Below are 144179 nucleotides of genomic sequence, written 5' to 3'. Positions count from 1 at the left end.
ATTGGCACCGCTTGGCAGAGCAGAGCTCTCAGTAGAGGAGAGCAGGTGTTGGCAGATGAAGTCTTTGATAGCCCTGATACTTCCAACAGGAGGCAAACTCAACTTAAGCCCAGAGGCAGCAGGTGACCTTTAAAAGTGGTGTGGCGTAATTCTTGGCTCAAATTCCAAAGAGGTTTTTCTTGAAGGGTTCTCTCACACTTTCTTGCACTAAGTTCACTTTCTCACTCTAACACACTCAGTCTCACTTGGTCTCACTAATTTACACAGTCTCAATCCTTCTACTGTGGCCCACTGTGTCTCACTCAGTTGTAATCATTCTCACTCAATCTGAATTTCTCAGATTTACTGTGACTCAGTCTCACACACTGTAACACTCAGTTACACTCACTGTCATTCCCCCACACTCGCTCACATTCATTCTCACACATACTGGTCCTTACTGTCACTCATTCTCACTCACTCTGGCTCATTCCTTCACTGATTCTCTCTCTTTAACTCACAAACATAGTCACACAGACATGCTCACAGTGCTGGCATGGCACAGGCACTTTCATGCACCTGTGTCAGCAAACAAACAATGTCATTAGCTACCTCAGTTTGTTGCTGGACCCAAAGCGGATTTGCATTTTAGTTTTACTCTTGATACAATAAGAATGGTCCTCAAAACAAGGAGGATGTAGTGTAGCTGTGGAGCCCATAATGGAGAGCCACCACTGGTCTAGGGACACCTATCCATCAAACTAATCCCTCCACTCAATCATCCATCCATTCACTTGTCCATCTTACTTTTATCCATCCGTCTATTCAATCATCCATCCATCCATCCTTTCATTTTTCCATTCACCCTTTCACTCTATCTATCCATCCTTTTACTCCACCCATCCATCATCCTCCCCTTGGCTCATCCATCTATCCACCCTTTCATTCAGTCATCCATCCTTACACCGTTACACCCTTTGTCCACTCCATCCATTCATTCCCCCATTTACTCTTTCACTGAGGCATTAACCCTTTTCTCACTCACCCATCTATCCCTCTATTCATCCTTCCACCAATTCGCCCTTTCACTCATCCATCCTTTCATCCAGACATCCATCTACCCTGCCTTTCACTCATCCATCCATTGTTTTACTCATCCATCTTTACATACTTCCTTTCACTCATCCATCCTTTTGCTCATCCAAACATGCTTTCACTCCATTCATCTTTCCACTCATCCATTCATTTACCCTTCCACTCATCCATCCATCATTTCACTCATTCTACCATTCATCCAGTCATCCTTTCTCCCATCATCCATCAATCCATTCATCATCCAACCATCCATCACCCACCCACCCTCTCTTTCTCTCATACACACTCCCTGCCTTTTACTCTTCCATTCTTATGTCCATCCTTTCACTCATTCATACATACATCTATCATCCACCATTCCATCCATCCATCCATCCATCCATCCACCCATCCTTCCTTTCACTCACTCACCCTCCCATGTTAATTATGAGCCCTTTTCTGCAGAGCTGCAGACAGAAGAGATCCATCAAGAACTCTACCCCATGGTAGTTGCTAAAGCAGGGGTTAGGTTGACAATTCTCTTGATGCAAGCAGTAGCTTAACTGCACACGTATCTCTTAGTCCACTAGTGCAATTGTCCGCAGCTTGTTGCTTCCCTCTCTTGGGCCTCTATGGTCGAGATAAAGAGAACTATATTGTGCCCATCTTCATAACCATTTTTTCAAAGTGAAACCAAATGCTGCACTGAACATGTGTTACTGCCAGGAGAGCAGCCCTCTGTACTTCTCCTACATCCTCCCCCTCTGTGATGACCAACAAATAGTTGCCACCCACTCCCTCCTAGTCTCATCGGCCTGCCCTACCTCCAGTTATTGAATTGGGTGGAGTTTTGCAACACCTCACAGGGCCACTGATTATGTGCTTCCAAAACATCATGATCACTGGCTTTCTAATTCAGCATTCCCTGTACAGTGATATCACTGCTGTAGCTGGTGCCTGCAGGTGGAAGAAAACTTTGTCTGGCGCAGTAGGACATCTGCACAATTCACTAGAGTTCACTCAAGAGATTCAGCACATGATATCAGACCAGTGATTTATTGTCAGGTGCTCTGTATTTATTTCCCTGTTCTTGCCTCTCCCTGGAGGGTTGCAGGGCAACGCCCCTTATGCCCATGAACACCAGTCGCCCCTGCTCAAGCCCTTGGAGAAACTTGGAAAGCAGGATGTAGAAAGCAAACTCCAGTCCTGTCACACCCAGGACAAAAGCCGCAAGCAGCAGACCAGCACAGCAAAGCAAACAGCAAAGGGGCCGTCCCTCCTGACAGCAACACAGCTCTTCTTCATGGCAGAATGTCCTCAATTCAGAAGTGTTCTGAGTATATTCTTTCAGAGGTCCAGTACATATACCTATTTTGACCTTTGAAGTCAGCAAACTTCAAAGAAAAGTCTTTGTTGTGCATAAGACCCTGCCCTTCCCAACCCTGGCTCCGGACATACTACAGGAAGTGGAACCTCTTTGTGTGGGGACAGGCACAGTTCTATTCAGGTGCCAGTGTCTACTCCTCTCATCACTCCAACTTAGGAAGCCCGATCAGTCTGGTGATAGGCCATCAGGATATGCAGGGCACACCTCAGCTCCCTTTGTGTCTGACTGTCTAAAGTGAATTCACAACGCCTAACTATCATCCAACCCAGACATGTATTCTAGGGACAGACAGAGGCACAGAATTATTAAGTAAGAAAATGCAAACTTTCTAAAAGTGACATTTTCAGACCTACAATTTAAAAACCAACTTCACTAAAAGATGTTTTTAAATTGTGACTTCAGATACTCCAAATTCCAATTTTCTATCTGTTCCCAATTGGAAGATATACTTGCAAAGTGTTACAAGGTAGCTCTTATACTAACCTTTGGGATAGATAGGCCTTGCTGTAGTGAAAAACTACTTTGGCAGTTTTTCACTACCAGGATATGTAAACCTTAAAACCACATGTCCTACCTTTTAAATACACTGCACCCTGACCATGGGGCTACCTAGAGCCCACTGTAGGGGTGCCTTACATGTAATGAAAGGGAAGGTTTGGGCCTGGCAAGTAGGTGAACTTGCCACGTCGACATGGCAGTGTAAATCTGCACACACAAGCTCTGCAGTGGAAGGCCAGAGACATGTTTGAAGGGATACTCATGTGGGTGGCACAATCAGTGCTGCAGTCCCATAAGAAGTATTTTATTTACAGGCCCTCACACAAAATGCACTGTGCTAGGGACTTATTAGTAAATCAAATATTCCAATCATGGATAAACCAAACATACAATGTTTTGGTGAAGAGAGCATATGCACTTTATCACCGATTAGCAGTGGTAAAGTGCCCAGAGTCTCAAAGCCAACAGTAAGAAAATAACAAAAATAAGAGGCAAAAGGCAAAAGGTTTGGGGATAACCCTGCAAAAAGGGCCTGGTCCACCAGGCCAGCTCATTGACCCGCTGTCTAAGGCTTCCGGTTATGACCCTTCTTGAGCTTCGCAGTATTACGCCTTTGTGAGTGACTGCTAACTCATCCTGTACATTTTTGAACTTTTGGAATTCATCATCACCAGCAAGGGGTCGAGAACTTTTCCATGATTGTGTGGTAATACGTTATTTGATTATAGTTATGTCTTTATCTGCATTTCTGGTAGCAATAATTTGTTCCACAGACAGAGCTGCTGGTGTTCTGGATGTCACAATAAAGTTGAGATAGCCTTCACCTGTCTTGGATGTCGGACTGTGACGGAGTAGCAGCATTCGTGAAAAGTAATCTGCTGGGTTTTGTTCCTTCCCTGGTTTGTGCACGATCTCATAGTTGTATTCTTTCAGTCATAACTCCCACCGCCCAATGCAAGGGGGCATCTTAGCCTTTGGGTTTCTAAAAATTGTAAGCAATGCCTGGTGCTCTGGGATGGCAGTGAACCATTTTCCATAGAGACATACATAAAAATGTTTGTAAGTCCAATCCACAGCAAGACTCTCCTTCTCCAGCTGAGTGTAGGACCGCTCTGTTTCAGACAGGTTTTGACTGATATAGGCCACAATGTGTCTCTGAGCACCAGAGAATATGTGCTCAAAAACTTGAGTTTTGATTTTGTGAAACTCACACTTCACAGCATTCAGAGTAAGGCCTGCATCAGCAAGAAACTGGCACACTTGGTTAAGGACTTTGTTGTGTTCTTCTAGTGTTCTCCCAAAAACAGGTATGTCGTCACATTAATTGCAAGTATGAGTAACAGGTTGGATTACTCAGTGAATATAATTTTAAAATATCTCCACAGAAGAAAATACTCCAAAACTCAGTGTAACCTTTCGGCACAAGGAGGGACGGAGCCAAGACTAAACGTTTGGGTCAGTATTGTTTTATTGTTCACAGGGCAGGTTTAACACAACGAAACTTAGTGGCTTCCGGGGAGCTTTTTCTTTACAGGGCGTCTCCTTCCTGGTCTTCCGGGATATTGCTTTCAGTTGCCCACCGTAAAACAAAAGAAACAAACGTGGCTGTTAGGGCACAGCACTTAATAACAGGGGATATGGGAAAGGGGTTGTGAGGAGTACGTTCGTGCAGCACAGTTACCACCACCAAATATAGCCGTCAGCCCGAAAGTGCAGTGCGATATGTCGGTAACTTGGTCCTCGCCTCCCTTCTACCCGGTCCCTCCCCTCTTAAACCCCATCAAGGTACGCAAACGTGCACGTACCTGGCTTAGCCACGCGTTCTCCTGCGCGTGGCTGGGCGAAGAGCGGTACCGGTGGCCTCCTGTCTTCTCCTGGTCGTCCGTACACTCCCGTTCTCCTAATGTAATGTACCTGCAGTTCTCCTCCAGCTCGAGTTGACTGTATACTTTGTTCAGGTCAAGATGTGAAAAAACACTGGCTCTGTTCAATTGCATGATCATGTCCTCGATGTGTCCCTCCCTCTCAATGGCTTTGTTTGCCTGGCACATATCAATGCAAATGCACACTGCTCCGCTATTGTCTGTTTTAGACTCTACTACTATGGGCAAAACTCATGGCGTGGGGTCTGTGGAGCATTCTATGATGTCATGTTTTAAGAGTGCTTCTAACTCTTTCTATACAGATTCTTGTAGATGTAAAGCAACAGGACGAATTTCTTCATTAATATGAAGCTGTACTTTCATTTTTTTGAGATTTACCAGGTCATGCAAAAAAGACGGGAATCGGCTTGTGATCTCAGAATGAGCACAGAGGTCTTAGTTGAGGGATATCAACACCATATCATCAGTGATGGAAAAACTGAGCAAACAGGCACTTGACGAACTCCCTTGAGGAGCGTGAATGGTGACTTGCACCAATGTTTTTTTGTGTCTCGTTGTCGCTGTGAAGGACGCTTCACTTTGTAGTGGCTCAAAAGTGACCCAAGTACATACCTTTGTGCCTGGTGGAGTGACAGGGAATAGACTGTTAAATGTTTCCACTGTCATAATATTAATCGACGTATCACTGCATCTGATGAAAGATATTGGGTGATCGTTTACTTTCAAAGAGGAGTACGAACAGCAGTGTATTTAAATGTACTGAGGTAAGATGCAGCATGGGGATGAGTGCAGAATCCAGGGGATTTGATTTTTTTTAGCTCACACAGTTATGAAACTGTTCTCTTTCCTACAAACTCTGCAGACTTGTCCTATGGCTGGGCATTTATCTTCATGGGGAAACGAAAATCCATATCGGAAGCATAGCTTTGTTTTCCTTGAACACATAGAGTTACGCATATCTTGCATATGGTTGTGCTTGCTTTTCAAAATCAATCAATTCATTGTGTACTGTTCCTGCTTCCATGTCAGCAGCTTGTCGGATTTGCTCATTCTTCCGCTCTCGCAGACATCAGCATTTTGTCTAGACTGTGTGTTTCTTTCAGCATGAGCCTTCTAAGCGAGTCTGAAAGACAGCCATCAATGTAGATGAGGCCCATGGCTTCTTCGTCTGTGAATTCGCAGAAATGGCAGTGTTTAATGTGTGCATCAAGACTTTCAACAAACTCGTCCATTGTTTCTTCAACCTGTTGTCATGCTTGGTTGAAGATATACCTTTCATAGTCATAATTTGGCATTGGATTGAACTTGGTCTCTAGCGTTTCTTTAACCTTTTGGTACAATTTTACATTGGTCTGGAAGATTTTCTTTAGCATTTCTTTTACTCCATATCCTGCACGGTTTTTCAAATATTTGATGATCTTCTTGTCATCTTCTTCCTCTAGTGCTTCTATGAAGTCATTGAAAGTTGTGATCCATGCAGCTCACCTGGCACCAATGTTCTGTTTCTTAGAAGTGTCAAAAGGCGGAGGTGGCTCCAGAAAAATGGCTGCAGTGTATTTGGTGCTCCCTTCTGCCGCTATTGAGACCATTTGCCTTTCAGACAACTTTCGCCATTCAGACTGAATGTGCTTTCATACGCAATAATAAAAGAAAAAAGAGTTTTGGTGAAATAAAACAATTGCCTAACATCACACACTTTGAGCGGAGAAGCCACAATTTATCCAGGTTTTCTGTTTTCACTTTGTGCAAATCAGCCAGTAAATGAGTGTCTGTCTTTCCTTACATTAGGGCTTTGTTTTTACTTTGTTGTGGACTTTTATGCAGTTTTTATGTAGTGTGAACCCAACGAGAAGGCACACTAGGTACATTACACAAGGTCACCATTCATTGTTTATAGGGATGGGGATAGAAGGGATTTGCCAAGAATCACAGAATGCTCACCCAGCACTGAGTCTCTAACCTAGTTCCCAAGGTTCAAAGTCTACAGCTCTGATCATATTGCCACATTCAGTATTCAGGAAGTGAGGCAGGCAGAAGTTACATGATAGCTTGGCTCGTTATGGGCTCGATGTTCTAACAGGACCTTGAGCCACAGACAGGTTTCAGACTCAAGCCTGGCTGGAGCTTTTATTGGCTCGCCCACCAGTAGGTCTGAGTTGTGACAGAGGGCTGCATTGATGCCAGCAGGGTGGTAGTTGGGGAGGTGTAAAGTGGTTTTTGGAGAAGCAAAGAATGCACTTGGTGTATACAGTGAGTCATGAAGTTAATTTGAGGGTTTGGTACCATACTTCCCATCATATTTAATCCCTAGTTTGTAGAAGTGTCACAGATTCGACAGTTCTGTGTTATGCTGTAGCTGATTCGATATCCCTCTATTGCACCTTGGGGAAAGCCTTGTATGCTTGCTGTTGCTACCTTGGGAAAATCAAGTGCTCAAAGGAAGTTACTTGATTATTGAATTGGAATGAAATAGAAACAGAGGCCTCCCAATTTCCTTATGTCTTCAGTTTCTTATCTGTAAACTTTAGGAGTCCTTTGAAACAGACTAAAGTTAGGTGGTGAGTGCTGTAAGGAATCCTCGATAAAGAACCCCCAAGCAAGGTGTCGCATTCACTGAAGTTGGCAGGCACAAACACCCAGGGGCAGATTTATCAAAAAGTCATGCAACGCCACACACCGAGACAACTTGTTTGTACTGTGTTGAGTGACAGGGAGAGAAAAGAAATATGCCATATCTACTAAGATATGATGAATTCCTGCTCTCTCCATGTGCTGGCACACTAAGAGGCATATTTACAATGCCCCTTGGCACTTTTACGCCGTCAAAGTGTCACTTTTGTTATGCTACTGACTTGCCTATTAATCACTATAGGCAAGGTGGGGTTAGATGCATGGATGTTCATAAGTTCATGTTTGAAAACAATGACTTTTTAAAATACTTCTCCATGCATTGATATAATCTGATGTACTAAGGTGAAATGCTTATGCATGTTAATGATATACACTTTTTTGCATTTTGAAGAGACGTTATATTGTTGCCAGAAGTCTTAAAAAATGAAGGTGTTCCTAAAGTGAAGTGGTGCAGGACATCTTTTTTGCTTCTTTTCCTTTACTTCAGTTAATGTGTAAATACAGGATTTGTGTGTGCCCATTAGTTTAACATCTTTCTGAATGTTCCTGCTCAGCCATGTAAACAGCAGCACAGAGCTTAGGGGATGCATGTAAAGGTCAGGAGGGCCACAAGAGGCCTCTGGGCTGTATGTTTTGTATCACTGAGCTAGAACAAGATGGGCTTATCTGAAGCAGTGGATTTGAAAGATTGTAGTAAAATTCCCAATAGGAATCAGAAAAATTGCTAGAATCTATCTCAAAATTAACAACCTAAGCTATAAAACTTATTTAAAGAAACTGAAGGTTGCATTAAATCATTTGATAAAGGAGGAGCCGTAGCTGACATGAAAACATACACTGCAGGAACCTCATTTCAACGCCAACACCTATTTACCAACAGGTGATCCCACAATGGGATTTCCCTAACTCAATGCTAATTTGTTACAGAACGCTTTTCCAATCAAGTGGATTTGTGAAATCATGAAACAGTTCCTTCAAAGCAAAATGTAATAACAGCAGTTTTTGTTTTATGTCCTGATATGCTTCAGTGGTGAGCATAATGCAAGTGGAATGTGTATGTTGTGTGTCTGTGTGTGTATACGTTCATACAGTTGTGGGAGCCTCTACCTTTAGATACACCAAAATTTATTCAGGGGCATATTATCAAGAACGGCGTTAAAATTATCGCCGCTTTAGCGGCAGGAAACTGCTGCTAAAGCGGCGATAATGGGCTTGATAATATGCCCTTAAGAATTCCGATAGAAGCCCATGTTCACACCAGAACATGGGCTTCTATGGGAATTCACAAGGGCATATTATCAAGCCCATTATCGCCGCTTTAGCTGCAATTTCCTGCCGCAAAAGCGGCAGTAATTTTAATGCCATTTCTTGATAATATGCCCCTTTTTTTCTCCCACAGGTTACTGGTTCAGAGAAAGTGTTCAACCCCAATTTCATGAAGCAGTTTGTCCCTTCAATAAGGCACTGCGTCTAGCATTAAATCAGAGTAAAACAATTCAAAAAGTAATGCGGATCACTCAATAATTGAGTTCTCGATCAGTAGAAAAGTTAAATGTTTTATTACAAAATTGAAAACTAGGCAATACAGAGTAGATGCCATGCAGGCTTCCAAATGCAGAGTTATGCAAAGTATGTAAAAATCTGAAAATATTGTACGTTTCAATGGGCAGCAAAATCAGAAAGAAATTAGGCAGCATTCCTAGTATAATAGGAAAGACTTCTAAAATCTGTCTCACCCCCAGAATTGAGGGGTTTTTATACACAATTCTTGCATAGAATATTAACAGTTTTTCATTTTCATTGTAGTGTGAGAAAAAATATAACTTCTTCAGCAAATCAGAACACAAGAAAATGAAACATTTTTACCTTGACCCACTAGCACCATCCCAATTCTTTGAATAATTATCCAACACCCTCTATGCTAATGTAATCTGGAGATGTTTGAACACATATGAAACATTTAACAATAAGGCTTTCTTTGAATGAATAGGACTAGTGAAATAAAACATAACAATATGTATGAATACATCCAAACCATGGAAGATTCAGAGTGAGCAGGACAACTACAGCAATGTAAATAAACTATCATGACATCAATTTGACTGTGGAGAAGAAGGGGGGGACAACAAGTGTGAAGTGAGATGAGTTCTGCTGGAACTCCTCTTTACAGTTGGGTCTTTTTCCTTCTTTATGGAAACAGGCACTGTTGATACCTATTCTAAAAAAAACAGGTGCCGACCCACTATGTTTTAATAACTATCGCCCCATCTCACTGCTCCCAAGCCCGCAAAAGTGCTGGAGAAAGCGGTACAGGAGCAGCTGTCTGAATATCTAGAAGTTAACCATCTCCTCCATGATACACAGTCAGGATTTAGGCCTGATTTTAGCACGGAATCAGCATTGCTGGAAGTGTCTGAATCTATTCGCGAGTGTGCGGATAGGGGCGAGGAGTCCATGTTGGTCCTCCTCGACCTATCCGCAGCATTCAACACCATCTCACATGACACTCTACTGATTCGCCTACAGGAGGTGGGTGTAGGAGGAACTCCCCTGGCTTGGGTGAAATCTTTTTTGTCTGACAGATTTCAGCAGGTCTCCCTTGGACCCTTTGTTTCTTCCAAGAAACCATTGAGATGGGGGGTACCACAGGGATCTGCCCTCAGCCCCCTTTTATTTAATGTTTACCTAAGGCCTCTGGCGGAGTAAGTTGAGGCATGGGGCGTCAGAGTGATCTCTTATGCTGATGATACTCAGCTTGTGTTCTCTTTTAGGGATCACTCTGACAGCACCATGGCTCACTTCCGCCACTGTCTGGTTGACATCGCCTCATGGATGTCCACCAACAATTTAAAATTGAACACCGACAAGACTGAGGTGCTATTTTTTAATCAAAAATCTCCTATCCCCTCCAACACCTGGTGGCCCTCTCAACTCAATCCCCCCCCCTGTACCTGTGCAAGCTGCTCGCAACTTGGGTTTCCAATTTGACACAGCACTGTCCTGTAAAACCCAAATCACTAAGGTTTCATCAGCCTGTTTTGGTAAACTCCGAATGATTAAAAAAATCATGCCTTTCATACCTCTCGAGTCCCGCAGAGCAGTTGTACATGCTCTAATTACATCCCACCTGGATTATTCCAACAGCCTATATGTTGGCGCCCCTGCATATCTCATTAATCGGCTGCAACTTGTGCAGAATTCAGCAGCCCGGCTGATATGCAACATCCCTTATCGCCACTCGATTTAACCCTACCTGGCCAAACTCCATTGGCTACCTGTGAGATATCGCATTCAGTTCAAGGCCTTAGTCCTTGCCTTTAGAGCTCTTAATGACCGTGGCCCGGCATTTTTAAGGCATAGAATCAGGCGATCTCTTGCTACGAGGGATTTAAGATCCAACCATCTTGGACTCATGTTCTGCCCTCGCTTTCGTCTGACCCGAACAGGCGGTAGATCATTCGCCGTGGCCACTTCTAGATTGTGGAATGCCCTTCCAGTAGAACTCAGACTCCTTTCATCCGAGGTTGCTTTTCGCAGGAAACTCAAAACCTGTTTTTTCTCTCAGATCTAGCCTGCTGGAACTCTCTGCTGTACCCTTTGGGACTTCACATGCTGTCAGCGCCGGGACACCCCCGTTGAGGGTAGCTGTTTGCGCTTTACAAATTACTAAATAAATAAATAAATTCTATCTTGCTCAAAATAGGGTTTTACACAGATATGTGGCCTAGCTAAAGCACATTAATTGCGTCATTTCTATACATCATAAAACACTTTGTTTAAGGGCAACTATACTATGCTTAACTTGGAAAATATTAGGAACCAGTGCCCCTAGCTCTGTTCAGAGGCCCACGACTGCAGCAACTGAATGTCGACTTTCCAAATTACAAAGGCTGCGTAGTACTAAATCCACTTATGGCTCTTTAATCCTCTACCAGACACCCCCATCCTCTTTAGCTCACTCTTGTAGGTTCCTACTTTCTCCCTTTGTGATTCTTTTTCCACCTTCCTCTTCCTTCGTCTTTACGTTTTTGTCTTTTTCCATCTCTTCCTCTCGTAAATGGAAAATAAGTGCTGGTCGCAAAAATGAGTGCTGATGCCCTTCCACCAGAAACCACTGGCTCAAATTTAGCACTGCAACTATTTAATTCAGTCTACATATGTAGAATCATATGTCTCAATGCATAGTACAGGTTATTATAATTAATGCACAAAATATAAATCTGAACAAAATGTACAATAGAGTGTGTATGAGGGAGAGAGCGAGAGCTAGAAAGACGGCAATATGATGGCACCAGTTACTGTTACAGAGCGCAGATGAAGACTAACTGAGCTGAGAACAACATAGACTATAAATATACTTAAAAAATCTCCATGTCACATGGATATACATATCTTATCACAATTTGCTACCTAAAAATTATAAGAAATTGCTGAATAACCTTATTCAATCCCATAATTGTGGGTATGGATTACTGATTGCTGATACGTCACGTCCAGTTGGAAATGCAAGCAGACAAAGTGAGCCAAAAGTGGCGTTGCATTCCAGCGGCCATGTGGATATCACATGGGGTTATCTTGGCCATTTCTAACCAGCGCTCCCTTTCTTGCCTCATAGCCCGTTCTCAACAGGAGGTCCTCCTGCTGTCGGTGGACGTAGAGAAGGCCTTTGATAGGGTCCATTGTCCATTTTTATTGAAGACACTGCAACGGTTTGGTTTTGGGGACAGGTTTCTTAGCTGGCTTCGATGCATATATAAAACGCCCAGAACATCGGTCAGGGTCAACGGGTAATCCTCCGGGCTCTTCCCAATCTGCAGGGTGACCCACCAAGTGTGTCCTCTTTCCCCCCTACTATTTGCTCTATATATGGAGCCAATGGCTCAGAGGGTGAGGGCCAACCCGGGGATCTCCGGAATCCATCTCAGGGCGGACACGCATACTATCAGCTTGTACGTCGACGATGTAATCCTATCTTTGACGGAACCGACGACCTCCTTGGCAGCATTAGTGGGCTAGCTCTCCTGCTTTAGTGAATTTTCGGGTTTAAGGTTAATTTTCAGAAATCGCAAATCTTAAACCTGTCCACCTCCCCGGACTCGGAGGAAGCCCTGCAAAAACAATTCCCCTTCTCATGGGCCAAGCACCACATCCCGTATTTAGGTATTCTCCTGGCGCGCACACCGACCAAGACCTTAGCAGCCAACTACATACCACTTCTGGAACAAACCAACAAGACACAGCACGTGGTCACGTTCAGGTCTCCTGTGGGCAGGCCGGATAGCAGCAGACCAAATGTCAGTAATGCCACGCATACTCTACATCTTTCAAACTATTCCCCTAACTTCTTCCTCGACCATATTACGAAGCCTCCAGCGCACTATAAACCGCTTTGTATGGGGTGGGAAGCAACCGCATCTTAGCTTTTCGCTAATCATGAAGGCGAAGACTGAAGGGGGGAGGGGAGTCCCAGTGGTGATGTGGTACTTCCAAGCTTCTCAATTACGGTTCAACCTGGAGTAGAACCGTCCACTCTCAGAGAAGCATTGGACATTTATGGACTAGGCGATAGCGGGCAAAAACATCTGGCGGGAGGTCCGGCTTCAGCACAAGCACAGGGTGTGGGGTCTCTATTTTTCACCTGTCACGGTGACCACTCTTAAGGTATGGGACGCAACTGCGCTCCTACACGGGCTCACTACCTTCCCCTCCAGGATGTCTCCGCTAGTTGGCAATCTGGATTTCCCGCCAGGATGTAAATCAGAACCCTTCCAGCGGTCGAGGGCGAAGGGGTGTAAAAGGGTGGGCTCTCTCTTTGACCTGGAGGGTATTATCATTTTTGACCAATTACAGGTGGACTACGCAATACCTATTCGGACTGCTATATGTATCAACAGGCGCACCATTGGGCAACCTCCCCAGAGGTAAGCCAAGGAGCCTTGCGACAGCTCACTCGTTTTGAGAAGTGACTCATCACTAAGGACAATGACAAATGCCTTATTTTGGAGCTCTATGAGTTTCTCTCCACGGACATCTCACCTACAAAATCCAAGGGACAGTAAAGATGGGAGGAGGAACTGGGTGGATGACTTACCAACAAGGAGTGGCAAGATATTTTCTATCAAGCACACTACACGGGTCATGATATCTCGGGTACAGAAGCAGCTTATAAGGTGGCGGTGTACTGGTACCTAACCCCAGCCTGGCTAAATCACTGTAACAAGGGACGTTCGGCTTCCTGCTGGTGGGGTTGCGGTCAAACTGGCTCCTTAGTACATCTCCTCTGGCACTGCCCCAAGTTAGTAAGATATTGGGATCTAATACTACGCAACATAAATGATGTCTTTGACACAGATATCCAGCGCTTCCCTGCATACACTCTGCTGGGTCTCCCCAACCTCCTCACCTTACCCTTGTGCTCCATTAGAGGGAGGCAGATATCGATAGCGCTCAACGCCGCCCGCCTAAAGTTATTGAGCCACTGGGGCTCTGAGAGGGTACCTAACCACTCTGCTTGGCTCAGATGGCTTTGGGCGATGTTGGGAATGGAGCGACTGTGACTGGTGGCAGAGGGAAAAGTGGATGCATTAAAAGAACTCTGGGCCCCTTTCATAACCATCCTAGTAAGGAGTTCAGGGAATTTACCTGCCCGAAGCTTTTACAGGTTTTGCGACTCACTGCCGCAGACCAACCTAGTATGACTCCAGACGCCTAGATCCGGGCCAAACTCAAGGTGTGGGAGGGAACAGGTGGGAGGGTGGGGGTGCTGTCCTCTCTACTCTTTTTCTTGTTTACTTTTTCTTTCCTTTTCGTCATCCTGTACAGCTTGTTGCCTAGGTCGATTCTACCCCTACAGAGGCTATTCGTTAGCAGTTGCATGAGACCAGGCTGTAGATAATCACGCCTAAGGAATTCAGTTCTCACTGGTCAGCTTGATATAGCTTTGTGCTTACACTGCCTGCCTCTGGGTTGTTGGCACTTAGCTGTGCTGAGCTCTAAGAATAGTGTTCTCAAAGCTGATTACCCACTATGAATGGCTGTAAACTCTCAATGCTTAATTTTGTTATAAACCAATAAAAAGAGTTATACCATAAAAATGAAGAGAAAGGAAAAGCAAAAAGGAAAGAAGTACTTTTGTGGAGATTTGCAAAAAAGAGACAAAAGGAGACTATGTTTTAGATAAGACATAGGGGTTATAACTAACACTGAAGGTTCAACCCAACTCCTGCAAGTCTTTCATAAAGTAATTGCCATCGAAAGTAGCCACGTTGAGATATCGGTGGAGGGGTCCGCAGCGGAGTCAATGGTGGTGAATGGGGCATCTCCCCTTTCCAAATCAACTGTATTGAAACCAATTGTACCTAAAACTGATCATGTTAATGTATTGGCTGATGATTGTGCAGTGGCATCAATGGTAGATCAGAGAGTGTCCCTCTCCTATATACCATCTTTACTAAATCCAATTTACAATTGAAGAAATCAGCAGGGACATTTTTATCCAGGGTCTCTGCACAGTAAATGAGGGTGTTTTAAAGTATGTTGTAGTAAAGGAATATACTTCTTTGTATGGACCATCCCATGAAAAAGAGATAGAACTTGTAATCAGGGGAATACATACTTCAGCTGCGATGAGCCCGGATGAAATACCAATTGCTATTAGAAAAGAAAAAGGTCTTCTTTGGAATGAAATTCTTTGCCAGGTTTTAAAATGTTGCTATGAAGAAAAAATATTTTCCATCCCCCTCTAGGAAGGGGATTATCATAGTTCCTCTTTTTAAGAAGGGAGATCTTATGCTACCAGAAAATTATCATCAGATCGCCCTTCTCGACATGGTGGGTAAAGATTTTGCTATTTTGTAAGAAAGGGGCCCCTGAATCCTGGATAAATTGCCACGACAGGGAAGCATAATTTTTTCTAAAAGGTCACTTTGGCAAAGTGGATCAAAGCATGTCACAGGCACATTCTATATACAATAATTACTTGAAATAAAAACTTTTCACAAACAACTTTTGTCCATCAACCAATTATTTAGAAAGACCATATGTTATATATATTCTTAACACATGACAACCTTGTATCAAAAACAATTTCTTTTCTTTTCTTATTTTTTTCCTTTGAATATATATTTTTTTATATAAATATATATTCTCATTATGATGACATTATTTATATAAAAATGAGAAAACACTTTTTATGTAAACAGATATTTGTTCAGATCATACACAATTTCTTGATATGAGAAAACAGGTTGTCGCAATACATAACAATTTGATAGCAATTTTTGCTCTTCACATTTCTAGATACATATTTTCATACTACAACATCTCTCTTATTGTCTGTACACATTCATTTTGTTGATATTTCTAAGAGTGATGGGACTGGCGGTTTATGTTCTGGCTACGCGCGTTTCGGTTTGCGCATCTTCAGGACTCCGTCACGGATTATTAAAAGAAGAGACTAACAATAATATGGTCAATGATTAATATGCCTGTTTGATAGATCTTATTTATACATGATTCTTCATTTATTGTAAAGTTTTTGCTAAATGTCTTTTGATCGAGATTGGTGGTTGGGCAGAATCTCATAAAATTATACACATGGAGCAAACTGGGTTCAGGATTAAGCATGGAACAATTGCTAATGTGACTTCCCTGCAGATCATAGATGAAAAATATGTTACAGTTAGAGGGGGAAAGGTATACGTTGCTTTTATTGAATTCTCCACAGCATCTGATAAAGTAGATCATTATTTGCTGTGTAGTAAGGTTTTTAAATATGGGTATGCCGGGTACCCTTTTGGAGTTAGGTCACGGCCTCCATACCGATACTTGCTGTAGAACTTTATTGGGAGGGGATAGGGGCTTATCGCAAGCTGTCCATACCCTAAATGAGTTAGGGTATTCCCTTTATATTTCAGACCTCCCTAATCATTTGGCCCAAATTGAGGGTATTGCCCCGATAGTTGGGGGAAAGCCTATTGTGTGCCTACTTTATGATTATGCATAATAAGCTTTGATTTAACCCCGAAGGGTTTAAACATCACCTGCAGTCACTCCGAAACTATGCTAAGGCTCACTACTTAATGATCACTATATCTAAAAGTAAAATGATGTGTGTGCATGGGAGGAAGAAGCTGAATTATGGAAATTTTGCATGTACTTTGGGTGGCCAAAAATTGAAAATTGTAAAAAAATATCCTTTTTGGGGGAAGATAGTGTGCGGAAATATAAGTGACAAAGCTCATATAGAAAATAATATGTTTAAAGCCATGCCTTTTGTACCCCTATTGGAGGTTTATCATGCTAAGATTCTGCCTCCTTATTATATGGAATGGAATTGTTTGGTGTATCAAAATGGGGCTTTTTAAACTCAATTGAAGGTCGTATTCTTAGAAGCATGGCCTCGGTTAACCCAGCTCCTTTTGCGTCCACCTTAAGGTTAGAAATTGGGTTGAGAAGCACTATTGTGCAGGGCATCGCAGGGGTAGTGTGTTGGCCGTGGGCCTAGCAAAAAGCGAAGATGGTACACTAAGGTTCTGGCTACGAAAATACGTTTTTAGATGGCCCTAAAGAAAATTCATTAAGTTTTAGAAAGGTTATGATTGCTACAGATTTGCTGCACTTAGACCCTTCTATAATTTTTGCTTTGATGCAGCGCCTATTAAAAGCTTCCTTAAAACAGGCCACCTGGGGCAGTATTACATAAAGTGCTCCGGGGGGCGCTATGGGCATGCCCCATGCAAATTGAGAAATTCCTTTGCCTCTGCACCTACGCCGTATTACTGACGTGGGTACAGAGGCAAAGATCCCTCAGGCCTGCTGCCTGTGCGCTTCCTGAGAGCAGCCCTCTGCAAGGGGGTAAAGTGGGTCCAATGGACCTCCAGACATCCCCTGCAGGTGAATGCAGTCACTGACTACACCCACCTGCACGGGGATCTCTATTCTCCTTTAAAAGTGCAGGTGGTTTGCCGCCTTTACAGTAAAATACGGAGCGGCTGTAAAGCAGCCACTCCGTATTTCATGTGAATGCACTGACGTGTTCGCGCCTGCCCTAGCGCCAGCAAATTCCCCATAATGCGGTGCATTTTCCTTCTTTGACCTGGGTGCACCTTTTTAAAGGTGCGCCCAGCACAATGAAGATAAATGCACAGCACATGTATTACGGCCCCTGGTCCTTAAGCTTCCGTATGGATAGGGAGGCATGTATTTTAAAGAGGGGTTACCAGCCGGCTATCGATTCCTGTTTTTTCACTACTGTTGAGGCAGGGCATCTTCCTTTAAATCCTATCCTAGCTAAATGGTATGGTTCATCAGTAATCTGCAACCTGTGTAATAATGGTTTCCAAGATATTAACCATGTTTTATGTATTTGTCCTGCTTTGTTATTATGTCAGAGGAAATGGCTGGGGCCAATATGTTTGCAATTATCCATCCTCTCAGCATCAGCAGCATTACTATCACTCTATTCTCCGCCTAATGACATGATTTGTAATTACATTTTTTACTTTTTAAAGTATTTTTAGGTCTCGCGTGGCATTGCAGGACGGAGCCCTGCTCCGCCTCCGCAAGAGATTTTGTAGAAGAGGACTTTCAGTAAAGGGCTTTAAGCCCTGCCCCTCATTTCCATTGGCCGGCGTCACCGTTTATGGTAAACGATGACCTGTCATTGGAAATGAGAGTTTTCTGTGGCCGCCCTTTCGCCTCCGAGCCGACTTGGTGGCCTGCTTTGCGTGTGTCCCAAAGTACTTTCTTATCTTTATGGGGCCAGGGCCGGCGCTAGGCATGGGCAGTGTTGGCAGCTGCCCAGGGCCTCGCGCTCAGCTCAGAAACATGGGGCCCCTTTCTGTGTGACTATGAAAGGTCACACTTTCCCAGTCAGCCCTCCTGCTCCTTCAGGGCATCCTCCCCAAAGCAATCACACTGCTAATGTGTTTTCAAGTGAGGTGTCTCGACTTCCCGTGGGGTCATTCATAGAGGTGTAGTGGTGGGGGGTGGGGAAAGACTAGGTCTAGGAGGTGACAGCAGCAAGGCCAGCAATTATGCCGCCTCACAGGCTCAAGGGCGGGGCAGCACCTCTGTTAAAAACCTGTCTGCCCTTTGTGTATTCCGTTTACCCGGCAACAAAGGGCTCTTTTGTTTCACGGACTAGCCGGACATTAACAAGTAAGGAGAGGTGGCTGAGGGGAGGAGGGAGCATTCTGATCAGACTGGCAGGGCACACTAGTGCAGTGTTTAGCAAAGTGTCTTGCTACTGCTTTGAGGCACAGGGGAGGTGTTTTTACATCCCATGGGCCTCGAAGCACTGAATCAGGCTACAATGTCATCTGTGGGGCAGTTCACTGGGACTTGTGAAGCCCAGGGAAGGTAGGCCTCACAGCATTCAATTAGGCTGCAAGCTCCTGGTGTGGGCCCCCCTTTGCAGGGCCTTGTATCTATTATGTAGTCTATTCCACAGAGGGACTAGCATGTTAGCTTCCCAGATCAGGCCACCAGTGCTAAACTTAGAGGGCTAGAGAGGTAAATGCAGCGAAGTGCAAAAAACCTGATAACCACCCAATTCCCCAGCAGGGAGCTCTGTGGCCCCTCTTTTCATGATTGTAGCAGATTAACTGCTCAATGACACACTCTGAGTCCCCCGGCCCACTTATGTCCAGGGGCTGTGAATTAGTAATTTCTTGTCCATATAATTACTTGTAGGAGATTTCATAGATACAGTTTTGACAGCCCATGGCGAGTGCTGCTCCTGGGTCTCATTTAACAGGGCAGTGAGGGTGGGGTGCAGGAGCAGACAGAAAGGATCTACTGTAGCTGGACAAGGATTCTTGTTGTGGAAGAGTGCGACACGCTGTCAGCCAGCAGCCACGAAACCTCTCTACCTGCCTTTTCAAATGTAGAAATAGCAACCAACTTCCTTGATAATGATGAGTGACCAAGCACTGATTGAGTCAACTTAATCAGTGCCCGTCCATTGCTCCAGACGTCACTGAGGTACTTTTCTGTTCTGTTTAACTTGTAGTGCCCTGCAAGTATAAGGCATGCGACTGGCATAAACATGCCCAGCAGGACAAACAATTGCAAAGATTTATTTTCTATAGTCAAGTTGCTTTTATTTTGCCAAGTCTTCTTTTCTTAATTTGCACTCATGCTTTCTTTTGTTTTTGCTTGTGGACACTGTTCTCAAAAGACAAGCATTATTTTATTGCAAAGCACAACGTTGTTTCTTTCTGATGTGTATTTTCTGAAATTATGCTTTGACACATAATCGTGCAGTACACCCCAATCCGCACCACTCCAATCCACCCCACCCCACTTCACCTCACCTCACCACACACCAATCCACTCCACTTAATACAATCCACACCACACCAATCCACCCCACTCCACCACATTCCAATCTTCCCACCCTAATCTGCCCCACTCCAATTTACCCCACTTCAATCCAGAACAATCTGCCCCACTCCAATTTACCCCACTCCAATCCAAAACAATCTGCCCCACTCCAATCCAAATCAATCTGCCCCACTCAATCCAAAACAATCTGCCCCACTCCAATCCAAAACAATCTGCCCCATTCCAATCCAAAACAATCTGCCACACTCCAATCCAAAGCACGCTGCCCCACTCCAATTTACCCCAATCCAAAACAATCTGCCCCACTCCAATTTACCCCACTCCAATCCAAAACAATCTGCCCCTCTCCAATCTGCCCCGCTCCAATCCAAAACAATCTGCCCCACTCCAATCCAAAACAATCTGCCCGACTCCAGTCCAAAACAATCTGCCCCAATCCATAACAATCTGCTCCAATCCAAACAATCTGCCCCACTCCAATTTACCCCACTCCACAACAGTCTGCCCCTCTCCAATTTACCCCACTACAATCCAAAACAATCTGCCCCACTCCAATCCACAACAATCTGCCCCACTCCAATCCACAACAATCTGCCCCACTCCAATCCACAACAACCTGCCCCACTCCCATCCACACCAATCTGCCCCATTCCATCCACTCCTATCCAATCTGCCCCACTCCAATCCACAACAATCTACCCCATTCCATCCACTCCTATCCAATCTGCCCCACTCCAATCCACAACAATCTGCCCCATTCCATCCACTCCTATCCAATCCGCCACACTTCAATCCGCCACACTCCAATCCGCCACACTCCAATCCTCCATACTCCAATCCGCCACACTCCAATCCGCCCCACCTCACTACATGCCACCCCACTCCACTCCACTCCAGTCCAGTCCACCCTACTCCTGTGCACAACACTCCACTCCAATCCACCCCACCCCATTTAAATCCACCCCTCTCCAGTTCACCCCACCCCGGTTCACAGCACTCCTGTTCACTCCACTCCTGTTCACTCCACTCCATTTCACCCCACCCCACCCCATTTTAATCCACTCCAATCCACCCCAATCAGTCCACCCCACTGCAGTCCAATCCACCCCAATCTGCTCCAATCCACCTCACTCTACCCCAATCTAATCCACCCCGCCCCAGTTCAATCGACCCCACAAAATCCAATCCCTCCAGCCCGCCATATTCCAATTCACCTCAATCCAGTAAAATCCACCCCACTAGACAAGTACAATCCACCTCCTCCAGTACAGTCCAATCCACTCCCTCCAGTCCACTCAAATTCACCCCTCCAAACCACCCTACTCCAATCCAATCCACCCAATCCAATCCACCGTACCCCAAACCAATCTAATACACCCTACTCCAATCCACCTTAATCCAATCCAACTCACCCTAAAACAGTGTTTTTCTGGTTTTGGTTGAACTTACATTACTGAGATGTAAATATGTGAGTGGGAAAGTACTATTGACGTATTACAGTATTGCTAGAAGGCCTCGCCCATTGGCAGCATTATTTTACTTCGCACATATGTACACGATACCCATTTGCACATATGTCAATGGCATTTTACATGTTTTCAAATCGAGGCAAAGGGAATGAAGGAGATTTGCCGAGGATGAGATGATTTTCAGTCATGTGCTGCATATAATGACACATTTTCTGATTCTGTGCTTGCGAGTGCCAGGGTGGTTTTTGGGACCATTGGCCCCATCGCCGGCTTTAGCGCTAGTGTTGCCCAGTGTAACACTCATTCTATTTTTTTTGTCGCACCTCATTTGACCTCCTCCTCGGATTCCCTCATTACCACCCTGCAAAAGTGCCCCTCATCTCTCCATAGCCCCTCTCTCGCATACATTTCACTTGTTTTGAAGCGCTGGTAAAGGCTGGCTTTACGAATCCGCTCAGCTGCCCATACAAACAAGCATTTGCATTGCAATAGGTCTTGCATTTACGCATGTCTGAGCTATTGGCATTGTAAATGACAATGGCTTTTAGTTATGTTTTCGTATTTATGTTTTAATAACGGAAACAAAAATAAAAGGCATTGTTATTTGCAATGTTAATAGCTCAAACTCGCATAAATGCGAAACCTATTGCATTGCAAATGCTTGTTTTAAATGTGCTTAAGTTGGATCAGTTTGTCCGTCATAGAGGCTGAGAGTGTTTAACGAGTGGGTACTCTTTTGTCTCTTATATACTAGCCATTTGTATTGTTTTTAATTCTCAAATCTTTGCACAGATGGCATGAATGGCACTTTATATTTTGTCATGGATAATATGCTGCTGTTAGTTGGAATTTTTGCTAATTGAAAGCTTTCTTAACAATTAAGCACTGCTCGGATATCGTATATGTCTGTTAGACCTCATGGTGGAATAGTTTGTTTTACTACGTGCATTTAATTGGAAGCTAGAATTCCATTTTTATCTATACAAATGTATTTTTGTGATTTTATCTGGACTTCTTTGGAGTTCTATAAACATAAACTTGAAACTTGTATGGATTGCCTTTTTGGATTTTGCGAAATTTACATTGGTAATTTACTCCAATTGTTAGTCCAAAAATTCTCATCATGTGTACAAGACCAGAGAGACTTTATTAGACAATTGCAAAACAGTGGATTTGCCCAATTAAGCCATGATACAATTCACTAAGGATGTAAACAGCCGTTTCACATCAATACTGCACCTGAAAAAAGTGTTGAATGATTTAAAAGCAAAGAATGGTTACATTTTCAACCTGAAGAACTAAGTGTGATTTAAACTATTAGCATTCAAGTCATATATGTGACTATTTGAGAAAACAACTTTGGATTCCGAGGGCAATTTTATTTACAAAGATCCATAATAGGTTTTGATACCAGCATATACGCATATATTCATGTACACTTTCGAATATTAAATATTCTTCAGAACTCCAGTTTGAAGGATTTACAGACCGGCTAGAGATATCCCCCTTAACTCTATGCTTATTGCACATCAATAGGTCAGCAGGTCTTGGGTCTGCCGTAGATGGTTGGGGAGGGTGTTCCAGGTCTTGGCAGCAAGGTGGGAGAACGATCTGCCGCCTGAGGTTGATCTTCGGAAGCGGGGGACTGTAGCGAGGGTGAGGTCGGCGGAGCGGAGCTGGCGGGTGGGGGTGTAGAAGCTGAGTCATCTGTTGAGGTACGTTGGTCCGGTGTTGTGGAGTGCCTTGTGTGCGTGGGTGAGGAGCTTGAAGGTTATCCTCTTGTTGACAGGGAGCCAGTGCAGGTCTCTCAGGTGGGGTGTGATGTGGCTGCGACGAGGGATGTCGAGGATCAGGCGCGCAGAGGCGTTCTGGATGCGTTGGAGCCATCTCAGGAGTTTGGCCGAGGCTCCTGCGTAGAGGGCGTTTCCATAGTCCAACTGCTGCTGACAAGGGCCTGGGTAACTGTTCTTCTCGTTTCAGTGGGGATCCACTTGTAGATCCTACGGAGCATGCGGAGGGTGTTGAAACAGGAGGAGGAGACGGCATTGACCTGTTTAGTCATGGAGAGGGTGGAGTTGAGGATGACCCCTAGGTTGCGTGCGTGGTCGGTGGGTGTTGGAGCGGTTCCCAGTGCGGTCGGCCACCAGGAGACGTCCCAGGCTGAAGGGTTGGATCCGAGGATGAGGACCTCCGTCTTGTCCGAGTTCAGCTTCAGTCGGCTGTTCCCCATCCATTCAGCAATGGCCTTCATTCCTTTGTGAAGGTTGGTTTTGGCGGTGTGAGGGTCCTTGGGGAGGGAGAGTATCAGCTGGGTGTCATCGGCGTAGGAGAGGATGTTGAGGTCGTGCCGACGGGCGACGTGAGCGAGCGGTGCCATGTAGATGTTAAACAGGGTTGGGCTGAGGGATGAGGCCTGGGGTACGCCGCAGAGGATCTCGGTTCCTTCAATATAAAGTCTGCACGTACTGCCAAACTCTTGTCCTTTAAAGACCCCTCCCCTGCCTAGGTCTTCCTTCAGAAAACCTTGCACGAGCGCAAGTATTTTCTCTGCTCAGATGGCCAAATTGTGGAACTTAATTCATTTGAGAAGAACATTAATAAACAACCATGTTACATTTCAGCGAGCTCTGAAATCCTTTTTTTCTCAAACCCATGATATTTACAGACCACATTTATAAAAATGGTATGTAATAGTTTGCATGCCCAAGCCTCTTCTCTTAACCTTCCAGAACATCTCAGGTTCAAAGGAGGCAACAAGTTCTTTGAAGCATCATTGGTGCACATTTCCAACCCCGTGTTTCCCACATAGTCCACACTACCAATCCCCTTACTTCCAACCATGCACTTCAAAAGTGAAGCGAGTCATACCCATGTAAAGGCCTCAAAGAGCTTTGATGGGAAATCAAGTACACTTTTCAGTTACTCGATCACTTTCAAAGCTTTTTCTGTCCTTGTCAGGACTTTGAATTCCTTTACAATGCATCACAGTGTAGCGTTGGAATGTCTTTGGCTGTCTCTTTGGATGACTAGTCCACACAAGTCCTTTCTCTTGTTTGGTCTGGTAACCACCCTTGCCCTAAAGCACTTGCCCTTGTAGTGGAGTGTGCCCTATCCGATTAAGGCCACATATTTATTTATTTGTTTGTTTGTGTATTTATTTGTTTATGAATTTATTAATTTATTTATGTCAAATATTATAATATAGCTGAACAAATCGAGATAAATGCTGTTTCACAGAACTTTATGTTTTTAGTCAGCTTAATATCTGTGTGCTTGTTCTGATCTATAGTTAACTCACAAGCTTCATTGGCTCTTTTAATCTCTGCCCGCAATGCAATATAAATTATATCTCAGAGAGAGATAGAGAGAGAGAGAGAGAGAGAGAGTGAGAGAGTAACTTTCCTGGACTCTCACTAGGTGTATGCGGATTGCAATTTGGTATGCAGTATGCACATTTCTTTTTAATGCCGCTAGTAAGAATAGCTGGAGGGTGTGCTTTTAAAATGCCCCCACCCGTATTTACAAATGAAAATGAAAAACAGAGATTGGCATTTTGTTTGACGAATTGTCTTACAGAATGAATGAAGTAGCCTTTCTTCATGTGCCTTGGCTTTGTATTTCCTATTAATGAAGAACATTGTGGATTGGTTTCAAAATCTACATCCATGCTCACACAGTAGTCAACACTTGTTGTCATAGAGGCCACATATTAACTGGCTGGAGGCCAGCAGGCAACGTAAATGCTTCTTTGGAGAAAGTACTTTCAACATTGAAAATATCAAGGATTGAAGGTATCAGTGCTGGATTAAAGGTTGGAGCCTACAAAGAAACTACTGCTAAAGATAACTAGTTGACAGTACAACATTAATGTATGTATGTAAATATATAAAGCCGTCTTTCGGCACCCTGCTATATTTTGATGGCTGGTGAGGGTATAAAAACAGATCAAAGCTGGGCCCCCTTCAAGCTGGCACTCAACAACTACCTTCAGTGCCAGAAAGGCATGAAAAAGAATGGTCTGGCTGCCTGCCTCATAGTCAGCTCTAGCCACAGCAAAGAACTTTTCAACATTGTCAAGGAGTTTTCCAACAGATCAGGACCTGAAAACATCATCACCCCTTCCCAAGATCTCTGCAGCACCCTAGCAGACTTCTCTCGCAACAAGATCGCCAGCATCTATGAACACTTCAACCTCCAACTCACCCACAGCCAGCATCCTGAGCCTCCCCAACCTCACCAACTCCCACCTACAGGATAACACCATGGGACCAACTCACCATGCAGACCACTTCTGCCATCATGAGCTCCTTCCACTAAGGAGCACCCAGGGACCCACATGTTCAACCTGGGGAACAATACTATCAGCAGAGAACTCACCACCATCTTCAACGCGTCCATCACCTCTGCCAGGTTCCCAGAGGAATGAATGGACACATGCAGAAGTCAAACCATTCCTCAAAAAACCACCTGCAGGCCCAAAAGATCTCAACAACTACCGGCCCACCTCTCTGCTTCCTTTCCCTGCCAAAGTCCTGGGAAAAGCCATTAACCGCCAACTCACAAACTACCTAGAGAACACCAAACTCCTGGACCCAACCCAAACTGGATTCCACATGAACCACAGCACATAAACCACCCCAATTGCAGCCAAAGATGACATCAGGACTCTCCTAGACCAGGGAGAAACTGCTGCCTTGACCCTCCTTGACAGCCTTCAAAACTGTGTCCCACTACCCCATCTTTAAAAGGCTCCATCGGATATGTATGTGTGTGTATAGTCTTTATTTCGATCTCACAGATCATAAAAGACAATTACAAAATCAATTTTTAAGAAAAAAACACAATATAACATATTAAAAAGTATGGATAAAAACATGCAATTTTTGACTCAACGCTTAACATAATACGCTTGACATAAGAGCGGAGTTAATATGAAGACATAACATATTTTTTTAAAGAGTTGTTTATAATATTACCCCTATAAAACTACTAAATAATTTACAAAATGTAAAAACTTGTGCCCAACCATTAAGGCTAGAACGAGTACAGATACAATTCTGTATATTCGTAGGCATAAGTTGGACATTGTTTACAGTGCAGTACAGCGGTTAACCAATTCGTATTTTTGTTCCATTTTGACCAGATTGTTATTATGCCTGACATGGCCATTCCACCTTCTTTTTACTATAAGCTATGACTTTAGCCTGCCTCTAGCATCTTCAGAGATTTTGCGCCTATTCTCCATGACCAACCTAAAAATTTGGCAATGGAGATCACACAGAGCTCGTTAGTATTTGTTCTCATAATTCTTAGCGCTGTGGAGCTAGACCTAGTGCCCAAGATGGTACATAGGGGTTTTAGCCATTTGTCCCAGGGAGCCTTGTAGGCAGGACAGACAAAAACTATGTGAGGGATTGACTCTTCCTGATCTATACATAAATAGCACTTATTGTCATTAGTATTGTGCCATTTGTGGGTAAAGGATTTTAATGGTAACAAGCCATCCCGGAATTGAAAGAATAGTCTCCTGTCTATAGGCTTGGTAATCACATCCTAGTAGGGCTCGTACCTTGGACAAGGCTTATGCTATATGAAGGAGCCAGTCAAGGAAGTGTACTCTATGGTACATGAGCTGCTTGTGGTAACCATGGACCAATAAAGCTCCCTAAATTGCGTTTAGATGGGAACTGATGGCCTTCAGGGTCCTCCCACAAGTGTCTCTAGCCCATCTTAACTAAGGTGCTCTTCACCTTTTGTAGCCAGCTTATTTTCCAAGCAATATCAACCTGTCTAACATCCTTTAGTGCTTTGGCATAGTGTGATAGTTCAGGAGTGGACCATAGTCTGCGCCAGTAGGCTATCAGTCTGAACCTTGCTGTTTCCTCCAGACGATTACATCCTAGGTCATTGAACAGGGGCTTTAATGGGGAACTTTGTGGAAGGCCTATAAGGCCTCTCACAAATTTATTCTGGGCTAGGACTAGAGGTGTTAATTTGTCGAAACCCCGGAGTTCTGCCCCATATAAAGTCGCTGCCACGACTTTAGTGTTGTAGATCTGCATCACTGGACCGATGGGTTTAGTTTGCGAGGTCTTGTGTTCTCTCAATAGTGCACCCGCTATTTGGTGGTGTTTAAGGGCCATGGTCTCAATCTTGGGCCTCCAGTTTAGTTTTCTCCCAAGTGTTATCCCTAGATAATTGAAGACATCAGTCTGTTCAAGGTTTTCCTTATTTAGGTAGACTCTGCCCTTTATTGCACTATGTTTGTGAAGGACCATGAATTTAGTTTTGCTTGTATTTATTAAGAGACCACGATCCTTACAGAAAACCTCAAAGCTCGCCAACGCCCTCTGGAGCGCACTTTGGGCCAGATGTAGGTAGCCTAATACCGGTCGGTAACGGACGAAAATTGGTAATTTCGGCCGTTACCAACCGGTATTTGGACATTGAGATGTAGCTCGGCCAAAATTTACAGAATCGGTAAAAATACCGAATCGGTATATTACCGGCTCGGTAATTTTTACGAATCGGTAATATTACCGAATCAGAGAAGTTACCGAATCGGAAAATATACCGAGTCGGTAAATGTTCCGAATCGGTAAAATTACCGAATCGGAAATTATACCGAGTCGGTAAATGTACCGAATCGGTAAAATTACTGAATCGGAAAATAAGAAATGGAAAAAACAACACCATTGAGATGTAGGTGACCCATAAATTACCGAATTTCACGAAAATTCGGTATTTATGAATCGGTATTTAACATGGATGGAAAGCAGGTGGTAATCAGGTGCAGCCTATAAAAAAGGGCCCCAAAATGCAACACTGGAACCAGAATGGCGGCTTTCTACATCATAGCAGGACGGCTAAGGCTACAGGCAGCAGGTGAGAGGGAATGGAGAAGGGAGGAGCAGGTCAACAGGCAGAGGATTACACTCTTCCAATTGACAGAGCCAGATATACTGCAAAGATACAGACTGCACCCCCAAACCATCATGGACCTGATCAGGGACCTGCACCCACTCCTGAACCACCCAAAACCAAGGGCCCACGACATTCCACCCCATGTGCAGGTGCTCTGTAGCATACACCTGCTTGCATCTGGGAGTTATCAGAGTGTTGTTGCTGTGGTAGGTGGGGTGTCCCAGAGCTGCCTGTCGCGTTTTTTCAGAAAGTTCCTGGATGCCATGATGCAAAGAATGGAGCATTACATCCACTTCCCAGACACTGATGCGGACTTGCTCAGGACCAAGACTGACTTTTACCTCATCGCAAATTTCCCACACGTGATTGGCTGCATTGATGGGACCCACATCCCAATATGCCCCTCAGCTGCCACTGAGCACATATACAGGAACAGGAAGTCATCACACACAATTAATGTACAAGTAATCTGTGATGCCAAGTACATGAACACAGATATAGTGGCCAGGTACCCAGGAAGCACCCACGACTCATATATATTCCAAAACAGTGGGATCTACACCCGCCTGACAGCGGGTGAATTCGGGGAAGGATACCTGCTAGGTAAATTACTGTGTGACACTCCCTTGATAGATGATGCAGACGTATGTCAATGTGTGCCTGTGAGTAATGTATTTTTCTCTCTCACATTAAGGGATAGTGCATATGCACTCCGTTCCTTTGTCCTGACACCCTACCTCAACCCCACAACCCCAAGCCAGAGACGATACAATGTGGCACATAAATCCACCCGGAACATCGTGGAGCGCACCTTTGGGCTCATGAAGAGCCGGTTCCGCTGCCAACAAAAAAGTGGTGGGGCACGGTAGTACTCACCAGTAACATGCTGTAAGATAATTGCAACCTGTGCAATGTTGCACAACCTCGCAACTAAGAAGGGCAGAGAGGTGGAATTGGAGGACTATGAAGACCATGACGATGAGCAGGCAATACCAGCAGCCAACACATTAGGAGTACCTACACCCACAGATGGAAGATAGAGACGGACAGAGATCACACACAACTACTTTTGAGTAAGTATAGAGACAAAGCATGTGTTGTACTGCAATGCACGTAGTTTATTTGGCACTACGTTAAATGTCTAAAGACACAATTGTAACATACTAGTGTGGTTCTGAAATTCTGGACCCTACTGTTATCACGATATCGAGATCCAATACCCGTGCCACAAAATATCAACGTACCACGACGAATTTGGTATCAACAGACCGATAATGATTAGGACATCATCCCTATGCATTTGCGTCGTGATTGGGGGATGCCAACACCCTTAAAATCATAGTTTCCGTTCCGAACCCTTAGACTCCATTTTTGTGAATGGCATCCATCTTGTGTCTTGCCCTCATGATAAGTCAATTAAGTAAGGCCGAGTCTGATCTAAAAGGACACGTCTACCTTTCCTTGACTTCCCCCTGACCTGTCCCAACTGACTCCATTGCCTCCAGCCAAACCTGTTTGGGCAGCTCCTCACCCAGTGGCCGAATACGATAGCATCAATGCACAACATACCACAAACCATTCACTACATCCAGATCATGTTTTTACACCCACACACACCTGTCCCCGCACCCTGTTTATGGCCAGTTTTATGACTAGGAGGTGCCTTCCTTTATTGGGGTTTCGTCGATATCTGATGGGAGTTCCGGGCCTGGCCGGGTAATCTATCACGAACTGGACGTCTAAAATAGGGGCTTGCCTACATGACTTCGCTCTTTTGTATTATTGTAGAAATATGTGTATAGCCATATCATAAACTCAGGAATTCTTGCTTGCAGCTATTATTTTTGTATATAAGGATACGGCTGGTTCTGTAAAAACGAACAGTCTCCTGAGAACACACGATCCGCGTTTGTCGTGCTTCTAGGACACATGTTACTTGGTAGCTGCCAATAAAACTTGATCTCTGACTGTGACTAGAAGACTCCGTGTTTCTGTGGTCCGGAACAAGGGAGAACTCAGAGGTCTTCGGGTGTTATCCCCTGGCACCAGCGGGTTCCTAAAAACCCGTTACCTCAGTTGGCGCCCAACTCGGGGCGGTATCAAGCGGCGACGGTCCAAGCCAGATGTTCGTGAGGAGCTTCGTGTGAAAATTCCAGAGGACGGCCAGCCACTTCAGCGACCCCTGTATGTCGACGTGGTTCCGAAGGTCTTTGCTGCGAGGTTCCCAGCGTCCCGACGGCTACGAAGGACTGCTGCCCTGACTATCGCCTTGTTTTGGACCCAGTGATCCTTGGTAGAGCGAAACGATAGACGAGTCTTCTAGCGACGTCACAGATCTTCAAATACTTCAGTTAAGTATAAGTGGAGCGTCTCCCAGTCCTTAGTTTGTCCTTAGTTTTTGGTATCCTTGAGATACGCTTTGATTTGGTACTTGCAAGCCCCAAAGCCGAAGGACTCGTGTTTTCACGAGAAATATCGTAACAGATAATCCTTTGAAGTTTGAAGCTAGACTAGTGAGCGAAGATGCCTGGTTTTAGCAGACTTGGAAACTTGTTTTGTCTTGGTTGTAGTAAGGACTCCCGATTAGAGGATTCTTGTCCGGTTCCTCCAATTGGAACTCCAACATATGAGCTCTATGTAAAGCACGGCGTAGGTCCTATCACATATAATGAAGTGTGGATAAAATACACCCGCAAGGATGGTGTTTTAAAATGGCCCCAATATGGTAGTTTTGATTCAGAAATATTAGATAACCTAGAGGTCAAATTGTTCAAGAAAAAAGCCCGGCCGGCGATGTTTAACTCCTTTCGCTTATGGCGCAAAGAAGCCAAACAGAAAGAAATAAAATTAGCAAAAAAGAATAAAAGAGGAATGTCAATGGTGCAAGCTGCCGTTGCATACAGGGATAACGAGGAAGAGCAAGAAAACGAACAAATGCTTAGAAGCAAGAAACTAGCAGTAGATAAATGCTACCCGATGTTACCACATAAGGGACAAGGTCAAGAGGAGAGATCCGAGAAAGATCCATTAATGTCCCACTTATTAAGCTCACCTCCACCGTATGCGTTAGACGCTACGGCACCCCCAAAGCGTTTTACTATACCGCGCCCCGGCGCATGTAACACAGCTCTTGCACAAACGCCAGCTACTGTTCAGCTGGTTCCTACTTCACCGGCGCAGCCTTCTCAAAGGCCGCCGTCTTTGCTACATACTCCGTCTACTTCTACCACTTTGCCTACGGCTCCAACTGTTCCCTATGATACTACGTCTGCCACTGTTTCAACTTCCTCTGCTATTGCCTCTACTTCTTCTTTGCCTCAGCATGTCTTTTCCGATGCACTTGCCTTTCCGCAAGGTTCTCCTTCTACTAGACAAAGAGTGACAGGTACCGTCACTAGTCTGTTTTCACCTTTCTTCGGGTCGCCTAAAACGACCCCTAAAACAGAACATAGACAGTCACGTAGTCAACTGCCTGATTACGAGGAAAGAAAAGTGTTGAATGAACTAGCCCGCCAATGGATTACGGATACTGTTAGATATGATGTTCAGCATGTTATGGACGTTTTTCGTCAATGGAATGCACCCACTCAGAGATACGTATTCGAAGAGATGTGTGTATATCTGTGCGAAGATGTGAAGACAAATGATCCCAAATGCACAATGGACGAACTATGGCGTACGCGCTTTAAGTTCCATGAAGGTATGATTGGAGGTGCAGATGTTGAGAAAGCGATAGAGTTATTGCTCTCTTATAGGAGTAAGGGAAACGTCTCTAGATCATTGCACGAAGACGACGTATCAGGTAGGAAAAGAGCGAGACAGTACCCCATGAGAGAGGTTCCTCCGGTTTGGAGGGAAGGTGATGCGAATGCAAATCCACCGATTCTGCCTCATTTCCAGCGTGTATGGGTACATGTCCCCTGGAAAAGATCCAAAGTTTTAGCACTCAAGCAGACACTACCTGATCCTCGTAAAAACCCGACTGGGTATTATAAGGAGTTATCGCAAACTGCAAGCTCCTGTATAATGAATTTAGCGGATGTAGACATGTTGTTTGGGAATGTTGTCCCACATCCTTTATGGAGTAAAATTCGTCATACGAACCATGACCAAGAACTAGGTGACTCATGGGCAAACATTACCGCTACAGATGCTAGACAAATTGGTGGTTTCAAACCTGAGCCGTTAATAGCTGAACTTCCCGGTAGGATTATCGCGTACATGAAAACAATAATGCCTGAAGTACGTGTAAACTGGGATAAGCTATCTGCGTGTAAGCAGAAGAAAGATGAGAATGTGTCTGACTTTTTCACGAGATTTGAGGAGACTTTCACCGATCATAGTGGTCAAGATATGGCTACCGAGGGTGGTCAAAGATTGTTTGTAGACAAATTCGTACATAACTTACTTCCTGAACTGTGTAATAAACTAAAAGATTCAGAGAGTGCTTGGGCTGTCTCTACGTCAGCGCAGATTTTAGCTACAGCCCAGTACTATGAAAATAGGCGCAAAGACGAGCTAGATAAGGCAGACAAAAAGACGAAAGATTTAAAAACTAAAGTTCTTCTCCAACAGGCCTATCCGCCCCGTATGGCTAGTCAGCCCAATTATCAGCAACAACAGCAGTATTCGAGAAACGCGCAAGGAAACGAGTTTTCCCATCAACGTCTTCCGTATGGCCCGAATCAATGTGCGTATTGCAAGGAAGAGGGTCACTTCAAAAGTAATTGTCCGGCTCTTGCGCGACGCTTAAACGGCGTTTCGGGTGTAAGGGGAAGAGGTGTTCAACATGCCCCTAGAGGTAGGGGTCGTGGAAATTTCTCCCAGAACACAGCTTCTTTTCCGCCTCAGAATTCCATGAACAGCTTTGACCAACAGAATAATGCATTGTCTAGGTCAGCTCAGTACTATGCTGACGACTATTACACCGAACACGACGCTGAGGGTAATGATTGCTAGGACAGCCATGGACAAAGAGAGGGAGTCGTTTCAGTTCCAGTAGATCAGAATGGACCTTATGTCGAGGTAATTGCCTCAGGAGTGTCAGAGCCATTTCTGCTGGATACTGGTGCTACAAAAAGTTCTATTATGCACTTGAAACTTCCTGGCGCACCTTTGTCTGGCGAAATGAATGTCTCAGTAGGTTTCTCTGGCGCCCCTGTTAGAAACCCGATCTCTAGTCCTATATCACTTTCTGTTGGCCCATGCGAATTAGAAGCACCCCTCATTTTGACAACAGGTTGCGGTGAAAATTTGTTAGGTTTGGATTTCCTAAAGAGGTTGTATGCGACTTTATACTGTTCCTCCTTGGGAGTACAACTTACTTTAGGTAAGAAAGTCATTTCTCCAATGTACTTGTCAAAGGAAAATATTCCAACTGAATTGTCATCGCTTCCTGATATACTTTGGGCTAATGGTTCTAATGATGTCGGTCGTTTGGAGATAGCACCGAATGTCATAACTTTGAAAGCCAACGTTAGGTTGCCACGTATTCCCCAATACAAAATATCTAGCGAATGCGAAAAGGCGTTGTTGACGATCGTTTATGATCTGATCGATAAAGATGTTATCGAAGAAACAACAGGAAATGTTTGTAACAGTCCAGTTTTGCCCGTCTTAAAATGCACTGATCCTTCACAACCGCCTGTGTACAGGTTCGTGATTGATCTCAGAGAAGTGAATAAGGTAGTTATCCCGCAGTTTCCAGTAGTCCCCGACATTACTGCTTTATTGACAATGGTTCCAGCTTCAGCAGCTTGGTTCTCGGTGATTGACCTGAAGAACGCTTTCTTCAGCATCCCGATTGCTGAGGAGAGTAGGGATATTTTTGGATTCAATTTAGGAGGACGAAGCTTCCGCTTCAAGTGCGCTCCTCAAGGCTACTGCGAAAGCCCATCAATATTCAGTCAGGCCCTGAAAACACAACTAGACACTATTGTTCTGCCAGATGGGTCAACTCTGATTCAGTATGTAGACGATCTGCTGATCGCTGCAGACACGGAAGAAATTTGCAGACAAGCCACGTTGTCATTATTGCGTCACTTATGTGACATGAAGCACAAAGTCTCTCTTTCCAAACTACAATTTTGTCGACAAGAAGTTACCTACCTAGGTCACATCTTATCGAAGGAGGGAAGGAGACTGACACCAGAAAGAATACAGGCAATTGCAGAACTGAGTGCCCCAAGGACACAGAGAGAGGTTCGAGCCTTCTTGGGCATTACATCGTACTGTAGACAATGGATACCGAATTTCTCACTACTAGCTAAACCCTTGCTGACACTACTCTGCAAAGATACGCCCAATCCTATGCCCTGGTCTGAAGATTGTCAGACGAGTTTCCACGAGTTGCGTGATGCATTGTGTTCGGCTCCTGTGTTGGGAAACCCCAACTACAGTAAGCCTTTTACATTATACGTCCATGAGAAGGAAGGTTGTGCATTATCAGTCTTAACACAACACTTTGGGAACAAACAGCGCCCATGCGCGTATTTTTCAGCAACTCTAGACCCTGTGGCTAAAGCCCTACCAAGTTGTCTGAGGGCTACCGCCACAGCAGCTGTCTGCATTCGACAGTCTGCTGGATTAGTCATGAATAATACTCTGATCGTTATGGTCCCGCATGCGGTAGACATTTTGCTAAACAGGACGAAGACACAACATCTCACTAGAGCTCGACTATTCAGTTACGAACTTACACATAAAGAGGTGTGATACACTCAACCCTGCTACGCTACTACCCATCCCGACAGAAACAGACGAGACTGATAAACATGACTGCGGCTTTAGGACAGAAGAAGAGACAAAAGGGAGAGTAGACTTACAGGACACTCCCCTTCCCGAATGCAATGATACTTTATGGGTTGATGGTTCATGTTTCAAATTGCCGAATGGTGATACGACTGCAGCATATGCCGTAACGACATTACACACCATTATAGAGACCGCGCGCATTTCCCACAATTCTGCACAAGCTGCAGAGCTGATTGCGCTTACAAGAGCATGTGTGTTGGCGAAAGGAAAGCGAGTGAATGTGTACACTGACAGCCAATACGCCTTTGGTGTGGCTCACAGTTTTGGGAGATTGTGGCGTGAACGTGGGTTCCTTACGTCACATGGTGCAAAGATACAACATGGTCAGCTAGTTAATGAACTCCTTGAGTCACTGACCTTGCCACTACAAGTTGCCATTATGAAATGCAGTGCACACAAAAAGATTCAGGATGATGTTGGCCGCGGGAATGCATTTGCAGACGAGGTTGCGAAAGAGACTGCAAGGAACACGATGAGTCGGATGTATGTTGTAGGTCCCGCTAGATGGATTACTGATGTGGGAATGTGTGAGGACACCATTGAAAGCGTGAAATCTATACAAGCCGAGGCGACTGAGAAAGAGGTGAATGAATGGAGAGAAAGCACAGGTAAATTAGATGCAAATGGTTGTTGGGTCGAATTGTCGGAACACCAGCGATGGCTATTACCTAACGCATATGTACTTGCAGTAGTAACAATGGCTCATGGAATTGCACACATCAGTTCGAGAGGAATATGTAAACTATTGGCCCCAGTATGGCAGAATAGCAATATCCCAAAATATGCAGAGAATGTGGTCAAAAACTGTATGGTATGTTTAAAGTACAATCCCGGTAGGGGAACCCCAACTCCAGCTGGTCATTTTGCGCCTCCAACATATCCGTTCGAGGTTTTGCAGCTCGATTTCATCCACATGGAGAGGTGCAACAATCTGAAATATGTGCTCGTTGTTGTTTGCGCTTTCTCCAGGTGGGTGGAAGCGTACCCCCTTAAGGACAATACCGCCTTGTCAACTGCCAAAGCCCTTGTCAAAGAGTTCTTCCCTAGATTTGGTATGCCTAGAATTGTCTGGAGTGATAATGGAAGCGAATTCGTAGGACGTGTGATGAAGAGAGTGTGTGAGTGTCTAGGCATACACCAAAAGTACCACTCTGCAAACCACCCCCAATCAGCTGGACTTGTAGAGTGCTACAATGGCACGTTAAAGCTCAAATTAGCCAAGATCCAAGCCTGCACAGGTCTTAAATGGCCTGACGCCTTGCCTCTAGCACTCTTGTCAACCAGAACGACCGTCCATTCCAGATTAGGACTTAGCCCCCATGAGATAGTGTTTGGCCGCCCAGCCAACGTCTGGGGCGTGCCAAGGCCAAAGAAACTCAGCGAAATAGACCACCCCGTACTGCTTGACTATTTGTGCGAATTAACAACTAAATTGTGTGTCTTACACCAACAGGTTCACAGTTCCTCTCCGCCAGCCTCTGATGATCCAGGTCACTCCATCGAACCCGGCACGTGGGTCTTGGTGCGGAATTTCCAGCGCACAAACAACGGACAGCCGAGGTGGACCGGACCGCACCTGGTACTTCTTTCCACGAGATCAGCTGTTCGGGTGGAAGGCAAAAAGAACTGGGTGCATGGGACCCATTGTAAACGGGTCCCTCTACCCCTCCCATACGACCGGTGGGTCAATGAAGGACTTGCCGACTCTGAGACAGAATCCGTACCTCGCTTCATCCCTTTCAGCGATGCACGTTTGAAAGAGACTGGTTCCGAAAAGGAGAGTGATCATATTTTACAAGGACTTGTGCCACCGTCTATGCAGTTGGACACTACCGAACCTGAGACATTGTTTGAAGACCACACCGTACATGGGAAACGACGATACAATCTAAGGTCTAGACAAAGAGACTAATAAAAGGCAAACTAATGTGAATTTCTTTTCCCCTAAGAACTATTTTTGATTTTTCAGCTCTCTCACTCTCAGGAAACTTGCTCATTTTTGATTTTCGAACCGCCATCCGGTTCTGCTGCTAGGGTCGCGGTTGAAGTATGGGTAGTGCAACTGGGGATGTTTAGGTCAACGGTTCTGGTTGGTCCACGGGAGTTACCCCGGACTGAACAGAGCGCACTCCCTGGCAGAATCAACCTACCACCGCGGGCAGCGGGCAGCAACTAGAGGATGGAGTTTCCTAGGGTAAAGAGACCTATCAGATTCACGAACTTTGAAAAACAATTATGCACGATACTGTCCAAAAGAAGATTCCTGATAATGTGTGTTTTAATGCTGTGTAGCATAGCGATGTTCTTGACTGGTTATGCTCTATTCGTATTTCAAGTTTCCTTGTTTCCAAATGACACTCGGCCAACGCCTCCTCCCACTCTCTCTCCGCACTCCTTTCACCCTCTATCTGAACACGAGTCTGCCAGAAGACTCGAATTTGTAAATAACTCATTCATTAAACTTCTGCACCAACACCAGTCCGTAATGAACACATCGAACTGTTGGATATGCGGACTCATGCCACACACAACTGATAAGGGTATCCCATACTTTATCCTGCCATTCAGTTATTATGGTTCTCTGTGGGCTTTCCAGACCATGTTCCTATTCGCCCTAGAACCATACCCGACCCGTTCCACTGAGAGCGATTCCAGTAACAAGGCACTAGTGGCAGGGATAAGAAATATGAGTAGGGAGTTCGACACTTATCTTGAGATCCCAAAAGACGAACTCAGTCCCTACACTCGTTGGAACGTAACTAAATATGGGGTTTACCTGAGTAAGAGCCAAGCAGCAGAGAAATCCCGCCCAGTTTGGATAGTGCCCCACCGAGGTCACTTATGTTTACAAGGTATCGGTAGGGATCCCAAAGCACAATTAGGAAAGAGCATATGCACGGAAACATATGTGTTCGCTTCCCGAACTTCCCCTATACTCTTAGCTGCCAAGGGCACGTATTTCATCTGCCACGACCAAGCCTATACATGGTTGCCCCCTGACTTCTCAGGTACATGTTTTATCTCATTTCTGCTGCCTCCCACCTACACGGCCAGAGCAGATTACCATCGGACAAGGACAGCTAGGGGTGTCGTGAGTAAAGACAACACCGCGAGTCAGGAATTCGCTGACTTTGCAAAGGGTTTTCTGCCATTTGGGGGGCCTATGGTGAACAGCAGGAATATTCGTCAATTAGCAAGGATAGTTGAATCCGCCGTGATTGAAACGGCCGGAGCCCTTGGAAATTTAACAACCGAGCTTCAGTCGGATCGACTTATGACCCTTCAGAACCGAGTTGCCCTAGATATCATACTCGCCGATCGTGGTGGTGTGTGTAGAGTGATCCAGTCCAGTTGTTGCATTTTCATCCCTGATAATGCGCCGACAGTGTACCAGGCCATCTCTAAGCTACATGAAATATCTGGTTCCCTTCACGTAGAAAAAGGGGACTGGTCCTTGCTAGGGTGGTTCTGGGAACTGATTACTGCCTGGGGATGGAAAACACTGATCTTCATTGGGATGATCTTAGCAGTGTCAAGGGACGAACTGAGCAACAGAATGATGCTACAGCAGCATCTCCACGAATTTCTTCATACAGATTTGGACTCAGATTGACCTGAGTTATTGCCTTACATAAGGGCAAAAGGAGGGTCTGTGGTTCTGAAATTCTGGACCCTACTGTTATCACGATATCGAGATCCAATACCCGTGCCACAAAATATCAACGTACCATGACGAATTTGGTGTCAACAGACCGATAATGATTAGGACATCATCCCTATGCATTTGCCTCGTGATTGGGGGATGCCAACACCCTTAAAATCATAGTTTCCGTTCCGAACCCTTAGACTCCATTTTTGTGAATGGCATCCATCTTGTGTCTTGCCCTCATGATAAGTCAATTAAGTAAGGCCGAGTCTGATCTAAAAGGACACGTCCACCTTTCCTTGACTTCCCCCTGACCTGTCCCAACTGACTCCATTGCCTCCAGCCAAACCTGTTTGGGCAGCTCCTCACCCAGTGGCCGAATACGATAGCATCAATGCACAACATACCACAAACCATTCACTACATCCAGATCATGTTTTTACACCCACACACACCTGTCCCCGCACCCTGTTTATGGCCAGTTTTATGACTAGGAGGTGCCTTTCTTTATTGGGGTTTCGTCGATATCTGATGGGAGTTCCGGGCCTGGCCGGGTAATCTATCACGAACTGGACGTCTAAAATAGGGGCTTGCCTACATGACTTCGCTCTTTTGTATTATTGTAGAAATATGTGTATAGCCATATCATAAACTCAGGAATTCTTGCTTGCAGCTATTATTTTTGTATATAAGGATACGGCTGGTTCTGTAAAAACGAACAGTCTCCTGAGAACACACGATCCGCGTTTGTCGTGCTTCTAGGACACATGTTACTTGGTAGCTGCCAATAAAACTTGATCTCTGACTGTGACTAGAAGACTCTGTGTTTCTGTGGTCCGGAACAAGGGAGAACTCAGAGGTCTTCGGGTGTTATCCCCTGGCACCAGCGGGTTCCTAAAAACCTGTTACCTCACTAGTGTGCCTAGCACTACTGAGTGGACGGGGGTTACCTCACCCTCACATGTCCTACTGAATGTGGCTGACTCACTGCTTGCGCCCATGACCAGCACTGCGTGATGCGTGAGGTTGGCTTAGTTCCAAGTCTGCTGTAGCAGCGCCGGTAGTCTGGCGTCTGCTGCTCCTCCGTATTTCTGGGATAGGGGTGCTGCTCCTGCTACTGGAAATATCTGTCTCCGCCAGACCTTCTGCTCCTGTGGTGGCTGCCTGGTTTGTTAGCAGCACCTCCATTGCTGTAGTGACTCTCCCCATCCCCTCGTGAGATGAGTACAGCAGTGCACCAGCCCCTCCTGCATCGCAACTGAACGGCAACACAGCAGTGAAGTCGTAGTTGCAAGACGGTGCATGCCCCTTGTCTGCTGTTGCATGCAATGCCTTGCCCTGCGCCTTTGGACGCGGTCCTCACGTAGTTCCTCACAGAGTGTTATCACACACTGTGTCATGTCCCTGACTCCTTCGGCCATGTCCCTCATGCTGTCCGCCATTGCTGTTATTCCCTTGTTCATGTTGTCCAGATTTGTGTTCACATGGCGCATTTGTCTGTGCACTGCACTAATACCTTTTGCTTGCAGGCGCTGTACCTTGACCATTGTGGTCCCAAGTCCACGGAATACACTCTCATCACGGCCAAACCCGCTTGCCTCCCGGACCCTACAATGTCTTGTGCCCCCAGATCGACTGACAGGAGTGGATGTAAGACCTGGTGTATTTCCAGCAATTGCCTCAATTGACTCCTCACCCTCCCTTTCCTCATCGGAGGATGTTTGAAGGATCCTTAGCGGGGGAACGTCATGCCTCCTGGGCCTGCAGATGTCTGACACCTCTGTGTCTGCTGGTGTGTCAAGTAGGTGTGACTCATTTTGTGGAGAGTCTAGGAGCACAGGAGATGTTTCGAGTAGCATGGTCTCTGCCTCTGGTGTGGCAGCTGCTTGTGTGCAGGGTGCTGTAGGTGTTGCAGTGCTGGACCCTGCATCCCTGCCTTCTTGCTCACTCCTATCCCTGTGGGGATGTGTCTTCTCCGTCTCCTGCATTGACTTGCGTGATGTCTCTCCTGTGGACAGATATGGACAGTGTCTTAGTGGTGCTTACACCGTGTAAATCACTATTAAATCACATTGTAATATCACTATTTCCTGCTCCTCTCATGTCTCTATTTGTATTGTGTGGCAGACCTGACATTATTTCATGTTGACTGCTCTGATGTGTATTCTTATGACTACCACTCCCATAATGCATTGCTGGTCAATACAGAAGTCTGTACTGGATTTCCTCAACACACAGCCACATTGGGGGAGGGACACAGGCAAGGGGTGAGGAATGATGGACATGTCCCTTACCTTTCTTTGATGCAGCTCGTGCTGAGCTGTCTGCATCACCAATCCCCACAACGCACTCTGGCTCCAGTGTGGACTCCACCAGCTCTTCCAGATCCGTGAGAGCAGGTGCCCTGTACTTCCCTCCACCTGTAGCATTGGCCTCTTTACTCCTTGCTGCCAATTTCTTCTTGGTTATGATCCTTAGATCATACCATCTCTTCTTGAGATCGTCCACTTCCCTGGCTGTCACTCCTATTGCATTGACTTTGGTTTGGATCCCCAGCCAGGTGTTCCTCTTCACAGCCTCTGGAACCTGCAGAGACTGCTTTCCAAAGATTTTGGGGTAGTGCTTGACAACCTCCTCCACCAGCACCTGAAGTTCACCTGTGCTGAACTTCATCTTCCTCTTCCTATCTTCACCTTCCCTCTGGGAGTCTTGGGGATCCATTTGTTTGTCCTGCATAACTCAGCTTCACAGCAGCCTGTCTCTGTGTAACTGCTCTCCTGTGTGATCAGGTACTCTGCACCTGCATGGGTGTGGCCACTTACTGGTTGTGGGGTGGGGTGGATGCACAGGATTGGTAGATTGCTCTGTTGGTTGGCTGAGGGGCGTGGTGGAGGCACCTGATTGGTTGATACATCAACTGCCTGATATTTTGTATCCCCGACTCGGTATTTACCGATTCGGTATTTACCGATTCGGTAAATACCGATTCGGTAACTTCAATTCAGTCCTATGGCCATCCGGGCCCATAGGTTTGAATGTGTATTTCCGAATCGGTATACCGGGTCGGGGTTTCCGAATTTTACCGAATCTGTATTTTTTACCGATTTTTGATCTACATATAATTTCCCTTTTCTTAAATACCGATTCGGTAAAAATCGGTATTTAAGAATCGGTAAAAATGTGTTACCTACATCTGGCCCTTTGTGTTTTTGAAACAACCAACGTATCATCTGCGAACATAAGTATCGGGACTTTGGTCGCTGCAAGTGAAGGAGCGTCTGTTTGGAACGAGGAAAAGTAGTCGATGACCCCATTTAAAAATAAGGAGAATAATGTTGGGGCCATTACACATCCTTGACAAACCCCTTTGGCTACAGGGAACCGATCTGTGGGGTTACGCTGTGGGCCCCAGCGTACCTGGGCGTAATTGGCCTTGTGTAGTCTGACAATAATGGATAGTAACTCGAGTGGCATCCCCAGATCGTGTAGGACTTCCCACAGCTTTTTTCGGGGTACCATATCGAAGGCGGACTTAAGGTCCACGAAGGCGGCATAGATTTTTCCTCCTGCAAGCACCACCACTCGCCAGTAAATTAAAATACAATGAAACACCTGGTCAATGGTGCTCAGATGAGCACGAAAACCAGCTTGGAACGAGATTAGTATGTCATTGGATAGGTACTCAAGGGGATGCCTTCAAGTGGATTGTATAGTTCCGCGTAGGAAGAACACAAAGCATCTGCCTTCCACCCTACACCTCAGACCCCAAGAACATCATCTGCAGCCTTCCCCAAGGGTCCTCTCTCAGCCCTACCCTGTTCAATGCTTACATTGCTCCATTCGCCAATATTGTCAGTTCCCTGCAGACAACACCCAGCTTATCCTGTCTCTATACATAGACCTCTCCACGACCAAGGCCGACTTCCACCTGTGCATGACCAGCGTTGCCCATTGAATGTACTGCAACTACTTCAATCTCAACAGTCACAAAACAGAAGTACTGATCTTTGGAGCGACACATCCCCCTGAAACGACTCCTGGTGGCCTGCGGACCTTGGACCCTCACCCACACCTGCAGAACATGCCAGGAACCTCAGAATTATACTGGACAGCAAACTCACCATTAGAAACCAGATCAACGCAGTATCCTTAGCCTCCTTCCTCACCCTCTGCATGCTGCGGAAAATGTTCATGTGGCTCCCAGCTAGTACTCGATGCACCGTCACCCAGGCCCTCGCTACTAGCCCCCTAGACTAAAGCAACACACTCCACGTGGGAATCACCTCACACTTACTAAATAGACTAAAGACCATGCAGAACCCAGCCGTCAGACTCATCCTCGTTCTGCCCAGATGGGGCCACACCTCAGGAAACTCCACTGGGTCTGTGTCCACAAAAGGTGCAACTTCAAGATGCACGCTCATGCCTACAAGGCCCTACACAATCATGGACCGGCCTACATCAATCACCCTTTGAACTTCCACCAGCCCTCCAGACAACTGTGCTCTGCCTCCCTCTCCTCTCCCAGACCACCCGCATCTGCCGAAGCATGAGTAGCAGACGTTCTTTCTCCTACCTGGCCGCCAAGACATTGAACAGCCTCCACCTCTGGACCTCCCCCTCCCTTCAGGAATTCAGAAAGGATCTGAACACTTGTCTGTTCGACTGATTTCACCCAGTAGCAGAAACCCCCAGTGCCTGGATATCCCTGAGGGTGATCAGCAGTGCTCTACAAATCCCATTTGATTGATTGTTTAATGTATTTTCAATGTATTTAATACTTTTCCAATTTAGGATGTTAGATCTAGATTTTCCTTTGATTTAAAATAGAAAGAAAAGATACATTTATTAATTACAATTTGGCCTTCCTAACAAGCTGCCTGGTTAATTGCAATATGTATGCTCATTGCTATGCCTTTAATATGATAAGGCCAGTAACTAATACTTACTTGAAGGAATTTGTAAAAGAATGACTTTATGGTGAGTGTAATTTATCTTGTGCATTAACTACAATCCAATTCTGATTATTCCATAAACAACTGATTTTGGTATATTCCTCAACAAAATGCAAAAGTCTGTAAAAACTAGGCATTTCATCCTTGTTCAATTCCATCAGGTTTAACCTGACATAAATGTATAATATAATGTTTATTGAATCTGCTGATTAGTCTAAGTGAGATACATAGCACCAATTACAATGGCCAAACATTCAAAGGCAAATGTTCACACATTGGTTTGCAATTTGTCTGTCACTCATAAAATGGGTTTATGGTGATATTTATGATGTTCTACATTATAACATGTTCTTTTTGTGCTACAGAAGAATACACCCTTGAAGTGTGTGATGAAGTAGACTACTGTGTGGGTACATCAACACCTGGCCTATCATCAGATAGAAAAACGCCTGGAAATACTGGTTAAATTATGTCACCAAAGAAACCAACTGCCACTTCGGGCCACAATTTCAAAATCCTCCTGCCAGAGAAAACATCTACTGCTTTTGTAAGAACAATGGTTCAAGGTAGGCCTTAAGAGATCCTTAGTGGGGAATAGAACAGAAAAGCGAGTACTTAATAAGTCGCTAGGGAGCAGAGGTAGTAGGTACAGGTAGGAGTATTTTATTTTACTCTTTTTTCTCAAGGATATACATAAATAATTATACTGTATTGCAGGTGCTCAAGTGAATAGTATGGTGCAGGACGTGACATAAGTGATAAAAGTGAACGGACTGTCACACAACAACAACAAGGATAAAAACACAACAATTATGTACAAATAGGGCGAGTGAAATTCCTTGGGTAGGTCGACGGCGTTTCGATCTATATAGCTTTAGATCATCATCAGGACAGATGAGCCTCCTGAAACTATAAGAATTTCAATTATGATCTGTTTCCTACATGTATGCTTAACTGGCATTCCTACATGTGTGCTTTAACTTGCAGATAATTTTGTGCTCCCGGTACAATAGAAATAAAAGCATGCACATGTTCATATCTTTTCACATGCGCATTTGGTGAAGAATTAAATTAGATTAAATTAAAGTGTGGAGGTGTATGGTTTAACCTCAGCTTAGTATGTGGCGCTTATTTAGTCAAAAGTTTTATATAAGAGATATATAAGAGTGCATGCATTATTTAGCACAGTTACTTTGTAACAAATTAAATTAAACTGTACCTTGCCGAAGCTTTTTAAGGCAAGGATGATTGTTTGACAGTACAGCGGATTGAATGTCGCTGTTCTCAATTGAATCTGCAGGTAATGGAGAATAATAGTGAATATGGGATGGACTTGGTAACCTTAATTAAAATTAAGGAAGCATAGTTCTTGGGTTGGTCTGGGTTTTTTAAAAAAATTTGTATCTATTAATACAGAGCCAGTTAATAAAAGGGCGGGCTAGAGAATAACCATGTTAACTTGGACTTACACTGTACTTAATGAAAAATGGGTCTTCCAGAGATGGGAAACAAGTAGCGCTCAGTCACTTCTACTTGGACGAGGGTCCTACTTGAACTTATAGAGTGAGAAAAAATCAATTAATTAGGACTTTTAAATTGCTGGTGGTCACTCCTAGGCTGAACTAGGCCAAGGCTACTTACTTGAAGGGTTGAACGAACAGACCCGGAGTTAGTATAAAGGGGTTCCGTTTAGCGCGTTCGTCGCTTTTGCATTAAAAGAGAATGGGCGCCTGAAACTACAAAAACAATTGTGTCAGTGCGTGGCTTAGATTGAAAGAGATTCAAAACCGCCAAGCGTTGCCCCGTGGTCGGCGGTACACTTACTTAATCTGGCAGGACTTCGTGGCAGGAGAAGGGGGTCCGAGTACCTCTTCCGCGGTTGCTCACAACTAAGTGAACGCCCGATCCGCCATTATTAGCGTGTGGGAGTGGATGCGCGCGCAGACACGGTAGTGTGTCATACGGAGCATACGCAGTAGGGACTATTTGCGAGCATGCGCTAGGGGAGAGTGTCTGATATTGGCACATGCGTGAAAAGAATTAATGCGTGAAAAGGGTAAGGAATGAGATTGAGAGGCGGTGTTAATCGTTATGGGCCAGACTCACAACGTTCTAAGTAAAACGCTAAAGAGCTAATCTATAATAGATGGCAATAGGCTAAAGAACAAAGCTAAAAGCTAAAGAGCTAATCTATAATGGGTGGCAATAGACAAAACCTTAAATGGACACTATTGAGTACATTTCTTGGAAAAAACATTCAATTGTCACACACATGAGGGTACTGATGCAGCTTGGTCAGTTTAGTTAACAGAGTACATGGCTTAATGGGTTCCCAGAAAATTCACTTTATATGATTCAGGTACACATGTTCCATTCATCAAGTGAATTGAGTCCTTTCTCAATTGTTTTACAGTAGAATATCCATTTGCATTCCAAGCGATTTAGTATTGTTTGTTGATTGCCTCCTCTGGCATTTGGCATCAGTTTGTCAATAACCTGCCACTTCATGTCGTTTTCAGTGTGTCCCAGTTCGAGGTAGTGCTCCACATCGATGATGTCCTCATGATTTGGAGTGGTGATGAAGAATCACTAGAAAATTTCTGCAGATGGCTTAATACCTACCAAACAGACCTTAAATTTACCCACTCATACGATAAACACCAAATTGACTACCTAGATGTGACTATTAAATGCGAAGAAGAACAACTATACACCACACTGTTTCGCAAACCCACGGAACGTAATACCCTCCTACAATACCATAGTGCACACCCCAGGGCTCTGAGGGATGGATTACCCTATGGGCAATTCCTGAGAATCAGGAGAAATTGCAAACATAAAACAGATTTCTTCACTGAGGCAGAAGTTCTCTGCAAAAAACTAACTACAAGAGGTTATCCTAGAAAATTGGTAAGAAGGGCCATGAAGAGGGCCTGGTATACACACAGAGAATATTTACTAGAACCTCACCCCAAGGAAACCATTCCTAAAATTACCTGTGTTACTACCTTTAATACAGCTAGCAACAAACTCACGAAAATGATAAAAAAGCATTGGAATGTATTAGACCCTTTAGAGCTAAACACTGGGCTCCCGCTTTTCTCATTTAAAAGGGGTCGTAACCTGAAAGACCACCTAGTGAGAGCAGCTAGCAACCCTATCATTCATAACACAATTGAAACCAGATTGAATCTACCACGAGTCCTAGGGCATTTCAAGTGTAATAAGTGCATGGCATGCGAATTCACCACCAACACTAAAGTATTCGAGTATGGAAGCGTTAAGCACACTCTTAATTTTTTCACAAACTGCAATTCAAAAAATGTAATTTACAGTATTGAATGCCCATGCAAACTACTATACATCGGACAGACGACTCAACAAATAAAGAGCAGAATATCCCAACATAGGAGCAGGATCCGATGTAAGGTGACAACGGCTCCATTGGTGGAGCACTACCTCGAACTGGGACACACTGAAAACGACATGAAGTGGCAGGTTATTGACAAACTGATGCCAAATGCCAGAGGAGGCAATCAACAAACAATACTAAATCGCTTGGAATGCAAATGGATATTCTACTGTAAAACAATTGAGAAAGGACTCAATTCACTTGATGAATGGAACATGTGTACCTGAATCATATAAAGTGAATTTTCTGGGAACCCATTAAGCCATGTACTCTGTTAACTAAACTGACCAAGCTGCATCAGTACCCTCATGTATGTGACAATTGAATGTTTTTTCCAAGAAATGTACTCAATAGTGTCCATTTAAGGTTTTGTCTATTGCCACCCATTATAGATTAGCTCTTTAGCTTTTAGCTTTGTTCTTTAGCCTATTGCCATCTATTATAGATTAGCTCTTTAGCGTTTTACTTAGAACGTTGTGAGTCTGGCCCATAACGATTAACACCGCCTCTCAATCTCATTCCTTACCCTTTTCACGCATTAATTCTTTTCACGCATGTGCCAATATCAGACACTCTCCCCTAGCGCATGCTCGCAAATAGTCCCTACTGCGTATGCTCCGTATGACACACTACCGTGTCTGCGCGCGCATCCACTCCCACACGCTAATAATGGCGGATCGGGCGTTCACTTAGTTGTGAGCAACCGCGGAAGAGGTACTCGGACCCCCTTCTCCTGCCACGAAGTCCTGCCAGATTAAGTAAGTGTACCGCCGACCACGGGGCAACGCTTGGCGGTTTTGAATCTCTTTCAATCTAAGCCACGCACTGACACAATTGTTTTTGTAGTTTCAGGCGCCCATTCTCTTTTAATGCAAAAGCGACGAACGCGCTAAACGGAACCCCTTTATACTAACTCCGGGTCTGTTCGTTCAACCCTTCAAGTAAGTAGCCTTGGCCTAGTTCAGCCTAGGAGTGACCACCAGCAATTTAAAAGTCCTAATTAATTGATTTTTTCTCACTCTATAAGTTCAAGTAGGACCCTCGTCCAAGTAGAAGTGACTGAGCGCTACTTGTTTCCCATCTCTGGAAGACCCATTTTTCATTAAGTACAGTGTAAGTCCAAGTTAACATGGTTATTCTCTAGCCCGCCCTTTTATTAACTGGCTCTGTATTAATAGATACAAATTTTTTTTAAAAACCCAGACCAACCCAAGAACTATGCTTCCTTAATTTGTAATTAAGGTTACCAAGTCCATCCCATATTCACTATTATTCTCCATTACCTGCAGATTCAATTGAGAACAGCGACATTCAATCCGCTGTACTGTCAAACAATCATCCTTGCCTTAAAAAGCTTCGGCAAGGTACAGTTTAATTTAATTTGTTACAAAGTAACTGTGCTAAATAATGCATGCACTCTTATATATCTCTTATATAAAACTTTTGACTAAATAAGCGCCACATACTAAGCTGAGGTTAAACCATACACCTCCACACTTTAATTTAATCTAATTTAATTCTTCACCAAATGCGCATGTGAAAAGATATGAACATGTGCATGCTTTTATTTCTATTGTACCGGGAGCACAAAATTATCTGCAAGTTAAAGCACACATGTAGGAATGCCAGTTAAGCATACATGTAGGAAACAGATCATAATTGAAATTCTTATAGTTTCAGGAGGGTCATCTGTCCTGATGATGATCTAAAGCTATATAGATCGAAACGCCGTCGACCTACCCAAGGAATTTCACTCGCCCTATTTGTACATAATTGTTGTGTTTTTATCCTTGTTGTTGTTGTGTGACAGTCCGTTCACTTTTATCACTTATGTCACGTCCTGCACCATACTATTCACTTGAGCACCTGCAATACAGTATAATTATTTATGTATATCCTTGAGAAAAAAGAGTAAAATAAAATACTCCTACCTGTACCTACTACCTCTGCTCCCTAGCGACTTATTAAGTACTCGCTTTTCTGTTCTATTCCCCACTAAGGATCTCTTAAGGCCTACCTTGAACCATTGTTCTTTCAAAAGCATTTCGTTACCCCAGGTTCTACTGTATGGGGTCCCCTTGTTTTTAACAAACAGAGAAAACATCTACTGCATTTGAAAGAAACAAAGAAGCCTGCGTCACAAGCAGATCCTGTGATTTCTAAGAAAAATGAACCCTGTGTTGAAAAGGACAAGACAGAATTTAGAAGAAAGACTAAACATCCAAAAGCATCATCATCAGTAACCGACAGTACTTCAGATTCAATGAAAATGTCAACAGAAGTAAGTTTGATTACTACGTCTTCAGCAAACAGCACATCAGAAATAACAATTTTGACCAGTAGCAGCTGAATGGGGACTAACAACATATCACCAATAGAAATGCGTAAAAGGCATGGAGGAACTCATCCCATCTGAGGAAATGATCCAACCACAATTCAAAACTGTTGAGGCAGAGGAGACAATTCCCGTACCATCTACTAAGGAGGAATAGAGACCACCGCGTTGTGACGAGGAGGCATTAGATATATCGGGAAATGAGCATCAAGAATCAGTAATACCAGGAAAATTCTTTAAAGAACTACGCGGTGCACAGAAAAACAAGAAGAAGAACAAGAGCAGTTACTAGACTCATTTAGAAAGCAGGATAAGTCACATTCAGCAATTTCTCAGATCAGAGATACACTAAATGAACAGCTACAGCACATAAAGCTTTAAGGTCTAGAATATAGACGTCTTCTGAGGGCCAATACCTGTGTCACGAACCGCATGACGGATTCAAAACTTCCTCACAGTTGTCAGATGGAGGAAGGACATATTTCAGCCTCCAGTCGTATATTCCCTGGGACAACTGCTGGCAAGACTAGAATTGACATTTTCGCAAATAACCCAGTTTGCTTCTAGGCAAAGCACCGCTCTATCTGTCCCATTTACTATGCCCACCTATCCTTTCTTTGTAAGATCTCCACAAAGAAAACTGAGACGATCGACAAGAACACTCCTTCTTGACCCAGTGGGGGAGCCTGCTCCAAACAAATGAATAGTGGACATGGCTGAATAATGTTTCTCTTGTGTTGAATTTTTTTTTTAACTGTTTGATGCTATATATTCAAACATTTCTTCGAATGTGAGTGTAAAAATTACAATTTCACTCATTAGTTTGAATGTATTGTTATGAAAAATTATACCTATCATCACTTGCATAACATTATTTTAAACATTTTCTTCTACAGTAAAAAAATATTGAACATTTGAATAAATGTTTCGACAGCACAACTTTGATTCATGTTTGTTTTTCAAGGAAAAATATATAGAATGTAATAATGAATGAGGAGATGCGCTTCGCTATTATTAATTGGTATAATATGCAAAGGTCATTTTAACATTTCTAAAATTTAGCACAGGGTCTTGCATGGGTATAACAATTATATTTTAACCTTTCCGAAGCATTGATTCTCATTCTCTGATAATCTATAATTCAATTTAAATTGAAAAGATTTTTTTAAAAAACGCACCAGGCTTCCCAAATTACCACCTCAATTGAAATAGCTTTTTATTTAGCGCATGAAAAAAAATTACCCGTGAAATTAAACATATGATAAATATTGAATGTGGATACTAAAATATGTAATACATTATAAATGACATTTTCCACGCATGGTAATTCTTGCATGCGTTAAACAACTTTCAATTGTGCAGACAGTGTTACGGGTCTATCATTTAATGGCCTATCATTTAATGACATATGTGCTAATATCAATATTGTGCTACTCGTAATCAGAGCCAGCATGTTCTGATACAATGTCAATGAGGTTTGATCAGCCAGGTATTCACCGAATGGTAGGTGAAAATCTATTCAAAAATACTGTGTCAAACATATTGGCACTATAAAAATATCATAGACCAGAATATCGAAAGTAAGAATACTCTATTTCTATGTATATAAAATGTATTTTTTAATATTGTTTTCAATCAATATAATATATATTAGTAATCATTTTAAGTTGGTGTTAGTGGTATTATAACTGCTTTCATTTTTTTTAAATATAGTTGGTAATTCCTAATGTATTCGATTTTTAGAAATGTAGGGGCATATTATCAAGGGATTTATCTCTGCTTTTTTGGCTTTAAAAGCCAAGAAAGCGGTGATAAAATGATCTCCCTATCAGCAACAGGGTGCTAACACGCAAATTTGCATGTTAGCACCCTTTTTCTCTACGCTTCCCCTTGCATCTCTAATGAGATGCAAAGGGGGCGTTCCAGAGAAAAATAATAGAAGAAATGTTGTTAAGCGACATTTCTCCTATTATCAAGGATTTCGCTAACCCTGCTAGTGATAAAAAAGCAGCGCTAACCGTGGTTAGCACTGCTTTTTTTACACCTGGTATTTTCCTGACTAAGCCATGATATCCTATGGAAGATTGATATCATGGCTAAGTTTGTGAGCCCCTATCATCAAGCTAACGCCAAACTTCTAGAGATTATCATTGGTTTTCCAGCGATAATATCTCATTTGGCAGTTAGTGCAAGGATTTTTATCACTTCTGAGATAAACCTTGCTAATAGCAAGTTATCTCTGCGATAATTTCCAGCGATGCTTAGCGTTACAAAATTTGTTGCTAAGCCTCGTTTGCGATAAATATCGCTAATCGTTGGTAATATGCCCCATAATTAGTAATTTATAATGTAGCAGCAAGTTGTGTTTAAAGGAGAATAGAGTGGAAATTATTTAAATTAAGGATTATATAATTGGTGATTGATTATGTAGTTTAATTAATTTTACTAATTGTGGTTATGGGCCTGATTACGATAGCGGTCGTTTGGACCGCTGCCGGCTATCAAATGCGGTCAGGAGACAGCCTGACAAACAGGCGACAGTTCGACCACTGAATTACAATGGGAACTGCCGGATGGTGGGCTCAAAGTGCTCCTTTTCACAGCGGCTTGTGCTGCGGACCAAGAAAACGGCTGCAGCACAAGCTGCCAGGAAAAGGAGCACTTCCTGCACGCCCATGGACTCTGTGCCATGTGCCATGTGGTGCATGGCACATGGTGCATGGAAGTGCGTGGGGCACTACATGTGTCCCCAGGGCCACTTTACAGTGGCCCAAGACGGACGGGGACCCTGTTTGGGGCCTCCAAATTCACTTTCTGACAGGCTTTTCATGGCAGTCTTCCTGCCATGAAAAGTTTGTCAGAAAGGGATATTGTAATCCTGACAGTGGTGCCTGCCTCGGCACTGCTGCCATTCAGGACTATGCATCCGACCGCTGCCCTGTCGGGATCCCTGATCCTGGCGGAGGCAGCGGTCTTCCCCCTGACCGCTGTGGGTCTGACCAACCGTACTGTAGTCCGGCGGTCGGACAAAGGGGCTGTCAACGGTCGGACCGCCACCGACAGCCGGTCGTTGGTGGCCAGCCCACCGTCATAATCAGGCCCTAAGTTATTCAAAGGTATTTTGTGTTATTAATGACATTATTTTTTCATATAATTTAGTAAATTTATATTTTATTAACAGGTTGGATGGTTTGTAGGGGATAAGGATGGGAAGGTATTAGATGATATTAATTTTGTACATTGTTTTTATGTAAATTGGATATTTCTTTGGTAATTAGTTATGTGTTTTTTTTTTTTTAACAGAGTTTTATATAGCACGAACTTGACTCGAAAGTATTGGCTATCAGAGTGCTTTCCACGAGCACCAGTTGCGTTACATGAGGACACATTCATTTTTGTTAGGCACGGGGAGATTAAGTGATTTGCCCAGAATCACAGGGTATTGCGCGTCCCTGCCGAGACTCTAACTTGGCTCCCCAGATTTGAGGTCGAACACCCTAGCCATTAGGCCAACTCCTCTCCCCAAAAATGTAATTTATTAACTGATTTTTCTAATTGTCAAAACTGTATTTTATATTATTTTTTTATAATTTAATTACTAATTCATATTTTAGTAGGTGGTTACTGGGTTTGCAGTGCAAGAGGGTGGGAAGTTCTTTAGATTATAATTATTTTCATTAACATTTTTTATTTTAATGATGTGTTTATTTATCGATTAATTATCTAAATTGTTTAAATTATTATCTATTCTATGATGTATATGAAGTATTTTAAATATCTGTTATTTTGATAAGTGCATGTAATTATTATCTTTTCTATGATCTATATGAAGTATTTTAAATATCTGTTATTTTGTTAATACGTGCATGCAATTATTCTATTTGAGAACATATCATAAATGTAATAGTGGTTTTGTTTTTATTTGTTTTATTTCATTATTATTTTAATAATATTTTTGTTTTATTAATTATTGTTTTTATATGTTGGGAGTTTTGTGGTTATTTGTGTGTAGCATCAAGGGAATTGTATTTATTTAAAACATATTGTTTTGTTTTTCTTTTTTAAATTATTTTATTGTTCATTTTGTATTTACATTTGAATTATTTATATGTTATATATTTTTTATTCTGACTCTGTTGTAATAACTTTGTTTTGCTAGTTATTTAACATGGTATATGTAAACCTTCCTAAGTGCAACATCTTTCCTACTGCTGAGTAGATTGGAGCAGGAAGAGTTATTCTAACCCCTGCAAAGTCCAACACTTTCTCTGATTTTGGTAAATTTGGAGTGTCATTAGTAAATCTAACCTCTCCTAAGTCCAACGCTTTCCCTATTGTTGTGAAGATCAGAGTGAGAATAGTAACTCTAACCCTTCTAAAGTCCAACACTTTCTCTGATTTTCCTTACAATGGAAATGGAATAGTAAATCTAGTGCCCACAACGTTCAACACATTCCCAGCTTTTGCTTATGTTGGAGTTGGTATAGTAAATCTAACCCCTTCAAAGTGTAACACTTTTCCTAATTTTGAAATAATTGTAGGTAAATTACAATTTTTTCAACTATTATTTAAATTTAATAGTAGTTACTTGTTTTTTAATGTTTTGTTTTTCAATATTTCGAATATTTTTAAATGTATGTTTATTTAAATCTATTTTGTTTTCATATTAGTCTTACTTACTTAATTGTGATATATGTTTTTACTAAAGTATATATATATATATATATATATATATATATATATATATATATATATATTTTTTTTTTTAGTTACTGTTAATTAATACTGTATTTTTAAATTGTTTAGTTATTGGTTTTAAATATACTCGTTATTTGGCCACGCAAAACAATTTACTTGTTGGTTTTATGATTGACTAAGTAAGACTTCTTGTTTTTGACTGAAACCTGGACCCTTCGGCTACAGTTCTACCCAGTTATAAGACACTGCAGGCTGGCAGACCCTCAAGAAATGGGGAGCCCTCACAATCACTTTCAGAGCTACTGGACATTTCTCACTTGGAACAAGAACACTTCAGCCATGCTGTGTTGCTAGTGTTTAAGCTGACTTAACCCCCATCCGTAACTTTCACTGGTATTCGTACTTATAGGCCTACAAGGTCAGCTAGTCACTTTTGCATTCTACTCCCAGAATTCCTTGCACCGTTGGTAGCCTCTGAGGCGAATCTAACCTTGGGTGATTTTAATGTTTGTGCTGACTCTGGCGAGAGAGCCAAGACAACTGCCCTTTTGATTTCCAGTACCACCTTAGGACTCCTGCAAACCTTTATCACACTCACCGCTCCACCAGTCTCGATGGATTTCATTTTCTCCTTTTTACCAAACATCACTCGTAGTAATTTGCTTATCCTCCCCAGGTCGGTCCACTGAGCAAATCCTTTTGACTGAGCACTCTCACAAGTCAGAAAAGATTATTTGCACCCTGTCGGCTACCATTTATAGACATGCTTGATAAAACGTTACTCCTGATAAACTCCTTTTATATCCCATTTTTTTATCTGCAATTTTTATTCCAGGCCACTCAAATCTTGATTTCCTTAACAAGTACTGGCAAATCCAATAGGTCTGGCTTTGGCAATTTGGTAGAATATTTTTTTTTATTGCAGGCATATGACACAGAAAGAAAAAGAAAAAAGAGTAAACATGCTATCCCTACCTAAACGTTGGACACATATGCTTGGAAAAACAACAGAAATTTAAAAAAAAAAACGTTGAATGCAATTTTACATTTAGAACAATGCTGGTGCTTCCTAGCACACATGGGGTACTTAAAACAGGTATGGAAACCCTTTATAGTTTTAATACATAGTATTATGAAAGGAAAGGTCACAGGAAGATGTGATCAGGGGTCAAAGAAAATACTCTTTTGGCTTTGAGTTACTGTAACTGAAAACAAAATTAAAAAACAAAGATAAGTAAAAAATACAAAAGGATAAAGAATTAAAAAATAAAAGCATTGCTAATGAAAAACATTGGCTCAATTGCACTGAAGTGCCCTACTTTTTAGGTAGATGTGTACCAGTAACAGTCAAAATGTCACTCGCAGTGCAAGACAGCAAATGGCTGAAGTGGGCTGACCCACTGCCCTGTGTTGCCTGATGTGGTGAGTGAGAGCAACATGTTTGTGACACCTATACAGAACAGTGGTTGAAAAGAGTGGACCCAAAACCCCTATATACAAATATGAGTATCTACATTTTTCATTATTTTGTATTACATGAGGCAGACAGATGACTAAATGTGGCTCTAGGGCTGACTTGAAAAGGGTTAACGCACACCACTCACAACCCTGTTCTCCCTGGTACTTACAAAAGCTAAGTTATGTAAAAGAGCAATGGAAAAAAACTTGAGCGGGCATGGTGCACAGAATATATTAGCTCAAACAAAAAGATGTGTACAGCAGTCTTATGGAAATGTATAAAGAAGAGACCATGCAACGTTCTTATCATTTTATCATCCTAAAATTTCCGCTGCAAAGAATTCGTTAAGAAGATTTTAAATATAATTAAAGTCTTGATTAACCCCAGCTGTTGCAAGACAATGGCCAGCAACACTTTGAATCTATGTGATTCGCTTGGCGGTGACTTTCACAAAAAAGCCCCACTATTTGTAAAACTTTTTACACTGGTAATACTGCCTCTTTATGAAGCCTGATGCTGTCAGCAGCAGGGCTATAACCCCCGCCCTAGTGGACTTCAGGCTATTGTCTTCAGAAGTAACTAAGTCACTTGTACATGCTGTCATATCCAGTGTTATTTTTTATTAGGTTTGTGCCCAGGTTTTGTGCAACATAGGTAGATTTGGGACATTTGACCAACCCTTATATCATTATGGATTAAATGTATCACTTCCTCAATGTTTTCTTCAAAATGGAAAGAAGCATTTGTGATAACTTTATTAATGAAGGCTATTGCTGATCTCAATGTCTTCAGCATTTACAATCGTATTTCTCATTTGCCTCTGCTTGACAAAATACTTTAAATAAATATAAAGAAACAGCTCTTGCAATGTAATGGGTATAATAGGCTCCAAAGGTTCCCCCAATGCAACCGCTTCCCTGAGGTCTGGGTCCTTGCCTAGTAAACTCTCTTGCACCGTCCCATCATTATTGCACCTCACCAACTGTTCCCCCATTCCAAGAGAGTAGCCAGCAAATTAAAATACCCCCCACTAAGATCCAGCCCTTGAATGCCATTGGGTGAGCCACTCTAGATGAGGTCCCTTATTAACGCCTTCTGTCATATTTAAGCCTTTCCTGTATACATCCATCTATCCATCTTTTCGCACTTCATCCATCCTTTCAACATCTCATCCACCCTTTCATTATTAGTTTCCATGCATCCATCCTTCTCTCACACTTCCAAACATTCATACATCCTTTTACCCATCCATCCATTCATCCATCCATTCTTCACCCATCCACCAATTCACCCTCCTTTTAACAATCCAGCAATTCATCCTTCCACTCCTCCATCCAGGCGACCATTCATCCAGACTTTTATCACTCAAGCCACTTTCTTTCTCTCACTCATACAAATATTGTTTTATCCTTACATCCATCAGTCTCTTCGCCTTTGCATCCATCCTTTCATTTTTTAAAAAAATATATATATAAAGTTTTATATAGCGTGAACAAGATCCCGAAGGATATCAGAGTGCTTTACAGTAAATTCGTATCCTTTTTACTCTTCCTTCTGTCACAGTTCCTTCTTTTTTTCATATGCCCTTCATTTCACTCTTCCTTCCAGCCCACTCTCTCTCTCTCATTCTCTCTTTAACTCTGTTTTCCTCTTCATTTTTTTGTTGTAATTATCTTTTCTTGCTTAACCTCTGTTATCAGTGTCCCCAATTTTTTTTTTTAGAGCTTTTATCTGCAGAGCTGCAGACAGGTAAGGCTCATAAATAAATGTGAGTGTCAACACCACCCCCGCCCAAGCTGCAAAAGCGGAGGTTTGCAGTGCTACTGCCCTAAGCAATGAATCAGTTAAATGTCTAAAGTCATACGTGCCAGATAGTGTTCTTAACGATGCAATATAGTTTCCCAATCTTTTCATTTTACTCTCCACCCTTGACATTTTTTTTTGCTTTTTTAACACAACATTAATCTTGCTACCAAAGTGCTTTCAGGCCCCATCATCGACATCTCAAATTGATCCCTGCGTTCCCCCTATCACTTGCACCTACAGGTAATTCCTCCAAACTTTCTTAAATGTTCCTCCCCTCTAAGCCAAGATTGTGGACCAAAACACCTTACTTCCTGGCTGAGGAGAGCCATTATTCTCCCATGGCTATTAAATAGGAATCAAATACTTTCTTCCGTTGTTTCCATGAAAGCAGTGGTTCACCTTTCTTCGACGAGAATGGTGAAGGTTGAGACATGTTAGAGGTAGTCATGGTTGCCGACACTTCAAACACACATCCTTCGACTGTTTCTACCACTGTAGCACCCCTTACTCTGTGGGTATGACACAGAATAGCTGTTACCTTCGTTCCTGCAGTGATCCTTTCCAAACCCACTGATATTCTGTAGCTTCGGCTTGCTCCATAGCTCCATCTGATGATCCCCCACATGAATCCACCACTTGGTTTGCTAGCTCCTCCAATGCTAGCACGCCTGAAGCTGTCAACCGCGCCTGTCTCAGAAAATTAAGGAGTTGTCACCGCAACTCACAACAACTCTGCCAGGGCTCTCACAACTGGTTCATAGGCCCGCTCGTCACCAACATTTGTTGCCATAAGGAGAACCACCTCTTCTTTCTCAAACCCCTCAAGGCTTGACTTTTTTCTTCTTAGACAGACCAGCTCATTGATAGGCCAGCTAAGAGATTGCCACAGAATGCCCTGTGTCAGGATACATTTGTGGTAACTGCACAATCAATACAATGTATCAAAAGTACATAGACCTTTGTGAATGTGTCTACACTCCTGTGATAGTACAGGTCATCAAGCCTACTTTCCTGCAAGTCCTTCACAAGTGGAGCAGGCTGTCCAGCAGTGCAACCCATTTTAGAGGGGATTCAAAGCCATAGTACAGCTGTAGATAAAGTAACTACAACTGAGGGAGTGAGAAGATGGCTTCCACTGCTTTTTTATGGACTGAGGACAGAAGCATGGCCTTGTCACCTTTCACTTGTCGGGGGAGAGCAGGGTGTGCCCAGTTTCTCTCCCATGAGCGAGGGAAACTCTAATTGTGCCTGCAATTACAACTAGGTGTAAAAAAGGTGGTGGCTCACTTGGCAACTGAGAGTAGGATAGCCCTGGTTACTTTAACCTTGACAGGGGTGGGGGAGGGTGCGATATGATGGCTTCTGGTTCTCTTTCTGGTTGGGGCAGAGTATATTATTTTCCACTGCTCTAGTCTTTTGCTAGAGTAGATAGCTTCACCTACTCTTTGGTTTAGCTCACTTTCACCCACCTGAACCTGAGCAGTCTCGGAAAACCGACAGCAAGTGTGAGGAGCTTGTGATCCTCACTGTGAGGCTCTTGAGATTCAGGGCCTGATTACAACTTTGACAGTGTGGGAGCGGCCACCACGCCAGCACCCTACTCCCACACCACCAAAATCAACCCCCGCCCGCCAGATTACATATCATTCCGTGGTCTGGTGGGTGGGCAACACGGCAGCCCTGCGGTGGTGCAGTTCAAAGGCTTATATGTGAGTCTTCGAACTGCAGCACTGAAGGAGCACCAAATCAAGTTCCTGCATGGCATGGACTTGGAGTCCATGCTGTGTAGAAACTGGAGTGGATGCACACAGGGTGCCACAACATGTGCCTCCTACATGTATCACCAGGCCTTGAGGCAACTGGCCCCCTTAGTTTCCTCATCACCACAGTTTTCATGACAGGCTTACCGCCATGAAAACTGTGGCTTTGAGGAAACTCATATTATGCTACGTGGTGCTGCAACGGCACCGCCAGAGTATTGCTGGGCCAGACCGCTGCACCACAGCCGAGGGATCATGGAACCCCAGCGATTGTGGCAGTCATGTGGCAGTGGGACCACCACACTCGAAATGCGGCGGTCGGACTGCCAGCACGGCAGTTCCCCCCATGCAACTGAGAGTTTGGCGGTCCGATGGACTACCAAACTCATAATCAGGCCCTCAGTGTGTGAGAAGACACGGAGACGGTCTGGCACATTTTTAGGAGCTTGTAGAACCTGGAGCGTGAATTGCGCTTAGGTCACAAGGAGATGGAAAGGTGGAGATTGGGGCAGCGTGGGAAGCTGGTGGCACACTGATAGTGCCAGCGGCGACGTGGGTTCTAAGGCAAACAAGGAAAATGGGTCCCTTCCCTCTCTTACTGCAGTAAAAAACTATCATCATTTGGGGGTGGTTGACCCCATAACCCACTGCCTTTGGTCACTGAAACTTCTGCACTACTGACAGCTGGGACCTGGTACAGACAGTGTGAGAAGCGTGTGACACATGAAGCTTAGGCCTTACAGTGTGGGTGAGGAGTCAAGGGCTGAGCGCGAGGAGATTGAGGGGCACAAGGGCAAATGGTCCGTGGGTGCAGGTTAAAACAGCATGAGGGGCTTTGGGTGAGCTCTGCGCCTCTCCCGCCGCCATTCTTGTGTTTGTCTCCGCGCCAGTGGCCCACGACGATCTACACGGATGAGACGGGTATGGTTATAGACGCACACGTTTCAAGAACGACAAAAGCACATCAAGGTGCGGGGGCACGGGGTCAAAACATCGCGTCTGGAACAGAGAGGACGTGTATCGGTGTATTTATTTTTGCTGCTTTGTAATGCGCCACATGCCGCCTCCCCGCACGACAGGATTCGGTAAAACAATCTCGGGCCCTTCAGGGAGCGCGGCGCACGAAGGCCGACCTTTTCCCGAGGATCGAAGGAACCGGAGGGGCCGTGCGCCCGGAGGGCCGCCACAATGCCTGACCTGCGGGAGCCGCGGGAGGCCGCCAAGCACTGTTTACTTAGCTTCTAATTGAAAAGGCTGCCGATTGTCGCCATCACATAATTGGCACAGTGCAGGCTTCCGCAGCGCCAGCGGTTTGAGTAGGAAAAAAAGGATAAAAAAACTTAATATAGCAAAAAAATCAATACAGAGAGCATTTAGTGTCAGCAACAATGATCGGAGTTTAGAGACTGGGGCCTGCAGCAACAACCTGCAAACCGGGGCACGCAGGAAAGGAGGACTGGTTTTTGCCAAGGCAACAAGGGCTGCAGGAACAGGGAAACCAAGCGCAGGAGCAGAGAAACCAGGGCTGCAGGAGTAAAGAAAGGGGTCAGGAATTCAGGACCTGCAGGAGCATGGAAATCAGGGCCAGCAGGAGCAGAAAATCTGACATGAAGAATAAAGGAATGCAGCTGTGCAGGTGGTAAAAAAAAAAATACAACAGTATGGTGATTTGCAGAGCAGGAAAGACCTGCTGCAGACTAGGGTGTATGTGATAGCAGTGAATGAAACAATGCAAGAACCAAGAAGTCAGTACACACAGAGGGGCAGATTTACAATAGCTGCCGCATCCCTGCGTATCAGCAGGGATGCGCCAGTTATTGTGCGTCACGGCTCCGCCACCATGGATGCGCCGCATTTACAATGCGGCGCACCATGGGGCAAAAATGGACAGATGCGCGACGCATCTGCTGCCGTAAAGGCGGCGCATGGCTGGAGTTGCGTTGCAAGCGCGACGCAGCTCCAGCAAGGCTCGGGGGTGCCCTATCTGTAAAATGCTGCGTAAATCCTTACGCCTGCTTCAAGCAGGTGCAGGGTTTTGACGCAGCATGGCCTTAAAAGGGGCTGAGTGAAATCTACAAGATTTCACTCAGCCACTTTTAGGAGGCGTTCCTGCGCCGGAACGCCCCCCCCCTGCGCCAGAACGCCTACATGCGGCGCAGTGCTTTACAACGTGACGCATCTCCCAGATGCATCACGTTGTAAGTACCCCACACAATAGCGCTGGCTTTGCGCTGCCGCTGCGTCACAAAAGTGATGCAACGGCGGCGTAATAGAGGCGCAAGGGGCTTGTAAATCTGCCCCTGAATGCGGAAAAATGCTTACAGGGGCCAATAGTCCCTGCAATCGCATGGCAAGAGGCATGGGACAGAAACTAATCAGTCCTGCAGAAAAGAACTGACGATCATCAGTAAATAAGCACTTGCAAAAGCAAAGAAACAAGGACCTGAAGACATGGGGAAAAACAAGGTGAAATATTGGCTTCTGCAGGAGGTGATGCTCCAAAGCCTGGCTCAAAAATAAGACTTGTGAAAAGGAAACAAGGGAGAGGCAAGCCTTCTCAATGTAGCAACCCAAAATCTGAAAGAAAATTAATCTGCGTGTCAGTATTGTAGTACTCCTGTGGTTCATAAAGGGGCTAAAGATTCATACCTTCAAAGAGCACTTACACAAACGGACCAAGAGCCTTCCTCGCTTCTTCGCCCTGACCTCCCTCTTGCACCTAATCTTAAATGTCCCCTACTCTCCATCAATTATATAGTGCTCATTAGCTCTCTAGATGGGTCCATGTCTATAAATACACATTATATATATCTATAAAGACATAGCCATACAGCTACATGCAGTGATATACTGTAGAGTGAAAGGAGTTGGGAAATTCAGATGTTACTAAATAATATTTTGCAAAATAAAGTATTTTCAGGTTCTTGTTTGGCTATAGTGTTCCAGATTGATTGTGGTCGAAAGCAGTGTTAACTCAAATACAGGACTGAGAATGATAGCACAAAACAACCTAAACACAGCACTGATACAACACGGACATGGGCGGAATACAACCACACATACATGTTTTATAATATATATGTAGTTTATATATGTAGTTTATGTGTGGTGCAAATTATTTGTATAAACATAATACTTTATGTTATTGAATATACTGCTGTAATAGATACACATATGGGTATTTGGGGGGATTGGAAGTATTGCTTCCATTTCAAACAGTGGGGCGATGGTGGTGTTTGTAATTGTAATTACCGGTATTGGGATGTGCTTAATGTCTCACTGCTTGACAGTCACTTAGTAAAGGGGTGTCAACAAACACTTAGTCCCCTAGAGGGAGTGGATTGACTGAAGGAAGTCATCTCAATCAATAAGGAGGAAATATCCCCCACATCACTAGATTTTGAGACCCAGGGCAGTTCTACAGGCCCAAATTCCGAGAATGAGGATGGTTTAGTCGGAGGAAGCATCAGCGTCTCCCGATGCAATAACCGTCACGAGGATGGGCTAGCCCACTCTGAAAATTTTGAACAATTATTAGCTGTAGGGCCAAACGACCTGGATGTCACTGGACAATTAAAAGTGGCTATGAAGCAGACCCCATTAGTGTCCTCCAATAAGAATCTACTGAATTGCCAGGTAACAAGGGTTTCATCCTGGAATATTGCGGGTATAAACAATAAATTAGATGACCCTGATTGGGAATCTTTTATTAATCATTTTGAGATCTGCATGTTTCAGGAAACCTGGGCTAGAGGAGAGGTCCCTAAATTAGGTTATGCCTCTTTTAGTATCCATGCAACTTCGAGGGGTATAGGGAGACCATCTGGGGGCCTTACCACATGGATAGGCTCACACTTGGGGTGTACAGCTGAGCAAATTGACACAGGTTCCATTGACATTTTAAGTGTTCTATTACGGTTTCCTTCTAAGTCTCCTGCTGCCCTAATAAATGTATATTCGAGACCTACCCCCAAGGACAAAGAGTCCACCACGGTGAAAGAATTAACCACATTTTTATGTTCTATTGACGCAAATCAAATTATCATAGTAGGATGGGATTTTAACTTTCAGTTCGAGCCACTCGAGGGATTGTCTCCTGACAGTTTATGCGATGAGGACCACCTCCTGGAAATTCCAGAGTCTAGATGTCCAAAACTTAAAAAATGGTCTCCCCTGATGATCCAGATGAATTGTCCCACATTGAGACATTCATTAAGAGCGTGTATTGGGAGATCCTTATCTGATACATCCAATGGTTACACGTTCTACAGTAAAAATCATGGGTTTCTATTAGATTATATTTTAATTCACTCTAACTCCTGGGACAGGATGACGGATTTTAAAATCATCCCACGCCTAGATAGTTATCATCACACGCTAGTAGTAGAACTTAAAGCTTTAAACTCTGGAAGTATGTATCCCTCAGATAACTCCATTGATCCCAGGGTGGTGGTCTCGAATTGTATGCGGAGAGTGAGATGGACTGATTTTAGTAAATCAAAGGATAATTTTGGCAGTTTATAGGACGCCTTGCTACCCATACTTGTAGAGGCGTCTACTTTATGCAGCCAAAGCAGGGATGGTATAGATCTAAAGTTGGTTGAGACAAATCATGCCAAATCAGGAGAAGCTACACTGAACTTCTTCTATCCAAATAAAACCAGCAGGCCGGGTAGGCTGCCGTCCCAGCCCTGGTTTAATGCCCTTTGCCGCAAGGGTATTGGGCATTAGTAGCATCCATTAAAGCCAATGATCGCCCACAAATAAGAACTGCAAGAAAGGATTATAAAGCGGTGACCTTAGAAGCTAAGCAAAGGTTGGAAAAGGAAAATTGGGCCACTTTGAAAATTGCACTAGGGGACAGGGATATGAGGACTTTTTGGGGTGTTGTAATGAAATTGGGTGTTGTAAATTCAGGATCGTCTACCCCCCAAAGAGAGGTTGAACTGAACTTGGACGAAGAGGTCTGGCGGGAGCATTTTGAATCCCTCTATGCCAAGGAGACGCTGCTCAGAGTTGATTTAACCAATGGCTGTCATTTGACAGTGGTTTGCCCCCCAAACAATCGGGATACAAACCCCCAGTCCGATGGCGTTCTGGGCCCAAGTATAAGTTTAAATGAAATAAAGGGCGCATTGGCAAAAATAGCTCCGGGTAAAGCACCAGGCCTGGATAAGATTCCTGGGGACCTTTTTATTAGTGAACCATCTATCTGGGCCCCGTATTTTTAGATGCTTTTTAATGCAATAATGCAGGGCATGAAGATCCCCCCTAGCTGGCTTGGTGCGGAGATAATCTCGATTTTCAAAAAGGGTTCCCCTCTTCTCCCAACCAGTTACAGACCAATCAGTTTAATAGACATTTCACAAAAAATATTCGCACGTGCCTTGTTCCTCAGGGTACAATCTTGGATGGAAGAGATGGGGGTACTGTCCTCCCTACAGGCGGGGTTCAGGGAAAAGTTGTCGACCCTGGACCAAGTACTAAGATGGCAATTGTTGCACTGGAAGACCGTCTGCCTGCAGGGGGGCATCTCTATTTAATTTTCGTAGACCTGAGGTCTGCATTTGATTTGGCCCCTAGGGAAAATTGTGGTTAGTTCTTGGTGAGATGGGAGTTCCTAAATATTCAATCCAACTCATCAAACGACTCCATGAGTGCAACTATGGGCAAATTAGGCATGGTATGGATGGTAACCTTACTGCACCCATACCCATCAAACGTGGCGTACACAGGGGATGCGTGCTCGTGCCAACCCTATTCAGCCTCTACAACAATGGCTTGATTGATGCCCTGCTAGCAGAAAAAGACCTAGATGCCCCTAAGCTAGCCTCCCGTAAAATATCGGCAATGATGTTTGCCGATGACACTCTGTTGGTAGCCAAATCTCCTATGGGGTTACAAAGGGTTCTGAATACATTTGAGATATTCTGTAGGGAAAGAGTTTTAGAAATAAATCTACAGAAAACCAAATTCATGGCGTTTAATTGTCCAAAATGCACAAGCCCAAACCCTTCATTAAACGGTAAACCCCTTGAAAGAGTGTCATCATTTGTTTATTTAGGTATAACAATCACAGAGACTTTGGATTGGGGGGCTCACATTACAAAATCGACACTAAAATTAGCGCAATCTACAGGTGGCATCATGAAGGTTTTTAACAAGTCTAGCAAGATAGCAGTTAGAAATCTATAGGGCCCAGGCTCGAGATGGGGCATTATATGGCGCAGAGCTATGGGGCCACCTCAAGCTTGAGACCCTATCACAGGTGGAGAACCAATACCTAAGACAGTTGTTTAAGTTGCCACGTGGCACTCCGCTAATTCCGTTACGATTAGATACGGGAATAATGGCAATTGCAGAAGTGTCGCGCCTTAAACCCGTAATGTATTGGCGCCGCCTGTGGACTACTCCCAAACTTTTCCTTACAGGGAGGAATTGTCCGAGGTAATGATAGTACGGGGTGCTGCCAAGCTTCCGTGGTTTGTACATATTAAACACTTGCTAACTAGCATGGGCCTAGGGGACTGCTGGGCTGATCCTGAGTTAACCTGTTCTTTAATATCAAGGAAACAAATGAAGGTACACTATGAAGAGTACAGAATGACTCAACTTCACTCTTGTTCCAAAACAGGGAAACTAACCAGAGCTTTCCTAGAAATAAAAGATACTCCTTGCTTTGAGATGGTACTAGACCTTATTAAACCACCTGCGGCAAGGAAGCTCTACTTTCAGTTCAGGTTTGGGGTGCTTCCTCTTCGCTGCTTTACATCTAAGTGGAGAGATCAGCAAGTGACACATTGCCCTGCATGTGAACACCTCGAAGAATCAGTGCTCCATGTTTTCTTTAGTTGCCCAGGCTATTATAAAGCAAGGAAACGCTGGCTGGTACAGACTTGCAGGAACCTTGGTAATAGGCATTGTCTTGAAGTATTTAGGATACTGAAGTCTGACCTCAGTATCCCAATTGTCTATCCAGTTGCAGGATTCCTGTTTTCCATGTGGTGTACCAGAAGGTTTTTTTTTTTAAATCATAAAAGGATGTATTGGCCTATCCATAGGGAACGAAAAGTGTTAGCTTAGTATCTCGGCACAATTTTCCTGCATTGCTTTGTACAGTTTTATATACAAGGGCTTCCCTCTTCAGGTACCTTTTTTAGCTAATTTATGCATTTATTTATTTGTACTATGCACTTTCCGAAATTAAATATGTGACCTTCGTCTAGTAACAACCCCTAAAAATTGAATGTATTTTAATATGATAATTCAGTGTATAATGAATATCATTGCCTTTTAATTTCGATTGTTTGCATGTTCTGATGTAATTTTAGAAATGACTGGCTACAGCAGTTTGTACTTTTAAGGTCATACTGACTGAAATAAAGTCTTTTTGAACTGAACTTCAGTGCTAGACAAAATATAGAAGTGTTGTTTGACAACATTTTGAAGAGGAGCTTCAGGACGACATGATTTTCATTAAGTTCAGCTGGAGTAGTGACATCAGTGTATGTCATGTGCAGAGTAAAATACATGGCCAGGTTGTGCTGCAGTAGTATATACATGTTAATGTGTGTCATCTGCCTTATGTGCACTGCATTGTGAGAACCGCATGGTGCACGCAGTGTTTCCTCTGTGCAGAATATGCAAGTTTGTGAACGGCGTTTTGTTTCGTTAGCTTGATGTAGGGTGTGTGTCTCCCCTCTGCCACTACTGAGAGCACAGGCTCTCCTTATGCTGCGGACGAGTGTGCACTGTTCAACCATACACTAAACATTTTTAATATTAAATATTTTTTTAATAAGGTTCAAATATACATAATCTCACCTTAATTATAGACAAGGTCACAAAAATGCTTATAACAGATTTTTTAATATTACCTTGCAACATGCTGCACACAAACCCCACTGCTCCACAACACAGATTAAAACAAAGCCAATAGTTATGGCTAAACACTTATAAGGTCCCAAAAGTGAGACCTATTGGCTTTGCCATTGCTTGTTTTCAGTGTGGGAAGTATCTGTGCCACCTATTAAGTGACTCTAGAAAGATTATAAAAGCTACATTCTTTAGAAGCAGCACTTAAAACTGTTTCTTTCAATAGGTTTACATGTAGAGATTGCATACAAAAAAAGCTGCACCTGCTATGTATACCTTAACCCGTTTACTGCTTCGAACGTTCAGCGCCAGTGCTGAACGTTCGAAGAAACGGGTGCGGCCGCGTCGACCGTTGGACGTGCGCAGCACCAGGGAGGTAGCTCGCGCGACGTCCAACGGCCGACGGCAGCAGCGAAGGGGTTAAAATCCTGCATAAAAGATTGACCTTCTGTGAAGCTTTTACTTACTGCCATCCCTTATGTTTCTTTAACCCCTTCCATGCTCATGACGGAACGGTTCCGTCATCAGCGTCGGTGCTCCGGTGCTGATGACGGAACATTTCCGTCATGAGTCAATGTGATTTATGACCCTTCAGCACTGCAGCGAAATTCGCGCAGCACTGAAGGGGTTAATGGGCCTCTGCCTCTCTTCTACCTTCTCCATGCCTCTTCTGTGTATAAAATACTCTAAATCTCAGGCCTATCTGACTTAAGTTTTTTTTGGGAAACCATAACAATACCAAATAATTCCAGCCAGTAATTGCTTCTCACAAAGTCCCCTCTAATGATCACTCCCTATATAAATAATTTACCGTAAAGATAATGGAGGGAATGCATGGAATAATCATGCAAAACCAATCCCAATAACAAATAGACTGACCACTAACTTTTGGCTCCCAGGTAGCATGCTACTCACTGTACGGCCCTTCAACGCCTTGTCAGGGGTAGTAAGCGCTATATAAATCCAATTTAAACTATTTAAATTTAAAACACGCACACACTCTCTCTCTCTGTGTCTCTCTCTCTCTCTCTCTCACTCCCTCGCACAAAAAAGTCAGTGTATAAGAGATCCTGAGTAACCACCCGACACACAGACCAAGCACAGTACACATGACAGCAGTCAAGCACCACTCACACACGGTACAAATATTGCAGGAACAGCAGCAATGGAAGACTTAAACGCAGAGAACATATACTGTATGTGACAAAAAACTTCTTGCACTATTAGAACTTTACTTATTTGAAAAGAGTTGTGTACTAGGTCATATAGATGACTTCAGAGCACTAGGTAGGATGAACACTAGCGAGGGGATAACGTTTTGTATTGCATGTTAGATTCCTGTAGGTTTTATTAGAAGGCACCCAGTTGTTCCCCAGTTGTAGGTGATCTTAGTTAAATGTAGAAAGGCAAAGTTTGTTTTTCAGGAGTTTTCTTAATTGAAGGTAGTTTCTGCCCGCGCAGAGTTGAAGTCTAGTGGATTCCACAGGCGTGGGCCCTGAACACTTATGGTTCTTGTAGGAAAGCAGGATCAGCTTCTTATGGTTACCCCCCCCTGTTTTGCTGATGTCTCACTGTTTTTGAACTAGTCTGACAAAGATCCTGCTATCCAGGATCCCAGTGTATCTGCTTTCTCCCTTAAATTGCTGTATATGTACTTTAGGTACACTACAGATTGGATACTGAGGTACCCTTATCAGTCCCTAGTATATGGCACACCATGTACCCAGGGCACAGGTACCCCAAAGGCCTCCCATGGGCTGAAGGATGTATTATACCACCCATGAGAGGTCATTCAAAATGACACAACAGGCCTGCTACAGCAGACTGTGTAAGATAATGCTTGCACCACTTACTTAGATATAGGTTCACTATATCTATCTAAATCACTATACTTAAAATGCCTTTCTGAGTGTTGATTAAAATGTGATTGACATAAAAGAGGGGCGTTTCAGGCGTGCCATGTTACCATCGATAAAGGCGTTTGCCGAAATGCGTCTGGTTTACGTGAGTCCGTTATATAAATGCTTTGGACTCGCCCCGAGAGTGCCTTCTTTGTATACAAGGATTAACACGGAGGTTGGAGCAGCTATATATATATATATATATATATATATATATATATATATATATATATATATATGCCAAGGTGTATTGAAGAATGAGTGGGTGTATAAGTGTCTGAATGGATGATTTTAGTAGGTGCGTGACTGATTGTGTAAGTGAGTGATTAAACGTGTCTTACTGAATGCATGGGTTGGTGACTAAACTGTATGAATGTATGTATCAGTCTGTCAGTTGGTGTATAAGCTGCTGCATGGGTTGGTGAGTAGCTACATGAGTGGCTATATGGGTTATTGATTGGTTGTCTGAGTATCTGTATGGGTGCCTGAGTGTCTGTGGATGGATGGGGGGGTGACTCTGTGCATAGATGTGTGAGTCGGCGATTCACTGGGTGTATGGGTTCATGAGTGAATCTGGGAAGGGCTGTATGGGTGGGTGAGTGTGTGGATGGGTGTCTTGGTGAGTGAATGGATGTCTCAGCTGTACATGTGTGAGTAACTACATATGTGAAAGGCAGTATATGTGAGGGTTGGAGTATATACGTGACAATATGTGAGAATGAGTATTTGTGAGAACGGCTGTATGGATGAGTGCGTGCTTGTATCAGTGATTGTATCAGAGAGTAAGTATGTGTTAGTATCTGTATGACTAAGTGAGGTGGTGTGTGTATAACAGTATAGGTGAGCAAATGGGAGTGTGATTGATTCTTTGCATGACTGACTAGGTGTGTGAGTAACTCTATGGATGAGTGGCGGTTTGTGAGTGTTTGTATAGGTGTATGAATGCAAATGAGAGTACTGTATTGGTGAGTGACTGCATGTATGAGTGACTGTATGGGTGAATGAGTGGATGTGTGTGTAGACCTAGGAATCATTGAGTGCGTATGTAGTAACTGGTATTGGTGTGTCTATTGGTTCGAAAATGGTAGTCTGTATTTTAGAGTGAGCGTATCAAAGGGTATATTAGGGTGTGAGGAGGTGCATCAGATTATCACGTGGATGATGTCATCAGTGATGTCATCAGTGATGTCACTGACCATGTCATGAATGATGTAATATGTGACGTCATCAGCAGCACATTGCGGGGGCGCGAGTTATAGTTAGCTTAACTAACTATAACAGCCAAATTTATCTGGTTTTGTAAGAGTGAAATGTCCAACTAACTATAACGTCTCTGAAACCTGTGGTTTTTTCAGTGAATTTCAAAGGTCTTTTAAATGCTAATTTCTAACTATGCCCACAGAAGTAGAACATGTGCAGAAAGAGGGAGAATGGCGTAGAAAGAAGCAAAGAGAAATGAAGAAATAGACAACAGAAGTCTAGATAGACGATTAAAAGTGCAGAAAGAAGCAAGAGATATGCAGAAAGAACCAACAGAGGTGCAGAAAGAGGCCTTGCTGCAAAGTGATCCTGTGCCCCCAACTTTTTGCTGACTGGTACTGGTGGTAACTGACTCTGACTAACCAGGCCCGGAGCCAGTGCTATGCTGAAAGACACTTAGAATACACTGAAAACACCTATATACACTAGGATACATTTATCAATTCTGGGCTACCAATATGGAATTTTTACTCTGTTCTTCAATTTAACAATGCCTAAATGACCTTCATGGTTTAACTCCAACACCTTGGTACGTAACTTTGTGGGAACCATAACTCTTTCACCTCTGCAGATGTAATTAGCATTATCAATGGAAAACTCTTCTTTGATCTCCCACAAAGCTCTTAAATCATCGTGGAGTTCATTTCTACTTGGCCACCCCTTCACGACAAAATTACCAATTTTACACAAAATGTTGTCTTGTTTACATTCTAGATCTCACTCTTCTTTCAAAATAGCACAACCATTATTATAGATGGCTGCTACACTAAAATCATCCCAATCAGCACTCACAGCTTCATCATGAGGTAGTGGAGATCTGCTAAGATAATCGGCAACTTGATTCCTCTTCTCGGCAAATATTCCACTTCATACATGAAATCCAGTAGTCTCATAGTCATTTTTGCTATCCTGGGCGTAGCTTTAAGTATACCTTCAGAAGTCAAAACCTTAAGCAAGGGTTTATGGTCAGTACGTAAATGAAATTGGTACCCCACACAAACTGTCTAAACTTCTCCTTTGCCCATACTGTAGCTAACATTTCCTTCTCTACAGCTGAGAATTTTTCCTCAGCTGGAGACAAGGATCGAGGAACTTCGCTCACCTGTGTTAAACCCGCTCCAAGACTCTTCCCACTAGCATCAGTGGTAATGAAACTATGAGCAAGACTGCCAAACCCCTACAAAGAGAAAGCAGAGATGAGAGCATGTTTTATCCTTTCAAAGTCTTTTTGAAGTTCCTCATTCCAAATGAGTTCTTGCCTGATTTTGAGTAACTGTCTCATGCTATAAGTTTTGTCCGCAAAATTTTGTACAAATTTAGAGTAAAGTATGCCAGACCTCAAAAAGATCTATCTTCATCTTTGGATTTGGGAGGGGATGAGTTACTGATTGCTTTAATCAGACCTTCCTTGGGTGGAATTCCATCACCTCGCACTTCATGGCCTAAGTACGTGCCTGACTTCATGGCAATTTTTCAAAATGAGCGCTGGGGAGCCTGCTCCCACCAATCCTGGCATTGCTTTCACAGCATGAAAGCAGTTCCAGGATTGATTAGAGTTGCATTCCACAAGCAGGAAGGAAGGAAGTTCTTCTTTTTTCTGGTTGTGGGCCGTGGTGCACCGGTGGAGCTCTTGAATAAATGGTGAGTTGTGCGCCTTCACGCCCACCATTTGTTTTTTTAAGCTAGCTGCCACTGCTCTCTCATAAGCTTTCATGGAGCAGGTGCAGCACCGGCACAGATGTGCAAGCTACTCACCTTGTACTCACCCAAACAGAGAATACTTTAAATACGCAAATTCTAACATACCAAAAAATGTGAACAAGTGTTATGAGGACCGATTCCCATAATTCCATGCACTCATGTGGTGTTTTTGTAGTTCAGTCCAACATAACCAGCACTATGGGTACCAGCTTGGTCTCCATAATGTGTTTTATACAAGCGCACAAAAAATATATACACAGGTTTTTGTGAGGACTGGGTCGAAAAATTAAATGTGGCCCCTTTGTCCCCTCATCGCCCACCTCCACGCCCCCTTGATTCTCTAACTCCACCTCTATTCTATTCTTTAGCATCAATGTGACTTTAAAGGCCTTGGAACACTGTACAAAAAATAAACATTTGCAGTGAATAGGATGTAGGTGCTGTACAAAAAACATCTATACAGACGGGCATGAAAACATGCAATGTCACAATCAAAAGTGACAAACACGACGAGGCAATTAAAGGATCAGTAACATTATAATAATAGGAAATTCTTGCAGGAGCCGAGGATCACAAATTATATTCGTGAAAGGTGTATATTGCAATTAACGTGTAGCCGTATAATGAAATGAGTCAGGATTGCTTGACAAGCAGAGATATGTGACAGGCCCTTTCAAGCACACACACTTCAATGGTATTATTGTAGAAATATGTCACAATTACGAATAAAATAACACAGACCATTCAAAACTAGTACAAATAAAATAGCGTCTGATTGATGTTGAGAGCAGCGCCCATGTAAGTCAGAAATGCAAGGTCTTGTCACACCACAGGTTCATCTTGAGCATAGCTTGGTGATGCTACTTATTAGTCAAGAAATTCTTTTGTTTTGTTATTGTTTAAAATCGTTAAGAGAGGGGCGCTTCCCTGAGGCAGAGGGGGGGCTGCATAATCTCAGAGCGTCTCCAGAGGAGGTCTGCTTCCACATTTTAATTGGAAGGTTTTATGAACTGAAGTAGAGCACTCTTGTGTCTAGAAGAGCGAGTTCCAATAGAACTTTTCCGTTTTTGCAAGAGGTATTTTTTCTATGTAGATGGGGTGCCTTTTTAGGTAATGCAGGGAAACTTATAGGAGCATCTTGCTTCAATAGGGGTCATTTATGATTGGGTTATGGTATTTATTTTTTTGACATTTCCGTCTGTATTTTTTGCTAATTGTTTCTGTATTTATCCATTTTTATATTGTGTATTCTGTATAAATGAATCTGCAATCGGTATTTTTCCACAATTATTTAACTGAGAAATGTTTACTCGTATTTGCATGTCCAAAAGGTTTCAGCAGGATACTGTATCTGAAAACTCTTGTATTGTAGCGTTATCTGAAAACACTTGTATTGTAAAATAACATAAATAATTGTAGATGTGCACTTAATTAAGGCTAATTAGGTATTCTACTGTCTTTTTTCATCTTCCCTTCCTCTCAATCTGTACACCTACTAACCTGGCACTCATGATTGACAGTAGAAAAAATTCATCCAAAAAGGCCGATTTTCCGTATTTTTCTGCATTTACAAGTAAATACAGACAGAAAAGTAGGTCGTTTTCTGGCTGTATTTATCTGTAAAAATCAGTAAAAAATGAAAACTGAGAGCCTCATTTATGATACTTAAGAACTCAGATAATTTGTTATTTATAGCATGTACATGCTGCATCATGTGCACGTGCCTGAAGGAGGGGTGGGCTGCAACTACTAAATGCAGCAGTGTTTTCTAAATTGTGTCACAGACATTTAGACAATCCAAAACATATGTATCACAAAATAAAACATAAAGGGTCCAATTATGATGCGTCCCTAAAAGTCTCTGACCCTTGGTCAGAGTCTTTACGGCCGCATCATCGTCGGCCGGTCGTTTTACTTTACGACCGCCTCATTACGATGGAGGCGGTCATAAAGTAAACCTGCCGGTCATCCCGGCTGGCTTACAACGGGTTCGGAGAGCCTGTAGGCCATTCGGAATATGTCCCGTGATCTCAAGGGCTGTCTTTACGCCCTTGAGATTACAATATTGGGTTTTGACAGCGTTTCTGTCCCGGCCTTTCCTACTTGACTCAACTGGAGCTTGGGGGCCCCCAGCAGTGCCTCCTAAGGTTCACATTGTCTAGTTGGAGGCCAAGGGAGCACCTATGGTGCCCCCTGTTGATCCCTGCACGGGGTGCAGGGATGAACTGCACCTCCCATTTTACTATGGGAGCATGCATTCCGGCCTGTTTACGGATGGAATACATGCTCCCATAGTAAAATGTAGCAATGCGACTGAACAGTGTTTGGTCGCATCCTAATGGGGCGGTGGGGACCGCCGACTGGGTGTCAGTCGGTCCCATGACCTATACGGTGTCAGACGGAAGTGATTCGACCCCACATCGTATGACCCCCTTAGTGCCACTCCACTCTAAGCCACTGCAATCGCCATTGAGCCACTTCACTCTACTCTGCACCACTCTATCTATGCCACTGATCTCTACTCTAACCACTGCACTCTATGCCAATGCATTCTTCACCACTTTACTAAAAAGTAATGCACTCTGCGCCATTCCACCCCAAACCACCCTGCACTACTACACCACTGTGTTCTCTACTCTGCAACACTATATGCCACTGCACTCTACACTATTTTACTCTACGCCATGTGCACTCTACACTCTCTGTTCTACTCTACACCACTAAACTCTAAACCACTACTCTCTACTCCCCTCTGCATCGCTCCATTCCATCGCACTCTACTCCACTCTTCAATAAACCACTGCGCTCTATGGCAGTCTACTCTGCAACACTGCACTCTCTGCCACTGAACTCTATGCCACTCTACTCTATGCCATTGCACTCTATGCCACAGCAGTCTACTCTGCACCACTCTTCTCCGTTCCAGTCTATGCCACTGCACTCTTTGTAAATCTGCTCTAAGACATGCTAATCTACTCCGTACCACTGCACTATACGATACTGCACTCTAGGGCTCTCTAGTCTGACACAGCACTCTGCGCTGCTTCATTCTACTCCAAAACAATGTACTCTATGCCACTGCACTCTATGCCACTGTATTCCACTCTATGCTACTCTTCTCTACACCACTGCACTTTACACCACTGCATTCTATGCCAATGCACTCTACACCACTTTACTCAATAACCAACACAATGTACGCCACTGCACAGTATGCAACTATACACTACTCTGCAACAGTGCACTCTACACCACTGCACCCTACGCCACTACGCTGTATGGCACTGCGCTCTATACCACTGCACTCTAAGCCACTGAACTCAACCCCACTCTATTCTGCTCTGCACCACTGTACCCTATTATACTGCTCTCTACCCCATATTATTCAGCACCATTTTACTCTATGCCACTGCACTCTAAGCCACTCCACTCTACACCACTGCACTCTGTGACACTCTACTCTGTAAAACTGCACTTTCGATCACTGAACTCTGTGCAACTCTACTCTCTGCAACTCTGTTCTGTGCCACTGCACTCTATGCCACTACGCACTATGTCACTGCAGCCCTCTACACCACCCTAATCTACTGTGCATCACTGCATTCTACATCACTGCACTCTATGCCACTTCACTCTACACCTTTGTACTCTAGTCTGCACCACTCTACTCTATGCCACTGCACTCTACTTTAATATGCCCCACTTCATTCTTTGCCACTGCACTCTACACCACTCCAGTCTAAACCACGCCACTCTACTATGCAACACTCAGCTCTTCACTCTGTGCCACTACTCTAGGCCACTCCACATCTCCATGCACCACTTCACTCTACCTGGCAGTACTCCACTCTACACCACCTCACTCTACTCTGAAACAATCTACTCTACAGCACTGCACTCTATGCCACTCTACCCTATGTTGTGCCATTCTACACCACTCAACTTTATGCATCTGTGCTCTATGCCAACCTACTCCAAACCACTGCACTCTGCCCAATATACTGTACACTACTTTACTCAAAACCAATGCACTCTCTGCCATTACACTCAACACCAACTATTCTGCACCACTGCACACTATGCTACTACACTCTACTCTGCAACATTTTGAACCACTGCACGCTACACCACTCTACACCATTGCGCTCTGTCACTGCACTGTATGCAACTCTATTCTCTTCTGCACCACTGTACTGTACGCCACTTCTCTCTTCCGCACTCAACTCTGTAACACGTTTCTGTACGTCACAGCACTCTACGCAATACACTCTACACCACTACACTCTAAGACACTCTACTCTGCAAGACTGCACTCTCCACCACTAAACTCTACTCTACTCTGCACCACTGCACTCTACTCTGCACCACTCATCTCTACACCAATGTACTCTACGTCACTATACTCTATGTCACTCTAATATACTATGCACCACTGCACTCCATACCACTGCACTCTACACAAGTCTATGCCACTGCACTCTACTATGCTACTCTACACCTTTGCACTGTATCCTAAACCACTTCAATTCAACCTGCACCACTTCACTCTCCTCTGAAACAATTTACTCCATGCCACTGCACTCTACGCCACTGCACTCTATTGCACTCTACTCCACACTGCGCCACTCTACTCCACCCTGCGCCACTCTATCCTGGGCCAGTTCACTCATTCCATTGCATTCTATGCCACGGCAATCTATTACTGTGCCACTCCACTTCACTCTACTCTGCACCACTCTACTCCATACCACTCTTATCTATGCCACTCTACTGTACACCACTCAACATCACTTTACTCAAACCCATGCACTCAATGGCAAACTACTCTGCACCACTGTACTTTTTGCCACCTCATTCTAGGCCACTCTACTCCACTCTACAATACTCCATTCTATGACCCTCTACTCCATTAAACTCTACTCTACTCTATGACACTCTACTCCACTCTACAACACTCTACTCCACTCAATGCCACTCTACGACAATACTGCTCTATGCAACTCCCTCTATGCCACTCCATGCCACTTTACTCCACTCTATTCTATGACACTCTACTCCACTCTATTCCACTCCTCTACTCCACGCTACCCCACTACAGTACTCCACTTTACGCCACTTCATGCCACTCCACTCTGACACTCTATGCCCCTCCACTCTGAGACTCTATGACACTCTATGCCATGCCACTCTACTACACTGCTCCACTCTATGTCTCTCCACTCTGCGACAATCTACTGCGCTCTAAACCAGTTTACTCTACCACATGCCATTCAACTCTATGGAACACCCTCTAAGCCACTCCACTCTGTTCTACACCACTCCACAACACTCTAGGGCACTTCACTCTACGACTCTCTAACACTCTACTCCTCTCTACACCACTCAACTCTATGACATGACACTCCACTCTATGCCCTTCCGCTCTACTTCACTCTACTTCTTCCACGACACTCCACAACACTATGCCACTCACCTCTAGGACACTCCACTTCACTCCACGCTACTCAACTCTACTCTCCACCACTCCACAACTCTCTACGCCCCTCCATACCACCTTGGTCTACTCCACGACACTGTACTTTACAACACTCCACTCCACACCACTCTGCTTTGTGCCACTAACTTTTAGCCATGCTGAACAGCTGCCAAGCTAGTTTACAACATGGCTAAACATATTGGCAAGGCCAATAGTTCTTGCGTTGGCGAGACCTATTGGTTTTGCTAATGCTTGTTTATAATTCCCTTTCTACATTTCAGGGTAAAATATTGGGTGTTAAACCCCACATAAGGTTAAACTAGAGAGAAATTCAAGCCTGTGTCTTTAGGCTTCGTGTAATAAAGGGTCCACACCTTGTATTCTGCACATTCAAGCAATGTTTTAAAACGTGTCTTTAATTACAGGTTTCTGCTGTGTTCACAATATGGGCATCTGAGCACACCACTTCATTTATAGAAAGATCCCTGCAGAAGATCATTGTATATGACATATGTATCGTATAAGTACTTCTCAAGATTCAAGACACCATACGTAAACTGATGAGGATTGTTATAAACTTTAAGTGACCTCTTGAAACTACTACTACACTAAGAACACTGTGATGAGAAAACAATTTGCATGAATCCTGAAACAAAGCATTTCTACGACAAAGTTTGAATCATTTGTTTAGGCCCGACAGCAAGTGTTAGGCTCCTGATTGGCCCTTTCAAAGCGAGGCTTGCACCCGTACCCCTGCTCCTCGCATCATGTAGCAGATATTTCTTTTTAATAACACATTATCCCAGTCCTAAAGGATGATCAGAGGATACATGAAATACCTCCGGGACTCCAATGATCCTTTAAGAAAAAATAAAATGTATGCATTGAGTGGGGAGTAAGACTTTCTGTTTAAAACTGTGTGTCTGATTTCCACTTACAATCCAGCTTTCAGCTGTCCTCTGTGAACAGACTGGATCAGTCGCCAATTTTAACATGATGGTATTGACTGGCATATATCTTATAACTAGGCATGTGTGAGCCTTTATTGGCATTTACTTGAATATGGGCATCCCTGGGTACACGAGTATACTAGGAGGTAATGGAGGTAATGAGTGCACATAGTTCATGCTTGTACTCATGGCATTGACACAGTTATGCAAAATTACAACATTGTATTGTAATTGCATTTATATAGTGCTTACTACCCCAGAAGAGGTGTCAAATCGCTTTTCCGGCGAGTAGCACGCAACTCCGGAACCCATAAAGGATTATTGGTGAATTAGTATAGTGAAAATATGAAAAGGATTTGAGTGGTGGATAGATTAGTCAGTTATTTGGGTTGAGAAGGATAGTGGAGGGCTAGAAAAGGGGAAACGGTTTGCCTTTATATAGCGCTTGCTTCCCTTGATGGGGTGTTGAAACGCTTTTTCAGAGAGTCGCAGGCTACTTCGTAACCCATAAAGGATTAGTGGTGAATTAGTATAGTGAAAATATGAAAGTAATTTCAGTGGTGGATATGTTACTCAGTTATTTGGGTTGAGAAGAATAGTGGAGGGATAGAGAGGGAAAAAGGTTTGCATTTATATAGTGCTTGCTACCCCGATGGGGTGTTGAGTGCTTTGTCAGCGAGTAGCACGCTACTCTGGCATCATTAATTGGCTTATTGAATATACCTGGCACAAGGTGGCTTTGACAACCATGTTTGGGGAGAGGGGTTGGCCTAACGGCTAAGACGCTCGACCTCGGACCTGGGGAACTTGGTTCGAGTCTCGGTAACGACGCCAAAAACCCCCTGTGATTCTGGGCAAATCACTTAATCTCCCCGTGCCTAAAAATGAAAGTGTGACCTCATGTAACGTAACTGGTGCTATGTAAAGCGCTCTGATAACTGATTCGGTTCGGTTCAAGTTCGCGCTATATAAAACTCTGCAAAAAAAAAAGGTATTTCTGGGCACGTAGTGGCATTGAATGACATTTGGGAAGTACTTCGCTAAAACTTTGTCTTTCATGTCGGGCCTAGCCCCCCTTGTAACTGCTCTGATCACTGTTGGCTGGCGTCAGACATACCCTTGGAAACATTGATATGATATCAGGCGCCGCTCCATAGCAGGATGCAGGAGATATGTCAGTCCATGTGGTGACGTGGCAAGTGGACCGTGTTCCACTTGCCACCAACTTGCGCTAACCCCTAAAGGGGCCCTTCAACACCTGCCAGCCCATCCTGCCACCCTGCCCGGCGTACAGCCGCGTATTCTACCCACCCCCACCTCCCAGAATAATCAGCAGTGCAGACCAGCAACTTTCTCTCCCGCTCGTGTCACAACAGGCCCTCTTTAGCATCAGCTCCCGGCATTAATTTGATATTTAGGTCTTGCAGGATTTTTGTTGTTGTCGTTTTAAATGATTTAACGAGGAGCTGCCAATTAGCAGCACGCAGCAGGCGCAGTGCAGGTGCGAGATTTGCAAGCAATCAGCTTTCAGAAGTTGGTTGGTGCGTCGCCTTCTTCTTCTTCCCGCCTGAACCCTTCGCGAAGGCCTCGACGTGGCCTGCAAACAAAAAAAGTGATGAATACGAGAATTTGCTGTGTTGTTTTGTTCTTCCAGATGAGTGATGCCTCTCTGGCCACCAATCAGGGACAACCGGCGCTGCTAATTGCTAGGCTTGATGGAGGAGAATGTGCACAGCTGGCGAGTCACTTATATCAGAGCGGACGAACAGAAAATCTAACTCTGCAGCATTTTACCATAGGACGTAATACTGGTTTTGTGCATAATTGTAACTGTAATTGTAAATTGTATTTATATACCATTTAGTTTCCCTACTTTGCAGAGAGTAGCACGCTTCTCTGAAACCCAAGATTACAGGTAAATAGGTAGTAGATTAGTAATATGTGCTTCTCTTTCCTTATCGGATTAGTTGTGATAAGGTTGGTGAGTTTGAGCTTTTGAGATCTCATATTTACTGTAGGGTTTTGAATAGGGATAGATTAATTGGGCTGGATCAAAAAAACAGAAGATGTGGTATGTCATTGGGAGTGGTGGGCATGTGCGCCTGTTTGTTTAAAAGCTGTGGGAGGGGGGAACCACGTACCATCCCCAAAATATGTATATGGCCCCAGGAACGCGGTCCCCGAGGCTTCCAGAGGGTTTGGGGAGGGTCTACATGCCCGTCCGATGAATATGTATTTAACCCAAGGCAATGGGGTTCCTGGGCCTTCTTAAGGCTCAGGGAGGGAGGCTTTACACTTCTCTCCCCTAAATATGTATATGGCTCCAGGGGTAGGGGTCCACAGGGAATCGAGAAAGCTTGGAGAGGGTTGGCCCATGCCCCGCGCCTAAATATGTATTTGGTCCCAGAGGATGGGGTCCCCAGGGCTCCAGAAGGCTCGGGTCGTGGGGCCACAGGCCCTCCCCCCAAAAAATAAATCACGCAAACCCACTGTGCCACCCTGGGAGGCTTATTTTTAAAAAAACGAGAGGCTGCATGTTGGACTTGGCCCTTTTTGCAGGGTCATTTTTTTTTTTTCTCAAAGGGTGCTATTTCTATACATTTGCCAGGGAATGGCCTGTTTGCTATATGTCTGTAATTGTTAGGATCTTGGGGATCCAGATTTATTTTCTTTAATATAGGGCATATGTTTGCTTAATTTAACCCGGGAAAAAGTCCTATTGTCACTGAGTTATTGATAAGTTTTCTGAGTTGGATGGCCACTAAAGTTGTTAGCATAACCTGTTTGAAGATCTGTGGGGGACAGGTGTCAGAGGGGCAACTGAATGGTCTGTAAGCTTTAAAAAGATCCTTACATTCAGGTGATGATAGTTCTTTGAAAGCATGGAAAGGCGGTGTTAGCCTACCCTGGAGGGTTTTGTTTGAAATGCGTTAGTTGATTTTTTGCCTGCAATCTGGGAGCCCTTCAAGGGTACAAGAGGAGTGTATCCAAGTTTTGGTATACAAGTACAAAGAACAATAACACAGCAAACAGTTTCATTATATAATTAATGCTGAGTTATTTTCAGACACTACATTTTGGCCAATCATCAATATTTTTCTAGATAATGATTTACAGTTATGACAATAATCTGGCATATAACACCAGGGAGTGAGGTTAGATTTTTTAATCTCAGGAATAATTCACATGAAGACTGGGGGCATCCAGCTTCTTCATTATTGGAGATTTACGGCCCTATTTATTGCATAGCTGATGGAGGACATCAGGTGAAAAAATGTATGGCTCAAATCACCCTATTTAGATTGTATGTGACCTTTGTGCACTCCAGAGATGATGGGACATCTGCAATTTTTTGGCAGATGAATCTGTCCACAAAACTCTAAATAAGACCCTCAATTCTTTGAGGTAAATTCACAGAACGCCCATCACAAGCACATTTCTGAATCCATTGGTGATTGTGAACTGTTCAATAGATATTGAAAAGATTTGTCTGTACATTATATTTATTCTAATTCTAGACATTAGGTGAGTCAAGCTGTTGGGTCAGGTGTGGGGAGCATTTTAATGTGAACCCTGAGGACAACTTGTTGCCTGTCTCATGCAATAAAGGGAGTTGTTAGGAGACATCGGAGGGGTGTAAGCAAAAGTTACTAGTAAGTTTGGAGATTGGAGCGCTCTAAATGTGTGTCTGTTGTCTCCTCTGCACTCCTTGGAACAGCCCATCAATCTTTCTAGCTGAGGTGTAAGGTGAGTGTTTTTTACCAGTGGCATGGCAAGGGTGCTAGGTGTCCCAGTACAATCACCGAAAATGGACACTTACCTGCTACTTGGGTAGTAAAATATAGTTATTATCAGGGTTCTGCGGGCCTCTCAAGTCTGTGGGCGTGGTACCACTACACCTGCTGCAGCATTGATAGCTGTGCCCCTGTGCTCCCCCCATTGGCACACTGTTAGAAGGTGGTTCTGACACTATGGCCGCCCGGATGTTTCACTTTTTGAGCACCTAATTGTTGATCTTTTACTGTGGGGGAGCCTCATAAGTTGGGACTCATCCACAGTGAACTCAGGATGAAAGAGACTCCATGGGGATTTTACTGGTGTCCCCCTGGCTTGACCAGGCCACTGCGCAGCAGCTGGAGTAAGGGACACCGGGCTGGTTACATGCAGACACAGGTGCACATGCGTGTGCAAACGTGTAGGGGCTGCGTAGGGGAGATTCCTAGCATGCGCAGTCCAGGAGCAGCTACAGAGTGAATGGTATGGCAGGACTTATGCAGATTTGGTGGTGACATAGAATAGGCTTTATACACTGGGAAGGAACGTGCCAGGGAAAGTCAGTGTGTTTTATTGTTTTTCACTTCATTATTCCCCTATGGGGGTGTGGAGCCCATGGACTAGAGTAACTTTCATAAGGCCTACAGACTCCAGACATGCACTAAAGTCCACTGTAACGTATGTGAGAAGGTGTGTTCTGCAGAGTCGAAAGTCATATTTGTACTGCTTTTGGGTCATCCAGAAATGCCACATTTCTTTGAGTCAGCCATAACCAGGGCCTGACTGTGGGCTGACCTCAGCAGGATGGATTGATTACATTTCTTCCACAAGCTAAGGCCTCCTTTCCACGAGGAGAAGTTGGGTGGGGCTACAGGCTCATCCATCAGCAGCAATCACTGGGTGCCAGGCAACAGGCTGCATCAAGGTGGGAAGGCAGCGAGGGGGAAGGGGCTTTTTCAGAGACCATGTGGCAAGAGACCCTGGATGCCGCCATTTTGACCCAACCCAGAGGATGGGCAGGAAGGAGGGAGCAGGGGCAGTGAAGTGATGTGTCGCTGTTTGATAGGACAGAGACTTCCTGCCAGCCCCCTGTGGAAAAGTAAATTTTGCCATGTTCTGTGTCCCTACGCCTCATCCATCATATGTTATGTGTGCATGACCAATATGCATATGTTATTCCCCATGTCCGATTAATGACGCAATTCCAGTTGTGTCCACCTCTAGTATGTTGGTTTCCAGTCCTCGTGAATACTACGAATATCAGGCCTATGTAAAGTAATGTTGCCACGTTTCCCAGTGTGCACGTTATTCCATTATAAAGTCCTCGTTTCCAGGCCTCAAAAGGGCCCGGACATCAGATTCAGCTCCTGTCTCCTGAAAGCCTCGCAGAGGAGCGATACAGCCCCCACCTGTATCCTCGACCCTTCACTTACTTCCTGCCTCGCAGTGCCCGGTGCAGCTTGGCTCTGCCTCTGAGACTGCCAAGAGTATGTTATGATTCCAGCTATCAGTTCAGTCCTCCTCTTCTGCATTCCTAAGCTACTGAACTGCATCAATAGTTTCCGTCATTATCTAGCCTATTCGGCTCCACGTTAGAGAAATACTGTATTAATGGTCATTTAATATTCTTCATCACGCACTACATGTAGAATAATGCATGGTCCAGTCTTAGAATCAAGTTAGCTTTTCCCCTCATGACTCCTAGTTTATATCAACATGTTCTCTAAACATTAGATACCAGATAAGGTTTAGGTGCATGTCGCTCCGACCCTCCAGACTCTAGTCTCTGCTCCTAGCACAGAGTTCGTAGCCCCCAGCTTCTCCTAGTAACACGTCATTGCCAGTTTTCGCGCACCATTAGGTTAGAGGTCCCGGCTCCTTAGGTAGCCCCCTCCAATGTTTCCGCCCATTCATGACATATTCTGTTACGTTTGCATCACATGTCTATGTATACTCCCAGTTACACCTACTTTTACTGTTATCTCTCGCGACTGCTACGCGTCACGCCTTCTGCTCCACCCACTGCTACGCCTACTGCAATGCAATGCTATGTGTTCGCGCTATGTATATATGCCTGTGTTCTGTTATTGAATGTTAGCGCGCTCATCCCAGACCTAGCCCCAGCAGCTGCTGGGCCTCTTTTCCCCTGCTGGGCCTCTTTTCCCCTGCTGGGCCTCTTTTCCCCTGCTGGGCCTCTTTTCCCCTGCTGGGCCCCAGTTGTCCTGCTGGGCCCTGTTACCTCTGTTCCTATGCAGGTTGTCCTGATCCTGTCCTTATGCTGTAATAAACCTGCAGAAACTCCTACTACCTCGAATCTTGACTCTTATTTTATTGAGCTATCTGTTATGCTATAAGTCTAGTCAAAAATAGGGTATTATTTATTTATTTACCACATAATGGCGCCCGAACAGGGACTTGCCCTTTCCCCACGCGTCGGTGAAGCCACGCCGACCCCCTGACCCTCTGCAGTCGTGACGGAACTCTTCTGCGCAGCGGCAGATATTTCTGCTCAAGTATCCCTCAGGCCCACGGAGGAGACGGAGGAGGCGGTCCAGCATCCGAACGAGACGGTGGAGGAACGCGGCGAGTCCCGACCAGAGCCCAAGCCGAGAGTCCAAGGTCCGAGGTATCCGGAGGCCCACCCGTAATTGAAGTCCGAAGTTCGTCGTCGTAGCAGTCCAGTCCCGTCCGAGGCCTTCCGTTCCGTGCTGCCCGGTGAGTACCATTGCTGGGGTAGTATCTAGACAGGACCAATCTAAATTGACTCCTGGTCCGTGGGTTGGTGGTGCCCAGACTCACAAACGAAGTGTTCACCTAGGTGGATACGGGTCTTGATGTGTCCCTTTATGGGACCGGTATGTTCCGTACTGTTACAGCAGTGCATCCAGTAACTCTAGTCTGTTCCGTTCTCGAGAAAATCTGTTCTATTTCTGTTTTCAGTATTCCAGGTGATATTCTGTTCGAACTGTTATTTATAATGTTCTTCATGTATTTTACTGTTGTGGTATGAGTGCGATGTGATTTCGTGTTTTTATTGTGTATCGTATTTTGTCCAGATTACAGTTCAGTCATGCCTATATTTTCCAAGTTACGTCAGTTAAAAACTAGAAAGGGTCTGTTAGAGGAAGCGGTTCCTGTCCCGCCTAGGGACAGTCCAGGTCATTTTATGTATCAGAAACATGGCATAAGCGCCATATTGTATCTAGATTTATGGGTAGAGTATACCAAACAGTTAGAAGAAAAGTATAGATGGCCCGTATCGGGTACATGGGATGCCGAATGTATCATGCGAGTAGAAGAAGCATTATGGAAAAAGAAAGCCAGACAGTCACAGAAAGATGCCATCGAGTTATGGCGTAAGGAAGCTCATAGAAGAACGGAAAAGGAAGTCAGAAAGTTAGAGTTAAGTAGAGAATCCCAAGAACGAGCCCAAGAAAGAGAATTAATCGAGATAGGTGAACAAGTCAAAACCGAACAGTCAGACAGACAGAGGCATGCCCTCATTAAGGGTATGTATCCTCTCCTTGCCGAAGGTTTGCCAAAAGCGACCCCAGAGGCATCCAGTAATTTCCCGCCACCATTAATTCCGACCAAGCTACGTCACAAACCGACCGCAGCTGATATTTTTATTTCGTCCTATCTGGACGACACAGTCCCCGAATATGCAAATCCTGTTCGCGCTCCGCCAGTCCCTGTAAATCAGGCACTTCCCGCTCCTCCAGACACCGGAGTACCTGATACGGTACCCCCGGTCCAGCCTACAGTTCCATTTCCCACTCTACCAGGACGAAGAATGTCAGTCGACGATTCTAGTCTAGGGGCCGCAGGGGGAGGTCTTCCTCAAACCCCGCCGCCACACAAACGTTTATCAGCACTCGAATTACATGCCCAAGCATCACAGCGTACTCCTAAAAGTAATAAGTCTGTCACAGAAATCAGACAAGCCCTTGGCGAATGTGTCTATGATCCAGTCCCAGGCGAGTATAATATGGTTTTATATTCCGTACGTGTAAGGAGGGTGACCGAGTATCTAGTCACCTTACCGAATATGAAAGAGGATCTAGACAGAATATATCGTTTCATCCGTACAGGGGATGATCCAGAAAGTATTGGCGAGATTATGTCTCAAAGGAAAGCCGAGATTCAGCTCATGATATTAAAGTTCCTGATCAATTGTCTAATAAGAGAACAAGATTACCCGTCTAAAGATCCCGCCGAAATGAGAATCCTGACAAGGTGGAGTGATAATATAGCCGAGGGTAAGCACAAGACCGTCGGTGCCATGGAGAGTATGTACAAGAAAATTCGTAAAGAAATAATAAGGTTACACGACCAGCGTAAAGCAGCACAAGTAAGTGAGAAAGAAAGTATCTCTGATCCTGAAGAGGAAGAGAACGAGAATCCCGTCAGAATAGCGTATGTAGGAAAATCCAGATTTCCAGATCGCCATTTACGCCTAGAACCCAAGTCTATTTTTCATCATCAAGCATCAGAACAAGGTTCTCTAGAACAAGTATTTCAAGCTACCGATCACATTCTGAAATCACGAGTCGGGTACAGTGAATTAAGTACTATGCATGAACAAGAACTAGCCCGATCAGCAGTCCGATGGATTACTGATTCTACCACTTTTCCAGACGAAATAGTGGCACAAATGTTTCTGAAACTGCCCCCAGCCGAGCAACGACTGGTGGGTATGTATATGATCCAGTACCTCATTACTCTGTATGAGGGTCAACATTCTGATCCAGGCCCGTTGCATGATATCCTGAACGAGTTACTCCAGTATAGATGGAGAGGTCTAGGTACCGATTTAATAAGTGTCATTCTAGAACAGCGTCACAAGTATAGAACGTTTTTGAACCCGCATTTTGCTCATGCCTACCCCTCTGGCTTTGACTCACCCCCAGAAAGTAAATCGTTTTACATAGACAGACAGAATCCGTTACGAGAAGTCCACCCAGTCCAAGGGGCGGGTGGCGTAATGCAACGAGTGTTTGTATACACTCCAATATCAAAGATGGAACTTCTTGAAATGAAGAAATTAATTCCTTGTCATGACAAAGATCCAGCAGGGTTCCATAGAGAATTAAAAGACATGCTCCGTATGGGAGAATACACTTACCCAGATATCATTAAAATGTTAAAGGTCCTGTTACCCGCAGGGGTGTATGAAAAGTTAAAAGAAAAAGAATGGGAGGTGGGAGAGAAAAAGATCGATTGGGCAGCTCTAGAAGCTGAAGACAAGGCACGAGTACCAGGTACCGGTCTTGGAGATAAATGTAAAGAATTACCAGAATTACTGATTCAAGTTTTACCCAGATTATTGACAACGAGAAAAGAAGACTGGGATGCAATCTCAGCCTGTAAACAGAAACAAGATGAAGATATTAGTGATTTTTATTCTAGATTTGAGAAATGTTTCAGTATTAACAGTGGTCTCAAGACAAGTAGTGAGTCATACCCTCATCTTTTCGTTACCAAATTAGTCGAGAATTCAAGTCCACAAATTAAAAATCGAGTTTTAAAAGTCGAAAGCACCTGGCAAGCAAATACTCCGTCCCAGATGCTCCAGATGCTCCAGTACCACCAGAATAGAATCAGAGAAGAGCAAGAACACGAAAGAAAACGTATGAAAGACACGAAAATGAAAGTGCTAGTTGCACAAACAGTTCCTCAAGACAGTCAGAAGAGGGGTCCGAATCAAGCCAGTCATCCTGCAGCTCCCGTTAAAGGGAACTGCAATTATTGTAAACAGCCAGGTCATTTTATAAACGAGTGTGCAGTTCTGAAACATAACATAGCTACTGGTAAGACTAAAGAAAGACCACGTCCGCCTAGACAAGAACAAGTTTCACAGATTCCTCAGTCACAGAATGCACAACAGACAGTTACAGCACCGCAGCCTATTGCTGCAACACAGCACGTTACATCGCAGATGTATCAGTATGCGCAGTCTGAGTATCCAGAGTACCAGTCATATTCATGAAACAGCCTAGAGAGGGAGGTAGGCTTGCCTCTCATCGAGATACCTGTAGACCAAGAAGGTCCCTATGTTCACAGTCAAGTATTAGGGAAAGACAGAAAGTTTTTGATCGATACAGGGGCAAGTAGGACCACAATTAGTCATGCCGAAGTTCCAGGGGCTCCGCTCTCAGGCTCAAGAAATGTTTCCCTTGGATTTTCAGGAAAACCAATAGTTAACGAGATATCAAAGCCAGTCACTCTAGAAGTAGGTCCATTGTCCCGCACTACTGATCTGTTACTTACTAAGTCATGTCCAGAAAACCTATTAGGCATTAAGACACTGAAAGAGTTAGGTGCAGTTATTTGCTGTTCCCCAGAGGGAATACGTCTGTTCCTACGTGACTTTAAGGGTCACTATGTATTACGAGATTTTGATTCAAGATTGTCTAAAGTACCGCAGCACTTATGGGCGCAAGGTCCAACTGATGTAGGTTACATGCAAATCACACCCCATCGTGTGACTCTCAAACCAGGTGTAGTGTTACCCCGAATCAGACAGTACAGATTGCCACCTGAGGCTGTAGCAGCCTTATCCAAAATTATTGACGAGCTCATGGCTCAAGGAGTAGTTGTAGAAACTGACTCCAATGTATGTAATTCTCCGATCATTCCAGTCATGAAACGTACTGATCCAAATGCACCCCCAGTATATCGATTAGTGATTGATTTACGAGAGCTTAATAAATGTATTATTCCTCAGTACCCAGTTGTCCCAGATATTTCTTCCCTGTTAACTGCTATTGATTCCGAAGCCACGTTCTTCACTGTCATAGACCTCAAGAATGCATTTTTCAGTGTTCCAATTCATCCAGACAGCCAGTTTCTTTTCGGATTTTGTTTAAATGGAAGGAGCTATATGTTTACACGCGCTCCTCAAGGTTTCACAGAAAGTCCTAGTATTTATAGTCAAGCACTTAAGAGACAACTAGACAACATTCACATGCCAACTGACACTGCCCTGCTCCAGTATGTCGATGATCTACTGATCACAGCCCGTTCTGAACGCGCTTGCGAGCGAGCATCCCTTACAGTTCTGTATTTTCTAGCCGAGATGGGGCACAAGGTGTCACCTTCGAAGCTTCAATTCTGTGTCCAGCAAGTGGTATACTTAGGACACTTGCTGTCCAAGAGGGGTAGGCAGTTGACACCCGACCGTATCCAGTTAATAGCGAGTCTTCCCCAGCCCAGAACCCAGAAGGAGGTACGTGCCTTTATCGGCCTTACTTCTTATTGTAGACAATGGATTCCCCAGTATGCATTTCTAGCCAAGCCACTGATACAGTTAACGACACAGGAGGCAGCCGTATCGACTGTCCTCCCTTGGACATCTGAACATACACTTAGTTTTAACGAGTTAAAGAAAGCCCTATGTCAAGCTCCAGTTCTAGCTACACCGAACTACAGTAAGCCTTTTACGCTTTTTGTTACAGAACGCGAAGGTACAGCATTGTCTGTTCTCACACAAGATCAAGCAGGACAATACAAGCCCTGTGCTTATTTTTCGAGCACATTAGATCCAGTCGCCCAGGCGTTGCCTGCGTGCCTCAAGTCAGTTGCAGCCACAGCACTAGCTATCAGACAAAGTGATTCCATAGTTTTAGGACATTCCCTGACAGTACAAGTCCCACATTCAGTAGAAGTTCTTTTAAACCGAACACAAACTCAGCACTTGACAATTGCACGTTTGACAGGTTATGAATTGACACTGTTCCAGCCACACATAGAAATTAAACGCTGCAACGTCCTGAATCCTGCTACACTGTTACCATCAGTTAATTCAAATCCAGACCCACATGATTGTGTGGAAGTAGTTAAAATTACGACAAAGCCAAGACAAGACCTGACAGACATTCCGTTACCAGATCCCGACCTGACACTTTATGTAGATGGTTCATGTATGAGAACTAGTACAGGAGAACTAGTCGCCGCGTATGCAGTGACTACTGACACTGAAGTTATTGAAACACACCGTATTGACACCCTGTCCGCTCAAGCAGCAGAGCTAGTCGCTCTGACACAAGCCTGTATACACGCCAAGAACCTGAGGGTTAATGTTTACACAGATTCACGTTACGCATTCGGAGTTGTACACGACTTCGGAGTGCTCTGGCAGGAGCGAGGTTTCATGACTTCTCATGGAACCAAGATTCAGCATGGTCTCCTTATTCAAGCCCTGTTAGATGCCATACATTTACCGACATCTATTGCTATCATGAAATGCAAAGCACATACGAAAGTTACTGACATTATTTCCCAAGGTAATGATCTAGCAGACCGCACAGCCAAGCTTACAGCACAGACTTCAGACATTCCAGTTAATCTGACACATACTCCAGATCCGATTACATGCATGACAGTTAAGGACCCTACACAAGATGTCATAGATATCCAGTTACATGCTACTCCCTCTGAAATCAAGAAATGGTCTGAACAAGGAGGGGTCCAGACAGATCAAGGATGGTTAACGAAGGGTAGAGCCACATGGTTTCTCCCCGATTCTATGGTTCAAGTCATTATCAATACCGCACATAGTCCAGCACATTTAGGAGAAAAAGCTATGTTAGACAGTATCCAGAATATTTGGTTCAACAAGCATTTACGAGCTGCAGCCAAGCAGAAAGTCCGTACCTGTATGATATGTTGTCAGTTTAATCCAGGTAAAAGTGTCCCGGTGGAACAAGGTGGTTTCCAGCCCCCTGACCACCCTTTTGAGGTCCTCCAGATGGATTATATTCAGATGGAGCGATGTCGAGGTTTCAAGTATGTCCTTGTAGTTGTATGCGCTTTGTCCAGGTGGACAGAAGCATATCCAGTCCCAGATTACACAGCCGCGACCACTGCCAAGCAGTTGGTTCGTGAATTTTTCCCTAGATACGGACTCCCTAGAGTCGTATATTCTGATAACGGTCAGCCATTCTCCTCAGAGTTAATGAAGCACGTTTCCCTTCTGTTAGGGTACCAGTGGAAGTTTCATTGTGTACGCCATCCTGAAGCAGCCGGTCTGGTCGAGAGACATAATCAGACCCTGAAAATCCGCATTGCAAAAGTCTGTAAGGACAAAGGTGTGGACTGGTTAATAGCTCTGCCAGTCGCTTTATTTTATATGCGCATGGTCGCACATTCCAGATCAGGTCTGTCCCCGTACGAGGTCGTATTCGGCCGCCCCCCTAACATGTGGGGTACTCCTAGACCCCGAAGTATTACCGATGTTTCATGTAATATGCTGACAGATTACCTAGCTTCCTTGATGTCTGCCCTCAACTCATGTCGTTCACAGGTTGCTGCCGCATTTCCAGACAATACCGAGGTGGCACCGCACGAGATCGTTCCAGGCTCCTTAGTGATGATCAGAAATTTCGACAGATCAAGTCCGCTGGAACCACGTTGGAAGGAGCCACGTCAGGTCCTCTTGACCACCCGTACTGCCGTCAAGTTGGAAGGCAGGAAGGGGTGGGTCCATCTTTCTCATGTAAAACTTTTCAATGGATTGAAACCAGTCTCCAAAAACATTTCTAAAAACATTTCCCAGGATTCGAAGGATTGCCAGAACATTGTTTTAAAGGACTGTCCCGCACAAGACATTATTACAACCCCTCCCTTGTTAGAGAAAACTCCGCAACAGGAGTATAAGCTCAAATTAAGGTCTAGTAAAATAAGTCAGTCAGTTTGATTGTATAAGTCCTCCCCTAGGTGAAACGGTTAGACTGTTTCTGACATGTATAAAATAGACCCCCATAGTGAGAGAGTCAGTCGAAGTTCAATCAGATGTATCATTTTTCTGAGTTTCATATTATTCATCAGCATTATGATTTCCTGCACCAGCTATGCGTTCTATCTGTATTGTCCAGTTCCTTATGTAAATATGTCTACTAATGCTACAGTAGAGCACACGTTTAGTGATCTGCCTCCTCACGAATATTCATACCGCCTCGCTATGCGCAACAACACATTTATCCGTATGTTACATTACTCACACCAGACCAGCAATGCCACTAATTGTTGGGTGTGTGGTCGACTCCCCCCTTTCCAGACACCGAAGGGAGTTCTGCCACTCTTTCCTTATCCATTCTCGCACAATGGTTCGTGTGGAGCATGGTCCACGTTAACGTCATCCTCAACAGATATGTCTTTTCTTAACAGTACATGTTTTCCAGACAAGCAAGGTCTCCCCCACAGAACAGGTTTAGATCTAGAAAATGAAGTTTATAATTTAGGTAATTATTCGTCGAATTTCATGGTCCTGAATGTTCAGTCTGATACTACTCCAGACTTACCTGCTATTTCAGTACTACCAGTCAAAGGCGAATTATGTGTCCGTAGTTATGGTTCTGTACATGTAGGTCATAGTGAATGTACTACTGTTATCAAGTATAGTGACAGTGGGAAATCTGTTTTCAAAGCTTCACGTCATTCTTATTTTATTCGTGGTCAAACTGCATATGTCCGTCTGCCCCTCGATTGGGAGGGAACCTGTTACATTGCTTTCCTACTGCCACCTGTTTTCCTAGCCCCATCTGATTATCACAGAAACACACATCTAGTACACATTAGACATAGAAGGGAGTCCCCAATTGTCGATTATACTGAAACTACTCTAGAACAGTATACAGATTTCAATAAAGGCTTCTTCTTCTTTGTAGGACCTGTCCAGAATAGTAAACTGATCCGTAGGTTAACAAGAACCCTTGAAGCTGTAGTAAATGAGACTGCCTCTGCTCTAGGCAACCTAACCGAAGAACAATCTGCTATGAGATTTGTTGTTTTGCAAAATCGTCTCGTCCTTGACGTCATACTGGCCGATAGGGGCGGGGCCTGTAGAGTCATCGGATCTAGTTGCTGCATTTTCATTCCAAATAACGCGCCGTCTGTCTATTCAGCTATAACCAGACTCCATAAAATTGCCCATCTGTTACACCAAGATCCAGGCACCTGGACATGGTCCGGTTGGTTTTGGAATATAATTTCCGCATGGGGATGGAAAGTCCTGTCCTTTCTAGGTATTGCAGTAGCGATCATATTTAGCTGCTGCCTCTGTATACAATGTGGCCCTGCGATTTGCAGCATGTGTGCTACCTCTTGTATTCCTAGTCCCAAGCCCGGTTCTAAATCCCGTTCCAGGATAATTCGAGACGAACAAATGGTACTGTATGAAATGATAGATGGTATCATGAAAATTGATGTTTCCTGATGGAAACGTAGTGACAAGGAGGGAATGTGGAAAAGTAAATTTTGCCATGTTCTGTGTCCCTACGCCTCATCCATCATATGTTATGTGTGCATGACCAATATGCATATGTTATTCCCCATGTCCGATTAATGACGCAATTCCAGTTGTGTCCACCTCTAGTATGTTGGTTTCCAGTCCTCGTGAATACTACGAATATCAGGCCTATGTAAAGTAATGTTGCCACGTTTCCCAGTGTGCACGTTATTCCATTATAAAGTCCTCGTTTCCAGGCCTCAAAAGGGCCCGGACATCAGATTCAGCTCCTGTCTCCTGAAAGCCTCGCAGAGGAGCGATACAGCCCCCACCTGTATCCTCGACCCTTCACTTACTTCCTGCCTCGCAGTGCCCGGTGCAGCTTGGCTCTGCCTCTGAGACTGCCAAGAGTATGTTATGATTCCAGCTATCAGTTCAGTCCTCCTCTTCTGCATTCCTAAGCTACTGAACTGCATCAATAGTTTCCGTCATTATCTAGCCTATTCGGCTCCACGTTAGAGAAATACTGTATTAATGGTCATTTAATATTCTTCATCACGCACTACATGTAGAATAATGCATGGTCCAGTCTTAGAATCAAGTTAGCTTTTCCCCTCATGACTCCTAGTTTATATCAACATGTTCTCTAAACATTAGATACCAGATAAGGTTTAGGTGCATGTCGCTCCGACCCTCCAGACTCTAGTCTCTGCTCCTAGCACAGAGTTCGTAGCCCCCAGCTTCTCCTAGTAACACGTCATTGCCAGTTTTCGCGCACCATTAGGTTAGAGGTCCCGGCTCCTTAGGTAGCCCCCTCCAATGTTTCCGCCCATTCATGACATATTCTGTTACGTTTGCATCACATGTCTATGTATACTCCCAGTTACACCTACTTTTACTGTTATCTCTCGCGACTGCTACGCGTCACGCCTTCTGCTCCACCCACTGCTACGCCTACTGCAATGCAATGCTATGTGTTCGCGCTATGTATATATGCCTGTGTTCTGTTATTGAATGTTAGCGCGCTCATCCCAGACCTAGCCCCAGCAGCTGCTGGGCCTCTTTTCCCCTGCTGGGCCTCTTTTCCCCTGCTGGGCCTCTTTTCCCCTGCTGGGCCTCTTTTCCCCTGCTGGGCCCCAGTTGTCCTGCTGGGCCCTGTTACCTCTGTTCCTATGCAGGTTGTCCTGATCCTGTCCTTATGCTGTAATAAACCTGCAGAAACTCCTACTACCTCGAATCTTGACTCTTATTTTATTGAGCTATCTGTTATGCTATAAGTCTAGTCAAAAATAGGGTATTATTTATTTATTTACCACACCCCACTAAACTTTTAAAAAGGGCTTGCACAGAAAGAGAAGGTCTCTCTGGGGTGTGGTCTGGTGAGGCAGAAGGTGCTGGAGACTGGTGCAATGGGCATTTGGAAGGAGGAACCCCCTGACTGCCCCCAGGATCCTGGACAGCACCGGGAGAAGAGTCCAGGACCAGTGCGCCGAAGCAGGGGCCTCTTCTCAGGGAGAGGAGAGGCGCAGCAGGCGAAAGGCTTGTGCAGGGAGCCAGTGAAGACGGCTCCCTGCTGAATGCACCCGCCTTGAGACCAGGAGGGTGAAGGAGAGGGTTCCCAGTGGCTGGGGTTGGCCAAGAGGAGCAAGAAGAGATGGAAATGGTGAAAATCGGCCACCTGGGGGCCGAGATATACCCCCCAGAAGGTAGGCAACCTTTGACCCCTCAGTGGACCTGCGATGAAGCGCGTGGGGTTCCGACGCCGGTCTCAACTATGCCCTGGGGTGGGTCAGGTCCCAGCGGCTGCCCCCAGCAGAAGGGAAGCCGGGGAGCACCGTCGCGCTCCCCATGAAAAATGCCCTGCAAGAGGACCTGGAGCCCACCCTGGCCCCTTCCGAAGGTGGAGGCAGAGGAGCGCCATCACGCCCCCCTGCAAAGATGCCAGCCGGGGAGCGTCATCACGCTACCTGTGAAATTGCCCAGAAAGGGGGCCTGGAGCCCACCCTGGCCCCCGATGATGTTGGGAGAGGGGCAGTGCCTCTGCGGCGCCTGAAGAAAACAAGACGGGGAGCACCGTTGTGCTCCCCCGTGAAGATAGCCGAGCAGGGTGCCAGGAGCCCAACCTGGCCCCCGCAGACTCCAGAGGGAGGGGAGTGCTGTCACGCTCCCCTCAAAGATGGACGAGGGCCCGGGGGCCCATCACCGGACCCCAAAGCAAAGTCAGGGAGCGTTGTCACGAGGTTCGGGGGCCCAGGGATCCCATCCTGGGGCCCGAATACAGCCAGAGGAGCAGGCAAAGGTTTGTACGTCTGTCCGCCGGAGCGGGCAGACCGGAAATTTTGAGCCGGCTCCCGCAGCAGCATGCAAGGGTTCTGCCCGCGTGGGAGCCGGGGCTGGGCTCCCCAGGTGGCCCCCCATCAGGATGACCATGCAGGGCCCGGGGCCTTGGAGAGACTGGGCCCCGAAAAACTGCATAAGCGGCTGGGGGTGGGCTCCTCGAACCGTTTTACTCACCTGGGGGTCTGGGTGGGACCAGACCCTCCAACCGCGGCAGACGCAGCCGGAGGCCCACTTAGCGGCTCTCCCCAAAGCAGCGGGAGAGCCGCTGCTCTAATATGCGGGAATTCCCATAATGCCTTGCCGGCCAGGACTGGCCTGCAAGGGCAACACAGCGTTTTCACTGCTTGTGGGCCCAGGAGAATGGGGTCGCCACCATATGTGTGCACAGGTGCTGGGGGAGCTGCAGGAGAAGCATAGTCTTCCCCCCAGCACAAGAGAAGTCCCTCTCTAAAAGAATAACCCCTCAAGGGCTCAGCCAGCATTTCAACACCACCTGAGCTGGAACTTTTGTTCTACAGCTGGGGGTGTATAGAGAAGTACCTCAAGGAGTGAAGGGCTGAGTTGGGGATGTCTGGAGAAGGGCATCCTCTGGAGGTGAAGAGGTGTAAATGCACAAGAAATGCATTTATCTTTTATGAACAGGCCCTCATATATGAGAAATGGGAGGGTGTCACAGAGATTATTTGCAGTAATGGTAGTGAGCTGCTGCTGTGTTACAATTTTAAAAACACACGTCACTATTCTTGAATATTAGATGTAACATCTTTAGATTTTGGAGAGTGAGCCTGAGCCCTGTCAGAGACCTTGGCAAAGAGGGCAAGAAAGACCTGAAATGGTATAATAAATTCAAAGCTGTTCCAAACAGGGCCCTCCAAAATCCTTAAGATGACCCTGATTTGAATGATAATTAATTGTCAAGCTAGGTACTTGAGAGGTGTTGTACCTTTGTGCACTGTATTTGGGTGTAGGACTTTGTAGAGGACAATAATCCATTCCAGAGGTATAGTCTGCATTGGAATGCTAGAGCTGTTGTGTTGTGAATCTCAGGGAGGTTGGCAGAGGAGCCTGGGCACCCTAGGGATACAGCTGTCTACATGTTCTCGTCAGTAAAGATATTTGTGAATTAACCTGTGCTAGTTTTGGGTGTGAATACCAGTGATTTTATTGTGAGATTTAATTAGAAAGCCAGAACAATCAGGCTTCATTAGGTAAACTGGTTTCTGTGAGGAATGCCAAGCTTATGCTTGTAGCTGGCTCCTGCAGCAAAGCTTCCCTCACTGAAATGAGAGCAAAGTATGTGTGACTAAAATAGCAATACAATTAAGGCAATAAGGAGCATACATGGGCAAACAAATGCTAAATAAATTCATATTTAAGAAGTAAAATGTCACAAAAAGAAAGAGAATCTGATATTGGCTTCAAATATAGCAAAACATTTTTTTAATGCTGAATGGAAATAAATATTTGGGGAAGGATAAGACAAAAACTGTCAAGGGATGAGTTGGATCTTACTATAAAACTTCTACTATGGCCCTAATTATGAGTTAGGGGTAGCAGTGTAGAGGATCCAGGTGGTCAGCATTGCTGTTTCTGACCAGTATCAACACGCATGTTTAATCCTTCTATGAGTTAAACGCCTTGGAGTGAGGACTAACTGTGTGAACATGGAATTACTGTGTGCTATTCCACCAGGTGTTCCTTTTTCGGAGGAGTTTAATGCATACATTTTCCACCTGCTCTTCAGAGAAAAAGTAGACGTAGAACAGCGGACGAGGCTTGGCTGCTGAAGCAGCCAAAGCTCCATGTGATTTTAACAGCTGGAGTTACCGGTGAGTAAAATCAGGTCTGGTGTTCCTACACCTGGAAAACTGGGTGCAAGAGCCCTTGGCCAGTCAATATCAGGCTGGCCAGAATTCCATACAGGAATTCCCCTCCATCTGACTCGTAATCAGGGCTTGTGCTTCAGTAATCGATTCGGTGGAGTCACTGAGTGAAAGCAATGCCCCCCAAAAACTGTTCTGCTCATACTCACTTATAGCAGTAAATATTATTTTTAGACAGTTGATGAGAAATTGTCCAACTATTTCTTGGACACTAGTTCTAGATTTCCATTTCTCAGGGTCTCCTAACAACACCACTCACACAACCATTCTAACATATCCCGTTACAAGTGGTTCTTGGTTTTTGTCTGCAGCGTTTCCAGCTCCCTAATTCAGCATGGACTTCAAATCCCATCCACAGAGGAGAAGTTTCACAGAGGTAGGCTAAAGAAATGTAAGGGAGGGAGGGAGGAGGGTGAGGCAGGAAGATGGAGAAGCAGGAAGAGCTACGAGGTGGGAGGTTTTGTAGTCTGCGAGTCTGTAGCATAGAATGACTTGTTGTTGGTGATTTGTAGCTGTACACCCACAGCTCTAACAAGGTTACATTTATATCAAGAAGCAGACTGAGCAGAGGTTGCTGTAGAGAGAGAGGAACCAGTTCTGGACTGCATTCAGCAAATGTGTGTTACAAGACCATGGGCCATATGTATCAAGCCCAAATGGGTTCGCAAACGCCGAAATTCGCAGAATTCCGGCATTTGCGAACCCATTTTCGGTAAATGGTATGTATAAAACAATTTTGGTGCAAAATAAGGAATCGCAAAATTTGCCATTCCTTATTTTGCGATTGCATTTAAGGAATTGCAAATTTTGCGATTCCTTAAATGCAATGTATCAAGGAAAAAAAAATACCAAAATGCCCTTAAGGAATCGAAATTACCACCAACTTCTAGGTGGTGGTAATTTGCGAATTATTTTAAAAAAGCATTATTTTAAAAATCAAAAGGTGCCATGTGACGCTCATACATGCCCTTAGGGCATGTATGTGCGCCATATGCGCACACATGTCATTTTCAGGGGTGCAGCAGGGTGTCCTTTGGACACCCCTGCACCCTTGAAAATATTCTCAATTTGCGATTAGCAAATTGCTAATCGCACATTTCCCCTTCATTCCTATGGGCCTCCTGGCCCATAGAAATGAATGGGAAATTATTCCTTAATTGCGATTAGCAATTTGCTAATCGCAATTAAGGAATTCTAAGGAATCTCTAAAATGAAGCGATTTTCTACATACATACCATTTTGCGATTTCTAAATAGCGATTCCTTAAAAATCGCTATTTAGGAATCGCAAAACAGAATGTTGATACATATGGCCCCATCTCTCTGGCATGGGACACAACAGGAGGCAAAATGTGTGCGGCTCTGCTGCACGCGGAGAAATACCCGCAGCTACACTGACAAGTACCCGGAACCTGCGGCACAGATGGACAAATACAAGTAGCTCCGCTGCACATATGACAAAATAACCTCAAACTCTGCTACATAGACAAATGCATAGAAGCTATGTTAGGCATACAAACAGCTTCAAGCTCTGCTGCACATAACGAACAAATAACCAGATGATCTCGTAAATGTGTCTCTTTTGCACGTAAGGATATATTCACACAAGCTTTGCTACATGAATGGGTAAATATATGTGGCTCCACTACGTACAAATAAAAGCAAGCTCGAATGCACCTATGGACAAATAACCACAAGCTATACTACATACCTCGAAACTGCAGCACGAACAGACAAATACATGCATCTCATCTACACCTACGGACATGCTAAACATACCGTCAATACCTGCCAGGTATGCTGTGCACAAATATAATTAAAGGTCAAACACATGCACTCGGAAGGTCCACGAGCTGGAAACAAAGAGTGGTGAGAGTAAAAACAGGAGCGCTCATGAAAAGCTCTCTTAAAGAAATAAAAAAGTTGTCCTGAAACAATGCCTTAAATTGGCCGCTGTGTATATTTAGCAGTAGTTGCCCACTTCTCTCGGAGAGGTTTAAACCCCGGAAGGGGCATGGCATATGCATGCCATAGACAAATGGGGAGAAGGAATAATGGAGCGACGATGGAGCAAGCAAATGGGAAACCTTTGGACGGGCTGAAGCCCACAAAGTAGATACAGCATGTCTCTTCGAAACAGCGCATGCGCTGTCTACAGCTGAGATCTAAAAGTAGGGGTTCTGCATTCACACTTAAAAAACACAAGGCTCTGTACCATGTTGCACAAACATTTGCTTCTAAGAATGATATCATTTTTAAATGCAAACGTGAAAAATATATCTTTCAATCTTTGATCCCTCAAATTGAACTGTGATCAGCTGCATAAATCCTTTGTGCACTTTTGCAGTTGGCTTTTAACAAAACAGTTTTCACTTTTAGGGAAGAATACTTGTAACTAGTGTCAAAATAACAGTCCTCCACTGGCCCAGAGGACAAAATGCATGATGTACATGGGACAAAAGGAGGGCAACTCCGCAAAATAATGGGAATATTTTATTGGCGATCAGTGAGAGGCAGCTGGTTGAGGTCTGAGTGCAGAGTGTAAACGGGGAAGAAGTGCTAATCTTTTTATTGTATTTTATTTTTTAACAATCCCCCCAATCTGTTGTTCCCCTCGCCTATCCTTTGGCAAATTTCTATCTCACCCACAGCTCAGCCCTGAAGCGTGTTCCCCTCACCAGCCACTTTATATGCAAATTGATATGCTTTTGTAGTGACCATGTTTATCAGACCTCAATGGAACGTCTGTTTTTATTGTATTGTATATACTGTGTTTTTGATCAACTCTTGGAATCTTGTTTTCGGCACCTGTGAAGCACTCTGATACCTCCGGGTCTAGCCAGCGCTATATAAAACCTGTCAAATAAAATAAATAAAATACCCTCTAACAGGCCACCTTGACATTTAACCCTTTGAAAAGTTCAAGTTCCATCACCAGACTGCCAGACATGCAACAACAGGCCTTGATTCCGATCACAGGTACCCTGCCCTCCTGCCATATCTATGACCTACTCTCCCCACTCATAAATTCATGGATCAGTTATATGCTAGTTGGGTGATCTTATTTTCAGGGATTTCGATTTCTCTGATAGATGTATGAGTGCTTAGGGCAGACTCTTCCATTCGGAATTCTCTTCCCTTATTCCTTCTGCCTTCACCCCAAATTCTTCCCCCTTTCCAGTACTTTGAGATGGCCTCAGGGCTTTAATGCTTTATGAGAGGTAACATCACTTAACAATTAAAAACCTTCACAATCCGGAATAACGGGAAACAGACTTAACCACGCAGCATGAGCTACGCAGGCGGAAGCACGCACGTCTAAACCACGAATATGCCTAAACTACGCATATTCGTGGTTACGGCCTGCTGTTACGGTTGCTGCTGATGCCGCCGGGTAAAAGAGCAGGAACCAGGAACAGGCCCGGTTCTAGAGGGTGGGCCGGGTGGGCCAGGCCCACCCAACATGAGCCTTGGCCCGAGGCTTGATGTGAGCCGTTTTTTTCCCCCCACCAGTGTTCAGGCTGGGTCTCCTGATCCAAAGTCAAGAGGCTGCTGGAGCCTCTGTGCAGACCAGCCCAGCACATATTATCGCGGCCCATTGTCACATATAGAATGACAATGGGCCAAAGCCAGCAGGCACAGCATGTGGTGGGAGCTCCGGCCCTGGCCTTAGGGCACAGGTCTTCAAACGGTGGTCCACGCCTCCCTGCGGGTCTGTGACCAGGCGCGCAACACCCATTGGACTCACCGGGCTTCAGCCCCCCCCCGTCGTGTGTGTAACAGCCCGGGATGAGACAGATCGCTGGCACACACAGAGACACGCCCGAACGTTTCACAGGTCTTTAAAAGACCATTTGAATGTTAATTAGGCCTTGCAGTTGTTTCACCCCTTCTAAGAGCCCCTGCAGCTCCACTCTACCTACTGATCAAAGGTTCAGCCCCCCCCGAAATTCTTTCTTAGCCCCCCCGAAATTTGGCTCTAGTTGCGCCTCTGTCTGTGACTGCATTCCCCCGGGGGGGGGGGGGGGGGGGGGGACAACTGCGTCTCCAAGGAACGCATTGCAAATTAAGATAGCCTGGAAGGGTCGACGTTTTTCTGGTGAGTTCACAGGCTGTCCTCTTTTATATACAGAAGTTAAACAGCATAAAGTGTTTGCACCTGTAATCCTGTGTTTCCTAGGGCACTGTCAGTGAGTAGGGAGACGGGGCTCAAGGGTAAACACAATATGCTAATAACTATGTAATTGTTTCATCTTCACATAATTGCATATATAAAAAACGCGCACACACAGTAAATGAAAAAACAAAGCAAATGAAGCAAATTTTGGGAAAATATACTCTCTTACGTTATTAACCTCCGTTATCTAAAGCAATCACTGCAGATTTCTGTGTCTGACCAGAGAGTCGCTGATTTGAATCCTGGTTTTCACAGTGGGAAATAGTAACTAGTGTATTAATAGAGCTACACGTTCCGTGCCTGTGGTAAAAAGCACTCTGGCATCACATAAAGTTTATATTAGCTCCTCGGCTGCTTTTATGTGTGTTGCTTAACCAGTTGCATAGGGTCCAGTGTCATGAGAGGCCTATTAAAGCCAGGGTCACTGGAATTATGCCGCAAGGGAGGACCAAATCATGTGGCAGGGTTGACTAAATTATGTGGCAAGAAAAGGAACATTATGTGGGGTTACACAGAACATTTGGTCATGCATCTACTTTGTCATTTTTACATTTGGTAAAAACTATCTGGGCATTGGTTTCACCTCATTAATGCTGGTTTAATACCCAAATATAGCAAAAAGCAAAAGAAAGGTGACCAGTCAAGCTTTGCGAAGGGCGTTTCGGAGAGAGATGAGAGCACCTTTACTGCGAAAAGGTGGGGGCAGCACGTTGGAGCTCATTATTTTTAAAAGGGAGGAGTTGGGTCCTAATGGCAAGAGCTTCCTACTTTGAACCTAGTTCAGGTCCTCCTGTCTGCTCAACTCAAATCACTTAATAGTCCAGTGCCTAAAATAAAAAAATATATATAATAAATGAATATGAACTTGTGTTCGTGTAATGTAATTGGTGCTTATCTAAAGTTTCCCAATGCCCTTGGGCCGGGTCCTCCCTACGTTAAACCAAAAAAGGGATGGATAACCTGTTTCAAGATTGGAGTGATAGCCATGGTCGGTAAGTTGTGAAAGAGGCAGAGGAGGGAGAGGGCTACCTAGGGCCTGAGCTATCATTAGTGCAGAAAGTGAAATTCCATTGGGGCCCAGGAGTGTGAGGGGCTCACAAGAACCAAATTATGGAGCGAACAGTTTTTTTGTCAATTTCTGTTATTGTTTGATGATTTTCCCTATCATATGTTTCACATTTACTGTGGATTATGAGCTACAAAAAGAATCCATGAGATGACCTCAAAAGCTCTGCCTTTGCGATCAGCCCTGCCTCTCCTGTTTCCCGATCCTTGGAATAAAGTTTTGCCGGGGTCCCCGACTTCAGAACATTTTGCTTTGCGGGGGTCAGTGCAAAAAAGTTTGAAGACCACTGCCTTAGGGTATGACAGTGAGGCCTCACCACGGGAGATGCTGCTACTGCGGGCCAGAGTTTTCACTCCCCTTGGAACAGGAAGTGATGGGGGCAATAAACAGGGTTTTGCTCCCTCCATCCCTCCTCGCAGTGGATGGCTGGCCCGACTTCAACTCATTCTGGCCAAGCAAGGCATCCTCACTGCTCTACCAACCTCCCATCTCAAACTCAGAATTTAACCAGAAACCAACCCCCACCTTACCTGTCTCTTTGAGATGTGGAATTTAATGTATAGGCTTTGTCAGCAGATGCCCTTGGCAGCGAGTTACCTGGGCCCTAGTGCCACCGCAGTGCAACTTTTAAGTTACCTCAGTCAAAGGAGGCCACCACAGAAACTGTTATGGTTTTTCGGAGAGACCAAATGTTTGATCATGTACTCCTTCCTTGGAAAAAAACATAAGCCCTTTCAATCAAAACCAGCGAAACTGAAAATGTATACGCCATAGTTTATTTGTTCAGACAGCACAGTCATTAACTGCTGCCTGCTGGGGTGTATTGATATAACCAGGGCCACTGGAATTTTGCACCATTGAGGAGGGAGCCTGGCTGCTTGCAACCTGGGCAGGACCCGAGAAGACATGGGACCCGGTAAGCTACGTTAAAAAAATATATATTATTAAATTAACCCCCCGCGTGACCCACCTGCCCCCTCTCCCTCCTCCCGCGAGTCATGCTGGCCGCGACTAACGCACCATTGGCCCACCCAAATAAAAATTCCTGGAGCCGGGCCTGACCAGGAAGAGGAAGCCTCAGGACGGGGAGGAGAGGTAAGGCGGGTTTTGAGGGGGTGGGGGTAGTTTGTAGAGGTTGGGGGTAGTTTTCAGGGCTGGGAGTGGGTCAGGGTAGTTTTCAGGGCTGGGGGGGTGGAAGTTTTAGGGCTCAGGGCAGGGACAGGAAAGGGGCAGTTTTCAGGTGGAGGGGTCAGTTGGGAGTTTTAGGGCTCAGGGCAGGGGACGGAGGTGGAGGTAGAATATTTGGGTTGAGGGTAGTTTTTGGGGGTTGGGGGTGATGGTAGTTTTCAGGGCTGGAGTCAGGAGTTTTAGGGATCTGGACAGGGGACAGAAAAGGACAGTTTTAAGGCTGAGGGGGCTGTTGGGCTGGGGCAGGGGTAGGTGGGTTAGGTTTTAGGGAGTGGGAGCTTGTTTTAGGGCTCAGGGAGGGTGCTGGGGTCAGAGTAGTTTTAAAGGGGCTGAGTTGTAGGGCTCAGGGTAGGAGACAGGATAGGGGCAGCTTGTATGTCAAGGGGGCAGTTGGGCTGGGGTAGGTGGGAAGTAGGGATTTTAAGTTTAGGGTGTTTTAGGGTTTAGGGCAGAGGGGCAGGAGTGTGATCTTCAACACACATGCCCATTTACCAAACATGTCTTTACCATGAAATTGTGTGGAAAAGGCATTTGTGGGAAAGGCAAGCGTGGTAAAGACGCGGTTGGGGTTTAGATGGCGTGGTTAAGGCATGCGTTGTTAAGGCATGTGTTTTTTCATCATACAGCCCGAGTAACATTTGCAACCTGCAATGTATACATTGAAGCTTTTCAACATAAATAAGTAAAAGGTGTATATGTTCCCAAGTTATACGTGCACAAGAAGGTTAATTTTATTAAATTGCGCAATTCATCACAAATTAATATGCCAATGTGTAAGTATCTAAAGCAAGTGAAAACTCCGTAATCCTTGTTCTGAAATGCCTTTATTTGCCAGATATACAAAAAGATGAAATATTTCCCATAGACGATACGGTTGATGGCAATAAGGAATGCATTTCTATGAACTACCTGATTTTTTCCGTTTAAGCCGTCACAACTACAGGAATGATGCTGCAATGCAGAACGACTGCATCATGGACAGGCCCTGGAGTGTTTGCAAATCCGTTAAAATTGAACTCTATGGAGCAAGTCATCAGAACATTAATTGAAAATGTCTGTTAAAGTTTCACATAGTTTATTTCTGTCTGCAGAGTGGCACAAGGTAGACGTGACGTCACTGCAGTTGGTTGCTTTTAGGGCTTTGGAAAGTCACCCCACTCTAGAACATGGCATTTCCGGAGCTCAATTCTGCCCCAGTTTGAAATCGAACTGTTCCATCCGCTCTTTCAGTATATTGCCAAGTGACTGAGCACAAGAACATTGCTGTCGAAAAGTGAGAGCAGTCCAAGGCAATGTGGGGATTTCATCCAAAATGAAAATGAAGGTGTTTAGATTTAATTCCGAAGTGTGAGAAAGGGTGAGGCTTCTCTCAAGTTTATAAATATGGGAAGCGTTCAATATCTTTGAAAAATATTTATGTTGAAAAGCTTATGGACATGGAGTGTATCTATGCTTGCTTACTGTTTAGACACAGAGGGTAATATTGACAGTATTTTGGTGTAGGGCTGCACCGCAAGCCTTCTAGCTGTGCTGCCCTATGCCAAAAGAAAAGGGCCAGGCTGCGCTGTATCTACAAGATTGGCAGGTTCCTGTCATTTCTGGCAGCACTATTGCACAAAAGGCAGCCGAGCACCAAGCATGATGCAAGGGTGTCTGTGTTGCTTTCATGATTGTTTTTGTGCAGGAAGGGACACCTTCCCACACAAAAAACAATCAAAGGAGGTGTTTCCTTGTTCTATGTGTCCTGCAGAATGCAGTACGTGTGTAAAGAAGAAAAAATTATCCCGGTTACGTCTGCATTGGGAGGGCGTTAATTTTGGTGCTGCCCCGGATTTATGCTATGTTGTAAATCTTGGGCAATGTCAAAAACCATAGGTGTTTGCAAAGGAACACCCACAGCAACACCCATGGAATGCCCCTTCTTTCCAGAGTAAGGCATTACCTTACTCCATATTTACAAGGCCATGAAAAGCCACGTAAGGAGGCTTTGTGTGGCCTTGTAAGTATGGGCCAGCACCCCGCGCCTCTGGAGTGTCACAAAAGTGAAGCTCCGGCGGTGAAAAAGTGCTGCAGGGGCATTGTACTATGCCTCATATTATCTTCAAGTCTCTGTTCCTTATACATTGCGCCCTCTACAGGATGTTCTGAGCTTAATTTCAGAAAATTGTGGTTGCTACAGGCCCATAAGAGAGCTGAGACAAGGAACTTTAGCAGTCGTATTCCGTTAGCACCGTAACTTCTGTTTACTAAAGAGCGAAAAGAGTGCATTGATAGTCTCCATTATTTGTGCTGGTTTTGTGCCTATTAGAAATATGAGATACTGGTGCTGCCGCATTTTCCACATAATTATGGATTTGCTGCACTTGCCATATGATCCATCATCTCCATAATTTGTAGATGAAAACAAATGTTTTTTGCTCAAATTAATAGAAAAACCTAATAATGCCACCTCACTGGTTGTTGCACAGAGGAAGGCCTTTGGTCACACAGAGGCATACCACCTTTTCAGTATCTGACTGTTGTATTTAGGTGTTAAACTGAAATTAGTGAGGCAACATCTGTTTCCATAGTGTGCTAATGTGTAACCATCGGAAAATAGGGAAGTAATACTGCTTCAAAATATGTGCAGCATTATGCTGCATAATTTTCCTTTTTTGCCGCATAATTTAGTCAAACCTGTCACACAATTTGATCCTTTATCCTTTACTGCCTCTTGATTCAGGTCATCCTAGCCATTACTGACAAATCCACTGACTCCATCAGGAGGATTTTGTTCCATCTCCCACATTTTAGATAACTATATAAGGTATTAATCAGTAGGCCATCCCATACATGAAAAACGGGCCCACTGCTTAAAATACTACTTCTTTCGCACTCTCTTACAGGACAATAAACTGAAATCAAATTTTTACTGCCTGCTCCCCGCAACCAGTAACCATGCTTCTGCTCTTTTTAGGTCGAAGCCTACCAGACTTTCTGTCTGGTTTGCTGAAGACATCTTGAGGACATTCAGAAAGCTTCCCTGGGAATGCCTTCTGCCCATTGCTTACCATTGGCATTGCGGGTTGTAACTCACATTTCCTTGCTTTACATTTGCTGGCTCAATTTGTTTTAGGCTGTCCAGCTTGAGTTTGTCCCTTCCCATGCCCAAATCTTGTTTAGATCTCACTTTCTGTAAACAGGCCGTTAAATCTTGTTCTTATCTAGTCACATTTGCTGTGCATTTAAACACAAAGGTCAAGTATCAGGCTCCTTCTTCTGAGGGAGCTTGGTTTTTACTTTTCTTTCTGTGACTTCAAAGTGAGAGAGCTTATAGCAAAGCAAGAGGAATGAAGATTACTCTCTCTGTGGAGCTCTCATGTACCCCTCCTGTGTTCCAGTTTACTGGACTGTAACATAACCCTTAAAACAGGCCTGCAGGGAGGAGGCAGATGCACTTTCTATGGCAACAAATATTCATGTGGCGGTTCTTTTATCAAAGCAATGTTGGCTTTTGCTTAATGTGACCCTCAAGTGAATGACTAATGATCTTTCAGTTTACAGTCAGCGAGTCCGAGTACCAACCCCTTTTAATAAAAAACAAGCATTGGCAAACCACTCCACTTAATGCTTCTCTACTCTAGTCTGCATCACTCTACACCACTGCACTTTACATCACTACTGTATGCTACTGAACTCTACCCTGTAGCACTCCACTCTATCCTGGATCACTCTAAGCCACTTCACTCTACTCTGAAATAATCTACTCTATACCACAGTAATCTATGCCAATGCACTTTGCGCCACACTATTCCATCTGCGCCACTCTAAGCCACTGCACTCTACACTGCACCACTCTACTCTGCACCACTATTCTCCATGCTACTGCCATCTACGCTACTCTACTCTAAACCACTGCACTCTATGCCAATGCATTCAGCACCACTTTACTCAAAACCAATGCACCTTAAGCCACTGCACGCTTTGCCACTCTATTCTACTCTGCGCCGCTCTACTCTGCACCACTCCACTATGCACCACTCTACTCTATGCCAGTGCACTCTACTCTACTGCATTCCACTCTGCACCATTCTACTGGGTGCCACTCGACCCCACGTCACTGCGCTCTATGCTACTCTAATCTGCAAGACTGCACTCTCAGCCATTGAACTTAACGCCACTCTACAATGCACCACTGCACTCTATCAGCCTGATTCATGAAAAACGGGATTTGCGAGTCTCAAATAGCGATAAAATGCGAATCGCTATTGAGAACTCGCAAATCAGAATTCATGTAGATTACCGGAAAAAAAAGCGACTCGCACGCGGGCTCTAAATCCGTTAGCGACTAACGATAATCGCAGAATAATCGCTATTTCCGGCTACCAGCGTCGGGAATGCGAGTCGCAATCTCGTGCGATCGGGAATGCGAGTCGCAATCTCGTGCGATCGGGAATGCGAGTCGCATTCTCGCGCGATCGGGAAAACGGGAAGTCGCTTTTCGAGCACAGTGATGACATCACAACCAGGAAGCAGGCAGTTCCCACCCCCAAACACCACAGTGAGGCAAACCTCGAGGGAGCAAGTTGGAAAGCAGCAGCTATTCTGGTGATTGCGACATTACTACTAAACTGCTGCCATGTCAGAGGAACCTGTTCCTGGCCCCAGCAACAGCACAGGGCGGAAGAGGAAGCTAAAGTTCTCAGAGCAGGAGCTCGAAAATTTGATAGAAGGGGTGGTGGCCAACCACGACAGACTCTTTGGGATAAACTCCAGGAAGGTCCCGGAGCAAGACAAAAGGAGGATCTGGCTGGGAATAGCCTCCAGTGTGAACTCCGTGGGTGTGGCCGATAGGTCATTGGAGGAGCTCAAGAAGCGATGGTATGACCTCCGAGGTCGTGCCAAGGAGAGGGTGGCGGAGCGCCTTGGAGAGGCATCGGGCACTGGAGGTGGCGGACCTACAGTCCCTCCCAACACACCCTTGGAGGACCAGGTGGAGAACACCCTTGAGAGGGAGGCGTGCGTTGGCGTCACACTTCTGGACTCCTCCCGCCCCACCCAAGACACCCAAGGTAAGTGGCATGCGACTGCGACCCTGTCCCCTATGACCGTCCCTGACCAAATAGGCTCACATAATGTCCCTTAGTCATGCCTTTGTTGCGCATCAGGAAATGCCCTGAAGCATTGTGGGAGATGTAGTATGTCCACAATGTAGTAGTACCACAATGCAGCCAGACAGGTTCCAAAGTACGCAAATCCACAGCCATCCAGGGAATGTCACCCAGCATGCATGTAACATCAGCACGTCTGACAGTCACATGCAACTAATGAGTATCCACTTACCCTCACAGGTGGCGCAGAAAGCAGCGACAGTGAGAGGCTGCAAATAGATGAGGAGGCCCAGGAGGAGGATTTTCCACCGCAAACCCAGGCACCAGCCCCTGCCGCTGCAACAACACCAGCAGCCAGGCCCCCCACCGTTGTGGCCCCTGCATCTGCCGTTCCACCCACAGCCAAAGCCAGGCACCCCACCGTTGTGGCCCCTGCATCTGCCGTTCCACCCACAGCCAAAGCCAGGACCCCCACCGTTGTGGCCCCTGCATCTTCCGTTCCACCCACAGCCAGAGCCAGGCACCCCACTAATGTGCCTCCAGTCCCTGCCGCACCAGCAACGCCTGCTGTGACACCACCTGCAGCTGGTGCTACGACATCTGGGCCTGCGACAGCGCCAACACAGCGGCCAGCCACTGTGACAGGCCAGCAGAGCAGGCGTGGGAGTTCTCGCCATCACACCACAGCTGCAATCAGCCGGAGGGGCAATGGACAGAGACATGCCTGTTTGAGCGTAGAAAGACGCATGTTGAGGATCCATCAGCACCAGTCACAGCAGCAAGGTGCCATTCAGCTCCAGCTACACAAGATTGGGCGCAATGTGGCCGGAGTGGGAGACCGCATGGACCGCATGACGGCGGCCATGGGCCGCATGACTGCAGCCATGGAGGCAAACACTGCTGCGATGATTAAGTAGCGCAGTGCAGCAAGCCGGCGCCACCACCAGCTCATGAGCCGGCTGGCCTCCTACAGCAGGTCTAATTATGTGGCTGCAAATGCCACCTCACAGTTGTCGCGGCGGTCACTCACACAGCAGCACCAACTAGTACAGTGCTGTGAGGACATCACCAGGGTCCTGGAGCACCTCACCACGGCGGTAACGGCACTACACCCTCCTGCTCTACCTGCCACTGTAGGGGGTGACGATGGCAGTGAGGGGGCTTCCAGCGTCAGCAGCCAATCTGCCACACTAGTCCCGCCACTTAGGCGCAGCACCAGGGCAACGCCAGGTACAGGTGCCCCGGAAGAGGAAGAGCCTCAGAGGCGCTTGGGCATAACGCGCAGGAGGCGCAATTGACTCTTTCAGACAATCACTTTCACAGGCTGACTATAAGCCTGCCCTGTCCTTTCACACTGCAGTATGAAGGAATACTGTTAGTTGTAAATAGTTGTACTGATTACCTTTTTTATGTGAATGAAACAAATATATTTATTTTGCAGCACACATTAGCGTTGTGTAATCATTACATTTTGCATGCAATTGTGATTTGTGGGGTGAGGGAAGAGGGTGGGCTAGAAATTGTTCTCTGTGATGTGGTTGCGACGTCTGTGGCCTTCAGCTGGGTTCTCCCCGCGTGCATGGTGCGCATGTGCTGGTGGCCGGTCGTCCCCTTCTGATTCACTGCCTGAGATGTCAACAGGTATCCGGCGCTTGGTTGCAATGTTATGAAGCATTGCACAGACAGCCACAATGCGGCAGCACACAGCAGGACTGTAATACATGGCCCCACCTGTCTTGTGCAGTATACGGAACCTGCTCTTGAGCAGGCCAAATGTCCTTTCTATACAGTTCCTTGTCCGGATGTGCGCAACATTGTAGCGCCGTTGCTGAGGTGTGGCAGGGTTGAGGTAAGGGGTCAGGAGGTATTCCCGTAGGGCGTAGCCACTGTCACCTGAATGAGAGGAGCAGATGTTGATTGCCTGTGCAGCGCAGTTACTTCATAGCAATGTGACATTGTCGACAAAGTGTACTTACCAAGTAGGTGTCCTTCCCCAAACTCTCCCCTGAGCAGTCGTGTGTGGACTCCGCTGTGCCTGAAGATAAAGGAGTCATGGGTACTCCCTGGGTACTGGGCGACAATGTCAGTGATGATGGTCTTGGCATTGCAGACCATCTGTATGTTGAGGGAGTGGTAGGACTTTCTGTTGCGGAACATATACTCCGTGGCAGCTGGTGGGCAGATGGCGACGTGGGTACAGTCTATGCAGCCGAGGACATGGGGAAAATGGGCTACATTGTAAAATTGTAGTTTTGTCAGGTCCAATTCCTGTTGGCTCGTGGGAAATGTGATGTGACGGTGGAGCTGGGTGAGCATGGCGTCAACGAAAGTGTGGAGGCAGCGTGACATGGTGGGCTGGGATATCCCCCCAGCAGCCGCTACTATGCCCTGGAAACTCCCGGAGGCCAGGAGGTGCAGGCTACACAATACCTGCACATGTGTAGGCACCGAATTGTTTCGCCTTGTTGGGTGCTGCATGAGGGGGTCAAGTTCATGTATCAGCCAGATGATCATTTCCCCATTCAGCCTGTATTTAGCATATATCTGTTCTCTGGTTTGGCCCAGCAAGGTGACCCGCTGCCGGTAAATCCTTTCCTGCCTCATGCGTCTCCTCCGTGCTGCTCGCTCTAGCCTTCGCCGCCTCACCACCATGTACATTCCTGGCATTGTGGAACGCCTAATGCTGCTGCTGAATGTCCTTATGTGTGATTGGTCAGGCCTGGACCTGTTGGTGATTGGCCCACGGTTTTTCAAATTTTACTTAATCATGGCTTTTATGGTTACCACCTGCTTTGAGTTGTCCTTAATTTGCGCCGCGCAAACTGCGATTTTGGGGTTTTTTGCAATTGTATATTTTTCATGAATGCCGATTGAGAATATATTGCGTTTCGCTATTTATTTCGCAGATTCCGTGGTTGGTCGCTATTTCCGTATCGCTAATGCTCGACTACCGGGAATCTGCGACTATTATAGCGTAATCGCTATTATGTGTTAGCGTATTCGCTATTATGTGTTAGCGAATTCGCTATTTTGTTCTTGAATGCCAATTCCGTAAATTGCACCCGCAATTGCATTTTCGCTGCGATTGCGGGCGCTATTTCGCTTCATGAATCAGGCTGTATGCCACTGCACGCCATGTCACAGTAAGCTACACCACTCCACACTATTGTGCTCTATGCAACTCTATTCTACTCTACAGCACTCTACTCTATGCCCCAGGACTCTACACGGCACCACTCAATTCTAAACCACTCTACTGCACTCTACACTACTACAATCTGCATCATTCCACAATGCTCAATCTACTCTGCACCACTGTACTCTACGCCACTCTACTCTACACCTCTGCACTCTACCCTAAACCTTTCCACTCTACTCTCAACAACTCCACTCTACACCACTTAAATCTACTCTGAAGCAGTCTACTATACACCATTGCCCTCTATGCCAATGCACTCTACTCTGCACCACTCTACACCACTGCACTCTATGCCACTCTACTCTGCAAGACTGCATTCTTGGCCACTGATCTCAATGCCACTCTGCTCTGTAACACTGCACTCTATTCCACTGCACACTACGACACTGCAAGCTATGCCACTGTACACCATCACACTCTATGTTACTGCACTCTATGCCATTCCGTTCAACTCTGTACCACTGTACACTGCGCTAGTCTACTCTGCACCACTCTACTTGGTGCCACTGCACTATACAACACTCTACTCTGCAAGACTGCACTCTCTGTCACAGAACTCAATACCAACCTTCTTTGCACCGCTGCACTCTACACCATTGTGCTCTATGTCAAGGCACACACCACTCTATTCTACTCTGCACCATTTCACTCTATGCCACTTCACTCTACTCTGCGCTACTCTACTCTACTGCACTCTACACCACTACGCTCTGCTTAATTCCATGCAACTTTTATATACACTACACCACTGCACTCTTTACAACTCTACTCTACACCTTTACACTCTACCCTGCACCACTCCACTCTACACTGACCCACTCTACTCTACACCACTTCACTCTACTCTGAAACTATGTGTTCTATGCCATTGCACTCTATGCTATTGAACACTACTCTGCACCACTCTACTCCTTGCCACTTTACTCTATGTCACTGCACACTGTATCAATGTACTCTACGCCACTTTACTCAAAACCGATACACTCTACGCCATTGCACTCTATGCCAATCTATCCTGCACCACTGTACTTTACTCCACTTTACTCTAGGCCCCTCTACGACACTTCACTTTACGATACTGCACTCTATGACACTCCACTCCATTAAACTCTACTCGAGTCTACTCCCCTGTACTCCAATCTACAACACTGTACTTCACTCTACAGCACTACTCCACTCTACGCAACTCCCTTTATGCCACTCCATGCCACTTTACCCACTCTATTCTGTGGCACACTACTCTACCCCCCTCTATGCCACTCCACTCTATGCCACCCTACTATACTCTATACCACTTAACTCTACAACACTTGACTTCATGCTATGCCATCCTACTCCACTACACTACTCCACTCTATCTCCAAAATCTACTGTGCCCGACACCACTCTACTCTCTGCAATACCCTGTAAACCACTGCACTTTGTTCTGCACCACTCCACAACACTATATGCCACTCTACAACACTCTACTCCACTCTGACACTCTATGCCACTCGACTATACTCCACTCTACACCCTTCCACTCTATAACACTCTACTCCCTTCATGACGCTCCATGCCACTCCATGACACTCCACTTCACTCTACTCCAAGCCACTCAACTCTACACCACTTTACGCCACTCCAGGCCACTCCACAACATTCCACTCCACTCCACTTTATGACACTCCAGGCCTCTCTCCTTTACCCTACTAACTTTAAGCCATACTGAACAGCAACTACGCTGGTGTGTAAGATGGCCAAAACATACTGGGAAAGCCAATAGCTCTTGAATAGGTGAGACCTATTTGCTTTACCAATGCTTGTTTTGTTCAATCCTCTGCTCAGAGGGTTGTAAACATATTTTCCCTTTTCCTTTGGTCCTTGATTACAGGAGCATCATTCTGGGATGATTCTAATTTGTGCGTTACTCTACATTCCAAACTGAAAATGTAGGAGACGCTATTAAACCTATCTATAAAATTTAACACATGAAAAGAATCATGGCAATCTTTACTTGAAATTGTGGGAACTGTTAACAGTCACTGTGAAGGTGTTTAATTGAATTTGCCTCACAACAAATTGATGCACGTCCTCACACTGCAGTCTTTCTCCTGCTCTAAGGCTTCCTGTTTGATTATCTGCTTAAAAATGCATCTTTCTTTCTCTTCTTTTCTTTTCGTAGTTTTATATAGCGCGAACGTCTGACTGGTTTTTATTTATTATACGTCTTAAACATAATTTTACGAAACTCTAAACTATCTGAGTATCTTATTTGTCTCTTGTTTCCATTGATTGCTCCTAAACAATACAAAACGGTAGAGTCTCGATTTAGAGACTGAGACGATCATGGATGATAACATGAAGAAATAAAAAATAATATATTTCCCTATGGGGTGGCTTCTGTGGAAAAAGTATAAAAGAGGTACAGCAGTACAAGCTTTACACCCGTCTCTCTCTCTCTCTCTTTCTATTTCTTTCTCTTTTTCTCTCACATAACACACAAACGCACACTCTCACATTCATGCACACATTCGCACACACATCATACATTACTTATACGCAAAGGACAGATAGAGCATGCAATTACAGTGGACGGTTCTGACAGCCGGCAACATAATAGGCACTATCAGAGGTGGCTTGTAACTCATGTACTCAAGCATTAAACTAACTATTTACTCCCCTTGCAATCCGTGGCATAACTGCCTTATATCTCTTTGAAACAAAAAAGTAAAAGACAAGAAAAGAAAAAAATAGAAATCATTTTTAATTCCACTAGTTTAGCAATGTTCAATCAATCAATTAGGCTTTCTTGACATTCTCTCAGATTTTCTGAACAACGGTTCATAATTTTGATTATCAAATTGCATATTCTCTTGCACATTTTTTGCTTTAGGTTTTTAGAAAAAGGTTTTATTTCTTTTCATTATCCTGTTGTTATCTTGTCAGCACTGTTCCTTGAACTTTTGTTACTTTCCTAAGTGGAGGATAAAATCTACTTTGCGAATTCCTTATTTGCTGTTGTCTTACTAGTAACTAATCATCTATTTCATACTCTTGATCTTGAATACTTCTTCTACAATCTTCATAGTATTTCATTTTCTTTTTCTTTTCTTTAACTCTTTATACTATTTCATCATGATCCTTTGGTGGAATTGCTGGTAGATGTTGTTAAGGAGTTTGCCTAGCTTGACCAAACATTAATTCTGAAGCCCATTTTCCAGTTCATCCATGAGGAGTGTTTCCATAATCTCTTAATACTTGGCTCAGTGCTTGATTTATTCATATTTGCAAACATTGTGCCCTCTGCACAGCCTTTTTAATAGTGGCCATTAAGCTCTCCACCATCCCATTTTCTTGAGGCCACATTGGAGTTACTCTTCTGTGTACTATTCCTAAATAGCTCATACATTTCTGAAATTCATTTCCACTGAAAGGTGACGCATTATCTGTTTTCAACATATTTGGCATTCCCCAAATATAAAATATTTCCTAAAGAACAGGAAGCACAACTGATGTAGATGTTGAAACCCAATTTTACAATAGGGAGCAGGGAATATTAATCTATTATTGTAGTAGATAATGTCATGAGTCCAATGGTCTATAAAACTCCGCTGCCACATTGAACCATACAGCATTCGGCAACTCAGACATGTACTTCTTCCATTACTCTTCTTATGTAGTACATTGACACAAATGACAAGTCTGGACCACTTCCTCTACTTGACTGTCTAATCTGGGAAACCACATTTTTACTCTTACAAAGTTTTTCGTAGCAAAGATACCTCTGCGACTTTCTTGTGCCATATCAATTACATGCCTTTGTAGACTTAAAGGAATAGTTAATGTATTACCTCTTAAAACTATTCCAGATATAGGCACAGATAGATTAGATTGTATATTATTGAATGCCAAAATATCATGTGTTCTTATTTTAGAACGGAATCGAGTTGCACTGTTTATTAATCACCAATAATTTTCAAGTATAGTTTTCTTTACTTCTTCGATTGTTTTATCATTTTGTGACACTTCAATTACGTCTTTCTCCACAATAAATCCTGGCACTGCTGACCTGATTATACAATATATATATTCCTCTGTCTCCAAATGTTGTTTTATTTCAGTTTTGAATGGGTGCCTGGACAAATAATCCACTGGATTATACTCTTTTCCTGGTTTATGAATGATTTTAAAGTTGTAATCCATGAATCTCATTCACCACCTCTCAATTTTTAAGGACATTCTTGTTTTTGGATTTCCAAAGATGTAAGTAAGCTTTTGATGATCTATTATGATAAAAAATGTCAGTCCATATATGAAGTCATGGTAGTGTTTGACGGCTCAGAGAACTGAGAAACCTTTTTTTTTGGCTGAGAATATCTTTGTTCCACATCAGATAAACTTTTGCTGGCATGAGAAACTACATCACTAGGAGTTTCTCTACCAGGCTTAAGATGTACCAGTATTGCACCCAGTCCTACGTGAGTGGCATCTAGTACCAATTCTGTACATAATTCTGGTACTTCAAATTAGATGCAGTTGATATCTCTTGTTTTATTTCTTTTAAAGCATGCCCACATTCAACATTCCAACAATACATTCGCCCTCTCTTTGTTAGTTTCTGAGTGGAATACTTATGGTTGTAAAGTTTTTAATATAACTAACAATTCCCAAGAATGTGTGTAACTCTGATACATCTTTAGGTTTGAGTATTGTATTCAACAACACTACTTTGACTGGGTCTGGCCTAATTCCTTTATGAGAAAATATCAGGGGCGGCTCCTCGGCTAAGGCGGTGAGCATTGCCCCACTACTTTAAGGCAGTGCAAATGAAAAATAAAATGTTAATAACTAAAAGTTATTATCATTTTGCTTTTATTATTGCAGTTGCACTGCAGCCAGCCAAGTTGATGGGGCAGGGCTGGCCTCCCTTGGCGTCGAGACCGGAGGAGGAGTGGTAGCAGCACCTGAAGTGCACATGATGGTTTGGCCGGCCGTCTTGGGCCGGCCAAACCCTCATGCGCAATGTGCATGTTCTACACATGCTGTATTATACAGCCTCGGTGAAGAACACGCACAGCCTCCAAGCCCCTGTCTAAGTGCCGAAACACAGCAGCAGCAGGGTTGTGATTGGTCAGGGGGTTCTGGGAGGCTGTGTTCTTCCTGGTTCCTGCTTGAAGGAAACAGTGTGGCTGGCAACGGTGACCCCAAGTAAGTTTTATTTTATTTTTTCTTTCCTAACCCCCCACCACCTCACCACCTCCCCCGCACCATTCCCTGCCACCTGGCACTGGAAAATAGGTGCCCAAAAAAAGTTTGATCAGATGAATTTATTTCACAATTTTTTTTAATTAAGCATCTATCCTGTCTTTCGAAGTTGTTGACATACCTCATCCCCGTTCATTTTGTTTAGGTTTTTTCCAGAGAGTAAGATATCATCACTGTAATTCATAGTACTTTTCACTGGTCTTATTATGTTCTTTATTGTTTTCTGGAAGATCTCAGCAGCTGAACATATACCAAAATGTAATCTTGTATACCTACATAATCCAAGGTATGTGGAGAATGCTGTAATATATCTTGAATGGCCATCAATTTTCAATTGATGATAACCTTTACATCAATCCAACTTTGAGAAAATAGTAGCACTACTAATATTACTAATCATGTCATATAAGTGTGGGCCAGGATAGCTTTCTTGCTCAATTGCTGTATTAGGAACTCTCATATCAACACAAATTCTGATATCTTCAGTATCTTTCTTTGGAATCACTACAATGGGTGATACCCATGGTGTTGGGCCTGTGAATGGTTCAATTACATCCTATTGAAGTAAGGACTATATCTCTTTCTCCACTTTTGCTTGCAAGTGTATTGGTACTCGTCTGTGTTTTTGGGCCATTGGCTTAACCACTTCATTTATATGCAGCATAATTATTCTGTCTTTTAATTTGCCTTACCCTTTGAATAATTCTGGATATTTTCTCAAAACAGGATGATCCTTCATAATATTACAGGTCATTGCCAACAAACCCATGACTTGAGCAGTGACATTACTTAATAAACATGGTCCAGGAACTTCTCCCTTTAAAATATGTATTTCTTCCTTACTAATTGTATCTCCATTTTGTAATGTTTCTTCAAACGTCCCTAAACAAGAAACAGGATATTTAGATCCCCATTAAAAGATGCTGACATTTGACGGACATTAGGAGGGCTTTTCCTTCATTTTTTGTATTCTGTGATACATATTGTATTGCATTTTGCTCCACTATCAAGGACAAATGGAACTTTCTGTAGACCAACCATTAAATATATAGACATTTTTTACTTTATATTTTCCCTTCTTATCATATTAACTTGTTTGACCTCATCTTCCTCACACATCGTATAGCGCCTTCAGATTGTTCACTCTTCCTCAGAACCATGTTCAACCCCTTCTATTTGTCTGACATACTTAGTGTTTTCTATCTTGTTCTTAGTATCTCATATACTCTGTTTTTTCCAATTTTCCTTTTTATTCCAAGGTCTTTTTTCTTTCTTCAACCTTCATACGCTTCCAAAGTGATTTGGCTTTCCATATTCTTTACATTGTTGTTCTAGCGCTGGGCATGTTCTTTGATGCATACATTTTAATCCACACCTGTAACATGGTCTCCTTAGTTTGTTTTGTACATCAGTTTTTTCTACACTGCTACTCTGTTTAGACATTCCCCTAACTTGTTCTATAGTTTTCATTCTACCTTGTTTCATCTTTGTAGCATCTTTCTGTGCTTGCGTTTATGTTCAAGCCATGCATAGAATTTTATTCAAATCACATGTTTTTTTAGAAGCTGTCACCTGAACTTCAAGAATTACATCCTTGTATTATTCTCAATCTTATCCCTTCTTCATTGTTAAATTTCTAAAATTGACAGAACGTTACTCATTTTCTTAATCTTGTTACATATACATCCATTGTTTCATTTTCCCTTTGGATGTAAATATAAAAATTATACCTTTCAAAATCGAGATTTCTTTGAAGGTCAAATTTTTCATTTAAGCATTTAATGAGCCCTCTGTACGTATTTAGTTCTTGTTCTGGAAATGTAATTATCAAATCTTCCACATCTTCTCCCACAGTTTAAGTAATTAGTCTTTTGCCTGTTCATCAGAGTATTTTTTACATGTTGCATTGAAGAAATGTTCATACCTTCTTCTCCATTTTTCCCCATCTTTACGCAATATTTTGTTGATCTGATATAACAAATGGTAGTGGGCTACAAAAACTTATACTTGAGACATTTCCTATATTGTCTTCCTCAGTATATATTTTTGTAGCCATATTTATTGTTACTTCTCTACTCATCTCCTCACTTGCCATTACTTCTCACTTTTTGTCTTGATATTATTATGATTTGTGACTGAACTTGGCCTTTTTGAAGCTGTATACATAAAAATATATTTTTGCCTAACTTAAAAATGGTGGCCTAGAATTTTTCACTGAGATGTCCCTAAACATGTCTGGTCTCAAAATGGCCACCAAGATTTGACTGAAATCGTGCGTTATTCTGGCCTTCTTTTATTTTAGGTATTGTTCCTGTTATTTCATGTATTTTCTGTGGATGCTGCTCCAGAAAGTCCTTTACTTTGTGCCACAATGAAAAGCAGCCTATTGCTGACTCTTTGTCAGACACACCAAACTGCTCCCACCACTCTGCGTCAGTACCTGACCTCAAAATGGCATCTGAAATGTCTGCATTTAACAACACGCATGCGCCCACTTAGCAACTGTCTTTTTTGCTATTCCCACTCACCTCTTAACTGCATCCACTCATCCCGCCTACTGCATCCACTACACAACTTGTGGTTAACTTTTAGGTCGAATGCAACCCAGTAAAGCAGCTCCTTTAAAACCTCATTATCCGTGACTGCTGGCAGTGAGTGCTGGCTGATTCACTGTATGCTGCATGCATGGGGCTTTCCACTCGTCACCATAGCCTGCAACATAATAGGCACAACCAGAGGTGGCTCGTAACTCATTCATTGGAGCCTTAAACTTATCATGTATGCTCCTTGCAATCCCTGGCATAACTGCCTTATATCTCTTTAAAAAGCATTTCCCTTCCAGATTAAAACTAACTGGTAGCGTAACATAAGCGCCTGCAGCCCCTGCGGTGTGGGGGCCCACTGAGCTCCATGGGCCCCCATAGCACAGTACCCGGTTCTGAGAGGTCCTGACTGAGTCTAGAGAAGGAGTCCCTTCATCTAGTTTGCAGGGGGCCCCTTCGAATTTTGTTACACTAGTGCAAATATTCCACATGACCGTACAGTTCCACAGAATCACATTACTACAGTTCTCTTGCTCCCCTCCTTAGGCTCAGATTACATCTGTGGTGATAAGCCCATAGATTGTATCATGTCCTAAATACGTTTTCCAAAAATATCGTCCCATTGGGTGTAGGTTTTTAATTATTAACTTGATGGTGGTACTTTTTGTAAACTACATAACATTCCAAAACATGTGTGAACAGCAGTTAGTATAATGATCGGAATTGAAGAATTTTATGGCAGACATGTACAGCCATACATTTGAACCAGGTCAGCTTGTCGAAATTTGCAGGAAAAGAGCATACAGGAAAACTCTAATACATGTGGAATCTGGTGCAGTAAACACCAATTGTCCATGTAACTCCCCATTTTCTAAGTGAAAACTCCGAATATGAGGTATTTGCAACACCACATAACAACCCCAGGCTTTGCTTGGACTACTTACCAGTAATCCCAACGGTGGTTACTCGGTCACTAATCGGAGAAGTGCCCTCAGATTGTTATAGGACAGTCTTTTCGAGTGAACTGCAATTGCCTTGTACCCTGAACAGGTGTGAAGGAGCTGCGGTGCATAGAAGGGGGTACTGCCTTGTACTCTGGTTACTATCAGTCATAGAAAACTCTTTTGGTTAGCCCCCACTCATGTGAACTTATCTTTCTCCTGAGGGAACAATATCACAGTTCCCATTCCTTGTCCTGATAGTGAAGTTTGTGAAATCCCTTCAAAGGCACTGACTTTGTGTGCTGCAGTCAATGACGTTTCTTTCTCATCTTTATGACCAATTTGCAAGCACTCCTCCAGCAGATCAGATCTATGTCTGGGTCTGGGCAGTTCTGCATTTTTGTGAAATCAGCACAGACTGGCCCAGCCCTGTACATTGTGACAATATGAGCAGGAATACAGGGGTGGGGCGGCCTGGTGAGTCTCATCTCAGGAGCAACAAAAACAAAAGTACAAAGGCAAGGGAGGCCACCCCACTTAACTACCTGGTAATGTCTAGGGATGACTTCTACCAGGACACAATGGGCCTCTATGATATGATATGATATGATATGATATGATATGATAGCCCATTTATACCGCGCAACAATCGCTCCAGGGAGCATCTCGGCGCTAAAGAGAAGAAGAAACTTCTAGCTTCAAAAGAACCCTCTTTCCCCTTTCATAAATTCAGCAACAGTCAACTGTCTGACCTACCCAAAGAGATCCTAGGAATTTACCCATGTTCTGTTCCCTTTTTAGGTTGAGCCTAGAGCAGCACATGCGCTGTTTGCTCGGCACAACTTTTAGTAAGAGGGTTTTCAAAGTGCTACCTTTGCCGGCCACCAGCTTACTGTTACGTGCACAAGCACTCGCAACATGCACAGCTGCCATCTGGCTTTCTACAGCGCGTGAATCCCCTCCCCTACCCCCTCCCACGCCCTCCTCATCAGCTTCAGCGAGCGCTTGTTCTCCTTTGATCCCTATCTTTCCCTTTCTCAGTCTCACCCTCTCCCTGCCTTTTACAACTGCGGCTGCACCACTGTTCCCACCCCCAATCCCCCCTCCCACTCCCTCCTCCTACTCCCTCCTTGTCAGCTTCAGTGCGTGCTTGTTTCTAGTAGGCACCGCGAACCTGCAGAAAATTACCCTCAGCCGCCACTGATTGCAAGTGTGAAAATATCACGCACAGATCGGCGCAATAACGTTCCTTATTTTCCTCTGAGAAACTAATTACACATATAATAAGTACTGGGGTTTATCTGGCCCCTCCCTCGCACCGATCTCTGCCCAGGAAATTGAGACGGTGTTCTGGTCTTTCCTTTTGCAGGTCTCCTCTGCCGCTTGATGCCACTCAGAGTTTAAAGTTTGTAATGGAGACAAAAGAGACATCACGTCGTGGCACATTGTTGCAGAATTTTATGATTTAGTATATTTTTTCAAGATTATTGACAGGGGTTTGATTACAATAAGGCATTAGAAATGCTAATTGTGTATGTTGTTCGTAAGTGGAATGTGACAACAAGCATAGTTGAGTTAAAACCGCCATAGGCCTGGCCACAACTCTGTACTTACTGCTGAGCGTGCATTCTTATCATCTCAGTATACGGTTGGAACACCCCCGAGCCCCCCCCCCTCAACAGATACGACCCACATTGGTGGCAGGTGGCTAGAGGTGTCTCACCCTGGAATGTGATTTGATTTCGTCCCCACCATGTCGCAGGTTCGTTCGTTCCCTTTCATAGCTCAGCGCGATTCCCGAAATCTGAAATTGGACTGTTATGATTCTGATTCTTGCCTTGAGTCTCATGGTATCCTTACAATATTATGCATTACTGTACACTGTTGTATTTTTTACCCGCGTTACATTACAAAGTCAAAAATAATAGAAGACATGTTTTATGATAATTGTTTTTTAATAGGGTTGTTCAGTGGTACATAATGTCTTCTTGGGCTTGGGTGTACATAAAGTAACAAAAATGCTAATGATACTCTTTTTTTATAGCTTTTCAACATGCTGCACAGGAGCCACAACATAGCTTAAAAACATTGGCAAAGCCGATAGCTCTAGCTAAACACTTATAAAGTCCCAAAGGCGAGTCCTATTGGCTATGCCAATGCTTGTTAATTCAGTGTCTCAAAGTTCATGTAAAAAATTCTGCACACAATGTTACACAGCCACAACAATAAATATGCACATTTAAAGCTGCCATGTCTTCTCCAGTAAAAAATATTTGCTTATTCATTGTGAAGTAGCTGTCCCCAGGGTGCAGAAATGAACAATGTAATCTCTTAAGTATACTTCATCGATGCATGCTTATTCTGCTGATTACCCCTGAAAATATGATATGTATTCATAGTACAGGAGGAGGATTAATGCATTGCTTGTGTGCTGGGAAATGAGAAACAAGAGGGTCACTGCAATACAGGTGAATCACCCAATTAAGACAGCAGCCAAACAGCTAGAAAATAAGCTATTTTAAAATGAGGAAAGGAAAGGGGTGCCACCCTTGGAGAAAATGCTTGCTTCAAATATTCATATTTTATAATCAGGCGCGGGGGCCATGGATTACTGTCTGCGAGTTCTTTTTATTGAAAGCGGTGAATCATAATAGGACCGAACAGGGCACATAAGGCACATGTCTTCGATATGAAAACTGAGATATTGAGGCCCTCATTACTAGTTGCCTATTGCAGTATCCCTGGAATTGGTATCGCTTAGGGAAACTAAGATAAGTCAGGTGTTTCCAGACCCAAAACCACTGGGTCTGGAAACATCAGGCCTGATTTTAGCAGCTGTAGGCCTTCCCTGGTAAAACCACTGGTGGAGAGGGGTAGAGCCATAGCCTCCCCCTTCCAGCACCACAAGGAGATCAGACAATGGCACTGTCGAACTAGGAAAGAAAATCTGCCCAGTCATCAAAATAAGAGTGGCCAAGTCAACAAACCATATAGCTAAAAAGTAGCCCACAGTTGCAAATGTTTGCAGTTTTGAAAGAGTAAAGACACACTGTGTCAGTGGTGCTAGAACAATTTTCAGAGTGGGGGTCTGCCATTAATTTTATATCACTGTAGCTAAATGAATTGTCGAAAATCCAAGCATCACACAAACAACAAGTGTAGCAAATGAGCCACCCCCATTCAGCAGGAGAATAGTACGGGTGTGGTATGTGCATTTTGGAGCACTGGTGTGGTACACATTTACAGCACATTTACTGCTGAAATGGCCACAATAAGGCTCACAAACTATAATGGGTGGAAATCGGGTTTCATTGAACATTTATCATTTGTGCATCCCAAACCAAAGTGTCTTGATGTGGTTTGATTTTGTTAAAATATTTGTTTTCATCACTATTTAATTACAAAAAAAGTGTTTATTTTGTGCTTTCCTAAATGCTGATATATTTTGAAATATGTCCATAGCTAATTTCAGGTATAAAGATTTTGTTGTGTGTTAGAAAGCAAATTACATCCCAAAGCCTCTCCTTTCATACTCCCTGTACACCAGCAAGATTGTCACCTATATCTCTTCTACTAAATGTTCCCACTTTACAGAAAAATAGAAGTAAACACCAGAAGAAGAAGCAGGAATTTGTCGGAAGACATAGCCAGGTATAAGACCTTTTTCTTTGAACGCTCAACAAATGTGTCATGATAAATATAAAATGTTTAAGCATCTTTTCTGGTCTCTCACCTTCTGAACTTCAGCCTGGTTAGTATGGACTTCTGAATCACCTCTGCAACCTTACTGTAAGTGCCTATGCACTGTCTAGGTGTTTTGCAAGGTATGGGAAACTGCATGCATTTGTGGTTACTGCAGGCACGTTTCCAGTAATATTAGGAAAACCAACATTAAAATCAGCCCACCAGACCATAAAGCAGGCTCAAAAACTGGCAAAAACAACCCCCACACTGACCCGTCATACTAACACTTCAGCCACTGCAACAGTGCCCTGTAGGCCAGTCCAAACCTTGCAATGATCAAAGCTTCCACCAGAGAGGGGAAACATCCTTTACCTCGCGGTGATTACACCGTGATGCATTTAGAATGCAGCCATTACAATGCAATCGTTACATCGAATTGTACTGGATGGCGCTATAACCTAAGGAATAGTAAGATTTACTATTCCAACACCTTCCCTACCGTACGTAGACTGGTATTGGAATAGTAAATTGTACTACTCCTAAGTCCAGCGCCCTCCAGCGCAAGTCGTTGTAACAACTTGCGTTGTAAAAAATGTGATGTTACATAACGCAATCATTTTGATCGTGTTGTAACATCACATATTCACCAGAGAGGTCACCGTTTCTCCATCCCCAGATTCCCTCTGATCCACCACCTAAAATCCCCTGGTTTGCACTGTAAGAACATGTGTTGCGCATGAATCTCCGTGGAATTTGTGAGAACCTGTGCTAAAGGTCTTAGTAATTCCAGATCCAGCACATTATTCCCCATTGCAGAGAGTTTAATTTGTGATTGTAATTAACTCACAAGAAGATGCCTGCCGATATAGCTAATAACAGCTTACTGCACTCACAGCCACTGATGAAACACAGCCACCTACGTAACAGAGCAACCATACACAGTGACTAGTCAGTTCCTCATCCTGAAATATAAGAGCAATTGCCTATCACTTCATAGTCAACAAGCTTAGTGATATGAATCAATTTCAATTCATTCTTTTTTTCGCATTTCTTTTCAATGCATAAAAGTTCAGCATACGAACAAACAAATACAATCAAACAAATAGCATACATTAGTTCATCTCTAAAACTGTTAAAATTGAACCCATTTAGTTACATGGCCATAAAACATTTATAAAACCACGATCCTAAAACCATATAAAAAGCAGTTGGCAAACTCATTTATATCAAAAAAGTACATCCCAAATCAACTGCCAATCAGCCTTCATTTTAATCCTATTTCCAAATATACCCTCCATGTGCAAAAACGTTGACTTCCTTGGGACCGTCCTCACTAGTCTAAATACGCGCATCTCAGCCTCAGTGCAGCCCAAAGGAAAAATGTCATTGTATAACGTACATAAAATTCTTACAGTTGTTGTAGAAACAGAAGCACTGGACGACATTGTCTAAAATTGTATTTGCGCAGCAACGGGACAACAATGAACGTTTTTCTTTGGGAGCCATATAAAGAGCAAAAAAAATAATATATGCAAGTTGAATTGGGTCAATCGCCCATCGCTACAGACAGGGCGATAATTCACTTTAAGAATGAGGGGCAGATTTACGAGCCCCTTGCGACACTTTTACGCAGCCGTTGCGTCACTTTTGTGACGCAGCGGCGGCGTAAACAATGCGCCATGTTGCGACTTATTTACAACGTGACGCATCTAGGCAGATGCGTCACGTTGTAAAGCCCTGCGCCACATGAAACCTGCGTCAGGTTTCATGTGGGCGTTCTGTCACAGGGTGGGCGTTCCCTCGTAGCCCCCATAAAACTGACGCAGTGAAATCTACAAGATTTCACTGAGCCAGTTTTACGACGCACCACGTTATGTATGGGTGGGCCCTGTGCATTGCAGGAGTTGCATCGCGCTTGCGACGCGACTCCAGCAATGCGCCGCCCGTACGCCACAAGATGCGTCACGCATCTGCCCTTCCTTGCACCATGGTGCGCCGCATTGTAAATGTGGCGCATCTGTGGTGGCGCAAGGAGGGAATTGTGTGACGCATCAGTTCTGGCGCATCCCTGCTGATTTGCAGAGATGCGCCAGAACTTGTAAATATGCCCCTGAGTGTTTGCAGAAAAACCTACCACGAGTGGGACATAATTTATTCTAAATCTTATCAAAGTAAGTAAACCGATGCTGACGATTTCTTATTATAGACAGATATGATTTACGAAGGGCATGTTATGATAAAAATCGAGAGTGCTCTTATTTTTATTTTGCTCCCATCTTTCCTCCAAGTAATATGAATCAAAACTATGCCTTAAATTAATCCTACATGCTTCCTCTACCACAAACAACCTTTCCAGTTGTGTAATGTGAAATGAAAGCACAAAACGTTGCTAGCAGGGAGTGCTATTTTTAGGTTTTGCCTTAGCCATGCGTACGAAGTACGCATGCGCTAGCAAAACCTCTTGAGTTCTATCTGGGCTGATGACCCGCCTCTGCCTATCATGATTCGGGGACGTTTCTGGTGCTTTTTTTAAGCCCCGCCCCTTTGTCCCGGGCCGCGCTGCGATTGGCTGCCGGCCCGGGACACCCCCGTGACGTCATTCCCGGGCCGCGCTGTGATTGGCTGCCGGCCCGGAACCTGACTTGTTATTGTTTAGGTTGCTACCCTTCCCGACCTCGGATGAATTTCGCCTTTGTAAACAGTCAGAAACAGTCAGAAAAGGCCAGTAAGTGCCATGACTGATAGATTTGTAGTCCAGTTATCAGTTGAAGCAGAGAGCTTAATTTACCCTGTACGTAGACCCCCTTGACGACGCCATATTGGGCACACAGGTTAAATGGCATGAGAAGAATGTTTGTTAGCCACAGTCCGGGTGCCTCTTGCATTTGAAGTCCATAGCTAAATGCCAAAAGGATCATCGTGAAATCAGATGGCCCATATCTGGGATGCAATACGTCACAGATTCTTTCCTGATAAATCTGTATCACCCAGTGTCCCGCCTCTGCAGGTGTGTTCTGGGAACCTGGCAGCACCCTTCTTTCCAAGACGGGCCGGTCGAGCGAGATCTGAGTCAGGGCTCCGCCACAGGGAGGAGGCTCTCCCCTCACACACCTAAAATGAACCTGGGGCACCCGAGACACACTCGCATGATGTCCCAGAAAGGCCACATCGGAACCCCTCTGGAAACCTTCGCCTGCACAGACAGGTTGTAAAACCGGCAGCGAGGTGCACTTTGTATGAAGCCGGCCCCGCCCTTCTCGCCCTACCTAGCGCGCTCTTTTTATTTTCATTTTTTAATACTTTGCAAGTTGCTGCTAAAAGACAAGTTACAGTTAAGCAGTGACAGGGTTGGAGATAAGAAAAAAAAGCTGTCACGTGACCTGCAAGCAGCAGGAAAGAGCAGCAGCCACCAGGGTGAAGGTGCAGCAACAGCCACCAAGGCAGGGGGTCAAGGGAACAACAGCGTGTTCGCCCATCCCTCTTCACAGGATACCGCAAATCCTCCGCAGGGGTGTTGCCTTTGTGTTTCGTTCTAGTTGGCTTTGCACTTGTCGGATGGGGCGATCCCGGCACCAGCCGCTCTGAGGGATGAAGCAGCAAAAACAGAAACCACACGCACGCAGGTGAACTCGTTTGCTTGGCAGCGCTTCCAGAGCTCCCGACCGCCGCCGCAATGTCTCTGAGCCGCAGGAACTGGTCTGCCCTCTCCAGGTGAGAGACCCGCTGTTAATGCTTAACTCTTGCGGACCACCTCCTCTTCGTCTTGGACGAGCCCGGGGGCATGGTATGGAGGTGGCGGCAGGTGGATTATATAGGGGGGGGAGGGGGAGGGCGGGGGTGGCATTGTTGATAGCAGCGCCGAACGTGTGCAGGTCATTTACCCAGAAAAAACGAAAATAGTTCATTTTTGAGACGATGTGCGGCTCACAAGTTTTATGCTTTGTTGTTTCTATATGTCAGAGAACTTCCAAAGTTCAATGTATAAGGGCGTGTGTTGTGCACGGGAGAGGCGGTAGCTCCACGCATGAATGAACTGTTTGTGTTCGGATTTATTTATGTGGAGCAGCCTGAGACTGCTTAACGATCTGGGCATGGGGCTTGTTTCAGTGAACGGAAACAAGGACAGGCAGAAGGCGAACAGTGCAACGAAGCAAAGCAGTGCATCTGCTATACAGCACAACGAGGCCTGGTAATTCAATGCGTGCCTGGAGTAACCAATGCGTGCCTGGAGTAACCAATGCGTGCCTGGAGTAATCAATGCGTGCCTGGAGTAATCAATGCGTGCCTGGAGTAATCAATGCGTGCCTGGAGTAATCAATGTGTGCCTAGAGTAATCAATGTGTGCCTGGAGTAATCAATGTGCGCCTGGAGTAATCAATGCGTGCCTAGAGTAATCAATGTGCGCCTGGAGTAATCAGTGTGTACTTAGAGTAATCAAATCGCTCCTGAAGTAATCAATGGGCGCCTGGATTAACCAGTGCGTGCCTAGTGTAATCAATGTGTGTCTAGAGTAATTAATGTGTGCCTGGAGTAATCAATGTGTGCCTGGAGTAATCAATGTGTGCCTTGAGTAATCAATGTGTGCCTAGAGTAATCAATGTGTGCCTGGAGTAATCAGTGCGTACCTAGAGTAATCAAATCGCTCCTGAAGTAATCAATGGGCGCCTGGATTAATCAGTGCGTGCCTAGTGTAATCAATGTGTGTCTAGAGTAATTAATGTGTGCCTGGATTAATCAATGGGTGCCTGGAGTAATCAATGTGTGCCTAGAGTAATCAATGTGTGCCTGGAGTAATCAGTGTGTACCTAGAGTAATCAAATTGCGCCTGTAGTAATCAATGTGTGCTTAGAGTAATCAAATTGTGCCTGGAGTAATCAATGCGTGCTTAGAGTAAACAATGTGTGCCTGGAGTAATCAATGTGTGCTTGTTCAAGTGGTGGCCATGGGAGGCCAAGGTGATAGTTGAACATTCGAAGTGAAGGAGATGGCTTTTGAGGCACATTTGAAGGTCCTCTGGGAGAAAGCAGATGTTTAATCGTGGGAGGTATGGCAGAGGTGAGGTACCTACGGTGCTTTTGTCGAGCGCACTCTATAAACCGATCAACACCCGTGTTTTTGCTCACTGCAGTCCATGGTAGCCTTGGGGAGGATGTATGTGTTACAATTGGAGCATTTCAATCACTTTCCGAAGTGGAAGAAGATGGAATCTAAATGAGTATTGAAAAGATTTAATGCAGCAAAATAAAATTGGTGGAAAAGTCCGAGATCACACCACTTCTCCAGGGAGAGGTCACTCACAAGGGCAGCATGTGACTGGTCTCTTATCACCAGAGCCATGCTGATTGCCTGACTGCACCTGCACTGCAGGGGAAACAGATTCTTAGAAATCCTTGGGGAGATGCACAGAAATGACTGTGGCTCAAGAGGAGAGGTGGAGGCATGCAGTCAGGTGCATATCTTGACTGGGTCATTTCTTCTCTCCCTTGAGGAATACAGTGACCTTTGAGGTGACATGTCTATTGGTCATCGGCTCACCAGCAGGCAAAATAATCTCTGATCTATATTTCAAGCAAACTGTTCTTGTAATGTTCTGTCTTCCTCCCACTGTTCTTCTGCTCTATCTCTCAGGCTGCATTCTGTCACTTGTTGCTCATTTTACCAGTTGTATCAGGTATTTCCTTTGCTCTACGTGTCTCCCAAAACTCCTTAGTTGCCTCTCAAACTTTTCGCTCTTTTTGAATTACTTCCCAGTTCTCACTAGTGCCACTTTCATTCCCCCTTTCTCTATCATTCTTCTCGGAGGTGTCTAATCTCTTGTTTTCTCTCTAGCTTCTCATCTTAATTCCCCTCTGGCTTTGCTCCTCTTTGTACGTCTAGTTACCTTTCCCTCACTATAACACGCAGTCCAACTTCTCTCTGGAGAGTCTTTGTTTGTCATCATTAACTGTTTTATTATTTCTTTCTTGCTCAATGACTTTTTTTTTTATCAAAACAATATCTCATATCTGCTAAATTTTTCTCTTTCTCTTACCCTCTCTTTCTTGTCCTCCCTTGTAACTGTGGCTCTAGCTCCTTCCATCTTCTTCCTACCTTACGATTTTTACAATATGTCATTTCCTCTGTCTAACATGGAATTCTTTCTACCTCTTTCTGATGTTTTCCTTACTTTGCAAATTTGGTTGCAGTGCTTCTTACTCTCCTGTTTGTGGATTGAGTATTCCCTCCATGATCACGCCCATCGTTGCCAGATCTCTGATTTATTCTTATCAAGTAGAGCTGCTTCCCTGCCCCCTCGGTTTTGTGTGTTCCTCTGTTGCCTGCTTGCGACCCGGTTTTGTGTGTGCCTCTGTTGCCTGCTTGTGACCTGGTTTTGTGTGTGCCTCTGTTCCCTTCTTGTGATCCAGTTTTTTGTGTGGGTGTGGGTGCAAATGCAATAGGTGTCGCATTTGCGAGAGATTAGGCTATTGGCTTTGTAAATGACATGGCTTTGATATCCTAAATAAATGGCAAACACATAAATAAAAATGTTGTCATTTACAAAGCCAATAGCTTTAACTTTTCCAAAGGCGAAACCGTTGCATTGTAAATGCTTGTTCAATTCGGTATCCTATTTTCTCCACTTTCAGGCAGGTAGTTATCTAGAAAACTGCAGCGTTAACAGACACAGCAATACACCTTATATATATTTATTATAGCCCGGGTTGGAGCTCTGTGCTCCAGGAAACTCCAGGGCACCCTGTTGGTTGATTCTAGAGCATGGTAAAGACTTATGAATTTACAGTATAATATAGTGACATATTTTCCTAAGTACATAGGGCCTTATTTATGAAAACTGTCTCATGGCTGCGACAAAACAACGATGCAGCAGTTTTCACTGCGCCCTCCTTGCGACACAATGGAAGCATCATATTTAATGTATGGGGCTCCAAGTCACATGGAAAGACAGATACTTCAGGAATCCTGATGTATCTGTTGACGCAAATGTCACACATTGCTGGAGTTGTGTTGCAAGCATGGCGCAACTCCAGCAATGCATGGGGGAGGCCTACACTTAATGCACTGCATCACCCTTATGCCTGCCAATTGGTGCACTGAATCTTAAAGATTTAATTGCGACACTTCCACAAGGCTTTTATGCGGGGAATTCCCACCCTACATACATTATACCTGGCATAGGTATAATGTGGCACAAGCTTTAAAAAGTGACGCATCTGCCTAGATGTGTCACTTAGAAAATATGGTGCAATGTAGTGCATTGTTTATGCCGCCGCTGCATTACAAAAAGTGATGCAACGTCAGCATAAAAGTGTTGCAAGGCCTCATAAATAAGGCCCTTAATTTGTTAAAGAATGAGTGCAGGTGCCCAAAGCTCTTCTTAGAAGTGTGCAGCTGGTGCAATTAGCTGTCAGTGTGCCCAATGCAAAGGTGCATAGTCTTAAATCCCTTTGATGGCAGTGTCATTTTCTAATACTTTGAGGCACTGGGCAAGACAGGGTACCTGGCCAGAATAGGTTTGCCTTTTAATACCCATTTTCGGCTAATTCAAGCCCCCTGATGGCAAACAATATTGAACACAATAAAGGTTGAGATGGAGAAATAGATGTGAGATAGCGCAAAAGATCACTTTTCCTGGGGCCCTGGGCAATTGTCCACTTTTCCCATGCCTTAAAAAAATGTCAGCTTCATGCCTCTTTGATTCAGTAACAGGGGCTCCCTTCGCCTTTATTTCACTCTTGCTGGTTCCTGCTTTCTCCCATTGCACCAGTTTTTCCTTCTTTCTCTTCCTCTGTCTTTTCGCTTTCTGTGTTTTTCTCTCTTGCACTCGGTAAATGTCTGCTGCAGAACAATAAGGGCTTGACCAAAAAATAAGAGTCGGTGACCAACACCGGCAATCACCATCTCAAATTAAGGCAGTGGCAGTCTGTGCAGGTAAGCACGGTGGAACGGGTGGGGGGGAATTGACAGACGACGGAATAGGACAAATTAATAAATACTACTCCGTCATCTGTCGACATCCCAATGCCCGCCCCACCGCGATTACCTGCATGGAGCGCTGCTGAATTAAACACTGATTCTCCTGTTTGCAGAATTTTCATATGTGACAAGGCTTCGTCGGCACCAGGCTGATATATTACCTTTTAGTTGTGTGCAGTGTTACATTTACATCTTTGCTGTATTCTCACATGTGGAATTACCATGTTGGAAACATTTTGCTGTGTGCCAGGCCTACATTTAGTAGGGGTGTGTGATAAATGGAATTCTTTTGTGCAAAATATTCATAACATGCCAAACATATATGCATTATGAGAAATATTTTATCTAGCATCTCTAGTAAAAATCACACAAGATGTCAGCAAAGACTTTTGTGTTCCAAACATTGTTTAAATTTTCAAAATAAGAAGGACAATTCATAAAAGTTTACTAAAAAGGTACACAACACAAGATAAGAGTAATAAACAACCCGCTCAATTATTTACATTCCTGTAAAAAAGTGAAATAGTCAGATATCAAAAACAGTAGATAAATACCTTACAATAAGGCAACAAATAGGAGCTTTTTCCTGTAGATGGTCAATCGGAGATAATAATGAAAATGCTTAAAAATAGAATCAATAAACTTTACATGTACAACACAAGATAATCATCAGCTGATGTCCAAAACAATTGAACAGAGGAAGTATTATGACAAAGACCAGCAAGAGATAAATGATGCCCCTGTCTAGTAAAAGTAATCCATAAACACCAAGGTTCCAATTACGAAACAGCCTGTAAAGGCTCTGACCTGCGACTGCCTCATTATGTTGGAGGCGGTCGAAAAGGAAACCTGCCGGTCATTCCGGCTGGCTTTCGACAGGCTTGGAGAGCCTGTCCGCCAGTCAGAAGGTGGCAAGTAATCTCAAGGGCAGGTCTTTCCACCCTTGAGATTACGATCACGGTTTTCGACATGGTTTCCATGCCGGTCAGTCCGACATGGAAACCATGTCGAAAAGAGTGTTTAGGGACCAGCAGTGCCCCCTTTGGTGCATGGCCTCCGGTTGGAGGCCGAGGAAGCACCTATGGTGCCCCTCTGTTGATCCGTGCACCATATGGCAGGCACCTTGAGCTGCCTGCCACAGGGTGCAGGGATAAACCGCACCTCCCATTTCACTATGGGAGCATGCATTACAGCCGGTTTATGGCCATAATTCATGCTCCCATAGTCAAATATTGGAATGCGACCGAACAGTGTTTGTTGCATCCTAATGGGGTGGTTGGGACCGCCGACCGGGTGTCAGTCGGTTCCATGACCGAGTTGTGTCAGGCGGAAGTGATTCCACCTGACATCTTAATAAGGCCTCAAGTGTGAATTGATAATGAAGATGCATTTTTTCAATGTGATGTCGTTGATTGGATAGCTGAGGAGAACAGGCTGTCAAAAAGTGTGTTCTGAATGTCAGAGAATTTGGTAATTTGGAAGGTAAAGCCATGGATATACAGATAAACATTTCATAAGAGAGAAATGTGAAGTATTTTTGTAATAATATTCCAAACATCTCCCCATGAATTAGAAAGAATTGTGCAATAAAATAAAACAAGCTTTAAAGAACCATCAATCGTTTTGCAACGTCAACATAGCGGAGAATGTAAACGATTGGCTTTAAATAATTTACTAGGGGTCCATAAACAGTTAAACAAGATAAAAGTATTTGTTTGATATAAGGAAACAGGAATCCATGCAGCAATGTTTATCAACTATATTTTTGCCAAATATTTTTCTAAAGAGAAAGTTCTTGACACTTTCCATATTCCACAAATTACTAATAAAGAGTAAGTTAGTCTCACCTATATCATGTCGTTTTTTGAAGAATTTGGAAACTGCATGTGGAGAAGCATTAAAAGCAATGTTGTATATTTCCAAAGCCGAAATTATGATCTTGATGTACACATTTTGTGGAAAACAAGTGTGGAATTACATAAAAGTTCATAGTTTTAAGCATCTGCCAAAGGTAAAGTAAACTAATGCTGTAGGTCTTTATCACCCCCCCCCCAAAAAAAAAAACAGCATCTATCTAAGATTTCCAGAAGTTGCTAGTATGATTGTTGCAAAGCCATCCTGTGCCCTGGGCACCCACAACCTTTTGCTGACTGGTACTGGTGCTAACTGACCCTGACTGACCCTGGGCTCTGCCTATCCAGGCCCAGGGCCAGTGCCAAGCTGAAAGGAACACATTACAATACAATTAAAACACTAGGGTACACTATGGTATGGTGGGGTACCCCTGTAATTGGCATGACCTACCCCATAAGCCCCTAGTATATAATAGGGAAGGGGATTGAAACTACCTAGAAGTCCCCGGTACCCTGGGGCATGGCAGTTTAGAGGCCAGCAGCTTTTTCTGCACTTGCATGTGTGCACTGCTGAAGCCTGAGGTCAGTTTAAACGCAGCACTGGGTACCAGGACTGCTTTTAAAATGTAAATTGTGCCCAAACTTGACATTGGTGGTAGGGGCACTTAAAAATGGATAACCTACAATGTTTTGGCATGTTATGGACCCCCAGGGTATCCCCTAGGTATCCTGGGGAGGGGGGTCAGATATGTATAAGGTGCACCCTTATAAAATTAGTTTTATATGCCTGGGTAAAGTGAAATTTCACATTTAAAGTGCTGCTCAAATTCGGCTTTGATGCTAGGAGCACTGGGTAAGGAGGATCTACAATATTTCTGCAGATGCAGATTCAGTACCCCTAAAGTCTCCCCTACTTGCACATAGGGTGGGGTCCCGTAGAAATTAGGAAAATACTTATAAAATATGTTTTTATAAGCCCTGGTGTTAGAAAACTGGCCCAAGTTATTTTCCCCATTGCAAATCCCATGGCCCATAGGTTAACAGGGTAGGAAGTTATTGATTAATAACTATTTATAGGAGAGGACTAGCCTGACCATTCAAAGACTTCACAGAATAGTAGTAGTAAATCCAACAATACCACATTGTTGAATTTCTCCTCGAGTATACATACAAGAAGTTATAAGACTTTCTTGTTTGTAAGTCCAAATTCAGCCTTCCAGTGGTCTGCCCTGATTGGTCAGAGTTAAGTGGATTAGCCAGGCTGCTTTGAAGAGGTGATAAAGAGCCCCTAGGGTTACCAACTCTGCTGGGAGGGCAGTGTGCTGGTGCATAGGAATGCCAGGTCAGGGGATGGTGTCGTAAACCATGCTCTTCAAAGGCAGAGGTGAGGCCTGGGTGTCACTTACACTTTTACACTCTTGACCCAGAGTCAGGGCTAGGCTTAAGGAAGGTATACGCAGACGGTAGGGGAAGAGTCTATGGAAATAGGCCATCCCAGGGGGTGTGTTTAGCCAGCTCTTACCTCCTTGCTGAAAAATCAGCCATTATGGATTTGGAAGATTTGATGCACTCTGGGACAAAATAATGCCACACTCTACAGGATGTGGTCATAGCTATGAGGAGTTACCCTGCTCTCATTGGTCAGAAGTGACCTGCTGCTTGACCCAGAGAATTTTGAATAAGTATCTGAGAGGGACAGAGCCCTCCAGATCTGCTGCTTGAAACTTACTAAAGCAAGAAGTGCCCTGCTGAGAAGTTTTGCTGTGCAAAGATTTCTAAGGCCTGACCTCTAAAGACTGCACCAACTGAAACTGCAGCCCTGTGGATTACCTTGCTGCAAAAGGACTAAAAAGTGATTCCCTGCAAGCTACAGGTTAACAGAGCTCACCTGGACATCCCCACAAAGAATTCCCAACCTGGAGTACCAGTGGATTTGTCAGGGTTTTGTTCAAGTGGATTGCGGAATTGAAGATTCACACTTTCAAGGATCCTCTTGGAGATTCCAGAACCTTGGATTGTGTGTTGGACACTTTGGGACCCGCAAGCAGAACTTCAGGATGGAGTTCTAACAGAACCCCGCCTGCTGGAGAAGGCACAACACATTTTGTGGGATTCTGCAGAACAATTTCTTAAAGGTGTCCCTGTCAGAGAAAACAAAATGACTAAAAGGGGCACTGTCGGTTTCTATGCCCTAGAAAGTGACTAATCTTTGAAAATTCATATCTCAGGTCCCCTACAGTTGATTTTTTTCATTTTGGTGTAATTTAAAAGATAAAAATATTACCTTTGTTTATAAATTGGTGTTGGATTTTTATTTTGTGTTGTGTCTTGATTATTTACTCAAATGGTGTTTTTAAATGCTTTACATACCTGTCTTTGAAGTTAAGCCTGTCTGCTCGCAGCCACTTTACCAATGGTTGATCATAGGAATAATTTTCCAAGACCTATGCTGGGTCCTACCACATGTTAGTGGCCTTATTGCCAGTGGCAGACCTATATTTGCCCCTACCAATAACCCATTTTCCAACAATAATTAGGTTATGCAATGAACAGAGTTTAGCAGTCGTAGAAATAGATAATTAAAATAAAGAGTCAAAATCTTGTAAAATTAATTCAGTAGATTAAATAATTGTTGAAGATGTTACAATCTTAGATAGACATAGATAACAATGTTTGTAATGGGAATGGTAAACTAATTGTTGTCCAACTTTAAGCCAATAGGGTGTTTTAGTTGGGCCAGTCTGTATGCACCTTGTTTTAAGATAAATGCTTTATGGAGTTTAAAAAATCTGGTAAGCAAGTCTATCATTAGTTTTAGTAATTTTGAGTTTAGCACAGTTTACGCAATGAGGTTTATGATTCCAGATAAACTGAGAGGTAATTCTGTCCAATGTTTTATAAAATTTGAGTGGTAATTGAATTGGAAGCATAGATAAAGTATAGAACATTTGAGGAGCAATAACTATTTTAATAGAATCAATGTTCCCCCACCATGAAAAATGTAAAGAAGCTCACATACGTAATTTATCTGTAATTTTTCAAAATGAGGAATCACAGTTTAATGTGATAAATTGTTTAATAGAATGTGAAAATTGAATTCCGAAATATTTTACCTTCTCTTAATGCCACGTAATATCAGTGTTATTTAATATATCAGGGGTACAAAGTAGATTTAAAGGAAAAAAATCAGTTTTAATGGTATTTAGAATGTAACCAGAAACAAACGAGTAATTGCGGATGAGGGTATGAATTTAAAATAATATAATAGTAAAACATCCTCTGCATATGCAGAAGTTTTATGGGGGACGTTACCAATCCTGAGACGAGGAATTTAACCGGTATTTCAGGTAAGAGAAAGCATAGTTTCAATGGTTGTTAAAAAAGAAAGTAAGGGCGATAAATGGCAAACTTGTCCAGTAACCTTAAAAAGGTTAAAAGAATTGGAATAATACCCATTGATAAAAATATCCTGCAAAGGGATATGAGTATAATGCCGAAACAATTCTAATAAATGAGTCTCAAAAATTAAAGAAAGATAAGGTATGGAATAAACATTTCCAAAGATCCTTGTAATTGGCTTTCTCAGAGTCAAGTGCTAGAAAGCCAGATGGAGAAGGAAACAACGTGATTGCTTCAAATATGTGGGACAAAAGTCTTATAATATTAACAGAATATTTTTAATAAAACCAACTCACAAATAAGTGCTCCCCTTAATTGCCTAACCGCTACTAAGTGGTCAAGTAACCCGGGACAAAACCTGAACTAGTAAAAGGTGGAACACCTATGTGAAGCTGCTAGTAGAACACCACTATAGAGTGGGAAAGGAGGCACGTCCTTTTGTTTTATATTCCCTCAAACACCCTAGTGGTGTCATGCTTCATCATAGGGAGACCATGACGCCTAGCAGTCAGGGTGGGCTCGACCATCTTTCAATGAGAACCTAATTAGATGTTTTTGGCCAGGGGGATAAAGATTAAAAATCCTCAAACAGATCCCGGTTTCCCTTTATTCTTGGATCTGTCAGGGACAAAAAAAAAAGAAAAGCGGGTCAACAGGGATATTATGGCCCTAGGACCCTACAGCCAACATGTTTCAGTCCACTAATGCCCCATAAAGGGTGATGGACTTTCTTCAGGGCGGGACTCGGAGCCCCCTGGGATTCTAAGTAGAAGAGAATTTCCCTATACTACCATTAGTAAGGGCAGATAGCTGCTCCTTATATTTCTTAGGTTTAGTGTGTCTCAAGTAATCACTCCATCTGTGGAATGAAAGAAAGGGAAAAAATGAGACAACACACAACCACCGTTGTATTAAGGTCCAGGATCTTTGTCAAAGATGTGCGTTTGTGTTAATTACCCCGTCTTACCAGCAGTGGAAAACGCAACGCAATCTTTTCGTGTGATATTCAGATTCTGTTTACCACACTCGTGTTTGTTTAGCGCCTATTAGCATGGCGGCGAATTGTCGCATTCTATCATCTATCTTTTCATTACTGTGTGACCGCATTATAAAAGCACACGTGTCATTCACACTCACTCAAAACCAGTGAACATAAAATTGTCATATCTCTCATCATGTTGCAGCACTTAAAACACGTTTGTCCATGTGTGCACACATCCTTTCACACTCACTTGCCTTCCGTATTTGTATTAAGCATAAACACTACTTACCCCGTGTTGGGATAGGTTAAACTTCACGTAGGACCTCACTGTACATAGGGGTAGCCATGTAGTCATACATTGTATTGTCAGGTACGAATTATCAATCCATGTGAACCAATTGAAGTAACATAGTAGGTTAAGAGAGCCAACCATGTTAACCAATGCACATCACTGGGGGGAAAAGGGAAAACAAAAATAGAAAGGTAGTGAAATTTTCTGTCACCAAAACTGGAGGGCTGCTCCTGAGAGGGAGTAGCCCTTTCTCATACCTTCTGGTTGTTGTTAGCTGCGGTCATACTCATTCCATCAAGGGTCCTGCCCCGTGTCTCTTCCTATTTGGAGGGGGTCCCACCGCTTGGAGCAGAGATAGTTCTGTGGTTGCAGCCTTTAAAGTGTGATCTCGGACTCATTGCGGGTGTATAGCTCCGCCCATTTCCGGGGTCGCATAGTGTGTGTCATCGCGACTATGGAAGGTAACTTGGGAAATGTAGTCCCTCACCGTAGTTTAGCCATTTGTTGATAGTACCTGTAATCATGCTGACTCTTAGGACTGCTACTTGTGAGTTGAAATATACAATGTAAATTCACCATTATTTTAAATAATCCCTCTAGCGGAGTTTATTAGCTCTCCCCAGGGGATCGATTGTAGTGTGGATTCAAGCAACAGAATACACACACACTGGCTATTAACTACGAGTCCTAAACAACAATTTTAATTATTGCAGTGATGTACACCATGCCCAGTGGCTCGGTCTAAATAAAGAATCGGTCTACTACCATTAGGCGTTGCGTCCTTAGCGTGGACCTTTCTGTGTGAACTGCGCCCTCTGGAGGAGATCTGCTACTGGTAGTGCGTGTGAGGATTCATACGTGCGGTGTATACAACCAAGATATATTATTTGTTGTCTAATATCAAAGCTGTGTAATGGGTTTAGTTAAGCCAAACGGATTGTAGTAGCTCATTTACATAATCAATGGGTGTTACAAGATAGTGATGGAGTAGCAGTGAAAAATTGTGTTGCGGAAAACAATGTGAAAAGGAGTGCACATTAATGCAGTTGTCATGTCTTTAGTAACTCGTGATGCCAATTTCGAATCAAGTAATGGATTGGCGATCACGCTGGTTTCTAGCTATTTTTATTGAGTTGATTCCAGGGAATTGAATCGTTCAGGCCAGAAATGTGGGTTTTCAGTCTTTACACCCACCTTTGTTCCCGTTCTAGTAGGATTTTAGTCAGGTCACCTTCTCCTTTCACCAATACCTGTCCACCAAAGGTCAGTGTCTGTATGTTTCATCTCTACTTAATGAGCTGTAAGTCTGGTGGATGTGACAGCCCTTCTGATTGTGCTTCATTGTTCATTTATATTAACCTTTACTTTCCTCCCTGTCATGCCAACGTACATCAGTTGGAATGGGCACTTGATCAGATAGACTACTTTTTCGGTGTTGCAGTTATTGTGCGTTCGTTGTTCCCAAGCATGGTGCATGCCGATATCTATTTGTTCTGTATGTTCTGTGAATGGGCAGACCACGCATGAACCGCACGGATAGTGACCCGTGATCGGTGGCTGGTTCCAAAGTGTAAGTTGGTGTGTTGTTTTTGTTCTCTGGAGATCTGTGTGTATGAGGGAGTCTCTAAGGCTCTTATTCCATTTAAAAGAGAACATCGGTTTTTCAAACTTCAATTTATTTGAGGTTAAGACTGAACACTTGTTATTATTGATTTTCTTGATGTCATTAGACGACGAGGTAAATGTCGTCACACAAATAAGTGTGTCTTTTTCCTCTTTCTGGTGCGATTCCAAAAAGGCCTCCCTGGGTGTATTGCAGGATTGTTTCTTTGCCCTCTCTATGATCTTCTTGGGATAGGATCTCTCTTCCAGTTTCCTTGATAATTTTTCTGCCTCTGTTTTATATTCATTAAGGTCTGCACAATTCCTGCGGATACGTAAGAACTGGCCTACGGGTAAGTTCTCTCTTAGGGCGCGGGGGTGGGCACTATTAAAATGTAATAGGCTATTTTTGTCAGTTGGTTTCGTGTAGAGGGAACTGATGCCCCCCCATTTCTCACGCTAATTTTGACATCCAAGAAAGATACCTGTTCATGATTGTGGGTCATTGTAAATTTCAAGTGTGGATTGATTTGGTTCAACCATGTGTGGAAATTGAAAATGGAGCCTACATCCCCTTCCCACACTACCAAGATGTTGTCTGTATCGCGCCACCATTTCTTTATATTGTTAGTGTATGGGTTTTGGGTCCAGATATGTTCATCCTCTAGGTGTCCCACATACAAAAAGGCTATACTGTCCGCGAATGTGCTGCCCATTGATGTACCATGGACCTGGAGCTATAATTGCTCCTCAAGCCTGAAGAAGTTCTCTATAGTGCTATGCGCATTAGTGTGACTATCCAGTTTACTGGGGTATCCAGGTCCAATCTTCCCTACGAAGAAGATCCTTAATTATTTGAATGCTTTCATCCTGGGGGAAACTGGTGTAAAGCGCTTCTACATCTAAGCAAACTAGGATGTTGTGCGTGGGATGATATGTGACATCTTGTCAGACAAGTAGATGTTTTGTTTCTTGTATGTAGGACCTGCTGCATGTCACCAAGGGGGGGAGGAACCAATCTGTGTATTTTGACAAGGGCTCTAAAAGAGACCCGCTCCCAGATACGATTGGTCTACCTGGGGGTGGATTTTTACCCTTGTGAATTTTGGGTATTGTGTAAAAGACCAGTGTTCTTGGGTTATCGCAGTTCAGAAATTCATGTTCTTTTTTGTTTATCCACTCACTATCAAGTGCTTCCATGGTAAGTGTGCACTCTTCAAAGGCGACCACCTCTGGGGCATCATCGCTGCTGGAGGAAAGAAATTTGATTTTAGTAAGGTTGTGTGGCTGTGAGTATCCATTGGTGTCTCTTTTTCAATGAAGAATGTTTTAATCCTTATTTTACGGAAAAATTCACTGAGTTCACATCTTATCTGGAATCTATCCAGATATGCTGTCAGTACAAATCCAAGTCCTTTGTTTAAGACAGTGATTTCCTCTGTGGTCAGAGTAGTGTATGAGAGATTCACTTCTAATCCCGGGATGTGCTTGTTCTGGCTGTTGGTCCCTTCGTCATGCTCCGTGTGCTCACCGGTGTATTGCTGTCTTCCCACTGGACCTGTTTTCCCATGTTGTTCCTCCTGCCACGTTTTCCTCTCCTTCCGCCCTGTCCTAAAAAACAGTTCTGATTGAAATTCGGCTGAAAAAAATGTCCTGTCTGGTACTGTTGTGGACCAAGGCATGGGGGTGGTCCGTGGAAAGGAACTGGTCCATAGGCGCCTGGCCATGGATACAAGTGTGGCGGTTGGTAATTCTGATTGTAGTTACTTCTCCTTGGTCTTCTTGATCTACCTCTCCAGCTCTTGTTAAAGCCATCACTGGACCAGCCCTCCTGATCTGACTTAGAGTTGCTAGAGTCTCCTTGGTATGATGATCCAGAGTCTGAATTTTCCTGGCCTCTGTAGTCTTCTTTTATGTATGGGTAAACCTTCTCGTGGGCGAACTTCTTGAGGTCTTTCTGTAACTTGTTCACCTTACTTTGCATTAAGAAGTCTTTGTGTTCACTGATCTCTTTATTCACCCCATCTATTTTCTTCTTGTATAGGGTGATTTTTATCTCTGTCATTAGTGCGTCTTCACTGATTTTGATCTTGACTAAAATGGCTTCTGAGAGCAGTTTGACGGTATTAATAATCAGTATAAGCCAATCGCGGGTACACCGCCACGCGATTAGCGACCACTCTTTTTTGAATTGTTGGTCATTCAGAAAGATTCTAGGGGCATTGGTGACCAAGAGGCCTCTTGGTGCTGCATTCCCCCGTAGGTACTCTATTAAGATGGCTCCATGGAGGAGGATCTTCATCTGGGCGCGCTTAAGTTTTTTAAATTCATCCCAGTTCTGCGCCCGATTTAAACTTTGACTTATATTGGTATCTGGTAATAGCGATGGTCCAGCCAAAATGGCTGATACTATTTCGTCAGAGTACCCTAATCCTAGGGCCTCTGATGCAGAAAGTGATCCTGATGTACTCATAGTTACAGGTTCAGAGGTAGCGGAGAGAATGGGCAGTTAAAATGTTCACAATGGAGGAAAGTAAAGGTGCGTAAAAGCAAACACAGAAGCACAATCAGAAGGGCTGTCACATCCACCAGACTTGCAGCTCATTAAGTGATGACACATACAGATACTGACCTTTGGTGGACAGTTATTGAAAAGGTGAAAGGGGAAAGTGATCTTACTAAAATCCTACTAGAACGGGAACAAAGGTGGGTGTATAGAATGAAAACCTACATTTCTGACCTGATCGATTCCATTCCCTGGAATCAACTCAATAGAAATAGCTAGAAACCAGCGTGATCGCCAGTCCATTACTTGATCCGATAAAGACATGACAACTGCATTAATGTACACTCCTTTTCACATTATTTTCCGCAACACAATTTACCACTGCTACTCCATCACTATCTAGTAACACCCATTGACCCCAGCCATATGTAAATGAGCTACTGCAATCCGTTTGGCTTAACTAAACCCATTACACAGCTTTGATAATAGACAACAAATATTATATATTGGTTGTATACCCCACACGTGTGAATCCTCATCACACGCTACCACTAGCGGGTCTCCTCCAGAGGGCCCAATAATTCACAAAGAAAGGTCTACGCTAAGGACGCAACGCCTAATGGTAATTGACCGATTCTTTATTTAGGCCGAGCCACTAGGGATGGTGTACATCACCGCAATAATTAAAATTGTTTAGGACTCGTAGTTAACAGCCAGTGCGTGTGTATTCTGTTGCTTGAATTTACACTACAATCGATCCCCGGGGAGAGCTAATAAACCGCGCTATAGGGATTATTTTAAATAATAGTGAATTTACATTGTATATTTTAACTCACAAGTAGCAGTCCTAAGAGTCAGCGTGATTACAGGTACTATCACCAAATGACTAAACTACGGTCAGGGACTACATTTCCCAAGTTACCTTCCATAGTCGCGATGACACACACTACGCGACCCCAGAAATGGGCGGAGC

Source organism: Lissotriton helveticus, chromosome 5_1 (assembly GCF_964261635.1).
Source record: "Lissotriton helveticus chromosome 5_1, aLisHel1.1, whole genome shotgun sequence".
Taxonomy (NCBI): domain Eukaryota; kingdom Metazoa; phylum Chordata; class Amphibia; order Caudata; family Salamandridae; genus Lissotriton; species Lissotriton helveticus.
Note: the sequence above shows the minus strand (reverse complement) of the source record.